This window comes from Opisthocomus hoazin, chromosome 27 (genome assembly GCF_030867145.1).
Source record: "Opisthocomus hoazin isolate bOpiHoa1 chromosome 27, bOpiHoa1.hap1, whole genome shotgun sequence".
NCBI lineage: Eukaryota > Metazoa > Chordata > Aves > Opisthocomiformes > Opisthocomidae > Opisthocomus > Opisthocomus hoazin.
This window is the reverse complement of record NC_134440.1, coordinates 9,582,136-9,713,975: the sequence shown is the minus strand read 5'-3', so window position 1 is coordinate 9,713,975 and position 131,840 is coordinate 9,582,136. Positions and strand designations below refer to the sequence as shown.

At 63.3% G+C, this 131,840-nt stretch overlaps 11 protein-coding genes across 19 annotated transcripts in view; 4 read left to right on the top strand and 7 right to left on the bottom strand.

Annotated features, from left to right (window-relative positions):
* The window catches only part of LOC104337251 (fizzy and cell division cycle 20 related 1), a 15,436-nt gene extending 10,597 nt beyond the window's left edge, over positions 1 to 4,839 (bottom strand). The window contains exons 1-2 of one of the 3 annotated variants that reach the window (XM_075443951.1): positions 4,730 to 4,839; positions 593 to 738 (exon numbers count right to left, since the gene is read on the bottom strand). In XM_075443951.1, the coding sequence (XP_075300066.1) occupies positions 593 to 661 (69 nt within the window). In that variant the 5' untranslated portion in view covers positions 662 to 738; positions 4,730 to 4,839. Of the gene's footprint in view, positions 1 to 592; positions 739 to 3,587; positions 4,218 to 4,729 lie in introns of those variants that run through there. The other 2 variants (XM_075443953.1, XM_075443952.1) reach the window with 2 other exon arrangements.
* A 453-nt stretch (positions 4,840 to 5,292) lies between these two features.
* On the top strand, positions 5,293 to 8,683 carry LOC142364604 (uncharacterized). Its single transcript, XM_075444443.1, has 2 exons — positions 5,293 to 5,415; positions 7,359 to 8,683. Exons 1-2 carry the CDS (start codon positions 5,320 to 5,322, stop codon positions 8,475 to 8,477), a joined length of 1,215 nt encoding a protein of 404 aa, XP_075300558.1. The 5' UTR covers positions 5,293 to 5,319; the 3' UTR covers positions 8,478 to 8,683.
* Positions 8,684 to 11,690: 3,007 nt separating this feature from the next.
* On the bottom strand, positions 11,691 to 32,948 carry LOC104332884 (splicing factor Cactin). Of its 4 annotated transcripts, none has more exons than XM_075444397.1 (14): positions 32,821 to 32,948; positions 31,697 to 31,835; positions 31,370 to 31,402; positions 28,530 to 28,634; positions 27,709 to 27,841; positions 17,358 to 17,844; positions 16,768 to 16,863; positions 15,615 to 15,760; positions 15,368 to 15,530; positions 15,113 to 15,230; positions 14,675 to 14,867; positions 14,235 to 14,357; positions 12,833 to 13,125; positions 11,691 to 12,377 (listed from the first exon to the last, which is right to left on the bottom strand). In XM_075444397.1, exons 1-14 carry the CDS (start codon positions 32,863 to 32,865, stop codon positions 11,887 to 11,889), a joined length of 2,565 nt encoding a protein of 854 aa, XP_075300512.1. In that variant the 5' UTR covers positions 32,866 to 32,948; the 3' UTR covers positions 11,691 to 11,886. The 4 variants fall into 4 exon arrangements, with proteins under 4 accessions (XP_075300512.1, XP_075300514.1, XP_075300515.1 ...); XM_075444399.1 differs by having other exon boundaries at positions 12,833 to 13,101; XM_075444400.1 differs by lacking the exons at positions 27,709 to 27,841; positions 28,530 to 28,634; positions 31,370 to 31,402; positions 31,697 to 31,835; positions 32,821 to 32,948 and adding an exon at positions 18,604 to 18,751.
* An 11,014-nt stretch (positions 32,949 to 43,962) lies between these two features.
* Positions 43,963 to 70,991, bottom strand: LOC142364509 (uncharacterized). The gene is made up of 5 exons (XM_075444113.1): positions 70,856 to 70,991; positions 70,329 to 70,520; positions 70,042 to 70,242; positions 46,249 to 46,280; positions 43,963 to 44,661 (listed from the first exon to the last, which is right to left on the bottom strand). Exons 1-5 carry the CDS (start codon positions 70,989 to 70,991, stop codon positions 44,524 to 44,526), a joined length of 699 nt encoding a protein of 232 aa, XP_075300228.1. The 3' UTR covers positions 43,963 to 44,523.
* On the top strand, positions 70,932 to 81,001 carry TJP3 (tight junction protein 3). 2 transcript variants are annotated; one of them, XM_075444457.1, is made up of 21 exons: positions 70,932 to 71,156; positions 71,565 to 71,664; positions 73,361 to 73,549; positions 73,635 to 73,759; positions 73,985 to 74,087; positions 74,277 to 74,730; positions 75,032 to 75,135; positions 76,052 to 76,214; positions 76,304 to 76,394; positions 76,629 to 76,693; positions 76,868 to 76,946; positions 77,059 to 77,215; positions 77,608 to 77,716; positions 78,160 to 78,379; positions 78,700 to 78,896; positions 79,115 to 79,210; positions 79,516 to 79,586; positions 79,665 to 79,970; positions 80,065 to 80,289; positions 80,517 to 80,569; positions 80,707 to 81,001. In XM_075444457.1, exons 1-21 carry the CDS (start codon positions 70,990 to 70,992, stop codon positions 80,804 to 80,806), a joined length of 3,174 nt encoding a protein of 1,057 aa, XP_075300572.1. In that variant the 5' UTR covers positions 70,932 to 70,989; the 3' UTR covers positions 80,807 to 81,001. The 2 variants fall into 2 exon arrangements, with proteins under 2 accessions (XP_075300572.1, XP_075300573.1); XM_075444458.1 differs by lacking the exons at positions 70,932 to 71,156; positions 71,565 to 71,664 and adding an exon at positions 73,212 to 73,269.
* Positions 81,002 to 81,218: 217 nt separating this feature from the next.
* On the bottom strand, positions 81,219 to 88,456 carry APBA3 (amyloid beta precursor protein binding family A member 3). 2 transcript variants are annotated; one of them, XM_075444461.1, is made up of 10 exons: positions 87,438 to 88,456; positions 86,876 to 86,915; positions 86,294 to 86,439; positions 86,063 to 86,149; positions 85,324 to 85,482; positions 84,816 to 84,995; positions 84,395 to 84,607; positions 83,752 to 83,871; positions 82,264 to 82,404; positions 81,219 to 82,119 (listed from the first exon to the last, which is right to left on the bottom strand). In XM_075444461.1, the coding sequence occupies exons 1-10, from the start codon at positions 88,380 to 88,382 to the stop codon at positions 82,048 to 82,050; spliced, it is 2,103 nt and encodes a 700-aa protein (XP_075300576.1). In that variant the 5' UTR covers positions 88,383 to 88,456; the 3' UTR covers positions 81,219 to 82,047. The 2 variants fall into 2 exon arrangements, with proteins under 2 accessions (XP_075300576.1, XP_075300577.1); XM_075444462.1 differs by lacking the exons at positions 81,219 to 82,119; positions 82,264 to 82,404; positions 83,752 to 83,871 and adding an exon at positions 83,878 to 83,975.
* Positions 88,457 to 88,524: 68 nt separating this feature from the next.
* On the top strand, positions 88,525 to 90,145 carry MRPL54 (mitochondrial ribosomal protein L54). The gene is made up of 3 exons (XM_075444463.1): positions 88,525 to 88,618; positions 88,820 to 88,976; positions 89,793 to 90,145. Exons 1-3 carry the CDS (start codon positions 88,543 to 88,545, stop codon positions 89,923 to 89,925), a joined length of 366 nt encoding a protein of 121 aa, XP_075300578.1. The 5' UTR covers positions 88,525 to 88,542; the 3' UTR covers positions 89,926 to 90,145.
* A 1,485-nt stretch (positions 90,146 to 91,630) lies between these two features.
* LOC142364606 (mucosa-associated lymphoid tissue lymphoma translocation protein 1-like) lies at positions 91,631 to 99,901 on the top strand. Of its 2 annotated transcripts, none has more exons than XM_075444460.1 (17): positions 91,631 to 91,696; positions 92,562 to 92,724; positions 92,945 to 93,111; positions 94,023 to 94,153; positions 94,250 to 94,403; positions 94,897 to 95,075; positions 95,405 to 95,501; positions 95,676 to 95,723; positions 95,816 to 95,851; positions 96,105 to 96,308; positions 96,440 to 96,617; positions 96,880 to 96,954; positions 97,415 to 97,542; positions 97,613 to 97,759; positions 97,928 to 98,085; positions 98,184 to 98,318; positions 98,444 to 99,901. In XM_075444460.1, exons 2-17 carry the CDS (start codon positions 92,588 to 92,590, stop codon positions 98,660 to 98,662), a joined length of 2,193 nt encoding a protein of 730 aa, XP_075300575.1. In that variant the 5' UTR covers positions 91,631 to 91,696; positions 92,562 to 92,587; the 3' UTR covers positions 98,663 to 99,901. The 2 variants fall into 2 exon arrangements, with proteins under 2 accessions (XP_075300575.1, XP_075300574.1); XM_075444459.1 differs by having other exon boundaries at positions 98,414 to 99,901.
* Positions 99,902 to 101,757: 1,856 nt separating this feature from the next.
* Positions 101,758 to 104,334, bottom strand: RAX2 (retina and anterior neural fold homeobox 2). The gene is made up of 2 exons (XM_075444331.1): positions 104,092 to 104,334; positions 101,758 to 102,201 (listed from the first exon to the last, which is right to left on the bottom strand). The coding sequence occupies exons 1-2, from the start codon at positions 104,332 to 104,334 to the stop codon at positions 101,758 to 101,760; spliced, it is 687 nt and encodes a 228-aa protein (XP_075300446.1).
* Positions 104,335 to 112,502: 8,168 nt separating this feature from the next.
* On the bottom strand, positions 112,503 to 114,859 carry LOC142364561 (complexin-3-like). The gene is made up of 3 exons (XM_075444259.1): positions 114,705 to 114,859; positions 114,009 to 114,096; positions 112,503 to 112,724 (listed from the first exon to the last, which is right to left on the bottom strand). Exons 1-3 carry the CDS (start codon positions 114,857 to 114,859, stop codon positions 112,503 to 112,505), a joined length of 465 nt encoding a protein of 154 aa, XP_075300374.1.
* Positions 114,860 to 116,112: 1,253 nt separating this feature from the next.
* Positions 116,113 to 126,323, bottom strand: MATK (megakaryocyte-associated tyrosine kinase). Its single transcript, XM_075444266.1, has 13 exons — positions 126,289 to 126,323; positions 121,589 to 121,645; positions 121,285 to 121,398; positions 121,033 to 121,148; positions 119,086 to 119,305; positions 117,997 to 118,090; positions 117,831 to 117,896; positions 117,586 to 117,685; positions 117,411 to 117,495; positions 117,159 to 117,232; positions 116,859 to 117,054; positions 116,513 to 116,599; positions 116,113 to 116,373 (listed from the first exon to the last, which is right to left on the bottom strand). Exons 2-13 carry the CDS (start codon positions 121,595 to 121,597, stop codon positions 116,191 to 116,193), a joined length of 1,344 nt encoding a protein of 447 aa, XP_075300381.1. The 5' UTR covers positions 121,598 to 121,645; positions 126,289 to 126,323; the 3' UTR covers positions 116,113 to 116,190.
* Between the last annotated feature and the right edge of the window lie 5,517 nt (positions 126,324 to 131,840).

The window sequence follows — 131,840 nt, the reverse complement described above, 5'->3', positions numbered from 1 at the left end:
AGTACCTAACTGGAATTCCCCCTGCTGCAGCTTGTGTCTGTTGCCTCTAATCCTTCCACTGTGTACCTCTGACGAGAGTCAGACCCTATTTTGTCCATACCACCCACCACGCAGTTGAAAGCTACCACCTGATCCCTCCTGAGCCTCAGCTTCTCCAGGCTGAGCAACACAGTCTCGGCATCGTCCTGCGCCAGCCCCCTGACCATCCTGGGGGCCTCCATTGGACTGGCTCTGTCTTGTCAAGCCCCACAGTTGGTCTGTTTGTTTGTTAGCCCCCAGTGTTTGATGTTCCCCATGTACTTACTGAGGTTATTCAGTAAAGAGGCATCACTGAGCTACATAAAAATATCTTAACTCCTTTTTGCGACGTGAACTGAGTTTATATATTCAAACGCTTCGCTGAAGTCAAGTCGTTGGGTTATTCCTAGAACAGCTCAGGGGCTCACACCTGCTCACAGCCCAACAAGAGACTACGCTTCGCGTCAGAGAGGTCACACATCTTTCAAAAGCTCAAGTGAAAACAGTCAGAGGCAAGACAGACAGCCACTGAATAGTCAGACTAAGCCCATTTAGCACAGCCCGTCGTACTTACACCAGGCATTGTGTTTTCATGCTGTATGTTGATTTGGCGCAGGAGACGTCTCTCGTAATCCTGGTCCATGGCGGAAAGCAGAGGGGCTGGGGACTTCAGCAGGCTCAGGAATTTATGTTCACCAAGTCCAGCCAGTAATCAGTCTGCTGCAACAGAGAGGGGAAGGAAAACACCAAAACGTCGCACCCCCTCGTACAGAAGCAGCCCTTCAGAATCGTGTCAGCCTGTCACCACTTTTCCTACCCAGAGCACTGGTGCCAAACTTGCGTGACACAGCCCAGCGCAGGGCTGCTGATCAAAGTGGTTTTCTGTATTATTTCCCTTGGCTGCTGAGTCACGTGAGCAGGCGACCGGCGACTCGTGTCTGGCGGGACCTCAGCCGGAGCCGAGGCTGCGGCACTGGAAACCCGCCGGCTGTCACGCACGGCAGCAGCACAGCCTGGCAAGCTGTCCGCACTCCGGCATGGACAAACCAGACAGCACCAGCCCGCCCCACCGCAGCCAGAGCCACGCGGACAGCAGCGCGCACCGCTGCGCTGGGGCTGGCTGGGACACCCTTCGCCGTGCTGGAGGTACTGCAGACGTCCAGGCCACGCGCTGCAGGAACGCGGGCAGCTACGGACCAGGCAGGCTCCGGGCCAGCAGCCAGCGCCCGATGCCCACGCTGCCCCAGGTATTCCTCCTGGCCAGCACAACGCTAGCTCACTGACGGCTACACAGGCTGCAAGCAATGTCCAGCATCTTGCAAGCATACGCTCTAGGACAGGGCTGCTTCAGAGCCCAGATGTGGCTGGCTGAATGACAGCGTGCATCGATTAAAAGAAAAAAAAATCAGCTAACACTCCTGCGAGGATAGGTAGTCCCAGCCCTTCTCTGGGCTCTGGAGGGCGCAGACCAGCAGCGTTAGGGCCCAGCCCATCTCCAGCTCACACCCACCCGCCTCGGGCTTTGCCCTCAGCTCACACGGACACGACGACGCCGACGCCAGAAGAGACGTGCCAAGGTGCTCCTTCACCCACGACAAACATCTCCAGAGGGAAAGGTGCGCTCTGACACACACCCGCCACAGCCAAAGATCCCCACAGCACACAGGCCTCTGGACGCTGTGCAGAGCACAGAGGGATTTTCATCTGCTGTTATTGTACAAACCTTTACGGCCCCTGGCCGGAGTCCCAGCTACACAAACCCGGGAGCTGCCCCGAGACACAAACTCGCGGCAGCATCGGGAGGCAGCTGCACGGGAGCGGCTGTGCGGGGCGAAGGCTGTCCAGGGACACGCTGCACCGCCACGCGATGGCCCTGCCCCGGAGCGCCGGCAGCGTCCTCCGCCGCCGGTGAGGTTCCCTGGGAAGAGGTTCACCAAGAACACCCAGGGTTTATCATCAAACACGGGAGGCAAGGCACCAGGCGCAGAGGGGCACAGCAGCACACGCTGTCATCCAGCCGGATGAGATGAAGTATTACAGTATTCTGCAGAAAGCACACCAGCTCTGGGCTACCGTGACGCACCAGCCAGCAGAGCCACTCTCCTTTCATCCAAGCCGTTTGTTAGTACTGAGCCTTGGACTTCTGACAAACGCCGAAACGCAGAGGCCTGCTCGTCCTCGCCATTAAGCATGGCAGCACTTCCGCAGGAGCTCCCCTGAAACAGCGAGTGCCAAGCTGTCTCCGAGTATACCTGCTCACCTCCGCCACCTCCTCCCCCAAGCCTTTTGCTTTTTTCATTTCATACATTTCTCCAATATGTTCTTTCGGAGGCAACACTGGAGAATGCTACCAAACTGAAGAGTAATCAGCTTCCACCAAATGAAGTGAAGACTCAGAGCTGGCCTTACTGCGAGTGAAAAGTCAGGCAAGCCTGTAAGGTTGTTATCGAAGGAGGTTAAAATAAAATAGTAAGTGCATCCCGTGTCAAACGCTCTCCCTCATTTTGTCGGTTACTCCACTACCCTCACCTACCCATGATCTTCCAAATCTGCCTTTGAGGTTAACAGGAGCTCTCAAAATGAGCACTTCAGTACAATGCCCCCCCTTCTTTTTTTCATTCCCCCGGTTGTTTCACCACCACGGATAAGGGAGATCAGCTTGCAGACCCCACGCGAGGAGCGTGCTCAGCTGGGAAACACCACGCGTTGGAAGCGTCCTCCCAGCACGGCTCAGCGCAGTATTCGTGAGCGATCCAGATCCAGTTACACCGCACCGTGACATTTTTAATTCTGGATATGAAACACATTCGCTTTTAAAGCTTTTCATTTGAGTTCCTGTCTGTACAAATTTCGACTACAACTTCTAATGAGAAATACAGCGCACGCAGAGCGAACAGCAGCAGAGACTGCGTAGGCAGAACATGGCAGTAATACCAATCAGCCCCAAACAGCCTCTTCTCAGGCTTCAGATGCTTCAGAATAAAGCACCACCATGACATGAATTGTATTTGAATTGCCAAGTCATCCTCTGCCCCTTTGGCCCTGTCTAAATTTGCAAATATATTCCTTTGTTACCTTCGAGAGTTCTCCTGCCTTTGGTATTCTCCGAGTCTCTCACTTTCAGCAGCACCTCTCACGTTCAACACTTACCCACCCAACCACCTTCCAGTGTTAAGGAGCACACAAACGATTTCTGGAAGCAAAACGGGCCAGGGATTGCCCGGCTGCTGCTCTGCTCAGGTTGGCCACGGCCGGAACTGACAGAGCCGACACGGCCTACATCTGCTGCCCCAACTTCAAAACTCGCCGAGAAATCCAACCAGGCAGAGGCTGCCTCTCAAACCACGGGGACTCACCCAGGAGCAGAGGAGGCACAGGAGGAAGGCTGCTGTGTGCATTTTGTAACCTTGTACAGAACCTTCAGGGATTTTTTTTTTTTTGCTTGGCTCTTGTGGGAATTCGTATGCTCTGTCTGAGCACGACAGTTTTTCACAGAGCTACCAACTTTACTAACATCTCGTTTCCCTTTACAGAATACAAAAATTCACGGAATACGGTTGTCTGATTACCTTACATCTCCAAACAGCTCAGAGCGCCAGCTCAGATAAAAGGTCTGCTTTCTCGGAAGCCTTATCTGAAGTCAGCACACTAAAAGCCAAGATGAAAAATTCACCACCAGCCTCGTCCACGGAGCTTTACCGGAAAGGCCCGGCAACTCGAAAGCCTGCTTCACCGTAACACTGAAGCTACTGAAGGTGCAGCCGTACCTCTGGTCAACGCACAAAAGCAAGTCATGGACTTTAGAGAACGCAGCAGCTTCAGCCAACAGCCCCAGAAAATTCTGCTACTGTGTTAAAAATAATAATAATAAAATAAATATCGGTCTTTAACGCGAGATGGTGTTGCCGGCAGCGCGTGAAGAACCTTCGGCACAAACCAGCAGGCTAACTCGGTAAGGGTCAGCACTTCGCAGGAGAGCGAGCGCGGGGCCGCCGAGAGCGCCGCGAGTCAAGGACAAAAGCATCACCCACGCAAGGAGGGCTGCGACCCCGGGGGCAGAGGCTCCCGCGACCTGGCAGACCCCTCCACGGCCCCCCGGCAGAGCCAGCGCGGGATGCCCGGGGCGGGCTCCTGAGCCCCGCAGCCCCGCAAAGCCGCCGATCGCCGGTGCCGGGGGCCGTCGCGGTGCGTCACCCCCGATGGCGGGCCCGGCGGCTTGGAGCCCCTCGGGCCCCAGAGCCACGGGGGGGAACGGCGACCCCCAGCCCGGGGCCCGCACACCAGCGACCTCGGGAAGCTCCCCGCGCCGCCCGGAAGCCCTCCCCGCCGCTCCCCTGCCCGGTTCGGTCACCAGGCCAGGCACTGCTGCAGCCCCGGGGGCGGGGGCGGCACCGCCGGACGGGGCTCGCAGCCGCTACGGCCGGTCCCGGGGCCCAGGCGCAGGGCGGCGGCCGGCAGGGCCGGCCGGGGCGGGGGAGCGGCGGCACAGGCCCACCCGCGGCCCCCGCCCCGCCGGCCCCAGCGCGGACACCGCGCAGCGCCGCGACCCCGAGGCAGCCGGTAGCGACCGGGCCCCGCCCGGCCCGGCAGAGGCCTGGGCACCGGCCGCGCAGGCCCCGCCGCACCGGGGGCCCCGCAGCCCCGGGGGAAGGGGCCGCGGCCCACCGCAGCCCGCCCCGCAGCACCGGCGCGGCCCCGCCGCCCGCCCTACCTGCCCGCCCGGCGCGGCCCGGCCCCGCTCCGCCTCCGCCTGTCACTCTCCGCCGGCCCCACCGCTCCGCAATATGGCGGCCGCCCCTGCCCGCTGGCCCCGCCCCCCGTTCGAATCAACACAGAAGCGGCGGCGCGCGGCGCCATGGCAACGGCCGCGGCCCGCCCCGGGTGGGTGGGGCGGAGCCTGACACCGCCCCTCAGCGCGCTGACGTCACGGCGCTGAGGGTTTTCCGGGGGAGGGGAGGGGGACACGGGACATGGCGGCCGCGCTCCCCGCAGCCCCTCCCGGCGCGCCCCGGCTGTAACGCGCCGGCCCCCGCGTAGCCCCCGCGCCCCCCCGCCCCGGGGCTCGAACGCGCGGGCGTCGGCCGGGAGCGGCGGGCCCGGCCCATCCCGTCCCGCCCCGGCCCCGCCCCCGGCGCCGCCGTGACCCCGCCGTGACCCCGCCGTGACCCCGCCGTGACCCCGCCGTGACCCGCCGCTGCCGATCGCTTCCGGGGCGGCCCCGGCTCCCGGTTTGAAAATGCGGGAGCGGCTGCTGGTGCTGCTGTGCGCGCTGGCGCGGCGGCGGGCGGGCGGGCGGCGGCCATGGCCGGCACCGGCGGCGGTGGGGCCTGGGACGGGCCGCAGCGGCGAGCCTGGCTCCGGCACTACTACAGCCAGCGGCAGAAGCGGCTGATGACGGTGACCGGGGGCGGGCGGGGGTGGGGAGGACGCAAAGCAGGCGGGACGTGGGGCACGAAGGACACGGGGGGGGGGGGGCGCACCCAAATGGGGAGGGGGTGGAGGGGGGGCACAGCTCGCAGGGACACATGGGGGGGGGCGGGGCGGAGACGAACCGCAGGGGCGGGAAGGATGGGGGCACAAAGGACACGGGGGACACGAAGGATGGGGGACACGAACGCAGATCCAAAGGACAGGGGATACAGAGGGTTGGGGGGTGACATCAAAGGGGGGGACACGCGGGGGAGGGGACACAGAGGGCCTGGGGACACGCGGCAGCAAGGACAGGTTGTCAGGGGAGAGCGTGGGGAGGCCGTGTCCCTGGGCAGTGGCCGGGGGCGGCACAAAAAGCCTCTTTTCAGCTTAAAGATGGTATTTAGAATTTACTGACAAATGAACTGGAGGGGCCGGGGCGTCGTGCCCGCTCCCCCTGCCGATCACGCCCACCCCGCAGCTCACTCGTTAAAAAATCATCCCAAGTGGCCACCCCGGAAGGGGACTTTTTACGAAAGGCTCCTCAGCTGCAGCCCCGGGGCTCTGTTCTGGGCCACACTCGCAGCATCGCACGATCGCTACGGTGGGAAAGGACCTCTGAGACCATCCAGTCCAGCCGTCACCCCAGCACCCCCAGGCCTGCTGAACCATGTCCCCAAGTGCCACGTCCACGCGGTGTTTGAACCCCTCCAGGGATGGGGACTCCCCCACTGCCCTGGGCAGCCTGGGCCAACGCCTGACCACTCTTGCAGGAAAGAAATTGTTCCTGATATCCCATCTGAACCTCCCCTGCTGCACCTTGAGGCCATGGCCTCTCGTCCTGTCGCCGGTTACCTGGGAGAAGACCCCAGCCCCCCTCACTCCCCCCTCCTGGCAGGGAGCTGCAGAGAGCGAGAAGGTCTCCCCTCAGCCTCCTCTTCTCCAGCCTGAGCAGCCCCAGCTCCCTCAGCCGCTCCCCATCAGACTGGTTCTCCAGCCCCCTCCCCAGCCTCGCTGCCCTGCTCTGGACACGCTCCAGCCCCTCCATGTCCTGCTTGTGGTGAGGGGCCCAAAGCTGAGCACAGGACCCGAGGTGTGGCCTCACCAGTGCCCAGCACAGGGGCAGGATCGCTGCCCTGGTCCTGCTGGCCACACCATTCCTGATCCAAGCCAGGATGCCGCTGGCCTTCTTGGCCACCCGGGCACACTGCTGGCTCATGGGCAGCCGGCTCTCGACCAGCACCCCCAGGGCCTTTTCCGCCGGGCAGCTCTCCGGCCTCTCTGCCCCAAGGCTGGAGCGTTGCATGGGGTTGTGGTGACCCAGGTGCAGGACCCAGCACTCGGCCTTGTTGAACCTCACACAGTTGGCCTCGGCCCATCGATCCAGCCTGTCCAGATCCCTCTGCAGAGCCTTCCCACCCTCGAGCAGATCGACCCTCCTGCCCACCTTGGTGCCATCTGCAGACTGACCGAGGGAGCACTCGATCCCCTCATCCAGATCATTGATAAAGATGTTAAACACGACTGGCCCCAACACTGAGCCCTGGGGAACACCGCTCGTGACGGCCGCCAGCCGGATTTAGCTCCATTCACCACCGCTCCCTGGGCTCGGGCATCCGGCCGGTTCTTTACCCAGCGAAGGGCACCCCAGTGCCCAGCCGTGGGCAGCCCGTTTCTGCGGGAGGGTGCTGCGGGGAGCGGTGTCCGAGTCCCTGACAAGCACACACAGCGGTCGCCTGGTGGGGTTGCAGCGGGGTTTCCCAGGACCAGGAATGTTTGACCGGGCGGTAGTGCCCGTCGGGACGTCCTCCCTGCCCTGAGGCGGTCGCTGGAGCCAGAGGGTCTTCGGGGCAGGGGGTCCCCGCGAAGCGCGGGGCGGGGGCTGGGGGAGCGCTGTCTCATGCTGCTCTTGTCTCTCCGCCGTGCTGCAGCTCCTGGTCGCGCGCCGCAGGAGAACCAGCTGCTACTTCTACCCCCGCGCCTGGCCCAGCCTCAGGAGCGCGGACTGGTGGGAGCGCGTCGTGCTGAAGGAGTTCGGGCCCCGGGACTGGCTGGAGAAGTTCCGGATGTCCAAGGAGACCTTCTTCTACGTCTGCAACCGGCTGCGGCCCGGGCTGGCTCCGCACAGCGCCCACTTCCACCCCACCCTGCCCCTGGAGAAGAGGGTGGCCGTGGCCCTGTGGCACTTGGCCACCAACGTGGAGTACCAGACTCTGAGCCCGCTCGTGGGCGTGGGGCCCTCCACGGTGCAGACGTGCGTCCGGGAGGTGAGCTACGCCATCGTCTTGCTGCTGAAGCCCCTCTACCTCCGGGCGCCCAGCGAGAAGGAGCTGGAGAACATGGTGCGCATCTTCCGCACGCGCTGGGGCTTCCCGCACTGCATCGGCGCCCTGGACAGCCTGCACATCGCCATCCACCCGCCCCTGCGCCTCAGTGCCGACTACTGCAACGGCCAGGGCTGGCACTCCGTCCTGACGCAGGCCACCGTGGACGGCCTGGGCCAGTTCTGGGACGTCTGCACCGCCTTCCCCGGCAGCATGGAGAACAGCGCGGTCCTGGAGAGCTCCAGCCTGTGGGTGCTGGCCAAGGAGGGCCGGCTCTGCCCCAACCCTCCCAAGCACTTCATGGGGAAGGCGCAGAAGTACGTGCTGCTGGGCGATGCCACCTACCCCTTGCAAGACTGGATCCTCAAGCCCTACCAGGAGGACCAGCAGCTCAGCCAGCGGCAGCTGCAGTTCAACTACCGCCTGAAGCGGGCGCACAGCGTGATCGAGAACGCGTTCCTGCGCCTGAAGGCGCGCTGGCAGATCCTCCTCAAGTGCGACGACTGCAGCCTGGAGCTGCTGCCCACCCTCGTCCTCGCCTGCTGCATCCTGCACAACGTCTGCGAAGCCCACGACGACCCCTTCAACGAGGAGTGGCTGGAGGGCGCCGAGCCCACCGAGCTGCCCAAGCCCTGCCAGCCCGCGCCCGCCGCCATGGAGGACGGCCGGGCCGAGCAGGTGCGCGAGCTGATGTGCCAGTACTTCGAGAGCTGCGGGGAGGGCTGACGGGGCCGGCGTGGAGACGCAGCGCTGCACGCCCTTGGCTCGAGGACGGCCCGCGGACTCCGGCAAGCGTTGGGTCAGCGGCGCCGGGCCGTTGGGCGAAGGACTGGACCCCTGCGATGGCGGCTCCCGGGGCGGGGAGGGGGCGGCCGCGTCGCGCTGGTTTGGCGGCGGTGGTTGGAGGCAGCGCAATGTATTCCGTGCCCGTGCTCTCTGCCCGGCTCTGAGCGGTCTGGTGGTGTGGGGTGAGCGACGCGGGGGTCAGCGCTGGCCGAGGGGGCCGGGGGTCCCTTTCTGGGGAGTGCGCCCCTGCCCGAGGCCCCTCCGCCGGGCCAGAACTGGGGGGGTGGGGCCTGGAAGAGAGGTGGCGAAGCCCCTTGGCGGGTGCAGAACCGGTGACGTGACCGGGCTGGGGAGGGAGGGGGGAGGCCCAGCCGGGACCCGCGGGGACCCTGCGGCTGGGTAGCTGAGGGGAGAGCCATGGATGTTGTCTACCCCGACTTCAGCAAGGCTTTGGACACAGTCTGCCATCACATCCTCCTAGGGAAGCTCAGGCAGCGTGGGCTGGATGAGTGGTCGGTGAGGTGGGTTGAGAACTGGCTGAAGGGCAGAGCCCAGAGGGTTGGCATCAGCGGCGCTGAGTCTGGTTGGAGGCCGGTAACCAGTGGTGTGCCCAGGGGTCAGTACTGGGCCCAGTCTTGTTCAGCTTCTTCATCAGTGACCAGGATGAAGAGTTAGAGTGCACCCTCAGCACGTTTGCTGATGACACCAAACTGGGAGGTGTGGTAGACACACGGGCAGGCTGTGCTGCCATCCAGCGTGACCTGGACAGGCTGGAGAGTTGGGCAGAGAGGAACCTGATGAGATTCAACCAGGGCAAGGGCAGGGTCCTGCACCTGGGGAGGAACAACCCCAGGCACCAGTACAGGCTGGGGCTGACCTGCTGGGAGCAGCTCTGCGGAGAGGGACTGGGAGTGCTGGGGGACGACAGGGTGACCCTGAGCCAGCAGCGTGCCCTGGGTGCCCAGAAGGCCAAGGGGATCCTGGGGTGCATGAGGAGGAGTGTGGGCAGCAGGGCGAGGGAGGTTCTCCTCCCCCTCTGCTCTGCCCTGGGGAGGCCCCATCTGCAGTGCTGTGTCCAGTGCTGGGCTCCCCAGTTCAAGAAAGATGAGGAGCTACTGGAGAGAGTCCAGCGCAGGGCTGCGAGGATGAGGAGGGGACTGGAGCATCTCTCCTGCGAGGAGAGGCTGAGGGAGCTGGGCTTGTTCAGGCTGAAGAAGAGAAGGCTGAGAGGGGACCTTCGAAATGCCTCTAAATATCTGCAGGGTGGGGGTCAGGAGGACGGGGCCAGACTCTGTTCAGTGGTGCCCAGCGACAGGACAAGGGGCAACGGGCACAAACTGAAGCAGAGGAAGCTCCAGCTGAACCCGAGGAAGAACTTCTTCCCTCTGAGGGTGCCGGAGCCCTGGCCCAGGCTGCCCAGGGAGGCTGTGGAGTCTCCTTCTCTGGAGATATTCCAGCCCCCCTGGCCGCGGTGCTGTGCAGCTGCTCTGGGTGACCCTGCTTGGGCAGGGGGTGGCACTGGGGGACCCCAGAGGGCCCTGCCAGCCCCCAACACTCTGTGATTCTGTGTGACCCGCTCCCCCGAGACCGAGAGATGTGGAGAGCAGCACCCAGCGCTGGCGAACCCACCCTGGGCTTCGGCGGGGTCCGGCCCCGCAGCGGCCGTGGGCACCCGGCAGCTCCCGGGGTTCGGGCTGTCGCGCCCCGTCAGGGGCTCCGGCCGGGGCGCAGAGTCGGGGTGCAGGGAAGAGGCAGCGCCCGGGAGGGGCCGTGGGCCCTGCCCAGGCTGGGGACTCAGTGGGGCGGTTTTTGGGGAGCCCCCCCGGTGCGGGTGTGCCCGGGAGGGAGGGGGTCCGCGGGCAGGGGTCCCTGCCAGGCAGCTCCGCAGGGAGGGACCCAGCCTCCGGGCTTGGTGGGGTTTTTCCCCCTGTTCCCCCCGCAGCCGGCCGCGGGCAGGCCGCCGCACGCTCCCCCGCCGAGCGCAGGCCCCAGACCCCCCTGCGCCGAGCGGCCGCCCAACGGCTTTCAATAACCCACAGGAAGGCGAGGCCGGGGGACGCGTCGTGGGGACGTCCGGCGGGACGGGGAGGGGGCCGAGGCGGCCGGGGTCCCCCTGTCCCCGGGCAGGCTGAGCCCCTGCTGAGCTACGGGGGAGAACACGGGCCCTGGGGCAGCCCCCCATGCCAGGGAGCCCCCCCAAGCTCTGCCCCAGCACTGGGGGGCCCTGGGCAGCCCCCAGCCCCTCCACCACGGGGCCGTGCCGTGGGGCAGGATGCTGCAAGGCCCGTGGGGAGGACACAGCCTTGCTGCGGCAGCTCCCGGCCAGGCCGGAGGCTTCCCGGAGGCTGCGCTCCCGGCCGTGGCTCACGCACCCGCAGCCCTCCCGCCCGCCGCAGCGCGGGGACGCGCCGGGGGCTGTGCCCCACGGCCATCACGCAGAGGGACGGACGCCAGCGAGTCCCAGCTCAGCTCCGAAGCGCTCCCCAGAGCACCCCAAACCTGCCCTCGGGGACCCCCACCTCAGCGATGGGGGTCTGCGGAGCGCAGCCGCCCCTGGCCCAGGGCAGCGAGAGCCGCTCAGGCCCAGGGTGGGGGGCACGGCCAGCGGATCTTCCCCCGTAAAGAGACCCCCCCCCCCCCCGGTCCCTCTCCTCCCACCCGCCGGAGGCAGCCGCCTGGCAGCCACTGACCCCTCTCCTCCCGCAGCCAGGGTCGAGCGAGGCGGCGACGCTCCCAGGCTGCAGAAGCCGCATCCCAGCGCGGAACGTGCCAGAAAGGGCTCAGCCGGGAGGGCGAGGGGCCCGGGGAGGTCTGCGGCCGCGGGAGCGCCGGGCAGGGCTGCGCTGGCCGAGCACAGGGTGCCCGAGCCGGGGAGCAGCTGGGCTGGAGGGGTCTGCACCGGCCAGTGAAGAGTGTGGGGCTGGGAGGGGGCTGGCGCGGGCGAGGGGAGCACAGGGGGCTGGAACAGGCCCTGGGAGCACACAGGGCTGACAGTGTGTGAGGAGGGGGTGACAGAGCCCAGAGGCATGGGGGGGCATGGGGGGACACCCCCTGGCACTGCCCAGCCCCCAGAGGAGCTCCCAGTGCTGGCCCAGTGCGGGACTGGCTGGTGGTGACGTCGGGAGCAGCGCGGGGTGCGCGTGCGCGGCCTCAGACGCCTTAAAAAGCCCCTCTTTATTTGTACCAAAGTCTGAGGGTCCCTGGGGATACAAGCGAGGACAGGGAAAACCCTCGGGAACAGGTCCTGTGCTGGGCCAGGCCTCGGGGCTGGCCCCGGGACAGTGACGGAGGATGAGACCCCCCTGCCCACCACCCCGGGCCAGGGGTCCGAGGGGAGCCCAGCAGCCCGTCACCGGCGGTAACGGTAACGCTTGAAGTGGAACCAGAGCTGGAAGATGCCGTTGGCAAACTGGCAGCGGAAGCCGTGGCGGTGGGAATACTCCCACTCCCGGCTGACGATCTTGAAGGCGATGTCCTCGTAGGGCGGCCCGGCCTGGAAGCGCAGGATGGCGAAGTCCTTGTTGTCCTGGCAGGCCTCCAGGAAGTACTCGGGCGTTGAGCGCTTGTCGATGAGGTCGGGGTAGAAGATGTTGAACTTGTAGCCCTGCACGATCTTGGGGGGCGGGTTGTCGAAGTCGTAGTGGGTCTGGTTGTACTTGTTCCACTCGAAGCCCGTGTGCACCCGGTTGAAGAAGCGGGGCTTGCGGGGCCGGTACTTGTCCGCCCAGAGATAGGCCTTGCCCGTGAGGGGCATCTCCACGCTGAACTGCGCCTCGTCCGCGCCCATGCCCTCCTTGGCCTTCCGGAAGAAGATGTCGTCGGCGCTCTCGGTGGCATCACCTGCGGGGAGGAGCGGCGACGTCGGGCCCTGCGTAGCCCGGGCTGTGGGGACGCTGCGCCGGGGCGGGCAGGGGGAAGGAGCCGCGGACGCTGGGCGGGGGATGCGGAGCTGGGCACGGAGACGGGCGCGCTGCCCTGCGTGGGTGCTGGGATGGGTGCTGGAGAACTCCCCCAAAGCACTCTTCCTGCTCGTCCGCAGCCCAAACCGCCTGGTGGCGCGGCGGGGAGCGGGGAAGGACCCCGCAGAATCGCCTGCCGGGAACGCTGGCAGTCCCAGCCCCATCGCCCCGCTCCCGTCCTGCCAAGCCCCCTTCGCTGCCCGGGGACACCCCTCGGGGACCCGCTCCAGCTCTCACCCCTTCCCGCGGGCAGCGCTCCCCGACGCACACGCACGCTCTCCGTGCCGCGCGGGCTGCGACACCGGCGGGCGCAGGGCCTGCCCGCGGGGCTCCCACCTGTGACCTGGAGCTGCTGGCGCAGAAGCAGCAACCGATGCGCGTCCTCCTCGGCCTCCAGCACGTGGGCGTCGAAGGGCAGCTCGCTGGCGCCCAGCAGCCGGGGGCTGTACTTCCCCGCGTCGTAGTCGTCCAGGCTCTGCTGGATCAGGTCCTCCTCCATCAGCACAGCCTCCCCCTCCGCCTCTCCTTTGGCCTCCGCGTCCTGCTCGGGCTCTGGCTCCGAGGACGGCCCCGGCTGCACCACAATGCTCTCCTCTGCACCCAGCCTGCAGGGCAGAGAGAAGAGAGAACTGGGACGGGGATGGTACCCTCGTTCTCCGCTCACCCGAGGTCTGGCTGTGGAAGGGTGGGAGCTCAAGGCTGCATTCTGAGCGGCCTTCGGACCGGTGCTGCTTGGCATCTTTGTCAGCGACACGGGCAGTGGGATCGAGCGCACCCTCAGCCAGTTTGCCGATGACACCAAGCTGTGTGGTGCGGTCGACACGCGGGAGGGAAGGGATGGCACCCAGAGGGACCTGGACAGGCTGCAGAGGTGGGCCCATGTGAACTTCATGAAGTTCAGCAAGGCCAAGTGCAAGGCCCTGCCCATGGGTCGGGGCAATGCCAAGCCCAAACCCAGGCTGATCGGGGAGTGGATTGAGAGCAGCCCTGAGGAGAAGGACCTGGGGCTGTTGGTTGGTGAGAAGCTCAACACGACCCGGCAATGTGCGCTGGCAGCCCAGAAAGCCGAGCGTCCCCTGGGCTGCATCCCCAGCAGCGTGGGCAGCGGGCGAGGGAGGGGATTGTGCCCCTCTGCCCCGCTCTGCTGAGACCCCCCGGGAGCCCTGCGCCCAGCTCTGGAGCCCTCAGCACAGGACAGAGCTGGAGCTGCTGGAGCGGGGCCAGAGGAGGCCCCAGCAATGATGCGAGGGCTGGAACCCCTCTGCTGGGAGGAGAGGCTGGGAGAGCTGGGGCTGCTCAGCCTGGGGAAGAGAAGGCTGCGGGGAGAGCTTAGAGCAGCTGCCAGGGCCTGGAGGGGCTGCGAGAGAGCTGGGGAGGGGCTTTGTGCAAGGGCCTGGGGGGACAGGACAAGGGGTGAGGGCTTTAGACTGGAAGAGGGGAGATGTAGATGAGATGGAAGGAAGGAATTCTTTCCGGTGAGGGTGGTGAGGCCCTGGCCCAGGCTGCCCAGAGGAGCTGTGGCTGCCCCCTCCCTGGCAGTGCTCAAGGCCAGGTTGGACGGGGCTGGGAGCACCCTGGGCTGGTGGAAGGGGGCCCTGCCCGTGGCAGGGGGTTGGACTAAATCAGCTTTAAGGTCCATCCCAACCCAAACTGTTCCAACTCCACGATGGTTTTCTGCCCCGGGTGCCCCTCGGGACAGCCCCGGATGGCCGTGCTCCCCAAGGGAAGCGCTGCGTACCTGTCGCTGGGGGAGGCCGGCTCCCGCTTGATGATGGGGAAGAGCGGTTCGCTCTCCACACCCTGCTCCTGCTTCAACTTGTACAGCTTCTGGCGCAGCACATCCTGGTGCCGCTCCCGCAGCCTGCGAAGAGGAGAGGAGCCATCAGGTCCCACCCAGCAGAAGCACCCCACGCCCGCACCGTCCAGAGCTGCGACACCCACCAGAGCGGGTACAAATCTGCGGGGTTTTGTTCAGTTTGGGGCTGAACAACCCTCTAGTTTGGTTCTCTCTTGGAGGCCTCACTGTAAACACTGCCACTGGAGAAGGGACTGAGCATCCCGCCCTTCTTCCCTCATGAAGAACTAAACATCTCGGAAAACGTATAAAACTCCACCAAGGCCTTTGGGTTTGTGGCCCCCCTTCCCACAGCCCGGGCCAGCAGACAGCCCTGCTCTTACCTGGCCCGAGCCATGTACGCCTTCAGCTGCTGCAGCAGGCTCTCCCAGTAGCCAACGTCAAGGCTGGGTCCTCCTGCGCGGATCTTGCTCTCGACGCCCTGGTACAGCACTTGCAGCTGGTTGTAAGTCTTCCCCTTGAACACGGACTGCACGTCCGAGCTGACGGAGGCGTTGACGCCGTCCCGACGCTCGCCTGCGCGGCAGCCAGGGCAGTCAGCCTCCGAGTGCTCAGCCTGCCCTCACCCGGGCCCTCCCGGGCTGCACCCACCCGCGCCAGGCTGGACGCCGCAGGGGATGGCCGCCAGGTCCACAGCCTCCATCCAGCAGGTCCCAGAGAGCCCCTCCGAGCCCGAGCGCACGCAGCAGACCCTACGCCCTGCTTTACCCACCGCTCGCACTCCCCCCGGCCCCCACACCAGGCTCTGCCCTCCCGCCTACCTGGTCCTCCTTTCCCAGAGGCCTCCAGTTTGCGGAGCTTGGCTATCTCATCCTCCGTGATGATGGTCATGTCCCTCCAGAAGTCCACGTTCTTCCCTTGCTCCAGCTCCATGTAAACCTGCAGCAGGAGACAAGCAGGACCTCGGGCACCTGCCCCGCACCGCACGCAGGGGTGCAGAGCTGAGGGGGGGAGGAGGCCGGCCCTGAGCTGCTGCCCCTCGGCCAGCCCCGGCGCAGGCGGGGCGGAGCCGGCACCTGAATGTCCTCCACCAGATCCTCCATGTCGGAGACGGTCAGGCCGTTCAGGAAGGTGTAGGGCTCGTGCATCTCCACGGCCAGGTCGTCGTCCTCCGCGCTGATGTACTTGGCCAGCAGGTCAATGGGTTTCGCCCTCCCATCCCGGATCCGGATCTTAGACCTGGGCGAGGGGAGCGGGATCTCGAGCGGTGCCTGCCACCCCCTGCTCCGCGGCGGGCCCGTCCCCGCGGAGCCGCACACCTACCGCAGCTTGGCCTGCTGCAGGTGGAAGTTGTCCTCCTGCTCCTCCCAGGTTTTGAAGTGCTCTGCCTCCTTCTCCCGCTGCAGCATCTCCAGCTCCTGCTCCCGCATTGCCTTCTCCCGCTCCCGCTCCAGGCGCAGCTGCTTCACCTGCCCGGGGCGGAGGGAGACGTGAGGCCGCTGCAGAGGGGGCACCCAGGCAGGACAGCCGCTCGAGGACGCAGCCGCGACCCCGCTCACTGAGCTGCCGCGGCTCCTGCGGTCGGCCCGAGGCTCGCGGGGAGCCAGGAGCCACGCGGAAGCACAGCCAGCGCGGGTCAGGGGGGCCAGGGCGCTCGCTGCCAGCCCTCTGGAGGACAGGGACACAGGCACAACCGAGCGCCTCGCTGCCGTCACCTGGCACTTGGCCTCCTCAGCATCTCCCGAGCTGGACTCGGCCCCAAGAGAAAAGTCCTCTCACCCGGGGATAGCACAAGGCCGTACGCCGTGGGCCCCTCGAGCCTACAGCCTGCGGGCACCCCCGGAGAGAACAAAGGGACTTTCAGGTGAGTGACTGGGAGAACTGGGCTGCTCACAGGGTTCCCTGCCAGTCGGTGGGAGGGAGAGGACATCGAATCACAGAACGGTTTGGGTTGGATGGGACCTTAAAGATCATCCCATTCCAACCCCCCTGCCATGGGCAGGGCCCCCTTCCACCAGCCCAGGGTGCTCCCAGCCCCGTCCAACCTGGCCTTGAGCACTGCCAGGGAGGGGGCAGCCACAGCTCCTCTGGGCAGCCTGGGCCAGGGCCTCACCACCCTCACCGGAAAGAATTCCTTCCTTCCATCTCATCTACATCTCCCCTCTTCCAGTCTAAAGCCCTCACCCCTTGTCCTGTCCCCCCAGGCCCTTGCACAAAGCCCCTCCCCAGCTCTCTCGCAGCCCCTCCAGGCCCTGGCAGCTGCTCTAAGCTCTCCCCGCAGCCTTCTCTTCCCCAGGCTGAGCAGCCCCAGCTCTCCCAGCCTCTCCTCCCAGCAGAGGGGTTCCAGCCCTCGCATCATTGCTGGGGCCTCCTCTGGCCCCGCTCCAGCAGCTCCAGCTCTGTCCTGTGCTGAGGGCTCCAGAGCTGGGCGCAGGACTGCTCCAGGTGGCTCTGATCCACCCTCATCTGATCCTACCTTCTGCAGCTCCAGGCGATTGTCCTCCTGGATTCGCTTGTTCCTCTCCTTCAGGTCCTTCTCGTCCAGGTGGCTGATCCCTTTCTTTTCCAGTGCCTGAAACAGAGAGGCCAAGGGAAGCTGTGATACCCAGTGACCTCTACAGCCCCTCACCGCCCAGCAAATGCCACCACGTCCACCCGCTTCCGCTGCTCCATGGAGCTCTGATCCCGTCGGAAGTCCCCAGATCCCTCAAACGCTATCCCTGAAGAACGGCAGTGAAACCCAGGCTCGGCCCAGGCTGCCCAGCACTCTGCCTGCAGCTCCCAGCAGGTCTGGGGCCCTCTCCTGCACCCTGCCCCACCTGCTCACCCCACGCCCACGGCTACAGACCATGGTCATCAGGAGGAGAGCAACAAAATCCACTGAGCTTGTCAGAAACACCCGGCTGCCGCCCTAGACGAGTGCTTTGCTCTCACATGGCTGCTTTTAGCATCAAAGAGGTTCCCACCTCGCCAAAGGACCCCCTCGCCGCCCCACTGCTCCTCCGCCCTGTTCCGCAGGGGCACGATCCCCTCCGAGCAGCCTCGCGGGCACGGGGCAGAGCTCACCTTGCTCCAGATGAAGGTGCCCAGCAGGTTGTTGTCCCCAAACGGGTTGTCGGTGTTGGTGTAACCCATGTACTCCTCTCCCCACCCCATCTTCTCCCGCTTCTTCCTCTCCTTGGCCTCCTTCTTGGCCAGCCGGCGAGCCCGTTTCTCCTCGGGCGTCTCCAGGGCTTTCATGAGCGCAGCCTGCTTCTTCTTCTCCTCCTTCAGCCTCAAGCGCTCCTGGAGGCTCAGCTGCTGCCTCGTCTCCTCCCTGCCCTGGGAGCGCGGCGGGGACGGAGAGCTGATGGAGGACACGGAAGACTTGGAGCCATCTCTCTTCCTCCGCCGCTCCCTGCTCCGCGCTCTCCTCTTGTCTCGCTCGCGCTCCGAGCTCGAGCCGGAGGAGCGGCCCCGGGACCGCGAGCGGTGTTTCTTCTGGCTCTCACGGTGCTGGTCCCTGCTTTTGCTTTTCTTCTTCCATTTCCGCTTCTCATCGCCAGAGTCTGAGCTGGGGGGGGGCAGAAAGTCGCGTTTCAGCCGGGAGACGGTCACCGGCTCCGTGCCGGGCAGCCGAAGCCTCCAGCAGAGCCGGGAAGGCTGAGGCTCTGCCCCTGCCCCCCCCCGAACGGCTCCTCGTCCTCCCCGGAACGCCCCGGGCCTCCCCCGGGCCCCGAGGCGCAGCGGCCGCGGCCTCTCCCCGGGCTCCCCCGGCGCCTTCCCCTCAGCCGGGGAGAGGGGCCCGGTGTTTTGGTTTCGGCTGCCGCCGGCAACAAAAGCGCCACGCGGCCGCCCCTCCCCCCGCCGAAAACAGGCAGAAAACCGGTGGCTCGGGATAAGGGCAGTTTAACAGAACAGCAAACCGAGGGAACAGGAACAACAACGACACAGACAAGGAGAAAACACGACAAAAAACAGACCCGCTCTCTCGGACCGCACCGGCGCCGCACGCTCCCGAGCCGCGAGTGAGTTCCGGCCGCGTGCCCTCCCCAACGGAACCCAGCGTGACGTCAGAGGGTATGGAATGGTGTGGAACACCGGAATACCGGGCTCTGTTTGGCCAGGTGGGGTCAGCCCCCACCCCCCGGCTGTGCCCCTTCCTGGAGGCCGGTGAAAATTAACCCTGTCCTGGCCAAACCCAGGACACCCGGCCACACCGGGGTCGCTCTCCCCGCGGGCCCCGGCACCCCGCGGCCCGGCTCCCCGCTCCACCGGCGCCGCTGCCCCCTCAGACGAGGCCCGGCCGCTCCAGGGCCCGGTCCCCGCTAACCCCGAGCTCGGCTCCCAGCGGCGCTCCACGCTCCGGCTGCGCCGCCGCCTCTCCCGGACCCGCTCCCGCCGCGGCGAACGGGCCCCTCGGTGCCGGGCCGGGCTGCGCGACCTCGACCCCATCGCCTCCGGTGGGGCCCCGGGGGCCTTCCGCAGCGCCCGGCGCGCAGGGCTGCCCGCGCCACTGCCTGAGCGCGGCGCCGCCGGACACCAGGCCGCTCAGCGGGGCCGGGCGCAGGCGGCGCTGGGGCAGCTCCGCGCCGAGGCCCCGGCGGGGGGGCGGTGCCTGTCTGGGAGGGTGGTGCCTGGCGGGGGGGCGGAGCCGGGCTGCCCCGCCCCCTCCCCTCCCGTCCCCGCCCCTCCCGTCCCTTTTTCCCCCCAAAACGGGCGCGGGAGAGAGGAGGCAGAGGCGGCCGGCGTGAGCACAGCACAGACCACAGAACGCTTTATCACAGAGCCGAGGACGGGCAGCAGCAGGGTACAGCTCTCCGCAGCGCGAAGGGGCTCCCGGCACCGGAGGGGACAGAAACCTCGACACGACCCCGGCAAGGAACACAAAAGCGCCCGAGACTGAACCCCCCCGAAAGAGGAACCCGGGGCCCCCCGGGCCGGCCCCGCCGCTCGCAGACACGCGCGACGCGGTGCGCACCGAGCGGACAGCCAGACAGCGCCGACGCCGACAGAAGGGGAACGCGGACGCGGCTCCGCACGCCTGCGCCGCGGCTTCGGCCTCGTCCTTCGCGGAGAGAGCTGGAGCACGATGGCAGCTGGGAATGAAACACGGGGAGCCTGAGCACGGCGGGAGCCTGGAGATGGAGCCCACGCCAACGCCCCGGGGCGAGCCCCGCGCCAAGGCCTACAAGTGCTCCGGCTTCGCTAAAATCATCCCAAAGCGGGATTTCGGCACACGCAGCCGAGCCGCTCAGCACGGAGCCAACAGCAGGCTGAAGTGGGTTCCCTGCGTGGGCATTCGGGGCTCTCTGCGCCAGCTCCTCGCTTTGCCCCACGCCTCTGCTCTGCGCACGCCCGCGAAGGGCAAAGCGTGACGGCAAGCGCGGCGATGCCAGCTCTCTCTTGCCTAATCCATACTGGGCAGGCAGCAGCAACCCGCGGTTCGGCAGCAGCCCGAGCCGAAAGCTCCCCGGCAGCCTCAGCCGTTGGCAAGGGTCCGGGCGCGTCCCGCAGAGCTGAGGGTCCCGGCTGGGATGATGGGGGGGAGGGAGAGCGGCGGCAAACAGGGCTGTGTGGGAACTGGCTGCCTCGCAGGGCTGCTCGGCTCGCGCCTCAGAGCACGGGGAACGCAGTGCCTGCTCTAAGGGTGGAGAGAGCGGGGTTACGCCAGGGCCAGCACCTGCCAGAGAACTGCTGGGGCACAGAAAGCCTGGACAGACAATGCACAGCAGCTCGCGTCCCGGAGGAGCCGAAGCATAGCTGGAGATACAGAGCAAGGGCGGGTGGGGGATCTCTTCCCCAAAAAAGGGCCGATGCTCTTCCCTGTCCTGCCCTCCTCTGACTCCGTGTCCCGCAAAGGCGGCATCGGCAGCGCCTGGGGGATGCTCGGGAGCGCCCGCCGCTCTCCTGCTGCAGCGCCGTGCGCAGAGGTGGGCGAAGAGCAAGCGGGGAGCTGCCAGCTCCTGCCAGGCTTCCCGGGGAGCAGAGGCTGGGCCGCTCTCCAGCACCCAGCTAGCCCGGGTGCAGGTGACACAGCGGGGAGCGGGTGCGGGCCAGGAACGGGGCAGTTTCCGTTTCAGATCAGCATCTCCCTAAAAGGTTCCTCCTGTTCCCTCACGCCGACAAAGGTGCTCTGAGGCCTTTGCACGTCCTCGCAGAGGACCAGCCCTCCCTGTGCAGACCTGCTCCCTCCACAAGGTTCGGCGTTACGCAACTGCACGAGGATTGTCTCAAAAAGCCCCAACACCTGAGGAGACAATGCTTGGAAGGAACAGGCTGCAGGTCTGGGTTCCCCCACATCTCTTGGGACCACGCGCAGCTCCAGCTTGCGAAGTTCATTCCATGCTGGTGGGGCTCAGGTGCTCCCCGCACAGAAACTGAGCAGCTTCAGAGACCCCCAAACTGAGGGGAAGGAATAAAGTCTCCACCAACGATGCTTAAACCATCTCAAAGAAGATTTCAGCTGCCTGGAGAGTCCCGGTGAGGCTGAACCCACCAGCCCACGACCGAGGTGGCACCGGGGGCCTCGGGCCAGGCACCCCGAGCCCAGCGCCCCGGGTTCCTCCCGCGCAGCACCCAAAGCAGCCTCTGCCGAGGCAGAAGGGATGCAGCTCCCTGGGGCCTCTCTGCGCACGGTATCGCGCTTCTGGAAGGAGAAACCCAAAGGCTGAACGTTCAGCGTTTTGAAGGCTCTTGCTTCCAGCCCCGAGGCCGCTGGCCTGGCGGTACGGCGCTCCTCCCGTCTCCCCGCCCCGAGCTGCGGAGCCCCGCAGCAGGCAGACGGGGTGGGCGAGGGGCCGCTGCCCAGCCCGCTGTGGGGGCTGCCGCGGAGCTGCCAAGCAGCAACTGAAAGGGGAGAGTTTCTTGAAAGCCTTTTGGTGGATCACTGGGTAAACAGCCGAATACACCTGATGGCAGCAGCCTGCAAGAGCCCCAGCCCGCGCTCCCGAGAGCGGCACCTTACAGCCTCCGGCACCTGCAGGCAAGGGGGGGGAAGTCTGGGTCCTGTACTTCTAGGCAGGAAAACCTCAATTTGTGAAGATCCTCACCCAGTTCAGCGCGCGGCAGAGGGGAAGAGCTTCCCCCCAGCCCAGTTACCTTCTGGGACCTGAATTAACCCACCCCGAGTGCTGCTGTGCAGACAGATTAGGGGGACTGAGCCCCGAGAGAAGCGTCCTGCTTCCCCACTCCTCTACCAGGAATGCCAAGGACAGGCCGAAGATTGTAATGAGAATTAAGAGATTTTCACCCTCTTTAAGTGAGGCTCATAAAGCAGAGCAGTAAGACCCGGCTCCCCCTGTCTAACGAGTTTCCTTCCTTCTCTCTGGGAGATGAGGACGGGATTGCTAGAGTTCCAGACAATGCCATGGTGTGTGTCCTGCCGACAGACGGATGAGCCTAGACTGAACGCTACCCAGCAACACCATTCCTCTCGCCTAAAGCCGGCAGCCTTCGAAAACCAAACCATCGCAGACACCCGAAGCAGCCATTTCCAATAGCAGATGTTACCCCGGGCAACATCCCGGTCACCCAGCTTTTTGTCCAACGGAGTCCGTGAACACAACGCTGCCTGGCGCAGCGAGGTGGCAGAGCCAGGCTGCTGCTTCTGTCTCCAGCGTGTGCGGCCGTGCACGCGCCTCCCTGACCGCCCCGAGGCACGGAGGGACCGCGCGAACCCAGTGCTCGTGACCCCCGAGTACCGGGCGGTCGGATACACCCGTGAGCGTGCGAGGTGCTGAGTGGCTCCAGTACGACGCAGTGTCCGGAGAAGCCTGGCCGGAGGCTGGGCAGACCGGGGAACTCGCACGGCAGCACGGCCGGTCCCCAGGGGTGCACAGTTCCCATCTGTCCGTGCCTGGGTGTCCGGAGCAGGCGGCGGTGCGGCAGCCGGTCAGACGAAGCGTGGACTCCAAGCACAGAGGGACAGGGTGACGCAGCAGTGCAGCACATGGTGAAGGCAGAACCCATCGTGACGTCCGGAGGAGAGCCGAGGTGACCACGTCACTGTCGCCAGGAATCGTTTGCTTCCCCCGCACAGCGTTACAGATCAAAAGAAGTCACTAGCGATTTCTGAATCCAAGTAAATTGGCATGGCTACTTTGGACTACTGTAACATGGGAAAAATTCTATTCAGTGGCCTTTAATACATTGCATTTACATAGCACCTTTCATCCCAGGGTTTAAGTGCTTTAACGGAAGTGGGTACCGCACACCCATTAGCACGGGGGAAACCGAGGCACAGAGTGGTTAAGTGACTTGCCTTAGGTCACTTGGCAAAACCGTGGCAGAGTCTGGACAGCCTTAAACCTCCTGACTCCATCAGCTGGTTAGCCCACGCTGCTGCCTCGGACGAAGCCACTCCGGTCCCTGCCCTCCCCAGCAACGTGCTCCTACCAATTCTCCCGTGAGGGCTCACACTCCTTTCTGATGCACAAATATATGACAACAACAACAACAACAAAAAGTGCAGTAAACTAAATGTTTAAAAAAGCACACGTGTGCTGTCTCTGTGCAAAGATAAAAGAAATAAATACATGATTAAAAAATTAAAAAGGTTCACAGTATCACACATGGATAGGTAGCTACGGTAGTGCACGTCTGGAAAACACTGTGTTACTACCCAGGATTCTCTACACCCAGCTGGATGTCTCCGCTGGGAGCTGCGGGTGAGCGGGTGGTTTCTTTGCTGCCCATGTCTGGGATAAGGAGAAAGACACGGTTATAGTTTTGCTCCGTCCCGAAATGCAGTGCCCAGGATCCCGCAGTGCGGCAACACTGGTGCCAGCAAGCTCTTCCCCATCCCACTGGAACGGCTGCATCAACGGAAAGGGAACACATCGACCTGCAGAGGGAATCGCTGCTCTCTGGGGCTTCTGTGTCTGCATAGAGATTACTGCAAGAGGCAGAGAAGAGAGAGTCAGCACCCGGCGCCCGCTCTGCGCTCCGAGAGGCCGGCGCCCAGCCAGCTGCCCAGAACCACACGGAGCGTGACGAGAGCAGGCTGGTTGTTTCGCATCCTCCAGCAATGACACACGACTGGAGAACTTCAGCTCCCCCGAGCTCTCACTGCACCACGCGGTTTGGAACGAGCCACAGCCCTTGCTGAGCAGACCCAGGAGATGCTGATCCGAGCCGCGGCAGGGCTCTGCCACAGCCATGCAAGAGCCCCGTGCTGCGCAGAGGCCACAGCGGCTCCCTCTGCAAGCTCCGACCTCGACCCACCGGGCACCCGGCACACGTTGCTTGTACACTTACTGTATCGCTCTCCTCATCGGAGACAGAGTGGAGCTGAGCGCTATAGTGGAGCGGGGAGTAAACCCAACTCCTCTCGTCTGTCGGCTGCCAGAGTGGCCAGAGACGGCGGGGAGAATGCAAGGAGAGCAGCAGAAGAGCAGGGAGCAAAGGAGAGAAGAGGAAAAAACAAAAGCAGAAAATAAAAAGAGCAGGAAACAATACAGTAAGAACAGCTGTCGTCCTGGAGGGAGAGAACTGAGCTCAGTGCCGGCTCTCGGCAGAGGAGCCTTCCTCATCATCCTCGGCACATACCTGCTCCCTACCAGCTGGGACACGGGACAGCCTGCCAGCAGCCGCCATGGGACCCTGCTCCAGCTGCAGTGGGGACGGCACAACCTCTCCTCTTGCAGGGACAGATTTTTAGAGCTTTTGAGGTGCCGGGGAAACCTCAGCTCCCTGCCACAGCGTCACCCCGGCTCCAGAGAAGCAGAGAGACGTGGGAAGTGCCTTACCTAAGGGCAGTGACAGAGCTCTGGGTTCCTGCTGCCCGCGCCCCGCTCTCACCCGCCCGTCTCCCCAGCCCCGTGCCTGCTGCAGGCTGGCAGCTCTGGTGTCCGGGAGGGCTCTCACAGCGAAACCTGACCTGGTTTGCTGTGCCTTCCCCCTTCCCTGCAGGCCAGGCAGGCAGCAGATGGGTGGGTTAGACCATGGTGGATGGCAGCCACAGAAAGGAAACCGTTACTGGTGAGAGGCTTGGAGACAGCGGGGTGATGGGCACAAGTACAACAAAGGAGGCAAAACACAACTGGATCTTGGAAAGAGCGAGGGGGAAGGGGACACGCGTCGAGGGAGCTGGTTATCACAGCGCTGGGCATCGGCGTGACAAAACTGCTGCTGCCGACACGGCAGAGGAGCCGAGGCAGACTGGAGGGCTGGTGTCTGCTTCCAGCCTTCCCGGGGGGGACCCCACGCCCGCTGCTAACGGTCTCTCTTGGCTCCAGAGCCGCTCCCAGAAACCGCCCCCTTTGACTCAGCCTGGGGTTTGCAAAGGAAGAGGAATGGAACGGGGTTCTTGGAAGAAGCCGGGGGGGTTCCCAGCCCGGGAACCAAGTGCAGCGGTCTGCGACGTCCAGGAAACTACAAGCAGCCAGAGGAGCTTTGAAGCACTGGGCTCCGCATGCTGAACCCCACCAGTAATGGCAGCGACGTTAGCAGAGACTGCTGGGAAGAAGGGGGGAAGAGAAACCCTTGCCGGGAGCTTCTCACAGGGCTCTGCTAGAGGTGCAGGAAAGCCCAACGCTGCCTGAAGCCTGCCCCACAGCCTGTTTTTCATCCATCCTGACCGAACCGCATGCTCCAGCTGCCTCTTTCAGAGCCTTTCAGCCCAGAAGCACACAGGGAGCTGCAAACCCAGTGGGGAGATAAAGGAGCATCCGGCGCTTGGCATTAACCCTCCCGGTGCTGGGGCAGGAGGAGCTGCACAGAGGGGCTGCCCGGCTGCCCGCAGCACTTCCCTCACGCTGTCAGCCAAGGCCCGGAGCACGCCACGGCCCCTGCTTCCCCAGGCACCCTGCCCCATGCCCGCCCCACTGCTCCCCTGCCCAGCACCAGAGAGGCAGGCGCTGGGAGGACCACGCTCCACAACGGCTCGTGCCGAGGTTCTGGCAGAGCTGCCACGACCCTCTGAGGACACCAGCTCTCCCAAAGCCTGAGAAGGGAAATACTAAAACCCAGAGCAGTCTGAGCTCTGGATTCAGCCCCTAATGCTCAGCTGCCTCCCTCCACCTTTCGGAAAGGAAAGCCCTCCTCGCTCACAGAAAACCTGCAGCGAGGAGGGAGCACGTCGGCAGTGGTGAAAAGGGCTGGAGAGCAGAAACCATCCCTAACTCAGCAGCAGCTCCTAACTCCTTTGGCTTTATGAGCTGCTCACCATCCCAGCCACAGGCCTGAAAGGTTATAGTCGCAACGGGATTTTTAGCAGCTTCAAAACATCTTAATGGTCTCTTTGGAAGCCTGTCTTGCTTCCTGGGCCAACGGAGCCGAGCCTAACATTACCTACAGAGGCTCAGGTGCCTTTCTGGCCAGGTCTGGTGCTTGCAAGTTTGTCCAAGGGCCGGGTGACGCTGCAGCCCATCCCGTAGCAGCAGCTGTGTCACCAGCCTGCAGAAAAGCAGGGTAGAGCCTGTGCTTCTGCAAGATCCTACAGGGAGATCCACTCGCGTGATTTCGATCTGCTTCCCTGGCTTCTGGTGGGCTGATTCCTAATGGCCACACAAGACAGAGCCACAGCATCCAAGGGTAACGGAGGGCTGGCCCCAGTGTTTCAAAGCTGCAGCTCTGCTCCCCTATGTGCTAGCGTGTTCACTTACAATCCCAGAGGAAAGCGAGGTGGTTCGGAGTCTGCGCTGGCGGGGAGAGTAAATCCAGTACCTCCCATCTGTGAACTGGATGCCCCAGGGCAAGTGAAGTGAGAAAGGAAACAGAGGAAAAAAGGATGATGTGAAAGAGAGGATGAAAAACAAAGCAAAAAACGAGGGGCTGGGCAACTCCAGGCCTGAACGGATCAGCAGGCAGGAAAGCCGTGCGTGGGAAGAGCGGCGCCCGTGCCCTGCCACCATCTCTGCACTTTTATTCCCCTGTGGGTAAGCAGGAGGATAAAGCGCTCTCCTTTCAGGAGCAGACTTCCAAAGATCAGATCACAGTCCCCTGGGACTTGACAAATCCTCCTCTGCACACAGCATCCCTTCCCCGCCCACCGCCCCGGAGCACTCCTGCTCTCACAGCTGTGGTCCCAGCCCTGCCGCACTCCGGGGCAGCCGCACTCCAGCTCCAGCTCAAGTGGTTTTCCAAGGACAGCGCCCGTGGGAACCCAAATCAGCTTTTCCCTTCATCCCAGCAGTGCCAAACACTCCACAGCACGACACACGTTTGATGCAACACTCAAGGACTCAGATGCAGTATGAAATGCTGATGAGCAGTCAGTCACGCTCTCTGTGAGCACACACTGCACACAGTTGGTTTCCTCCGGACAGAGAGGTGCCCCTCAAGCTGGGGGCAGTCCGTATGCCCAGGGACAGGGAGGAAGAGGAGCTGACCCTTGACAGAAGACACTTGCCAGTGGAGCAGGCAGTGTCTGCAGCCGGCTTGCACACAGCTGCCATCCACAGGCAAAGAAAGAGCAGCCAGTGTCAGAGGGAGCTGTTTGCATTCTGAACAGCATGCATAAAAACCCAGACAGGCAAGCTTGTAAAATGGAGCTGATTCCTTCCCCGGCTCCCACGAGCCTCGGAATGACTCGGCAACAAGTGAGCAGCTCTGCAGCAGAGTCGCGCAAGCACAGGGAAAGGCAAATGTTGCCATTTTTAGGTTAGCCTGAAGGAGCTCATCACAAGGGCTCAGCTCATCTCCATCGCCGTATAACCAACAGCAATGAGTCGGAGCAGGGAGGAGCTGGGAGCCTCTTCTAATGAGAAGTGCCTGGGCATGGGGGAGATCTCTCACGGGTCAGACCCTCAGCAGTGCTCTGGGAATACACGGGGCAGGTACGTGTTGCTAGAAACTCTTCTCCGGTCTGCAGAAGCTGCTCAGACATTGCGAGAGCTGACTGAGGAACACAGCGCCAGGCTCCACGGCACTCTGCTGCCAACCAGCAACCGCCTCACTTACTCCCTGTCTCAGCACTAGATTTCCACTGCATCACCTAACGTGTCTGCCTGCGGGGAAAGGAAAAGCCAGAGTTCACCAGAGCCCGTGGTCGGCCCCACTGCAACCACCTCCCTTCTGGCTCTAGGCCACTGTGGCACGTGTGTGTTCAGCAAAGCAGCTGGGCTCTCCGCTGAGGGAGGAAGAGCTTCTCATCTGCACCTACAGTCACCTTGGCTTGTCCCGGAGTGAACACGCTGGCCTAGATAAGACCTTCAGCGCTTGTGCTTGGAAGCAGAGCAGCACAGCTACGGCTGCCTCCACAGCAGCGGTGCCACCCACCTCAGCCCCACCAGATGCTGCTTGGAGTCCTCCAAGGGTTAATCCAGTTCCCTGCATTCAAAAACCCACCCAGCGTTAAGACCTCGAGGTGCTCAACGCGAAGACGGCATGGGGCAGACATTGCCCTGCACCCGACTGCCTGAAATCGGGACTGTCCCAGCCTCACCCAGCCTCTCCCGTCGCACCCCTAACGGACCGGGCAGAGAAGGTGTCTTACAAAGTATATGTCTGTGACTGGCACGTCATCTTCATCCGAGGCCTGGCTGGCTGGTTCGGAGGCCTGGCTGGCTGTCTCCACCTCTGTTGTGGCTGCGGACGTTCCAATGGCACAGGCTGAAGAAGCCGCCTCTCTGGAGGGGAGAAGAAATGACAGCGTCCAGTCACTGCGAGCAGAGGAGGAGCAAGCAAGGCTGTATGATTTATTACAGAGGAGCTGACTGGAGCATCTCTCCTGCGACGAGAGGCTGAGGGAGCTGGGCTTGTTCAGCCTGGAGAAGAGAAGGCTGAGAGGGGACCTTCGAAATGCCTCTAAATATCTGCAGGGTGGGGGTCAGGAGGACGGGGCCAGACTCTGTTCAGTGGTGCCCAGCGACAGGACAAGGGGCAACGGGCACAAACTGGAGCAGAGGAAGCTCCAGCTGAACCCGAGGAAGAACTTCTTCCCTCTGAGGGTGACGGAGCCCTGGCCCAGGCTGCCCAGGGAGGCTGTGGAGTCTCCTTCTCTGGAGATATTCCAGCCGCGCCTGGCCGCGGTGCTGTGCAGCTGCTCTGGGTGACCCTGCTTGGGCAGGGGGTTGGGCTGGGGGACCCACAGAGGGCCCTGCCAGCCCCCAACATTCTGTGAAGATGCTCCGCTGTCACATCCAGAAAGATCAGGTCAGAAGTAACAGGGCTCAGCGTCACCGAGCTGGCCGGGGAAGCAGCTCTCTCTCCAGGAAAGCTGGTGCCCTACAAAGCCAGCCTCCAGCACAAGTTGCCGCAGACCAAGTGACACCGGGTAGGGCTCTGCAAAGCTGCCCTATGCTCCAAAACACTCACTCTTTGTCATCTTCTTCGGGAGCAACGATCTCAACGTCACACTTGGGCTCCAGCTCGACACTGATCTGCTGGAGCTCCTCCTCAACCCGCACCTCCTCATGGGACCTGGAAACCGAAGAGAGACAGGCCCAAAGGCTCACCTGGGCTCTAGTCATGCAAAGGCCTGAATCGGTCCTGAGTCCGCCCAGCCTCTCGCAGCGCAACGTCCCGCAGAGCGAGCCGTGCTGCCCTGCCCCGGCACGCGGCTGCCAGCCACTCGCGGCGCCCAGCTCCCGGCTCAGACCCAGCAGCGGATTTCGGCTCAGAGGGAGCCGTCAGACCTCCCAGCACTGAGGGTTTGGATGACCAAAACTCCCAGGCAAAAGAGCCAGTCCTGTCATATAGCCGTGCTCAAGACTAACGAGGTGGCAAAAGAGGACAAGAGGAAAGGGATTAATCGGCCAGTGCTGCAGAAAAGACGGGCAGCGTCAAATGAAGTACGGAAGGAAAGAGAATTGGCCTCTGGGCAAAACCTGTGTCCGCAGTTAGCCCAGTGCTGGCGATCAACCGTACGAGGGCCAACGCCTGCAGCCCCTTCCGAGACTCCCAGCGCACCAACGCCGCTCACGCGCACTCCAGGGTTAACACGAGATCGATCTGCACGCTCAGGAGCTGCTCCTGGCAGTCGTCAGTTGAATACCTCATGCTATCCAAGTCACTGCTCGTGCTAGCCAGGCTGGCTCGACAGTCCTCCTGGGAAGGAGCAGCGGGCGCTTGCCAGGCTGACGGCACTGTCTCAGGGAAGGGACGAGCTCCGGGTTCACCGGCAGCACCGTCCCGCTCTACGTTATCCCTGGCTGGGAGCCGGAGCCAGGAGGCAGCACTCAGTCCAAGCTCGATGCCGGGGACCTTGCTCCTCTCCTCCTTGCAGGGGTGGATCCCAGAAACCCAGAGGGAACTCCCCAGTAGATCAGAATAATCAGAGGTGTGACATGTTCTTGAGCAAACTGGATAAGGTCTTTCTCATTTTGGCTCAAGAACATAAATTCATGCTTTAATAACTTTGTTCTTGCACTGGCTGTCACCAGGGGATCACAGAGTACTCCACAAATACACAGGTCCCTGCTCCCCTAGAAAGGGCACGCTGAGCCCCCAGCGCCAGAAATGGAGGAACTAGGCAAAAAACAGCACAGAAGGCCACGCTTGTGTGGGGTGGTTGGAGCTGTGGCAAATCTGCGGCAGACAGATCTACTTCTGACCAAGAGGTGAAGCTCCCTGTGTGGTCCAGGGACAGGCACTGCGATTCGCCCGACCGAAGTACTTAAAGGGCCCTTACAAGAAAGATGGGGACAACCTTTTTAGCAGGGCCTGTTGTGATAGGACAAGGGGTGATGGTTTTAAACTAAAAAAGGGCAGATTTAGAGTAGATAAAAGAAAGAAATTCGTTACAATGAGGGTAGTGAAACACTGGAACGGGTTGACCAGAAAAGCTGTGGATGCCCCGTCCCTGGAAACGTTCAAGGTCAGGTTGGACAGGGCTCAGAGCAACCCGATCAAGTTGCAGATGTCCCTGCTCACTGCAGGGGGTTGGACTGGATGGCCTTGAAAGGTCCCTCCCAACCCAAACCATTCTATGATTTCTGGATGAGTAGTCATGTCCTACAGCAACTCCCTCCGTTAGGCACCAAGGGAGTCTGGAGTAACTCAGGAGAAGTCACTGTGCTTTGCCAAATGGGTCCCACGACTGGTGCCTGAGCTTAAGTCTGCAATTGTCAGCGATTTCAGACCATGGATTCTGCAGGTCCCTGACACTTCAAGAGGTGCTGCAAATCAACAGCAAGCAGGTCCTTCAGTGACAGGAATTTACCAAGATTCAGCGACATGCAGCATCCAGAGGTATTTTCATTAACAAATACCACAGAAAGGTATTTTTTCCACAGTGTATGTGGTCTGAAGCTCAGCAAATCACTAAAAGCTAGGAACGAGGGGAGATGTCTGTAAGATGGTGCAAACTCGTCTTCCGAAGTCCTTGACTTCCTCTGAAGCACCAACAACTGACTGCAGGGAGAGAGGACGTCAGCCTGTCGGGCAGCTCCTCTGGCTATGGCATGTCCAAGACTGAGTCTCTGATGTGCCTTTCAAAGTCCGCATCCACAACACTTACAAGATGGCCCGGAAAGCTAGGGCAGAGGGTCCTCATGCAGATCCCGCTGACGCAGGCAAGGGGGTCATTTTTACTGATGCAAAAAAATGCAAGATAATTATACCATACGAGCCTCTAAATCCAGACATCCCTACGCAGTAGGGGATTTTTGTCCCACCTTGCCCTTGGCTCTGAGCCACCCATCGCCACAGGAGGGGAAAAAGCCCCCTCCAAGTACCTGAGTTTCTGAAAACACTGGAAGCTGCTTCTCTGGGGACTAAGGGTGCTCAGCACCTCACAAAGTCCAAGCCCCTTCCCACGTTCACGCCCACTGCACCCCGGCAGCAGGCGGATGCACACAGGAGGAACGTTCCTGCTGTTAAGGCTCGCTTATCCAGAGGGGGACATGCACAACCTTCCTTGATGCCGGTGCTGGCTGGGTGAATTTGGACAACCCGGTTGTCCCCTCTCCCATCAAACAACAGGAGCAATATTTAAGATTCCTTGCAAAGCACTGAGAGATCTGCTTGAAAGGAAAATTCTGAGTAAGAAACAGGGATCATTTGATTGCAGGAAGAAGCTCAGCATCCTGCAGAGGACAGTGCCAAAATCTTGGGGCTGCCAAGGTTCTCATTCAGCCCTCCAGCAGACCTTTGCACAGGGACGAACGCGAGGTCTCTGTGTAGCAGCGCAAGCAGAGAGGAGACACTTTTCTCACCTGCCATCCTGCCCTGAGGAGTGTGTGCGCCTCCTGCAGAAAGAAACCAGAGCAGTAGAGTTTGAGGAGTGATTTAAGACAGAAATCCTACACTGCCCCCAGATCTAACTCCCCACCCCATGAGGGAGATGTTCTACTTAACAGCTGACACTTCTACCAGCAATAATTAATCCCATCAAAGCTGTGTCTGCTTGCTCCCAGGAGAGATTTAATTAAAATCAGTCATTAGCATTCCAAACCACAGGGCAGCCTGCCGAGATCTGCAGCATGAAGAGGAATGGCAGCCGCTTGACTCCGGTGGGTGCTGGGGACGAGTGCTGTCCTCACCTGTACCTGGGCTGCTCAGAGGTCTCCGAAGGGGATCGCTCAGGAACAGAGAGAGATGTTGAAGACAGTGTCGTGGCAATGGAGGCCGTGGTAGCTTCTTCAAAGGAAGGCGGTGTGCAGGGTAGCAGGTCTGGCCTGCCTGCTGGCCCAGAGGGGAAGGCAGGAGAGATGCAGGAAGAAAGAGATGAGTAGGTCAAACACCAACACATAACCTGCACCAGCCATGCGTGGGGCCGCTCTGCCATCAACCTGCACACCTCACTGGGACCGGTCACTTCAAACCCCAAAGAGGCAACAAGCCTAGCTGGGCTCAGGAACGCAACCGCTTCTCCCAAGGCATGCTCTAGAGAGAGCCAGCAAGCACCATTTCCACAGGACAGACAGACGCTGCAGGAAACGTAAAGCCAATGAAGACATCTCACTGGTTACCAAAGCTGGATTAAAGGCTTGGATCGCCAGAGATAAATATCCAAGTGAATTAAGAGATGAACTGAGCGCTCGCTGCTCTGCGCGGGTAGAATTCTAACACCTGTGCGCTCCGGGAGCCTGCCCTTCACCGCTCCTCTGCAAATCCAGCCCAGATGGAAGTGATGAAAGGGCAGCACAGAACCAGGCCATTCATCTTTTCTTCAACGGCAAGATCTTGCCCCTTGTAACTGTCCAAACACTCGTCATTAGAGTCCCGCAGTTCCCAGCCCCTCCTCCCCCCCCTCCTTTTTTTAAAGGGTGGAAAATTCAACTTTCTGATCGCTTTTGGGCTCTGACTGCTGGTGCCAGTTGGCAGTGGCTGCCTTGCAGCAGTGACGCAAACGACCATTTTTACTGCAGAACCATATAGTGCTGCAAAGAAGGGATTTGGTCTTCTCTGATGCAGAGGCGTTACTTCCCCAGTCAACTAACTGCTGGTGCTGCAGCAAAACAAGATCCTCTTACCTTCTCCCCTGTCCTGGTTAAGTTTAGCCCCTGCAAAGCACAGCAAGAGATGCAATGAAGAGCTACCCATCAAGGAAGACACGTGGTCGGTGCACAGCGGGGAACTTGACAAGAACAGGGGAGGATCCTAAGGAACTGCTAGGAAAGAGAGGGTAATCGCACAGCCACCAGCCACCGCACGAGACCGTCACCTTCATCATCAAGCGTGGGGTAACTCCTGGCTGCACGAAGATCATAGTGCGTTTCGTCCTTTTCGGAGGGAAGCTGGCTGGCTGAGAACGCCGCTGTCGGACCAGCCGTCTTGACAGCTAGCAAGGCACTACGCCCTTTCTTCGAGGGAGACGACTTCAGAGCTGGATGAGAGAGAAAGAGCAGATGAAATTACCACAGAATCCCAGAATGTTGGGGGCTGGCAGGGCCCTCTGTGGGTCCCCCAGCCCAACCCCCTGCCCAAGCAGGGTCACCCAGAGCAGCTGCACAGCACCGCGGCCAGGCGGGGCTGGAATATCTCCAGAGAAGGAGACTCCACAGCCTCCCTGGGCCAGGGCTCCGTCACCCTCAGAGGGTGAGGACACCAACGACTGTCACACGAAAGGCACTTCACCCTTCACAGGGAGCGGCCTCTGCCCTGACCCACACACACGTGCTCTGCAAGTGCCATCTCGGGCAAGGAGACGGAGCCCGAGCCAGGCTGCAGGCAGAGCTCCTGGGTCGGAGTCTCAGCCGGCCAAAGCAAGCCATGGCAACCCGAAAGCTTCGCAGCTCCCCAGCTCAGCTCTATCCTACAGCGGAAAAGCCTGCGCCGACTCTGGCCCAGAAACCCTTCACGTGGACTGAAGCAGTGAAACTGAGATAAGGCTTCCCTCACATCACAAGGGCAACGGCTCTTGGACTGGGTACTCACAGGAATTCTTTCGAAACACCGTGTTGGTCATGAATTTGAAGAATCTCTCTGCATAAAAGCTGGGTCTGTGTACTGACACCGTGTCCTACAAAGGCAAGAAGCAATTGTTTAATTATAAAATTACCTCTCAAGGCAGAATTTCTATACCAACCAACGCAGTCTTTTTCATTCCAACACTTAGCACTGACAGAGCCTTAAAATGGAAAGGCTCAGCTGAAACGATCTGATTAATGCTATAAATAAGCCTGAAGCATTGCCCTTGATTTGACTGCATTTGATTATATTCTTGCTGTAATTTTATAATGGATTTGGGGATTTCATTCCTTTGTAGGATTTTTCAAATATTGGCCTGATTACATACATGAGTTTTCTTCTGGCGTTGCTGGCTGACCTTCGAAGCACACCTGGGTACCTCTGCATACAACACGGCCACCAAAGTTCAGCCAAGGGTCTCCATACATTTCCAATGTTTTGCACTCTGGTTTAAAATAGCAAAACTGAAGCTGCCTCTGCTTCTGATGTTCGACTGCGCTACTCTGACTTGGCATCTACACATTTCCTTTGCCTTATTATTTAAGGGAAGCTAGGATATGCAGTGCTGAAAAATAGTTTCCATATCCATATGCGTAAACACGCACCTGGCTGCTGCAGAGACAAGACAGCACAGAAACCCTGAGAGGGATTTATGAACAGGTAGCTTACTGAAGTGGAAACACAGTCAATCACCAAAGAGAGCAAGCGCAGGGCTCCTCGGCACACACAAAAGCACGCGCCTTGTGCGTACAGCTCCCGGTATCGTGGGGAGGAGGCAAATGACAGATGGGAGCAGAGGAGGAAAGCTGGTAGCACGACAGCTAAACATGCGAGGAGGAGGAGTGAGCAAGTAAAGCTGATCGGGAATACGTGGCACTACACCGCAGTGGAGGCATAAGAAGCAAGAACTATTCCTTGCACCAGCTTGAACCATGCCAGTTCAGGCCCTATAAATAGCCAGGTAATTGGCACCAACTAGCATCAACGAAGCCAAGGCAGGTAAGCCTGCCAGGACCTGGACAATTCCTGCCTCTGTACAGGCACTCACCCCGTCATGGACAAGGGCCTTCCAGGTATGTTCCAGCTTCTTGATGAACCTAATTCCAGGGGAGAAGTGGAGAGAAAAAGAAGGAGACTGATTCAGGCACGAACTCTATAACTCAGCCACCTTTTGTACCCCCCACAGGAGAGATCACTGAGCCGCTGATGATTCCCCCTTCGTCCGGAGTGTAGCTTTCCTCCGCCAAAAGAGCTCCAGCTGAGCACACCGGCATCTCTGCAGTCAGGTCAGGACTGCCTGGGAACCCTACAGGCAAGGAGGTGCTGGGCTGGCAGAGGGGCAGAAAAATCACCTTCCATCCCCGGAGATGTGCTACCCATCCTAGGCACAGAGACGGCAAACTTCTTTCAGAGCAGCTCATTATATCTCAGGAAAACGGCTCTGTGCCACCAGCTGTTCTAAGGACAGGATAAAAATCCACAGCCCCCAGCACACATTGACAGACAGCTTTAGGCAGCCTGCCTACTCATTACCAAACTCCTCGGGAGAGGAGAAACCTTCCTGCTTTAGTACTGAAATGGACGTTCACACACTTCCAGGACAGATGACTGCAAAGTTACCTACCTGTATGACTGAAGGATATCTATTATTCCTACGTGTAGCAGGAGACGCTCTCCTTTGCCGTTCACTGCTGGGATTCCTCCCATCCTGCAGGTAAAACAACACCTCAGCGAGCGCGGCCTCGCAAAGAGCAGCTGCAACACCCCTGGGACCTGCGGAAGGGTGGGCAGCAGCACTGAAAAGAGGGCTCCGAGGTGGCGGTCAGACAACTCGAAACCTGTAAGGTCACGTTGCGCACCACCGTGGAAGTCACCCACTGACCCAGGCCACTGCACACAAGGTGTCCCCGGGGTTACTGCCTGCCCGGATCGCCAAACGCCCACTGTCAGGACAGGACCCGTGTCGCATGGCAACAGCTCTGCTTGGGCCAGGAAGCACCGCATCGTTTTTTTCTTAGCTCCAGGACATTTTACTCCGGGAATCAGATTATTTCTCAGGTCAGCGTGAGCAGTCTGTTTATTAGGGCAGCAAACCTTTAAGGATGAGGCCATTTCCAGTCCCACCCACGCTAACATCAGTCATGTCAGAGGTGCAGCAGCCACCAGCACGCGACACAAGCATGCAGGTATCAGCCAGGCCACCCCGATTAGTGATGCTACTTGAAAGAACGGAAACACCTCAGCACTATCCCAGCTCCGCCGCGACCAATCCTTCATCAAAACTGGAGCAGCTGGTTTCAGACAGCAGCAAAGAGCAAACTGCACCCGTTGTTGGCAAGCTTCTTCCACAAGCCAGAGACAGTCACAAGAGCCACCTGTGGCCCAGGAGCCACAGAGCGGGCACAGCACAGGACAGGCTTTGGGCAAACCCCGCCAACCCACAGCTCCACCAGTTACTCCAGCACTTGGCTACACCGCTGTTTGCTAACCGCACTGGGATGGCCTCAGGGTACCGTCAGGGATTCCAGAGATTGAGCGATGGAGAACGAACTCCAGGCTGCTAAGGACAGGCCGATCCCTGCTTCCACTCCAGTATTTGGGTGCTGAGCTAGACCTGAGCTGGTTTCTCCTCGCCACAGCCTGGCTGGATGTTTAAAGGCTGTTACAGGAGCTGACAGCCTACAGACTGGCCTAAGCAGAGAGCCTGCTGAGGCTGGAGCCTTACAGCAGCATCTCCCACCCCAGCCTCCCCCTTTCACACCCCACTCTTCACTGGCAGCAGTCCCCTGGCCCCCAGGAGAGGTCCATGTGGGTCTCACGAGGGATTTACTGCTCCAGCCTCCACCTCCACCCCTTCCAGCAGCACAAGCGATCCAGGTTTTCACCTACGTGTCGTCTGTGTCTATGGACTCCCCCCGGGCAGCTCCTCCCTGGATGGACTCCATGGCCGTGGAGTAAAGTGCCTTCTGCCCCACGGGACGCTTCTCATCTGACGTGCTGTGGGCTCCCTCAGACTGCCGCTCCCGTTCTTGCTGGTCTATGTTATGGACCCCAAGCAGGAGGCTGTAGTCCATGATTTTAAAACTTTCCAACACCTACAGGTTAGTATTGAGTTTAAGAACAAAGACAAAACATCAGGCCAGCAGCTCAGACACAGCACAGATCCCAAAGCACGGAACAGCCCGTCCACATTGCCTGTAACAACTCCTTCGCCAGACCCTGGACGTTTCTGAACCAATGAGTCATCTCTGGACTTGGCTGCATGGAGTTTGGCCACCCCACAATCAACTCAAAGGGCTGAAGACTTGCAGATAACACCGTTGTCCCATGTATTTGCTGCACACTGTACAGGAAAAATGTGTTTAGTCCCAACAGCCCAGCTACAAGTGGAGCAGGCTGCCACAATTTGATGCACCAGGCAAAGGAACGCAGCCTTAATCCTCAGAGGCTGCCATGAGATCCAACTCCACTGCTTTGCTTTCCAGGAAAAGGGCAGTAGAAGGGATTTATCCTGCTTTGGGGTTAGCAGATTAGCAAGGCTCTCAATTATTTGCCCACCCTCATGCTCTAGAGCCACATAACTTCATTCACCTGCTCCCCAGGGCTGCCCCCTCCTTACCAGACAGTCTCGTTGCAGCGTTTTCACCAATGCACTGAAGGTGTCTGCATCCAACATCAGGCCCTCGGGCATGTCTTGTATGAAGTCGAGATCCTTGTACGTAGGGCTGGACTTTTCTTTTTCCTTCTTGGATGCCCGGCGTTTATAGGTCGAGCCTTTCAGGTCAAATTTCAGGTGCATTTTCACCACGCGAGGCAGAATGTTGTTCATCACAACCACGCGGATGTTTTTGCCCCCTGATTGCACACAGTACAGTCCATAAAACTTCGGCAGCAGCGTTCGTGGGTTCTGGTTCAGATTCTGCAGCAGGGTTGGAAAAAAGCACGGGAAAGGTCACTTTGGCAGCAGACTCCTGCTATGGCCAACACACAGCACATCAACAGATCTTGGAGCAGTCAGACCGGGGGTTCTTCACCTAGAGGTTTTCTGAACTTCACACGAGAGCTGACTGCAGGCATTTGACAAACTCTTGCAGTTCAGTGGCTTTAGGACCTGAAAAATGCCACTATGCTTTGAACACAGGGAATGAGATGCTCAGCAGTCTGGGCAAATCACCAAGTCCGGAAATTCCCCGCTTTCCCCACCAACAGCAGCTAAAAAAGGGAGACCAAACTGGAAGAGAAATAAACACAATAAGTGGGAACTTCAAGTTTAAAAATAACAGCTATCTTCATCTCCTCAGAAGTGTCAGAAATCAAGAGCCGTTTCTCTGGCCCAGAATAAACCAGGGACAGGGTATTTTTTAAACAAAACAACATAAATTTTCTCCTCCTTCTGCAGAGCTGCTTTATAAAACACAGTCGGCCAGAGAGCACGGATATCCTGCTCTGCTATCCTGTCCTTTTTTTAGGCAGCGGTATTCTTCGGAACGACATGACAGGCGTGATTTGCTTGTTCAGCTTTGGGAAAGCTTGGGAAGGAAACAGAACATCTCTGCATGCTACGAAAGGACGGACAGACCTGACAGATTCTCTGACAGATGACAGAAGCACGGCTGTATTAAAGTTTCACGCCCCTCCTCACCTCACCTCACCGGGCACACGAGTGAGCCCTCCGCGAGTGCACTGTTCAGCACGGTGCAAGCCAAAAGCAAACAGAGACAGGCAAGACCGAAGGCAAACAGCGCTTGCCCAGCTCTAAAGTAACTCAGGATGCAACCACTCTGCTTCCTTCCCACTGACTCCTTTGACACCGGCCGGGTTTCCCAAGCACAGCGGAGGGATCGTGTGTTGGCACCACAGCAACCCACAAGCACCGGAATGCTACCACGAGGAGCCCTAACTCTGCACCAGACGGGTCAGTTCAGTTTAGCTCGTTACACTGATTGCTAGCCAGGACAACTGCAGAATTCAGGGCAACAGCGCAGCTCCATTCCCATTCAAAACCCCCCACCTGATTTACTACACGCGTTAGGCAACAGGCAACGCTTTCCACGAGAGCTGGTCCTGTCCGGGAACTGGACCGTCACTCGGCAAAACCACCGAGGGGCTGTCAGTCACGCACAGACACCCAGGGCCCTGTCTCACGTTGGCAGGTTTTCCCCAGTAAATTTGTGCGAGGCAAGTATTTTCATGAAAACAGCGTGTGAGCACATAAACCACCTCCCCTAGAACACGCACGCGCTGGGCAGCGTTAACGCTGCTCGCCACCACCTTCTCCTCAGCATGTCCACGGCGAACAAACCCCTGGGCGGTTCCAACCGAACCTCAGTGCCCTCACCTTCAGAGCTGGACCCTTCACCACCGTTATGCAGGGAGACAGCTTCTGGTTTACACACCAAAACGTTGGGTTTGGTTCCGATTTACTACTTGTCACCACAGGCACGTCCTCTGGGTCGCAACCGTGCCAGCCCCGGGATTTAGGCGGCAACAATCTGCAGCAGACTGGCTGTGCAAAGCTGGCTGGTACCGTGGGAGCCTTTAGCTTGGTACTGCTGGGACACAGCAACTGCCTTCTGAGCAACTCTGATAAGCAGCAGATACAGGAGATGTCCAGGGACAGCAGTGGTTTCCCCACAGACCCAGGGTGGCTGTGTTACTGCCATCAACAGCCGTCCTGAAAGCCAGGCTGGGGCAGATGCATGGTGCCAAGCGAAGAAGAATGAACTAATGCTGGGAAAAGGACCCCCAGAAGCACACATAGAATGGTAAAGGTTGGAAGGGACCTTAAAGATCATCTGGTTCCAAACCCCCGCCATGAGCAGGGACCCCTTCCACCAGACCAGGTTGCTCAGAGCTCCATCCAACCTGGCCTTTAGCCCTGCCAGGGAGGGGGCAGCCACAGCTCCTCTGGGCAGCCTGGGCCAGTGTTTCACCCCCCTCATGGGGAGGAATTTCTTCCTAATATCTCATCTAAATCTGCCCTCTTTTAGTTTAGAGCCGTTCCCCCTCGTCCTGTCACTACACACCCCTGTGAAAAGCCCCTCTCCACCCTTCCTGTCGGCCCCTCCAGGCACTGGCAGCTGCTCTAAGGTCACCCCGGAGCCTTCTCTTCTCCAGGCTGAGCAGCCCCAGCTCCCTCAGCCTGTCCTTGTAGGAGAGGTGCTCCAGCCCTCGGATCATCTGTGTGGCCTCCTCTGGACCCGCTCCAACACACCCATGTCCTTCTTATGTTGGGGGCTCCAACATCTGGGGAGCCATTTTCAGGCCAGAACATGCCTACAAGCTATGGCTCAATTATCTGCCTCAAGATTACCCACGGAGTTTGCAAATATCTGGCAGGATTTGTGCTTCTGGGGTTGGCTTCGTGACACACTGTTCATACTGTCCCGGGCCCAGGGCAGGCAGGCCACAAGAAACCCGAGTGGAGGACATGCCCTGGGCAATGCTTCGGACCAAAAAGCTGCCACCACAAACCCAAGTCGGGTCCGATACTCACCATGTAGTAGCCAGGAAGAAGCTTCTGCAGGAACTCAGCTTCCTTGTGCATCACAGTTTTGATGATGAATTCATCGTCGCTGGTGACATAGAAGAGGGAGCCGCTGGCACCAGGGTTTGACAGCTCTATCAGAGGCTCGTTACATAACGAATACTAGGGAGGAAAAGACAAAAGAGATGTTTTTAGCCCCTACTCATTGCACATCGAGCTCTATGCCCTTGGGGGCTTTTCCCAGCACGCTGTCTCCTCCTGAGATCCAGGGGTAGCAAAGCTTTAGTGAGAACTATTTTCATTGTAGGTTAGCAGCGAAGCTGACGGACAATTTACAATTAGCGACTCAGATTACAGCTCAGAGCCTCCCAACTGCTCAGGATATCAAACTAATCCTCTGCTCTCAGTAACGTCCAGGCTTCCTGCCGACATCTTATCTCTTCCCATCGCGTGTGTATCGCATTTCGGCTCTTACAGCACACTACCGCGAGTGCAGACGGACAGACAGGACTACGAGCCAGGACAGCGCGCTGCGGGCACCACCCTCCCCGCGCTGGAGGGAACGCCAGGCACCGGCCGTTCTCAGCAGCCTCCTCTGCCCTCGCGCTCCCCTGTAACGGAGGATTTTCACAGCCCCATCGCACCCCCTCAGTCCTGCTGGAAACTCGGGAAAAGCGTTGGAGCGGGTCTCCAGACAAGCAGGGGTACTGCGTCGGGCACTGAGCTGGGAGCACGCTTCTAGGCATCGGTGTGCAAACAGCAGGTCCTCGACTGAGGACGCGCCCAGCAGCAAGGAGGGAAAAAAAAAAACCAAAAAAAAAAAGAACGAAGCAAGCGCCAGCACGCGCGCGCGCTTTGCGGCTTGGTACCAACCCCAAGGTAACGGCGCCGGCCGAGCGGGCTCAGGGCAGCAGCGCGTCGGAGCCGCCGCAGCACGAGGTGAAACGCGGAGAGGGACATCATCGCAGCAATAAATTAAATGCTCATCATTACATACTGAAAAAGGCTTTCAGCCCTGCACAGATTAATGATGCAAGACTTTATCAAGTTAATTATCTCATGCATAATTAAAGGCATTTGCTGCTGTGGCAGGCAAGAGAGAATCAGGGGAAGCAGAAGCAACAAATCAGAGCCGTGACCTTTGCAACTGAGGCAGGCTCTCTGCCTCACCCACGCTCCGAACCACTCATCAAATCCGCCAGCATCACCTCGGACGGCACAGATGGGGACCGCTGCTACCACCAAACCGTGCAACGGCACAGAGTCGTTTCTGCTGCTACGTGTTCAGCTACAATTACCCCTGCCTACAGCTGAAGTCTGAACAAAAGGGCTTAAAACAGGGGGAGGGCTGCGCTCCTTTGGCTGTGCTCCCTTCCCCAGCTCAGCAAACAGCCTTTTCTGAAGAGCAGGACCTCGCATACACGCAAGAGGCCACACTCAACCCCAGTGTACCCCGAGCCCCGACAGCTTGTCCTACTAGGTATTTTTTAAAAACAGCCTTTCCAGCTCTGAGGAGCTCTCTGAGCCCAAGAACAAGCTATATTTTGTTCTTTGTAAGATGATTAAAATAACTACACTCACATAGCTCTCGAGTGAGTACACCAGAAAAAATCCCCATCTTTGTCCGCAGAGCCCCAGGGGACATTACAGGGTTGCACCCAGCAGGACACAACCGCTTTTGCTTGTAAGCACAGTAAGTTATTGTCACCACAAGCAACAGAGAGGGAACCCCATCACGTAGCTCACACACAGCACATGCTGTATGCAGATCATTTCCTTTCCAGCGTAAGCTAGCAGCTTAACTAACGACACGCGTTAATCAAACGAAGACTTGGGCTCAGCAGTGCTGGTCTTGCTTGGACTGTCACTGGACCTCCTTCAAAACTGAACAGAGTCCCTAAATCCACAACCTGTTCCTACTCCTTGCTGGGATCAGAACGATTCCTCCTCTCTTCTGTCCCTTTTAGGCAAGAATTGCCGACAGCCTTGATATCGGGACCAGTTTCCTGTGTTACTCTAGACTAGCTCAAATAAAGGAGGAAAGACAGAGAAATCAAAAAATATATCCATACCAAATAATCATCTGGACGAATCCCAAAGAGTTCTCGGAAGTACCGAAAAGCCACGGGTGCATAGGTCTTGAACCTGAAGTCAGCGTAATGGTGAGCCGGGGTGAGATTACTCCCTTCGCTGCACAGAACAGACATGACGTGAGCAGGGCCTCTGTATCACCGCTCGCCAGATACCCACAGGCAGCTCAAGGCTGCTGCACATTCGAGATGAATTGAGCCTTCCAAAAAGACATCTCAGGAACAACAACAACAAATTTCTTTCTTCTATAGCAGGACAACAGGAAAACAGGTTTTAGATTATCTGCCAAAATCTATTTCCAAAGAGTGCAAGGAACAACCACTCGCCACCAGAATACAGCTTTTATGAGCTTTGTTTATTCACAGTTAAGAGCTCCCAGAATGAGTTTCTTCCAGCTCAAACAAGGTATAATTCAGTGGAAGAAATTCTAGACAGACAGGCAGAAATAAAAGCACATAGGAAGGCAACAAACTCAAGCACTGGAGTCCTCAAGCACTCAGGTACTGCAGTCCTGCGTCCAGCTCTGGAGCCCTCAGCACAGGACAGAGCTGGAGCTGCTGGAGCGGGGCCAGAGGAGGCCCCAGCAGTGATGCGAGGGCTGGAACCCCTCTGCTGGGAGGAGAGGCTGGGAGAGCTGGGGCTGCTCAGCCTGGGGAAGAGAAGGCTGCGGGGAGAGCTTAGAGCAGCTGCCAGGGCCTGGAGGGGCTGCGAGAGAGCTGGGGAGGGGCTTTGTGCAAGGGCCTGGGGGGACAGGACAAGGGGCGAGGGCTTTAGACTGGAAGAGGGGAGATGTAGATGAGATGGAAGGAAGGAATTCTTTCCGGTGAGGGTGCTGAGGCCCTGGCCCAGGCTGCCCAGAGGAGCTGTGGCTGCCCCCTCCCTGGCAGTGCTCAAGGCCAGGTTGGACGGGGCTGGGAGCACCCTGGGCTGGTGGAAGGGGGCCCTGCCCGTGGCAGAGGGGCTGGAACTAGGTGATTTTTAAGGTCCTTTCCAACCCAAACTGTTCTATGATTCTAAGTATATAAGTACTGCATCTTACACTGTACTTCCTTCCAAGCCACTGTACTGCAAAATCCAACACTTCCCACTGCTGTGTTTGTATGTAATGGATGCATATTTCAAACACTCAGAGCATCCAGCTCTGTGATCTAAAGACAGATGGAAGCTCTCTTGAAAAAAAAAAAAAAAATCAGTGAGAGGAAAAGAATTAACTAATCCGTTCGTTTTGTTTCCCCTGGCTCTTTACCTTGGGAAAAAAATGCTCTCCACCACATAGAAGTCCTGCATCAGGACATCCCTCTCTGGCTTGGAGCTCAGATTGCCGACAGTATATCCGATCCCTAGCTGGATGGCCCCCTTCAGAGTGGATGAGGTGGTCTGGCAGAAAGAAAAGAGCAGTCAGCGAGCATTTCACAGCAGATTATCCCAATAACATCCCCTATGTTACAATCCAGTCATATGTCTATGACTTCTGTGGGGTCATCTCAGGCACTACACACTGCTAAGCGAGTTCAACCAGCTGAAGAGGTGGATCAAGGCTTCCAGGTTTGCTGTCTGCAAGACAACGCAGTACAAGGGTGCTGCATAAAATCTAACTCAGACTGGTAGCCATCGGGCCCCGACCTCTCTTCTCAGCCTGCCACCTGCACACAGCTGCCGTTCCCTGCTCCACAAAACCAAACCTTTTTGTAGGTGGTTTCACCAGAAGCATCAACGCCTCGATGACCTATCTTCTTCCCTTGGCCCGGCTGTCCCGGTAGCGATGGTCCCTGCAATGAAAGAGCACGGCTATAGCCCAGAACAGGAGCCGACCTGGCCGACAAGAACAAGCAGAGCAGCACCGGCTACCACAGCTGTCAAAGGACAGAGGGATCGCTCTCTGCCACGGGAGAAAAAAAATCTGCAGAGTGCAAACAGGTGTCATCGGCACCGGCAAGCTTTGAACAAGGCTCTGTGAATTATACATCGATCCCTCCAGACAAGCAGAGTTGGAATTGCCAGCCAGGCCATCTGACACCCTCAGGACTAACCGGGCAGAGCACTCAGCAAAGATGCTGAGCTCAGGAAAGATCCACTTGCCTCCCAGCTGCCAAGATTCCCCCGCTGCTTGACTGCAGTTTCTCACCGACTTAAAATAGCGATGTATTAAATTAAACAGCAAGAGAAGTTTATTCTTCAAAACCCCATGCCCTCAGGTGTCGTACCAAGACCTCGCGCTTCACTGGAGAAACAAGAGACAGATAACAGGGACAACACAACCCCGCTCCCGCGTTCCGAGGAGATAATCCATTTAAGCGAGATCTTATTTGTTTACAACTCCAAGGACGAGCCCACGCAGGGTGAACTGCAATACCAGCTCTTCCCAAAGTTTTGCAGAGCTCACAGAAACACCGTAGGACTGCCAACGCTGCAGAGGGAGAACAAACTTGCTCCTACCCTATTCGCCTCCTCTTCCACCTCTGAGTCTGCCTGGGCCTCTTTTTGCTGATCCAGGAGGGAGCAGATGGTGGCAGCACCCTTGAACAAGCCAAGGCAGTCATGTTTTGTGATGTTCCATCCAGCTCCTTTTGCAAGCCTGGGCCTAGAGCCTCTGGACCCTGCCCCAGGGCGCCGTCCCACCGGCCCCAGCTCTCCCACCAGCCCAGCAGACGGCCAGAGCTGCCGGGGAGCCACCAGCAACATCCAGGGCTTTGCTACACGAAAGAGCAGCCAGGCTGTGGATGCTCCTCTGAGGAGCGTGCAGAGAGATCCAAGGTCACTGCCCAAGCGACAATGTTCTACCACTGTCTCTCTCGAGCGCCGCACAGACCCACCTCAGAACCCATGGCCACAGCAGACAATGCATAATTTTGTTCAGACTACAGAAGTTCTTTGTGTTTTAGCTTTTAATTAAGAGCTTGCAGCTATTTCTGGTCAAACCGCTTGTACTCCTGGTACTAAGGGACAGTCGGATTTCTCCTTCAAAAATCGGATTTCCTACTGCTTTAAACATCTAGCACACCCCAGCTCGCTTCCAAGTGCTCCTTCTCCAAGCAGTCACGATTAGCAGGACAGCTTATCCTTTCCCTGCAGCTTCCAACGAACAGCCTGGATCCTATTACACGCAAGCTGCATCGTCCTGCCTCGCCACGTGGCTCCTCATCCTCCTCCCAAAGCGATTAACAGGCACAGGTATTGGTTAAGAGATTGCCATCATACAAAATGCAGGAACAAAAGCCTCTTCCACGCTCTCTTGCTCTACCTGTGACTGTGTCTCCAGGGCAAGAAAAAGTGGGGCTGTTTGTGCCTTGAGCAAGGCAATCACCTTTCACAGAAGCTGAGCTTCCTACTACATGTACTTCTGGGGAGGCAAAAAAAACCCAAAAAAAACAAAAAAAACATCAAGTGTCACATTCCTGGCAGTTTTCTGGGAAGATTTTGCTATTCATGTGTCCAAATGCTCATCATCCCAGGTGAGTAATGTACAGGGGTATGTCAGAAAATTAGATCAAATAAAAATCATTTGAACACGGTGCCCTAAACCAAGAGTGTGGGCTTCAGGAACAGCTTTCAGGCACAGATCCTCCCACAAGCTTCCCTGCTGCCAACCGCAAAGAGTTTTGCTCCAGAAGGCAACAGCGACTCAGCAACCTGCGACCTGGATTCTGTCTGAGAGATTCTGATCGGTCCCTCGAGATGTTCCCCTGTTTCATGGCTTCACAAATCACAGCCTCCTCGCCTCGCTCCCCGGAGCCGGGGAGTCCAAACCCAGAGCCCTGGAGGTGCCCAGCACACGGATTCTCCATTTATCACCTTCAGGTGCCGGTGCGGGAGAGGTGCCCTCAGCCGCTCACAGACACCACGGATCACGCAGCTAAAAGTGGCCACGCCGTGGGCACGATCCCTTCACCTTCCCTCTGGGGCTGTGGTGATGCCAGCACAGGGGCTCCAGAGACCTGCCGCTCATTTTCTTTCTCCCAAATAATAGACGCTAAGTTTTCAGTAATCTTAAATATATTTTGAAACCCCGCTTTGCTCAAAAAAAGTCAGGCAGCAGGGGTTTTCAGAGCTCTGTGTTCTCATTTCTCAACACGGGATTTTCAAGGCCAGCTTTCCGCGTCTCACCTCAGTGATGACTGCCTTCTTCGGTGCCAGACCTGCGGAGAGAAGGGAAGAGCATCAGTAACAGCAGGGACATGAAAAAAAAACAACAAACACCAAACCACTGAGAAAACAGCCTAATGCTTTGCTCTGTCAGGCAAGCTGGAAAGCCTCTAAAGCAGCTGGTTTTGCTCAGTTCTCAGTTTCACCAGCGCAGGAGCCTGAAGTTATAGGGGTCACCCGCACAATTCCATATTCAGAAGCACAAAGATGCACTGTTTTTCCTAGCAATAATATTTCCTAGAGGCTTCAGTAGGGAGAGTTCTTGTAAATCCCTGCTGCACCCTAAGTCAGAGGTCCACGCTGCCTGCGGAGTTGGTTACACACAGCAGCCCAGAGAGACACTTCTGCAGCTGCTTTCCAGCCACTCAGAAGGCACGTGACAAACTACATCGATAATTGCATCTATTTATAGAAACCGACGTCCAAATATATCGCAAAAAGGAATGCATCGTGTATCTCTACCACCGCCTTTGGGAGAAGCCACCATTGCTCCATTACAGTGAGAAATCAGGATTTTGCCTAAAGCTTTTAGATATATCATCAGCGTTGGAAACACGGACCCAAAGCCTCCTCTAACACGAGGCCATCTTCCCGTTGCCGAGCACAAGCCCAAGCTTGCAAGGAGCTCCTTATTTTCACGCAACGGTGAGAACAAGCGGCTCTGCCGCCAGCCCCGCGCAGTGCTGGCCAACGTGCCGAGAGCCTGGCACGTGGACCACCAGCTCCAGCCCAGCTGACTCCAGAGAGCCACCACGAACACGGACCACGAGCCGCTTCAGCGGAGCTCGCACCCCGACCCGGCAGCGCGACGTCCCCTGCCAAGGCAACGCCCCAGCCCGCCGAGCCCGGTGACCGGGAGAGAAGCCCGCTGGCAGGAACGCAAGCCCAAGCGACAGATTCAAGGCCATGGGCTCCCAGGTACGGGTCTGCCGCTCCCTGCCTGGAGCCTTCCTACAGGCGCAGATCCTCCAGCAACCCACAATCCTCTAGGAAGGGCTTCATTTCGCAGGAGACCATGGAGCAGAGCTTTAGTTTTGGCTGCGAAGAAGAAAGGCTCTTCCGAGCCCTCAGCTTTTCCCCGCTGGAACGCAACGGGGTGATTGCACAACCGCCTGCCGGTGCGCGAGTCCTGCGGCTCCCCAGGACACGCAGCCAGGGAGCTGGTCCGTGGTCCCTCTGCCCGGGGCGCGGAGATGCCCGGCCCTCCCGGCTGGAGAGCAGGAAAAGCCCCGGAGGGTCCAGCCCAACACGGGGCTGCTTCAGCACCTCTCTGGCCACAGAGGAACCGCGCTGGTTTAACTGGGGTGACTGCTCAGCCTCCTCAGACACAAGCAGCGACGCTTCGGGGCCGGTTCCAAAGGCGCCTGAGCAAGAAGCCGGCCGTACCGGGAGCGTGATGCTCTGCAGGGGATGCCAGCACGCGCTTCAGCGCAGCATTGAAGGAAATATTTAAGGCAACGGGAAGCAAAAAACCCCAACAAACCCAAGCAAAACCCCTTGGGGGTCACAGGGGAGATGGAACTGCCCTCGAGCAGAGGTGCTGAGGTGGTCTCACTGCCCCGGGCTCCACGAACCGGGGATCCCCCGGCACAAAACGAGTCTTGTCAAGGTGGCATTCTGAGCTGCCTGCAGCGCAGCTCCCCAGCCCGACAGCTCGGCCCACGTCCACAAAGCCGGAGCGGCACGGGAAGATTCACTTCTTGTTTTAAGTCGAGCTCTCTGGTGCTCAAGTTCCCCATCAGGAACAGAATCGCGGGCCTGCAGCAAAGGTCTGAAATCCGGCCACCTCCGCGCGCGCTGCGCTGCCCAGCCCCATCTCCACGGGAGGGGGGAGGCGGGCGCAGAGCACAGACCCTCATCACCCTCGGGGCCGTCACCCACACGGGTGGGTGCTGTGCGACCCCAGCCCCTCTCCGCTCCTTGGGTCTGCGCCAGCACCCAGCTTGGGACCACCACGAGCTCAAACTCTTCTTGTGCCAAAAAATCATCGCTTTGGCCTAAGACAGCACAGTTTTATCATCATCCAACAACGTGGCCGGGAGACACGGCACCAAGCGAGTGTTTGGCTAACGAACGTCCAGGGTGACGAGCTGGAGCAGCACCCCGAGGAAGGAGGAACCCAAAGGCGCAAGCGCGGCTGCGGGCCGGGCACTGGAAGAGGCCGGGAACACAACGTGGCCAGGCGGGCCCCAGGCCAGGGCGCCTGCGCTCTCCCTGCCGCCGCCACGGCTGCTCTCCCACCGCACTAATCTCGTTCCTGCACTTTGTCACAATTCCAGAGCAGGAGATTATCTTTAATTTTGTGATAATTACCACAAGCCGCTTTCATTCCCAGCTTTTAAGTGTCTGCTGCTGTACACGTACCAAGTGTGGAATCAACACCAACCACCCGCACGACGGAGAGGGGCCAGAGGCGAGGAGCTGTGGATCTCCAGGAGAAACGATGCTTCAGGTGGACAAGAGCAGCACCAGAAACACCCCTCTCCACCCCCACTTCCCTCCTTCCCCCCCCCCCCCCAAATAAGAAAACCAGCTTTATAAAGTCAACTCGTCTAAGCAGAGAATGAAAAAAATCTTCCACCGGCTAACCCCGTGCGGGCACTCGGCTGTGCTCGTCCCAAACTCGCTGACACATGGCCTTGCAAAAACTGATTTAACTGCAGCTTCGGGGGTTACAGAGCCACGAGAGACAGCGCGAGGGTTTGCGGGGAACGGGAGCTCCGCTGCAGGAAGGTTCAGCCCTCACCCAGCTAACTGGAATGACTCTGATCCGATTTGGCGCAGCTTAGCGAGGGCGCAGTCAGAGACGTGACGAGCGGCTGGGGAAGGGGAACCCCGGGATGAAACCCCAGCTTTCCGCCTTGCCTCCAGCCCCTGCCTGGGTTTTGTGGAGCGTTTCATGCACGCTTGACCTGCTGCCTTCAGCTCCTCTTCTCATCCGCGCACGGCTGAGTCGCCGCTACCCCGACGCTCGAGCTCCTCCAGAGCCTCAGAAATGAACGCCTCGGTTGCAGCATTCACCCATTCTCATCTCGGATTTAACATCTATTTTTTATTTTCATATGCCTCTCTATTCACAGCCACACCCAGCTTGTCCACCCCCCCCCGGCCCCGGATGCCGACACCCGGCAGGACAGCGATGAATTCCCTCCTGGAAACCCTCTGCCCATCACCATCCAACGTGGAAAAGGACTCGCGAGTTTTAGCTCTACGGTGCCGGAGGAGCATCAACCCACGCGAGATGCGATAACCCATTTCTCCTCTCACGCGACACACTGCATCCACAAATCGGTGCCCAGACCTTTCCAGGCCCCTCACGCCCCTTCACGCCCACCTGACGGCTCGCTGCGGGCGAGCCAAGCCCGGCACCGGCTGGCGGCAGGGCTCTGGCTCCAGCAGGAGACCCTCGCCGTCACCAGCTTCGGCGCCTCTGAACTGATGAAACGGCGCAGGGCTGGGATCGGAGCAGCTCCCTCGGCTTCGCCAGCCCCCAGCCTGGCTAGATGCTGCCATCAGGGAAATGTGAGTAATGTCACAAGTTTTAAAAAAAAAAAAAAAAAAAAAAATCATCAAATCCTTGGGCTTAAAAGCAAACTTCATGAAAACTAGAAAATATTGCCCTTGCTGCCCACAGCTAAGCATGAGTTAAAGGTAAAACCATGGGTTTCAAGTTGTATTTACATGCAAAGATTACATTTTAAAATCTAATCAAGGGGAAACAAAAAAAAGTCACTTGGATCTCTCAAAACCAGCTATGGCAAGCGAAACCCCTTCGCCCTTTGGTATGAACACGGAAAGAGCCAAGAGAGGCTGCTGAACACCGAAGCGGAATTTCTTCAGAAAGTTTACAAACAGCCGGCAGGAGCCGCACTGAGGACCTAATAAAGAAATCCTCCTCATAAGACAGGCGTACGCACACACACGCGTATGTTACCAGTTCGACGTTACCAGTGTTCGATGCTTTACGGTGCTCCAGAGAAGTCAAAGCAAACGTGAACCACCGGCGGATTTCTCCGGACTCCCTTCTCCAGTCAGCAACGGTGCTGCATCTTTAACGGCTCCACTTCACCGAAGTGTGTGCCGGGAGCTACACAACGGGACCGGAACCGAACCCACGACGGGACATCGACACCAGGGCAGCTCTCCAGCGGCAGGCTGTACCAACACGACCCCCGCACAAACGCAGCGCAGAGACCTGCCCTTCGCCCCTCGCTCTCAGTCGGGGCGGCAGGGCTGGAATCGAACCCGGCTGGCTTTCAACGTCCCGTTCTCCAGAAGCGCCGGGCCAGCAGTTTGCATCTGTTGTTGCTGGGGTTTTTTTATTTGTTCTTTGTTTTTAAACGACTGAGCTGACAGCAGCCTTTCCAAAATTGCCATTTAATGCTAACCCCGCGTAATCTGCTGGAGAGCTGGGAGACGCTGACAAGCCACACACACCCCGAAGGAGGCCTGGATCTAATTTTTCCCTGCTTTGATTGAGAACAAGACAACGTGACACACCTGAGCAACCCCTTTAGACGGGAAGAGGAGGCAAAGACTGCAGCCAGGACGCTACGATTTACTGTTCGATCCGACCCTGCCTGGCCAAAGATGACGTGCGAAAGCATTACGAACCGCAGTGCTGAGGCCCGAGCTGCGGAAGGCAAAGGCGACGCGCAGGCAGCAGCTGTGCTGCAGCCGAAATGCAGAGAGAAAGGCTGGAAACGAAACGCATCCATCAAGAGAGACAGCTGTTACTTCCCGTGAGGGACTGCTGATAGTGAGAAATCAAAATGAAGCTGGCGGGGGGGTGGGCAGGCAATTCAGAGACGACGCCAGAAAGCACGTCTGCGCCGAGCAGCAGCGGCCAGCCAGGGCTGCCCGAGGAGCCGGCGCGGCGTCGGGCCCTACCAAAAGGCAAAGGCAGAAAGCAAACCTCTGAATTTCTTCTCGCACGCAAAATGTGCGGCGTCAGCTGCCGGCGCGCAGCATGGCGAGCAGCACGCGGGCTCAGGCGTCAGGGAGGAGGAGACGCAGCAGCGAGCAGAGCTGGACTCTCCGCAGCCTCCCGGAGCAGGCAGCTATGCGCAGCCTGCCCTTCCCAGGCATCCAGGATGACCTACTTCTGATCCTCCAACACATCTTCTTCCCATGGAACAACACAGTTTCATTAGGATGAGTAACATCAAGTAAGCCACGATATTAAATAAAAAATTTGGGGTTTTTTCCCCCTTTCAATGCAGCATCTCTCGGCAGAAAGAGCTGTAGCCGAGTGCTCTGCACCCCAGGCACGGATAGCTGCTCCTGCCACTGGAGAGCTCGTAGAAATAACGAGGAGATCAAGCAATGTGAGATAAATTCTGCTTGCTATACAGAATCTACATACAGCTTTGATACCAAAATGTATCCGTTTTCCCCTGGAACACGGAATGATTTTGGGGATCATCTACCCAGCACACGGGCTGGCTGAACACCGACAGCCTGAACCCCCTCTCCCCGGCAGCCCCTCGGCGAGGCGCGCGGCATCCCCACGGACAGGCGCGGCCACGGGAGCGGAGACCCCGCTCCCCGGCTCCGGCAGCTCCACGCTCCTGGGGACAGCTCGGTCGCCATCCCAAGCCCAGCAGTTATTTGCAGAGACAGAAACGCTGGCAGCACCGGGCAGCATTCAGGCTGGATTTTGGGGAGCGGCCAGAGAAGTAATCCCATTTACTCCCCCCGGCCGCCCCGCTCTCCTCCCGCTCGCCGCCCACGCCACCGCCGGCCCTCGCTCTGCCGTCCCAGGCGCCACCGAGCCGGCTCCACTCTGCGGAGTGAAGACGCCGTTTGGAAACCACGATCTGCCGCACCAACTCCATGTGCTGCAGCCTTTCCCCATGCCCTTTGTCTTGTTTATTTGAGCACAAACTTGTTAGGGAAAGGAACAGCAGGGCTTGTACAAATTAAGCACAGAGTCTAATGTACCAGCGAGGTAGGACGGGGCCACGGGGCACGGCACCTACTTGACAGCAGCACCGCAGCTCGCTCCCTCCTTTCCTGGGCAGTTTCCCTCTTCAAGCTCTTCAATAAACGCTGGGCGGGCAGCAGAAAGCCCCCCAGCCTGCCCCAGCCAGGCTTCTGCTTGGGGGTTTGGCAGCCCAGACTCTGGCTGCTCCCCTGCAACGCTCCCCAAGGACCGAGCCGTTGAAGCCCTGGATGGTGCAGCCCAGCTAGGGCTGCTCAGAGCAAAGCTCCCGGAGCATCACCATCGCAAGGGACGACTCTCCAGGGAAGGCACCTTCCAGCCTACTTTATTTTTGTTTTTATAGAATCATAGAATGGTTTGGGTTGGAAGGGACCTTAAAGATCATCTGGTTCCAAGCCCCCGCCATGAGCAGGGACTCCTTCCCCCAGACCAGATTGCTCAGAGCTCCATCCAACCTGGCCTTGAGCACTGCCAGGGAGGGGGCAGCCACAGCTCCTCTGGGCAGCCTGGGCCAGGGCCTCACCCCCTCATGGGGAGGAATTTCTTCCTAATATCTCATCTAAATCTGCCCTCTTTTAGTTTAGAGCCGTTCCCCCTTGTCCTGTCACTACACACCCCTGTGAAAAGCCCCTCTCCATCCTTCCTGTCGGCCCCTCCAGGCACTGGCAGCTGCTCTAAGGTCACCCCGGAGCCTTCTCTTCTCCAGGCTGAGCAGCCCCAGCTCCCTCAGCCTGTCCTTGTAGGAGAGGTGCTCCAGCCCTCGGATCATCTGTGTGGCCTCATCTGGACCCGCTCCAACACATCCATGTCCTTCTTGTGTTGAGGGCTCCAGAGCTGGACGCAGGACTCCCGGGGGGTCTCAGCAGAGCGGGGCAGAGGGGCACAATCCCCTCCCTCGCCCGCTGCCCACGCTGCTGGGGATGCAGCCCAGGGGATGCTCGGCTTTCTGGGCTGCCAGCGCACATTGCCGGGTCGTGTTGAGCTTCTCATCCAGCAGTACCCACAGGTCCTTCTCCTCAGGGCTGCTCTCAAGCCACTCTCCGCCCAGACTGGGTTTGTGCTTGGGATTGCCCCGACCCATGGGCAGGGCCTTGCACTTGGCCTTGCTGAACTTATGCAAAAACTCTTTCTGCCTCAGAAATAAATCTGTGTATCCCGGCTTGGGAGGCAGGGCAGAAGCCGAAGATGCAGACGGGGAGTTCACGCGTTCCCCCCGCAGCCGCAGGTGCGGGTCCGCGTCCCGGGTGCAGCCCTCCTCGGGAGCCACGCTGCTGAACCAGGACACACCATGGTAAAACATTTCCTTGACAACTCATCAGAAAAGCACTTACAGCACGGAAGCCCAATTACAGTGGGGAATGAGCAGGACAAGACCAGGGAAATGAAATTTAAAAAGGACTGATTTGTTTTCTTGTCTCGGATCAGCTGCGTGTAGAAAAAAAGAGGACGATTTCGGAGCGCCTAGCCCAAACCATGTGACACAGCCGACAAAAACGCAAAACAAAAATCTCATCAAGAGGAGCACACAATAGCTGACAGCCAGCAGCGGAAAAGGCTGCAGCCGCGCGGCTCCCGGTTCAGCGCTGTAATTATGGAGCCCAGCGGGACGCTCGGGCGAACACCTGCTAGGCGGGAAGGGTGCAGTCTTATCGGAACATGGCGTTCCTGCTCCCCTCCGCGCCGCCGGCCACGGGAGGGTTGCGCAGCGGAGCCACACGCGCTCCCTGGCACGTCCCGAGCGCTCTCCGCGCTGCGAGACCCCCCCTTGGGGTCGGGCACCCTGGCAGCGACGCCAGCCTCTCCCTAGCCTCTGGCTTCTCTCCGTATTACAACCTTCAAGTCCAAATCTGTCTACCAGAATTTGCAAAGCTTGATTAGGATTAATTAGAGGCAGCAAGCATTGCAGCAGGAAGCGTAACGTCCCCAGGACAGAGCCAGCTCCCTGCACCTGCGACGGCACCCAGGCACAGCGGCACCACACCAAAACCACGACGCTCGTTTAGAGCGAGGCCATCGAAGGCTGAAGGACTTTGAAGTCACGTTCCTCACGATCATCCAGAAGAGCTGGAGCAACGCCCAGCTGCCCCCTTAGCTTTGCTCGGGCGCAGGATAAGCTTCGCGTCCCCTGCCCATGGACCCTGCTCACCGGAGCAGCTCCTGGCTGCTGGCAGAGCTGTAGCTCAGCAGCGAGGAGACAGAGAACCTCGAACCTCCCGCTGCCTTTCTGGTCGTGTTGCAAAAAGATCAGGGACCTAAATGTGGTGCATGACCCCAGGCAGCCCTTGGGACTCTCTCTGTGTTTTCAGATGGAGTTTTCAGCTGCCACAAGGCCCCAGAGAGCCATTTCCCAACCCCGGGTCAGAGGAGCACAAGACAGCTTTGCCAAGGCTTGGTCCAGAATTCACTTCCCTCCTCTGTTTCCTGAGCATCGCTGTCTCCCTGCCGGCAGGCTCCTGCCGAGAAGCAGGACTCAGCACTTCTACGGCGTGCAGTGTCCCACCTCTGTGCAGGGAAAGGATGCTCAGCGGCATCCTCCGTTACACCGTTCTCCAAATGCCACTGCTAACGAGGGAGAAGCGCTGTTGCACATCGCCTGCCAGAGCCACGTGGTTATTCGGCCCCGAATACTCCAGGTTTGCAGCGCGGCATGGTTCACGGCCTCAGCTGCACGAGGCGTAGCGCCAGACCTCCGCACCTCCCGGCCGGGCAGGGATCGGCGCTGCCAGGGGCTCTCCTCCACCATCCGACCTTCGCGAGCCCCGTTTGCAGCTGGCTGCCTCTGCGAGGATGCCTGCGAGGCTGGTACCAGGCACGGGACAAGGGATCGGCGGCTGGAAAAAGGGTAACGTCACTGCAGCCACCCCGAAACTTCTGAAGCTGATAAATAGCACAGGATACTGTTATGGAGAGGGCAAACTCCCCGTAACTAGAGAGCAGGAGGATGCCTTTGCACAGTATCAGCTTTACAATATTGCTTCTCTGGATATCCCGCCGAGGGATCTCAACCCACCCGGGGAGAGCACTGGCAAGTCAAAGAAATCACCGAAGCTGCTTGTAGGAGCAGCACAGGAGGTACAAGGAGCGCCAGGCTGCGAGCCGTGAGAGGCAGGGACAAACCGTCCCCCCTGTGCCCTCTCTCGGCCCTTTCTCACGGAGCTGAACAAAGCCAGCACCTCTGATCCAGGAGGGATGGGCGCTGCCACTGTTCCTACAGATGTTACTGGACTGGGAGCTCACTCCTCTTGCTCATTCACCATCCAGAACTATTCTCAAACTAAATTATATTAAAATAGAAGAATGCCACTCAAGAAAGATATCCACCTCCCCAAATTTTCCATTTTCTGACCTTCTTGGAGAGATGGTGAAGTCCAGTTACTACAGTCACAGCAGGTAAAGAAACCCACCTGAAGCTCCGCAACAACCACCTGCCACACCACCGGGATGCCCAGCAGTGGCCACACTAAGCACAGCTATCAAACCGGGGGAGCCCAGCACCCCAGCCAGCAGCAAACTCCAACGGGAAAGCAGCTGGTGTGTCTGCAGGGCACCCTTCGCTAGCCATCCTGAGGATGCACCTGGATTTTTAACCAGCGGGGTATTTCCTGATTTACTCCGTAGCCCAAGCTGCTCGGCTAAATCCTCTGAGATTTAATTCCGCTCTTGCTAACGTCGCTTGACAGAGATTTTCCGAGGGTGCTCAAACACTGCAGACTTGACAGGGGATTTCAGAACAGGGTCGCGTACGACATGCGTCACTGGATACAAAGTCCTCCTGCGAGGCTGCTCACACCAGGCTGAGCAAACTCTCCTTCGTGAAACACTTCCAGGTCGCCACGGGCGCTGCCGACAACACCGCAGCGGGCACAGGCACGGAGAGGTGTGCATCGCGACGCCGAGGACGAGGCCTGGGTGGGAGAGGAGGTCGGGGACAGCTGTCACTGCTACCTGCTTCAAACAGACACGTCGTGGCAGAAGCACCAGGTTGCATTTCTGGACCCGTTCTCAGAGCCCCGGTTGGTGACGCAGCCCCTCCAAGGGCACGCTCTCTGCACAGTCCTCAAGCAGACCAGGTCCCACCACAAACACGCAGTCAAAGAGCCATGACATGAAAAGCGGACCAGTGATACACCCTTGCTCAAGAGCTCTACTTCTAAATAAACCTGAGCTTCTGCTGCCACAACAGCCAGAAGTCCAAGCTCTCCAGGCTGCGCGCGTGCCTCAGCCGAGCTCGCTGGGCACCAAGCTGCCGGAGATTTCTCGGCCTCGTTCAGGATGGGTTACCCTGCTCCCACGCAGCAGAAGGCCAGCTCTGCCCGGCGCTTTGCTGCTTCCCACCAGTGCGTCCTCTGCCCTCGCCGCCCACCCTGCCGCCCGTGCCTTGCTCTGCCCCGGCAGCACAGGCTTCCCACAACCCACCCCACACCACAGCAAGCCGCAGCGAGGGCCAGACAGCCCTTCAGGAGCAGCCTCTGCTTAATCCATCCCAGCTACTGCAAATCCTTTCCTCCAGACGGATCCGACCCCTCCCCGGCCATGCCAGCACCCCCAGACTGCAGGGCTGGTACCCAGTACGGGCACCAATGCCCCAGTCCTCCCCTCCATCGGCCGGGGCTCAGTGAGCAAACGTCCCCAGCCGCAGCTCCAGACAGATCACGTACCCATGCTGCCAGACTCAGCAAGGACCTCGAGGACAGAAGCTACCGCTGCAAGGCGCAGGGGGCTGTACGTTAAAAATGACTTTAAATTATTGCTCACCACTACGTTCTTTTCCCACCAGCCTTGTTAAGGCCCCTTCTGCCCTCCGTGACTAGAGTGTTTCAGTCGGGCACTCCTGCTCTGCTCCAACAAAGGCACCTGAGCAGATGGAACAAAACAAGCGACCGCAGAACAAGCTCAAAAGGTGAAGTGTGCTGCCAAAAATTGTAACTCAAAGTTTGAGCAAGCAGTCTCTTTCCTCCCCGGGATCCTGGCTGCAGCATGGCAGCTAGTGACTCAGCCATTAGCTGAAAATAAGTTACCTAAAAAATAATGAATTTTTTGAAAACACTTCTAGAGCTCTTAGTAGGAAACACAACCAGGCAAGACACACGTCAACGGCAGGAAGAGCGAACCTGGTGCCTACGCCGGGCTACAAGGACGGTTCAGTTGCGTCACACGGCCGATCACGGACAGCTTCCTCCAACACAGGCAGCCGCAGGCCGAAGGACAGGCTCCTCCTGGCACAGACCCGCAGCGTGCTCAAAAGCTAGGTCAGGACAGCAGCTTCTCCAGCCCAGCCTGGAGGATTTTTCACTCGGGGGCTGAGCCAGGCATTTATTCCTTCTGTTTACCCACGTGCAGCTGGGTGCCTTTACTCACTCACCGGGGAAGCAGCTCTGCCCCAGAGTCTGTGCAGGGACGCGCCCAAAGCAAAAGGTGTGAAAGAACAAAGAGCAAAATCCCAGAGAGCGCTGTGGCTCCCGAAGCGCTGCGCGGGCAGAGCCGAGGCGCCGGTTATCCCCACGCTCCCGAAGGCGCCCGCGTGCTGAGGACGCTCCGGATTCCCGGCGTTCTCTTCCCGCTCAGCCGCGAGCCCTCCGCGAGCAGCGCCGCTGCTTGGGGGTCAGAGAACGGAGACCACGGTCATTGCCGCGCGGCGCACCGTGCCAGCTCTGCGCGCTCTGGGAAGCGGTTTTGCGGTTTCTAGGATGTGTAGAAAGACAACAAGGTAGCGTGGAGCTGAACCATGCCAGCTGGGTCACCTCTTTTCCCAGCGTCCCAGAGCCTCCAGCTCTTGGGCTGGGGGTTTCAGAGCAGCCCTGCTTTGGTGAGAGCGAGGAAGAGGAGGAGGAGAGGCATTCATTACCCACAGAGAGCTACAGCTGAGGGACACAGGCTGCAAAGCCAGGTGACCATCTCAGTCAGGCCCCGGGCTGGCCTCGTGGCTCACACACATGCATTGATGGAACGCTGCAAGCTCGAGGTGCAACTGGGCACAACTCCTGGTCTCGCACGTCCTCAAACAGAGCCTGCAGCACAGCTTAGCTCCTGAGCCCTCCTCACGGCTTTGTTCAGCCTCTGCCCGACACAAGGAAAAACTGGGGACACCTCACGAAGAACAGGTATGAAATAAAGTAACTCAAGACAGCAGCACGGAGTGAACTTCAGCCTAGCATTTCTACAAGAAGAATCTCACAGGATCTCTAATACTGTCTGCAAAGACTTCAACACCACCAGAAACGAAGCAGGTCCCCTGAACTGCAACACCACGTGCTGGATCAGCCAAACCCACGCTGTCGCTGGCTTGCGAAGCAGAGGGAGCCCAGCACAATCTGCTCCTGCATTTGGAGAGAAACCGGACGCACAGCCAGGCCTGCAGACATCACGTCTTCACTCTGAAAAGCATCTCCAAGAGCACAACCCAGCCTCTTGCTCAGGTTTCCCCTCCCCGCTCGGCCGGTAGCTGCCGGCTCTCTGCCCTACGATGGCGGCGAGCGTGGTGGGATGGGAGAGGAGGCAGGAGTGTGCGGTGACGCCGGCCAGCGGCTACAAACAGCTCTCCATGAGCAACACGCGATACGCAGGGCTGACAGGCCAAGTCCCACGGCAAACTCTGCATCTGCTGGCTCCCAGCCCAGCAACCTTCTGCCAGGCCAGACGGCTCAAGCCCACAGATCTGTGCCCACCAAGCAGCGGGGCTCCTCCAGCCTCACCGGCGAGGCCAGGGACATTTCAGCGGGGCGGTTATTCCTACAAAGCACAGCAAAAGGGAAGTTAGAAGGTTTAGAGCAGTCAGGTACCGCTGGCTTTCCGTGCGAAGAGAAAAAGGCAGGTCTGATGAAGCAGAACCATCCCACTGATACTGCAACACCATTTAAGGATGGACCGGGCCAAGCTCTGAAGTTCTGGATGGGGCAACACTTCTCGGCTTCCTCTTCAGCGAAACAGATGCATCAGTGTTGCTGGAACTTCAACGCCAGCCATAAGGCAAAGGACGTTTGGAGACCATTCTCTTGGCAAGTCAAAGCAACCGAAAGCAGGAGCTCTAACAGGAGACATCAAGTAAGAGGCAGCATTCGCCACTTCTGCCCGTAATCCATTCCTTCTCTCTTTAGCAGAGCAGCTGCTGTTCAGGCACATCTTATCCCTCCCTCCCGCAGGCCATGGATTAAGATGTTTTTCACCCCACCTCACCCTTACAGATTAAGTTGTTTATCACCCCACCTCACAGGAAAACACGCATTTAAGTTTCATCTCTTCAGACACCGCAGAAACCCACCTCGTTCCTCCAGGTAACGGTCTGCTCTTCATGCTGGTCACTTCCAGCCCTCTTGCACTCCTTGCTCTCATTTTAGAAAAAAACATTCAAAATAAAACTTATCTTTGTGGTTTAAATCCCGGGCACTAGGGAAGCCATAGCATTTCTCCGAGACTGGTTATAAACGTTAAATCCCAATACTGTGTGGAAGCTCATGCAGTGCCTTGCTACCAACACAAAACCAGAGCTTGCACGGATGAAATGAAGTTCCTCCCAAACTACCACGTTCCTCGCAGCTGATGGCGTCCTGCCAAGCAGTCCACAACCAGCATTTCACCTCGGGAGGGTCTTCCGCTTCACACCAGCCTACACCGGCCCGCTCTGCATCTGGTACGCGATGGGCAACCCGGTTTGTTCTACCAAAGCGAACCAGAGAAGGCCACTGCTGCCTTTAACTGCAGCACAGCTGTCTTCTCTGACAAAGCACACAGCCTTTTTGCTTTGTTTTAAAGACAGAGCCACATTTCTCAGGACTTCGGGGCTCTCTGCAAGGGAGCTGCAGTGAAGATTGCGGTTATACGCCGGGAACGCACGGGGCGGGCGCGCGAAGCGGCCGCAGAAGCAACAGCGGTTTCAGGGTGCTCGCTCCTTCAGCTCCTCATTTTCTTTAATAAGCATTTTCTGGCATTACCAGTCTAGAAGCCTCCTTCTCAAAAGAGTGTCCTAGATAGTTAATCCACCAGTGACTCCTACTTAATATTGAAACGAAAACAAACATCCAGCCCTCTGAGACTAAGGTGGAGAAAGACTATGTCATCGTTCCTCTTCCACCAAAATTAATTTAAGCCTGAAGAGATGCCAGTTTGAGAGGAAGCGCCCTGGAATTAAGAAAAGCCAGTATGCAGATCAAAAGCTACAAAATGCAGCACAATAGCAGCCCCTAGAAAAACATAATGATCCTGTAACGTAGGTCAGCATTACAGCGGAAAAAACCAAAAAAGTAGTAAATTAAGCAAAGGCAACTGTTCGCCTTCCAGCTTTCAGTTCCGATCACTGAACACACAGTCCTTGCCAACACAACAACTATCCCACAACACGTGCTATTTAAACCCGCAAATAATCACCACCTGCTAGGCCAAACTGCAGCGCCTTGCCTTGGTGCTGGATTCCACCGAGGCAGGCGTTCGCCCCGTGAGCGAAGAGCACGTCCGTGACGCTGACACGTACACCTTCAAGGCGCTGTAATTTTCTGCTGCCTTTGTTCCAGCTTTGAAGTTGGGGACTATTTTACATCTCTATAGTTTGCATTTCTGCCAGCAAATTCTGCGCCGTTCTGCACGCTGCGCCCATCAACATGCGTCCAGACAGATGGCGAGAGCAGCACCGAACACGTACAGAAAGGAAAACTGTCACTTTACAGCTGACACCCATTTCAAAGTGACATTTAAAGAGCAGACGAGCGGTTTCAGGTATTACATCTGCCCTCTCGGCAGCGCGTAGGACTTCTGCTCGCATCACCCCTTCCTCCGGGCGTGGGGACCACACGCTGCAGAGCCGGCTGCACGGACAGAAACTGTGAAATCGAGAAATCTGAGAGAGAATCAAGTTTCACATCAGCATCTAAAGGGAGTGAGCGACTGCGCGAGGTGCCATCAGGCACGCGTTGAGGGAAGCAGCACTCAGCCAGGTGAGGACGTCAGCCAGCTGCCTCGCTTTGGAAAATGCAGCAATGGACAATTTTACCTTGAAAAATCCACCAAATTTGGTCCATCAGATGTGCAGAGAAACTACAGAAAGAAAACTAGCACAGCACCTTTGCCGGCAGCGGCTGCACCCTCCCCACGCTGGAGCCTCCGGTAATGTTTCGCTTGCGCTCCCGCCCAGCCAGGGCAAGCGCCGAGCGCGACAGCGAGCATTAACCCGGGCAGATTCTCCCTGTCTCTGTAGAGCTGTTAGCAACGTGCCAGCGCTCCCGCCTTGCGTCGGAGCCTTCCCTCTCCACACGCCAACCGGCACAGTAAATGCCAGCGGCGTCGCAGAGCTGCAGCTCCCACTGCGCGCCCAGCAGAGCGCCAGGCAGCCCGCGGGAAGGAACCAGGTCACTCAGCCAGCGCCCATGGGAGACTCCAGCTCATCGCCTTCATTCTGCTCTGTAAAATGGAAACTTGGGCTGCCAGGCCTTACGCCAAGCCTGCAGGTTTTTGTTCAATCCCTCAGACCCTCAGGGCCTCGAGTAAAATCAGCGGACATCAGAGAGGACGCTTGGCCGAAGCTGGGCTGCCAGGTTATGGGTGCTGGAGGGTGACCCGCTCCGGACAAAGCACTAACGAAACCGAGCAGGCTCCAGGAGCAGAAGACCAGCCGCGTCTCAGCTCAGCTGTTGTAACCTCCAAGATCTTACCGACCGTGTCCACACCGCAAGCGAGCGGTACCTACTGCTGTCGGTGCTCCCACTGCCGACGGGCACGTCGGTAAGATCGGATGTTTGAAGGGACAGCAGCGTGCCGCAAGCCTCGCAGTACTTCGGAGATGCGCCTTCAGCTTGGGAAGGATTTCACAAAATCTCTCAAAACTTGCCAGTTACACAAAAGTATTTCTCCAAACCCTTTGTGAGCTGTACGGATGCGCCAGCCAAAATTGCTCCTAATACTCAAGTTGCTCAAATCGGTGCAAAGTGACTTCTTACCTGTGCTCGCAGAGCCCCGAATGAAGAATGAAAATGCACATAAAGCCCTTCTAAGCCAAACTCTCATCACTGGAGGGCTGAAAGGACTAGCATGAGAAAGGTGCTTACACAGGCATTCACACGTAAGTGAAGCAGTACGGCACTGCTGCCCAATTTCAACCGGAGAAAAGAAGCAAGTAAATATCCAAGAGCTCAGGAGGATGCTGTTAACTTGTCCTTGAAACAGAATCAGTGCCACCCACAAGTCAGGAATGGCACCGTAAAAAAATACCTGGGAACCCCTTGAAGCCGTTCACTTCACGCACAGAACCAACGCTATCCTGCTGGACTGCGGGGGGTCCGGGGGTTACTCGGCGGGTGACACACCAGCACGAAGCCCGCGACGATCACCAAAGGCTGCGCAGGCAGCAAGCAGCACAGCGAAGGCTGTCCCGCCGCCCTGCAGCGCCCGTGCCTGGCACGCGCTCCCGTCTGCGGGGAGGGCAGGGGGGAGAACAGACGCAGATCACCCACGCTACCCCTGCCTTCAGTGTAAGCTAGCACCGCTTTTATTCCACCTCCTCACTCCTCCCCGTCCTACAAGGGGCTGAGCAAGCCCCCCCCCCGGCTCAGGCAGCTCACACGCAGGTGGGCTGCACCCAGCCCCAGCCAGGGAGGCAGAACACCAGGCGTGAACTCGCAAGAGACTGACCTGGCAACCGATGCTCTTACAATGGAAATGACGTGTGGTTTCCGTGTCGGTCCTCAGCTCCATGAGGCTGCGCCTCACCCATCTCCGTGGCCTTCAGCCACCGGAGAGCTGCGCCTTGACTGACCTGGGGTGACAGAACATCAAGCAGCAACTGGGAATGGCAAACTCCAAGCGGAAGAAAAGCAGAATTGAAAATTTAAACAACATCTTGCCAGGCAGCAGATGAAAGGGCAAAATAATCTTGGCTAATTCTACCCTTGCAGAATCAGAACATGGTCCCCAGCATAGTCTGACGCATCCAGGACACCCATGTGCAAGGGCAGCATCCCGACGGGACCAGAGCCGGAGTTACGCTAAGGACAGGCTGCCAGCACCAGCCCTGCCAAACGACTGCGTGAACTCAGCTACCCGGTCTCAAAAGCAGCAGATCTCTTTGCCTCCTACGGAAAAAACATGAAACAGCTGGGGAATTACTCTGAATTACTAAATTCAGAGAAACAGTAGGGACCCGGCTGGCTCCCAGCCCAGCACCCCCCTGGGAGCTCAGCGCTGGCTGAGGTCGAAGCGCTCCCAGATCTTCTGGAGGAGAAATTAGGAGGCATCTACCATGGTACAGGAACACAAGAGAATTTGAAGAGTCGGTAATCTGACTGAGCTTCATCAGAGAAAGCATGGCCAAGTTGAAACAAAGAGTTCTAACGACTCTGGTGACACGGACCCTCTGAGCCACCACGCCGCGTGCAAGAGCCTCGCTCAGCAACAGCCACTGCAGGCACCAGCGGGACCACTGCAAACCCAGAATGCAGCACCAGTAAAGGCTTAACGGGGCAGCCAGAGCACGAGGCAGAAGCCGAATTAAACACCATTCCCCTGCACGGCTGGGAGAGATTGAACGTTACACGCAGCAAAGCGAAAAGCAGACTTGGAGTCTGGCCGGTACCAGGCTCCCCTCCAGCCCACGCCCCTCACGGCGCCGTCCCAACAGCGCGCTGCTGCGTGTTAATGACTGCACACAAGGCCAAGCTGCCCTCGGCTCATAATCCGTTCATTCCCCCAACTTCAGGAGCCTGAGCTATTTCACACAGAACCAAGACAGGAGCTTGTGGCGTGTGGCGTTCCCAGGCTCACCTCATCTCAAGGCCCCTTCAGAGGCGGCAGCGTATCTGCCCAGGTGGGTCTTGTGACAAACCCCGGGCCGCGTCCCGCTTTCCTTCAGCAGATGAGCGAGTGCCTCGTGCTGCAGGAGCAGCTACCGGTGCGCTGCCAACCCCTGCACACGCAGCAGGCAGCTCTGCGACGGCGTGGACGCCAGAGGAGCCAACAGCTGGCTTCCAACTTCTCTTCTCTCCCTGGCAGTCTTCCCCACCCTCTCCAATAGCAATTTCTGCAAAGAGAACACGCAGAGTCTGCTAATTACAGAGGAGATGAGGGCTGTGCCCCCTCGATGAGTCTGCAAAGCGTTTCACACCCCTCGCACCAAACGCGAACCGTGCAGGAGTGACCGGACACGGCGAGGCCGCAGGACAGCTCTTCCAGCAGTCACGCGCCAGAGATGCAGCTGCAGAGCACACGCCACCTCCACGCCACCCAACAACGCTGCTGTTCTTCACACAGCAACCGCTCCAGCCAGTTCCCGTGTTACAGTAAAGAGAACCTTTCACGTGACACACCGACGCCCTAGTTGTACGTATTTGTGTTTTTTTAAGCGGGATTAGAGAAGAGCAGCGGTTCTGCTGTGTTCAAAGCAAGCTGGGAGAGAAGCAACGGGGCTAACTCGCACCGTGGAAGTCACACAGCCCGTCCCCGGAGCTGCGAGATGACGACACAAGTCGTGGTTAGCAGAGACCAGCGGCATCGGACGGGCCACGGACACTGCGGCAACGGAGCACGTCGAAGGCTCCAGATTTCAACACCGCCGCCGCACGTACTCTGACTCAGCCTGGGTTATTCGCCGCAAGCCAGTGCAAAAACCCACACGTAAGCTGGGGAAGCCACAAGAACACACGATGGAAGACGACGACGCTTAATTAGGGGTTGACAGCATTTTCTGCTTAAATATGTGGGTGAGAAGAGACAAAGTGACAAAAGCTGCTCCGATCACTTTTAGCTTTTTTAATTACAGAAAACCTTTCCCAGAAAGCCCTGAGGTTAACTCAGCTACAGCAACACTGAAAAACTCCAACAAACAAGCGCCAGGCTGCTTAGGAACAGAGTATTTCTAAGACCTACCTACAGAAGGAAGAACCCCAACATTACCTTGATATCGCTGGCTCTCGGGGGGCTGCTGGGAGAGGCCAGGCTCCCCTCCCAGCGACCCGGTCTGCTGGGCGGGTGGGCGAGTAACGCCAGGCTGCTCTGCCGAGGAGGCCAGGGCTGGCGAGGGTCGAGGCAGAACTCGCCCCACACAGGCCACCAGCTTGGTTTTTCTCCACAACCCTCGTCTTTCTTGCGCTTTTGTTGTTTCCTTTTGGCACTAAACAGCCTCTTGTTTCCCGTCCCTCGCAGTGCCTTGGTTTGCCTTCCTGCTGCGCCCCTGTCATCTCCCTGCAGCGAGGGCCTTGGTGCAGGGCATGGAGGGCAGCCTGGCGCAGGCAGGGGCTCGGCACGGCACAGCACGCGTTCCCACCCCAGCACCCCTCCCGTCCCAGGAAAACGCAAGCGGCTGCCCTCGTTTGTTGGAGGAGCACGGAGCGGTGCACCATCAGCAGGCAGCAAACGCAGAGCTGGTGCTTGTGCCAGCAATTCTGCCTTGCCAAAGACTTACAGAAAATGACAATATTTTGCTCCTTTGAGTTTCTGCACCAGCCCCAGATGAATTCAGAAATGGCAAAATACCAGACAGAGGCATTGCCCCGATAACAGCTACTTATTGGGAACCCACAGCAAACAACGAGGGCTTTGCACCTGCACAGGGCTTCAAAAACAGCCTCTGTGCAGCCCCACGGACGTGCTCACAGACATCCAGTCCAACGTGACTAAGAAATTCTGTTCTCGTGCTGCACAGGGCGCAACGTTTTCTGACCCGTACCCCAGTAACGCTTGCGGTTCCCATACGCACCGATGGGAACCGACCTCGTGCCGGTGAGGTCCCAGCGCACACGCCGGTACCGCGTCCATGGCGGGAGCGAGGCACCTGCCAGGCCTCTGTAGATTAATCCTGGTCTACAGGAATACGGCTGGCAGCCCAAAAATATGAACGGGAACAATAAAACGTGACCAAGACGCAAGCAGCCCGCGATGAGCACGCCCATGTCAGCGTATCGCGCCGCCGGGGCAGACCTATTTCTGGACACAAATGGCTGCGACTGAAAGCAAGAAAGCGAACGCTGGAATTCCTGCTGCTGCTTTTCAGGCTGCAAGCACCTTATATGGGAAAATCATATTTAATAAGATTGTGCATCTGGCGGGAGCCCATAATCGTCATGTCAGTGAATCAGTTCAATAATCGTTCCCGAATTACGCGCTGCTCACACCAAATCCACTCAGGCCGTCCCCCGAGGAGCCCTCTGGAGAGGCCCGGCGAGCTTCTCATGCAGGACACGGCGGCAGCAGCTTCGCCAGCCGCAGAGCCAGCAGCGCCGTAACGGGCTATTATATACAGGTCAATGCCAAACGCTAGTTAATGAAAATTAGATTAATCATTCTTCTTCCCGGGTTCTCGGGGATTCGCTCTCCAGCCTGTCCTGACACCGATACAGATCGCCCTGCCGCACAAATGCTGCCCGCCGCAGCTCCCGGGCCCCACCGCTCCAGCGTCCCTATTCCCAGCCGATTCACGTCTTCAAGGACAATTAATTTGCCAGAGCAGCCTGAATTCTATTTTCATTGCCTTCCTCCTTGCCTGCAGCTGAGCTCTGACTTATTGACTGTGAAGTAACAGCGGGGTCTTTAAAAGTTCAAGGCGCAGGGTGTTTTTCTGCCTGCTTTTGCCTAGCTGACTCCCTCTGTCATCATCTTCCCCAGCACCATTTCACGGGGAAGAGGCACGTGACGTCCAGCTAAGCTGTGAACCACAATCACGCCGGGGATAATGTTTACGTTTGACTTTTCCTCAAGCTGATAAGCTCTCTCCAGTTCCCCTCTCCATCATGTTGGTATGGATTGAACTGCTTGTGCCCCACGGGGTGGAATTCTTCGCTTATCTCTAATCTGCTCACTGAAAAAATTGCTTCCAGCAACCCTTCAAAAGTCACTTCACAGTTATCGCTGCAAAGAGGGAAGGGCTGCAGTACCGCTCTCCGTCTGTCGCAACCAAGGCTCTCCCGGTGCTGTCTGCAGGTGGCCTTACAGGTGCCGCCAGCACCCAGCACGCTCGGCTGGGGCCGGCATCTCCGCTTTGCTACCTCCAGCTCTGGGTGCAGCGAGACAGCTGGTGAACAAGAGCATAAATACCTGTTAAACCCTTCCAGCTCCCGAAAGCGGAGCAACTCAACCCTGAAGAACACGCTGGAGGCTTACACCCAGGCTCTAAGCCCTAAGTGACAGGCAGACTGCAACAGCAGACAGGAGACATGGAAATAAGTCGGACGTCAACTCCACTTCCCCAGCGCGCTGAGAATTTCCACCCTTGCAAGGAGACGGCGGGGAGCAGCTTTGCTCTCAGTTCCGTACCAACAGCTCGCCGGTAACTTGAGGGCCCTTGGAGAAAAGGGGGTTTCCAGGCCCTCGGTCTCTGGGCTGCACCTGGGCAGAGGGGCGGTGACGTGCCCTCTCCTCACCCAGCCGGTTCTGGGGTGGGGGGACCCCAGCCTGAAGGCGCCCGGTGCTCGCCTGTCAGCCCGCACGCACCTCGCGCTGCCGCACAGCGGGCCGACAGCTCTGCCCCCGCACCAAAGCCAGCCCGCCGCCCCTCACACCCCCTGCAGCCCCCGCCCAGGGCAAGAGGGTGCGAGTTTGGGGAGGAGGCACAGCACACTGACACCAGGCAGATTTTGAAACTCCCTTTTCAACCACAGGGGTTAAAAAACTTCCTAAAAACCTCAAAGCTGGGTTCTCGGAAATGGACAGACTGCGCCTGTGTGTTCACGCGTGCGCCCGGCTGCTGGCACTAAATGAGTTTTTCCCCCAAATCATACAGGAGACTTCCAAAAGCTCCCTTCAGAAGACCCTCCATGCCTCAGGCCAATCTCTGGTCAAGGTTTCCCTGACCTTCAGCCCCTCTCCTCCACCCAGTTTCAGCAGCAGACTGACCGGCTCCCCTCTCGATATTTACTGGGCGCATAGGGAAGGTCTTTGCTGACACGACTCACGGGCCGGATTAACCCCGCCATGCTCGTTTCGTAAGAGCGCAGCACGCGGCAAAGAGCCAGGGAGCAGACTGTGGCTACGCCAGCAATCCTTCACCAGTGGCACGAGCATTACGGCAAGCGGCACGGAGCACGGGTGGGTCAGGAGCGCTTCCCCACCTCAACCGCTGCCCCAACCAGCCGCGGAAGCACCAGCGCGGCGCACACCGAACTGGATTTGTTGCCATCAGTTTCGAAACAGCCAACAAAGCAGGATGGCGCTCAGCACAAACCCCCTCTGCTCCCAGCACGTCGCTCCGGCGTGCAGCATTCCCATCCGCTGCGACGAGGCCCGGGGAGCACACTGATGGCCCGACTCGAGCCTGGCAGCACAGCCCACCAAGAGCCACCTCCAGCCCTCCGGGCCTTGTTCTCTTCCAGAAAATACTCGTTAGGCATCATGCACGTTGTCCCCAGCCCTCCTGGGAGCTCCAGCTGCAAGGGCGGCTGAGGCCGAGCGACACCGTTTGGACACTAGCCAAGCGAGGAGTAAGCAACTTGACTCCAAAAATCAAAGCATCGGTGAGATTACTGGCTCCGTTTCATCTTTTTTACTACCAGTGTAAGGTAAGACGGCCTACAGGTTTGCAAGTTCAGATTTACTTGCAGAGGGAAGAAAAACCACGCGCTCCTTGCTTAAACCCCTCTGGAGCACCAGCCCCTGCAGACACCTTGTCTTGTCCTCAGCACCAATCCTCCACCCTCCCCAAACACCACAGGCGGCAGAGAAATCAGAAGGGTAAACAGCATTTCAGTTGTCCGGCGGCACGAGGTTCTCTCTTTCGCTCCCTCAGCGTCACACGGTGGAAGCCCACTGGCCTCACCACACCGTGCTGGAGAACGCTCCCGGAGAAGAGCCCCGCATGGCGGGGAACGTGGCCTCGGGCAAGGCGAGCCACACGCAGCCGGCCCCTCCATCCCCTCGGCGCGGAGTGGCCGAGCCAGGCGGCCGGGGACCGCTGAATCCCAGCACCCCGCCAAACACCTCCAGCCCCCCGGCGCGGCAGACGACGTCTCCGAAACAACCGCGGATTCTGCGGCCGTTTGTCGGCTTTAGGGAGATCTCGCGCTCCTCACGCCAGGCCCGAAGACAAGGAGGTCGCTGCCCGACCCCAGCCCCAGCTCGGAGCAGGCGTCAGGCCCAGACGGGCGGCTGGGAGGAACCTGCCGGCCCGGGAGCAGAGCGGGGCTGGGCACCCGCAGAGCTGCAGCCCCCGGCCGGGGGTCGGTAACGAGCCAGGAATGATGAGGGGGCCCGGGGGAGGCCGGGGCGCGCTCAGCCCCGTGCGCCGGACCCTGCCGCCCCGGGAGCCCCGGGCCCTTGGCTGACGCTGCCAGGCCTGGGCTCGCTCCCCGCTCCCCACAGCGGCCTTCACCGGGGGCCCGCGGCGAGAACCCCGCAGCGCAGCGGGACCCCCGCAGAGGAGGGGGGAGCACGGCCGCGGGTCCCGCCGGCCAGCCGGGCGCTGCTGGGGCGCGGGGCTGAGCCGCTCCCGGCGGGCAGAGGCCCCGGGGCGGGTGGGCCGCCCTCCCGCAGCCGCCGGGCCCCCAGCCGAGGGAGCCCCGCGCCCAGGGCGGAACCATTCCGGGTGCCGGGATGGGGGGGGGGGGCGGTGGGACGGAACATCGCGGTGCCCGGGGGCGGCACACTCCGGAGGGGGGGGGGGGGGGGCGCTGGGCAGAACCACTCCGAGCCCCCCTCCCGGCACAACGCTGGGGACCCGGCCGGGAGGTACCACTCAGCCCCTCTCAGGGGGTGCAGCTGGGCTGAACCACTCCGGGCCAGAGGGAGACGGGACACGGGGCCAGGCACTCCGGGGGCCCCAGCCGGGAGCGGCCCGGCGGGGGGACGGCGACGCGCGCGGGAACGCGCCCGGGGGTGCCGGCCGCCCGGTGCTCGCAGCGCGTTACCTCCGGCCGCGTCCAGGCCCCCCGCGCCGCCCTCCGGGGTGATGGCACCGGCACCCGCCACGGCCGAGCCTTCCGCCTCCTCGGGCACCTCCAGCTCCATGGCCGCGGGGCAGGGCAGGCCCGGGGCAGGGCAGGGCAGGCCCGTGCCCGCCGCCGCCGCCGCCGCGCTCCTCCCGGCTCCGGCCGCCGCCGCTGAGGAGACTGGGAACGGCGCGGACCATAGAGCGCGGGAGGCGCCGCGGCTAGACACGCCCCAGCGCTGCCGGCCGGAAGAGGCTGCGGCCTACACCGGAAGTAGAGCGGCCCGCTTCGGCCGCGATTAATCGTGACCCGAGGGCCGGCTGTCGCGATAGTCCTCGAGCTGCAGGACCGGGATCGGGATCGGGATCGGGATCGGGATCGGGATCGGGGCCGGGGCCGGGGCCAGGGCCGGGGCCGGGACCGCTCCCGGCTGGAAGGCGCGGGCAGAGGCACGGGGCCTGCGCACCAAGGAGCGGCAGGCCCCCATGGAGGGGGCGGGGCCTGGCGGTCGCTATGGCCGCGGGGGCGGGGCTCCGGCGGCGCGGGGCGGGGCGGGCGCGGTGCCCCGTGCGGGGCCGGCCTGACGCGGGACCCCGGTGCGGCGGGACCCCGGTCCCCATGGCCCCGTGCCGGGCCCCGCCGCGGCGGAGAACCCGCGGCCCCCCGCGGGACCGGGGCCCTCCCGCTGCCGGGCGCCGCCTCCCCTCCCCCTGTCCCGCCGCCGCTCCCCGGCCCCACCTGGCGGCCCCGGGCCCGGGGGGGCGCCCCGGGGTGCGGGGCAGCGCCGGCCGGCCCCGCCGGTTCTCCCAGGCCGGCCCCTCCGCGCCGGCCTGCCCCGGCCCCGGGGGCCGAACGGGGTAGGGGCGGCCCCGGCCGGGAGGGCACCTCGGCTTCCCCTCGCCCGCGTCCCGGTGCGGGTGCGGGGCCATGGCCCCGGCGCCGGGCTGGCGGCTGGTGGCCGGGGGCGTCGGCCGGAGCTGGTCCCCCCACGACAGTGGGGCCCGACCCCCGGAGGGCCGAGGCGTGGAGCTGGTGGCCGTCACTGCCCCGACGGGACCCCGCGGAGAGAGGGACGGCGCTGGGCTGGGGCGCAGGTGGGGAAGGGGGAGAGGGGACGGCGGCTGTCAGCGGGGTCACCTCGCCCCGGAGTGGGAGCCCCAGGCTGGCCGCCATCCCTGTCCCCTCTTGGGACACTGGGTGAAGCCTCTCGGTCCCCCTGGAGCTCCCGAGCCGGGCTGCTGGGGGGGTTGGGGGTACGGGGCAGTGGGGGTCACGCAGAGACCCCCCACCTCCCTGGAGAGGGCCAGGCTGGGGGGGAAGGAGCCCCCTCCCCAGGCACCGCCACCCCCAGTGCCCTGCGAGCCTGTCCCTGCTCACGGCTGGGTGGAGGGCGAGCGGAGGCAGCTGAGCCACTGGCACAGTGGGGGGCACAGCCCCCCGTGACCCCTGCGGTGCCCGGGAAGCTGCCCCGGGACCCCCTTCCCCCTCCTTCCGCCCCGCAGGCAGCAGCTGGGCCACAAAGGGTTACGCAAGGCACCCAGGAGTGACACCGCTGCCACCAGCCCGGGAGCTCAGCTCCTTCCTGGTCGGATCCCAGGCTCGGTGAGTGCCTAACGCCGTTCCCCCGGGATCTGCGGCCCCGCTTCCCGGCTGGCGACGGGCACCCAGCCGTGCTTTCGGCTGGAGAACCAGCCACGCTTTGTCCCTCGCTGGGTGGCTCCAGGACCCGGTGACTCTCCTGGGGTCCTGCCCCGCTGGCAGGAAGATCCCGGGGGGGGGGGGGGGTCCTGGACCCCGGCGCCGCAGCCCCACGCCCCGAGGGCGGCAGGACCTGCCTGCGTCCGACGGATTCACACCCCGGCTGGGTCAGAGCTTCCAGAGCCCCTGTTCCAGGCGCGGGGGCTCAGGATCGGCCCCTTGCCCTGTGGGTGGGGCTGGGCTGGGGGAGCTCCTGGGGGGATCCAGGACTGCGGTCCCACATGGCCGGGACCAGACAGGGGACGAGCGGTTTTGCAGCACCGGCCAACACCAGGGACCCCGCAGGGATCCCGGCGAGGCATCGGGGTCCCGGATTGAGGACCCCGGTCAGTGAGGGGGTTGGGAAACAGGGTGTGGGTGCTGGGGCTGGCCGTGGGGCAAGGCTGGGGTGGGCAGGGTGCGTCGCTCTCCGATGAATAATGTCCCCAGCCATTGCTGTCCCCGCGGTGGGCATTGCCGGCGGTGTCACCCGGGGCTGGGCACGGCCCCGCATCGGGGACGCTGCAGTGGGACGAGCTGCCCCGGTGCAGCCCGGGCTCCGCTTGGCATTGAAACCCCTGGGAGACGCCGGCCACGGCGCGTGCGTGGGGCAGAGCCGGGCGCGTGGGGCTCCCCGTGGTGCCGGTGCCCAGCGCCGGGCTGGGCCGCGGGCAGCTCTGCCCAGGTACTGCCTCTCCCGGCGGGGCACGGCGGGCGCCGGCTGGTTTCTGTCGGGAACCGGCCGAGCCGGCTCCTCCGGCTGCCGGCCTTGGCCTTTGGCTCGGGGCAGGCCCGACGCCGGGTCCCGGGGGGAGACGGGGGACAGGGCCGGGGCTCGGCGGCACCGCGGGCACTGCCTGCGCTGGCTGGCGAGGCGGGAGCTGCCGCCGTCCCCGCGCTGTCCCCTCGCCCCAGACCGCTGCTGCCGTGGGACGCCCCGGTGACGGGACAGCGGTGGGAGCCGGCTGGGGACAGCGAGGGGCTGCGGTGGCAGCAGCGGGGTTGGCTCTGGCGCAGCGGACGAGCCGTCACCCCGGGGAGGGGGTGCTCTGGCTGCCCCACGGTCGGGGTCGCTTGGCGCTGTGGCTCACACCGTGTCACTCCTGGGTGTCCCAGGAGCCCGTAGGCACTGACCGGCTGGCTGGGACGGGACCTGCCAGTTCAGCTCGCTGATCCCAGCCCCACCGCCATGCTGGGGTCTCCCGTTTGTTACCGGTTCTACCGGCACCGGGGGAGGGTCGCGGGTGCCACCACACCGGGGTCCTGCCCAGCCCCAGCCACCCCCCGGGCACGTGTCGAGCACTGGTGGGTGGGTGCTCGGGCTGGTTTCGATGGCTCGTGACGCAGAGTGGAATCCCGGACTCTGCCCTCGGCGCTCGCCGGCTTGCAGCCCGCCCAGCTGCGGCGGTTTCTGCGGCCCGGGTGCAGGATTATGCCGTCCCTCGTCCCGGCGGCGAGTCCTGGTCCCCGGTGGGTGCCCGGGCAGCGTGGGGGCTCTGTCCCTGCACCCTCGTGGTCCCCAGTGCCTGCGGCTCAGCTTTGCTTCTGCTCTTCGTTGCAGCCCGATGTGGGATTGAGGAAGGGGCCGGTGGCTGCACAGAGGAGCCGGAGCCGGTCTGCACCGCCGGCATCCAGGCAGGGGCTGCTGCACCGGCCGGCCGGCACCAGCCCCCTCCCTCGGTTGTGTTGGTGGGTGCCCACCATGGAGGAGATGGTGATCTGGGAGCAGCACACGGTGACGCTGAGCAAAGTGAGCACGGCACAGGGTGGCTGCAGGAGGGGACGGGGTCCGTGGGGCCGGCGCTGCCTGACCCCCCTCTGTCCGTCCCGGCTAGGACGCTCACCGAGGCTTTGGCTTCGCCGTCTCCGGAGGTCGGGACCGTCCCAACAGGGTGACCGGGGACACAGCGGTGGTCGTTTCGGATGTGGTGTCCGGGGGACCGGCGGTGGGCCGGCTCCAGTGAGTGCATGGGGATGTGGGGACATGGAGGGGGGGATCCTCGATGCCAGCAGGGACAGGAAGGGCAGTGAGTCACTCCTGCTGGGACAGGGCCAGCGCTGCTGCTGCCACCCTGCCCGGCCAGGACGGGCTTCCCGTGGGGCAACGGCTGCCCTCGCCTCCCGCCAGCTCCCCCGGCCGGGGGCTGCGCCTGGGGCAGAGCCATGGCTGCGTTTTCCCTCCCAGGAGGAAGGATCACATCGTGATGGTGAACGGCCTCTCCATGGAGAACGTCTCGTCCTCCTTCGCCATCCAGACGCTGAAAACCTGTGGCAAGACCGCCAACATCGTGAGTGTGCCTCGCGGTGGGACGGGGGCCAGCGTTGCGCACGGGACCGCACTGTGCCTGTCCCCATCCCAGCTCCCCTGTCCCACACAACCCGTGGTTCCCGTCTGGGGCTTGGAAATTGCGGTAGAAACATCTCCTGGCAGAGACAGCTGCACTCACCATCCTCTCCTTCTCATTTTCCACCTGCAGACACTGAAAAGATCGAAGAAAGTCCACCTCCCCGCGAGCAAGAGCAGCCCCGCGTCCCCTGCCGCCCCCCGGCGCTGTGACTTGGACGAGGACTGTGGGCTGCACGGTGCCGATCCAGCCCTGCACCGCTCCCGGGACGACCTGGACCACAGCCAGGGCTATGACGGGGACTCGTCCAGCGAGAGGAGCTCGGGCCACCACCGGGACGACCGCCGGCACCACAGGTCGGTGGCCCGGAGCCGGCGACGAAGCCAGGACAGCAGCCACTGGAGGCAGAGCCCTGGCAGTGGCTCTGATCGGAGGGGCTACAGCCGGCACCGCTCTGCCAACGGCTTTGGCCACGGAGAGGACACCAACGGGCTGGCCCTGGTGTCGGGCTTCAAGCGGCTGCCACGCCAGGACGTCCTGGCGAAGCCCATCACGTCGGTCCTGGTGAAGCAGAAGCAGGATGAAGGTGAGGCCCCCCTGCTCCCTCTGTCCCTGGGCCTTCTTGTCTCGTTCGTGGCCGTGTGTCCCCTGGGAGGAGGCGATGGCAGGGCTGGTGCCAGGGTCTGCAGCGGCGAGAGGCCCGTGCGTGCCGTGCTGGGTGCACCGAACCCGCCTGGCCTCAGCCCAGGGTTGCAGAACGCAGATTTGGGGCTTGCTACGGTCCCAAGGGGAGCCAGGACGGGCTGTGGGGATGTGGGGAGGGGGGACCTCGAGGGGGTCCAGCATCTGCCTGGCTCTGGCACTGCCGTGGGCTCTCTCTGGTGCAGAGTACGGCCTGAAGCTGGGAAGTCAGCTCTTCATCAAGCACATAGTGGAGAGCGGGCTGGCGGCGAAGGGCGGCTGCTTGCAGGAGGGAGATCTCATCCTGAAGGTACGGGGCCCACGGGGCGCACCGCGCTGCTGGGGATCCCCCCCACCCCTGCGGGTCCCCTGGCTGGTGTCACTGCAGGGGACGAGCCGAGGGCTGGCTGCGAGGGGTGGCAGCTCGGCTGCAGGCAGCTCCCCAGCCGTTCCTGGGGTCACGTGCGGGCTCTGGGGACCAGCTCCCGGTGATGCCCGGCTGGCTGGGTGAGGCAGCCCTGCGGCGCTCAGCCGGGGACGGTGGCTCGTCCCGCTGCCACGGCAGGATCGCATCCGTCTCACTGTCCCCACGGCGCGTGGTGCCTTGCCGCCGCGCATGTCCCCGCCATGACAGCGGTCGGCCCGGGGAGCTCAGGTGTTGGGGCTGTGTCAGGTGAAACGATGCTTCAGGTGTTTGAGGAGGAGGAGGGAGATGCTTCGTTTGCACACGTGGGCCAGCCAGCGCCATGGCTGCTGGGAGCCAAGGCCAAAGCCACGCCAGGGCAAACGGGAGGGATTTCATCCCAGCAATCCAGTGGGAAAAGCTGCTGCACCTCGGGGAGATCGCAGCCCCACGGCGCGCTTGGGGCCTGGCTCCCCAGCACCGCTCTGGCGCGTGGAAGGACAGCGCTGGGCCAAGGTCAAAGTAAAGCTGAGCTTCAGGCAGCGTCTGAGCGGGTCTCTGCAGCCCCGGCCTCGCGGCAGGGAACCCTGCAGCTAAGGGTGGGACTTCATTAGCATCGCTAAATTGTTTCCTCTGTGCAGGATGAGGCCCCACAGGGAGGCAGCCGGGAATGGGGATGCAGCCCCAGCCGGGCGAAGCCGTGGGAGCTGGGCCGGGCTGGAGGGGCTGCGGAGGGACCCGAGGGCGGCAGTCGGAGCGTCCCGTTGGCGTGGGGCTTTCCCCGGAGCCAGTGCCCTGAGGCCTCCCGCTCTGCCCCCTCCAGATCAACGGGGTGGCCAGCGAGGACATGTCCCTGGCTGACACCCAGCAGCTCATCGAGCGGACGGAGGGGACCCTCACCCTGCTCGTCCTCCGGGACCACCGGCAGTTCCTGGTCAACATCCGCGACGTAGAAGACAGCCAGAGCGACAGCTCCCGGATGGACGGTGAGGGGACACGGTGACGGGGCCAGCGGCCAAATACGCAGCGCAGGGACTGGGCAGTCCCTAACGCATCTCCCCTCCTGTCGCTGCAGATATCTCTGACATCGACTCTGAACTGTCCCATCCGCCGTCCCCTGAGGCCTCTCCACAACCTCCGGCTGCTGCCAGGACGGGCTCGCCACCGTAAGCCCCACTCTGTCCCCGTCTGCCCAGCCCCTCTTTCCCCCGTCGGGTCTCCCCGTCTTCTCTGCCTGTCTGGAGGGGCTGGTTCTCCTCCGCCCTGGGGCCGGGTCACCCGGGAGGTGGGACTGCCGTTTTGTCCCCAGCTTGCTCCGCCGCCCCCTTGGCATCGCCTGCCCGTGCCCGTCCAGCGCCTGCCTCTGCGACCGGCCTAAATCTGCCCCAACTTTGTTCCAGGGAGAGGAGCCGACCGAACAGGGCCCCTGCGGCCGACGCGCTCGTGGACGACGCTCGGGGCCCTGGTGAGCGCGCTCAGATCAGGCCACGCGAGCCAAGGGCGCTGCGTGGGCTCTGGGTTGCTGCGTCTCCGTGGTCGGAACCCCCCGGCAGAGCTGCGCCGGGTCTCCCGGTGCCTCGGCTGCCCCGGCAGCGGCGCAGCCACCGCCACCGCCTGGACCAGGCCTCCTTCCCTGCAGACCTGCTGGAAGCCGCGGAGGGGGACGGCAGCCCCAGTCCTCACGCCAGCCCCGCTGCGCGAGCTGCCCGCCAGGACGGGTGCGTCGGTGGGAGGCTGGGGGACACGGGGAGCTGCGGGCACAGGGCCGGTGACCCTCGGTGCTGTCCCTGGCGTGTCACCACTGGGCTGACCGCGCCATCCCTGTGGCAGGTACAGCGCCGACTCCAGGGTTGTGCGCTTCGTGAAGGCGAAGAGCGTTGGGCTGCGGCTGGCCGGCGGGAACGACGTGGGCATCTTCGTGTCGAGCGTGCAGGAGGGGAGCCCGGCCGACAGCCAGGGCGTCCGGGAAGGGGACCAGATCCTGCAGGTACCCGGGGCCGGGAGCAGCTCCGAATGCTGCGGCTGGCCCCGTCCCTCTGGGTCTGCCCCTCCCCGGGGTTTGGATTTCTCCTGCTGGGCACCGTTTCAGGTCAGCGCTGGTGCCCGTGGGCCGTAGCCAGCAGGCTGGCTCCGTGGGCACTGCCCGAGGGGACGGTCCTGTTGCCGGCACCCTGCTAACACCCAGCGGGGTCCAGGCACCCCCCCGGCCAGCCCAGAGGCCCTCCCCAGGGTTAACAGGGGTTGTGGCGGGTACGTGGGTGACAGGGACCTGTTCCCTCTCCCACCCTGCCCTGGGCACTGCCGTCCCTGGGACCCCCACGGGCACCCATGCCCTCCGTCCCGCTGGCACGGCCGTGTCCGAGCGCTTTTCCACGGCAGGTGAACGACACCAGTTTCCAGAACCTGACCCGCGAGGAGGCCTTGGAGTATCTCATGAGGCTGCCGCCGGGCAAGGACGTCACGCTGCGGACCCAGAGCAAGCAGGACAGTGAGTGACAACCAGACTCAGCCTGGGCTCGTGCCTCTCCATCCTCTGTCTCTTCTGGGCACGCATCAGAGCTGCTGGACTTTCCATGGCCTGTTCTGCCCCCGCGGGGTGGTCCTTCATCCCCACAGCCCCCTCCTCCTCCTGCAGAGAGGTGATGGGAGGGCACCAGGCCACCCTGGCCCCGTTTGTGCCTCTGCATCCGCGAGCGCGGGGGCTTTGCGGCACCATGGCTCGGCCTGTGCGCTGGGGGTCAGGTCCTGCTGTCCCCAGCACGCCCGAGAGAGCCGCAGCAGGAAAAGGTGTCCCCACTGCCCTCCATAGCAGCAAGGGCTGCTGTGGGGGCCCCCGGCCAGCCCAGCTCCTTCCCAAACCCCTCCAGCACCTTCCTCTCCAGCATCTTCCTCCTCAGCCCCCCTGATGGTCCCTCTCACCCTGCGCTCCAGTTTACAGGAAGGTGATCTCGTCCAGCGTGGGGGACTCCTTCTACATCCGGACACACTTTGACTTCGAGAAGGACACACCGTCGGGGCTCAGCTTCGTCCGGGGGGACGTCTTCCACGTGCTGGACACCATGTACCGGGGCAGGCTGGGGAGCTGGCTGGCTGCGCGCGTGGGCAGGGACCTGCAGGAGCAGGACAAGGGCATCATCCCCAACCAGAGCAGGTAGGGATGGAGCTGGGAATGGCCCCGGGATGAGCAGAGCCGGGGGATGGCTCTGCAGTGAGATGGGGACGTGGGTGGTGGGCCCAGTAAGAGGCCGGGCAAGGGCTGGTGGAGCAGCAGCGGGAAACGTGAGCTGGTGAAACCCCTTCTCAGGGGTGATGGGGCAGTTGATGCTCTGGTTGGCCAGGGTCCCACAGCCTCATGTGGCCATGCCACCGAGTGGGGATGCCGGCTTCTCCTGCCCCGCTCCGTGGAGCCCGGAGAGACAAAGCAGGGGGTAAGTCCGGAGGCTCCAGGTCCTGAGCCCTTTCCCCTCCCAGGGCCGAGCAGATCGCCAGCCTGGAGTCGGTGCTGAAAACCACGTCTGGTGCCAACCCCTCCGGGGCACGAGCCGAGTTCTGGAAGCTGCGGGGCCTGCGGGGAGTCAAGAAGATGCTGCGGAAGAGCCGGGAGGACCTGTCGGCCCTGACGAAGCAGGGCCGCTACCCGCCGTACGAGAGGGTGGTCCTAAAGGAAGGTGGGTACCAGGGCTGCGTCCCCATCGCCCAGACCCACCTAGGGGACGCTGGCCCCAGGGCTGCCCTGCTGCGGGTGCTAGCGGGCTCCGCTCTCCTGGGAGGAGCGGGGCGAGCCGCAGGCCCCCGGGCACCTCGAGGAGCGGGGCCGGACGCCTGGGTGCTGCGAGCTCTGCCCTCGCCCCCAGCCGCCCTGAGCCGGGCTGTCTTCTCCCCGCAGCCAGCTTCAAGCGGCCGGTGGTGATCCTGGGCCCCATCGCAGATATCGCCATGCAGAAGCTGAGCACGGAGCTGCCCGAGCTGTTCGAGATTGCCCGTAAGTGCCATCCCTGCTGGGAGAAATCGTATCCGGCAGCCGGACCCTCGGTGTCCGGGACCTGTGGGAGCTCTTCACTGCGGCCCTGTCCCGATCCTGCCTCACTGCCCCCTCCCCGTGACACCCCAACGCCTCCCGGGACTTGTTCACCCTGTCCCTGTGCGTCACGATGCCAGCCAGGGCCCAGGCGTGCCCCCCCTGAGGGACACAGCCCCGGGGCCCGGCATGGCCAGACCCAGCCTGGGGCTGCCGGAGATGCCCCCTCTCCCCCTGCCCCTCTCATGCCACGTCCCCGTGTCCTGCAGCGAGCGTGCCCCGAGACGGGGCATCCTCCAAGGTCATCAAGTTGGACTCGGTGCGGCAGATCGCGGAGAAGGTGAGAGACCGTCCCTGCGTCCTCGGAGCCGTCCCTGTCCCCGTCCCCAGCGGGGCTGACGGCCGTGCCCCGTCCCAGGACAAGCACGCCCTGTTGGACATCACGCCCTCAGCCGTGGAGCGCCTCAACTACGTGCAGTACTACCCGGTGGTGGTGTTCTGCCAGCCCGAGAGCCGGCAGGGCATCAAGGCCATGCGCCAGTGGCTGGCGCCCGACTCCAGGAAGAGCTCCCGGCGCCTCTACGCCCAGGCCAGCAAGATGAAGAAGTACTGCAGCCACCTCTTCACCGCCACCGTCAGCCTCAGCAGCGACGCCTGGTACGAGGCGATCAAGGACATCATCCGGACGCAGCAGAGCCAGCCTGTCTGGATGGCAGCGGAGCAGGTACGGGGCACGGGTCCCTGCGGCACAGCTCGGGCTGCGCCGGGGCGACGCGCCCGTCCCAGGGTGCCAGGTCTCCGCCATCCCCACCCCGCAGGCAGATGTGTCACTGGAGGACAGCCTGGACCTGCTGGACCCGCCCAGCGCGGCGGCCTCGGGCTACCTGACCTGCGACAGCCACGCCAACAGCGACTACGACGACACGGACGGCGAGGCGGGCGCCTACACCGACGGCGAGGCAGAGGACGCCTACGACCAGCCCGGGCTGGCCCGCTCCTCCGAGCCAGCGCAGACGTCCCCGAGCCAGGGCCTGAGCGAGCAGGTAGGGCCCCCCATACTGGGCCGAGGGGCTGGCGGGGCAGAGGGGGGTGGCATGGGGGCCAATTCCTGTCCCCTATGGCGCAGGCAGGGTGTCACCTCTAGCTGCTGCAGGGTCCGGCTGCGCATCCGTGCCCAGCTGTGGTTCTCCACGGGGAAGGCAGCCCAGCCCCAGGCTGGGGCGCAGATCCTGCCCCTGCCCCTGCCCCCTCCATCTCCGGTCTCTCGCAGGCACCCGAGCAGCGGTGGCAAGGCCAGCGGGGCCAGCGCTACGACAGCATCAGGTACCCCGCGCCGCAGGGCCAGCTCAGGGCTGGGGAAGGGCCCGCGGGGCCGTCGGTGCCGGCTCTGCCTGGCGGGACCCTGCCGAGCTGGGGGCTGGCTCTGTCACCCGTCACCACCCCGGCTTCTTGTCCCCCAGGGACTACGAGCACGACGCGGTGAGGAAGAGGTTCACACGAGCCAGGGATGACTCGGACGAGGAGGAAGGCTACGAGTGGGGCCCAGCTACAGATGTGTAGCGGCACCGCCGGCCACTGTCCCCTCGGGCCAGCCCCGCCACAGCCCCCCGCCACCGGCTCCACGGGACAGTCCAGGCAGTGCCACGCAGCACCCCATGGCCCGGCTGGGCGCAATCCTGCTGCACCCTGCACCACCCCGCTCCTTCCCCGCACTGGCCACGGCCTCTGCTGCTGGAATAAAAGGGATGTTTTGATCGGGACGGGCCGTTTCCGTGCGGGCTGGCTGGCAGCGCGCAGGGGACACCCGAGCAGCAGGGTGACCTCGCAGGGACGCAGGCACCTCCGTGGCCAGACGCCGTGCCTGCCCCGAGACGCATCGGTGTGGGCATCGGGCTGGGGTTGTGCCAGGGTTGTGCCCACCGCAGCAGGCTCAGGGTGCTGCAGCCCTGCCGGGCTCCTGAGACGCAGCCCCCACGTTCCCCAGAATTTTTATTTTTACATGAACCAAGCACACGGGCAGAGTCAGGTCAGCACGGCCTCGGTGGCCGGGGCCCAGAGACCCCCGGTGAAAGGACACGTCACCAGGGGCTGGTCCCTGGGGCTGGCGGCCCCCAGCTCCCTGTGCTGTGGGACTGGGCAGTGTTGCGCTGCCCTTCACTGCGCCGAGGGCTGCGACACCGGGCTGTGCGTGCGGAGCGGTTAAAGGCAGCACCAGGGAGAAGCAGAGGTAGTTTCCCAGCTCGGTGCAACAGGTCCAATGGGGAGCTCATCTGCACCCCCGAGAGGCCCCTGGCAAAGCCAGGCAGGAGGAGCGGGTGCCAAGGGTGCACCCACACACGGGGGTGCTGGGCCAGCGCTGCTCGAGGGCGAGCCCCGGAGCTGTGCTTCCAGCACCGTCCCCACGCGGGGAAAGGCACCTCGGTGAGTGTAAAAGCAGTGTCTGGGTGACTGGATGGGGGGAGCTTTCACGCGGGGTCCTCTCTCCTGCCAGCACCAGGCCAGGGCGAGGGAGCCTGTGAAGCAGCGGGACAGGCACCGTGTGGGCACTGCGAGGCGTGAATGGAGGGGCAGGAGATGCCCAAATTGTGGCACCACAGGCCCGGACACTGCCCGAGCTGGGTATCCGGCGCCCAGGGTCTCCCGCTGTGTCCTGAGTAAAACCGCAGAGGTGCAGGATCAGGCCCCCTGGGGACCAGAGGGCTCCCAGGAGGGTGCTGGGGCAGCAGGCAGAGCCCGTCCTGCCCTTGCGGCCCCAGGCTCGCTCCAGGCACGTGTGGCGACAGCCGGGCACAGCCAGCGGCTCAGAGGAAGAGGGGCTGCTCCTGCCCGGTCAGCAAGCGGTACGTGGAGGCCGGCATGGTCTTGATGTGGACCTGGGCAGAGACGCACCCATCAGCTGGGAGACCCCAGACCCCGGGCTGGAGGGTGCTGGGGCAAAGCTGTGAGCCCGGCCCGCTCCGTGCGCAGCCACAGCCGCCCCGGGACCCCGGCCATCGCCCGGCCCGCGCCCCGCTCACCTCGCTGACCGCCTGCGTGAGCAGCTGGATGATCTTCTCGTGCGGCGTTGCCACCACGCTCTGCCCGTTGATCTCGATGATGCGGTGCCCCACGCGGATGCCGCCTTTCTCTGCGATGCCGCCCCGCATCAGGCTGCAGATCTGGGGAGCGGGGAGCGCTGCTGAGATCAGAGCTGGGCCCGCAGCCGAGGGCCGCGCGCGACCACCGCCCCAAACCCTCCCATCCGAGCTGGAGCTCGGGGCTTGGGCGCCGTCTCCGCCAGCCCCAGGGCGTGTGTGGGTGGCAGGGCTGTCTGGGAGCGATGCGCTGAGCCGCAGGGCAAGGGCAGACTGAGGGCTGCTGTTCCGCGGCTGAGGGAAAGCTCAGCTCCCCCATCGAACCCTCGCACTCCCCTCCAGGCTGGGCTGCAGAGCCAGAGCCTCTCCCCGGGGCGGCAGCTCCCGCGCGCCTGCGAGGTAACCGCGTCTCCAGCGCTCTCGGGAGCATCGGTCAGCGCACGCTGCAGCCGTGCCAGCCCCTCCATCACCTCCCACTGCTCCTGGAAACACTCCCCTCTGCCTTTCCAACGCAGCCACTCTGGAGATGCTTCCCCTCTTCTTCTTTCTCCTTCCCCTATGCTCTGCCCCAGTGAGGCCCCATCTGCAGTGCTGTGTCCAGTTCTGGACTCCCCAGTTCAAGAAAGATGAGGAGCTACTGGAGAGAGTCCAGCGCAGGGCTACGAGGATGAGGAGGGGACTGGAGCATCTCCTGCGAGGAGAGGCTGAGGGAGCTGGGCTTGTTCAGCCTGGAGAAGAGAAGGCTGAGAGGGGACCTTAGAAATGCTGATCAATATCTGAAGGGTGGGTGTCAGGAGGACGGGGCCAGACTCTGCTCAGTGGTGCCCAGCGACAGGACAAGGGGCAACGGGCACAAACTGGAGCAGAGGAAGCTCCAGCTGAACCCGAGGAAGAACTTCTTCCCTCTGAGGGTGACGGAGCCCTGGCCCAGGCTGCCCAGGGAGGCTGTGGAGTCTCCTTCTCTGGAGATATTCCAGCCCCGCCTGGCCGTGGTGCTGTGCCCCCTGCTCTGGGTGACCCTGCTTGGGCAGGGGGTTGGGTGGGGGATCCCCAGAGGCCCTGCCAACCCCCAACATTCTGGGGTTCTGTGAGCCCAGAGCAGGGAGTGGCTGGGGCACTGGCGACAGCACCAAATGTCACTAAGGTCACGCCAAGAAAATGGGGAAGAAACCACCACCCCAAAAGCAAACAGCTAAGGAGCACCAGGGAGATGGAGCCAACGGCCGGCGCTGCAGGAGAGCTACGCAGAGCCTTGTGCTGTGGCACAGCAGAGCCCTGTGAAACCTCCACCCTGGCAGGCACCAGGAGCACCGGCGCCGTGCGCTCGTCCACGCAGACACAGCCAGACCCGCGTGTCCGTCTGCCAGACGGGCGGATGACGCCCTTGGCTGACCCTGGCTCGGCTCCGCTCCCGTCCCCACGGGCACTCACCACGCCGTTCTCCACGCAGAAGCCCAGCTGGTACTTGGAGTCGGGGCGCCGGATGATGGCTGTGGTGACGGGGGGACAGTGCACGACGTTCAGCGTCACCTCTGTCTGGTGCTTCAGCTCCTGGAAGATGGGATGGGGCTCTGTCATTCTCTGGAGAGCTGTTTGACGTGGCTGAGAGGGGCGACGCAGCCATGTTGCTCACAGGAGGGCCGAGGATTAGCAACCTGTTTTCAGTGGGGAAACTGAGGCACGCACAGGGATACTGCCACGCTCAAATTCAGGGGGAAGAACTTAGAAATCCAGTCCAAGACATCCCCCTCTGCCCCTGAGGCCACTCCGTCCTTGCTTTCAGCTCCTTCCTGCCCAGGAGGCAGAAGCTGCAGCAGTTCCCCCCAGGACGCACGGCTGCCTCCTCACCCACCCTCCCCTCCGGGCAGGGCCCTGCCCGCACCCTGCCACAGCACGTTTAGTCCCCAGCTTTGTCCCTGCCTTGTCACATCGCTCCCTCCCAAGCGCTCGGGATGGGTACAGCTCCCTCCACCCCCTCTGCCCCCTGTCACCCCCCCGCCCCACGCCGGGAGGGGCCCCGGCACCGCAGCCGCTGCCCCGGCAGGCGGGCAGCCCGGGCGCAGCCCCGGCTCACCCGCAGGATGCTCTGGCAGGTGGCGAGGGGCAGCCCCACCAGGCTCGTCCCGTTGGCGGACATGAGGCGGTCCCCGATGCTCAGCTCGCCCGACCTCTCCGCCGGGCCCCCGTGCATCAGGTTGGCGACAACTACCGTGGGCAGGATGGAGCCCCAGCCCGACTCCACCACGGCGATGCCCAGGATCTCCCCCTTCTGCTTCCGGATGTAGACCTGGGAGGGTGGCACAGATGGGTTTATGGTCACCAGAGTCATGGGGCACGTGTCCCAGCCCCAGCACGGTGTCCCGGGCTCACAGCCAGCGGGGACGGGGCCCAGTTTTGTAGGGTGAGCCTCAGCTGCTCAGGGAGCCGTGGAGGGGATGGCACAGAGGTGCCGGTGGGACCCCCCCCTGTCCCCACCCCTCCAAAGCAGCTCTTACGTCCTTGCAGTTCTCCTGCCGGGAGAAGTGACTCAGCTCCGCGTTGTGCTGCTCCTGGTCCTCGAGGGCACGGCTGTACTGGCGAGGGCTCAGCTTGCTCGGGTCGATGCTGTTGGCCTCCAGGAAGCGCTGGTAGGCCACGCCGAACGCCTGCCCGATGGCCTGAGCGATGATCTGGGCCTGGGGAAGGAGAGGAGTGGGGCTTCTCGTGCCCGTGGCTCGGGGCCAACAGTCTCATGGGCAAACGGGAGCCAACCGCTGCCAGTGCCCTGCAATGCTCCAGGGGAGCTCCAGGGCACCCCAGCTCCCTCCCTGCCTGAACGGGCCCCTTCACGGTGCCAATCCTCCCCCCTTTTCTCGCTGGGCCTCTCTATATGGGCTCTTCCCCCTCTCTGCGCTTGTCGGGAGCCCCCAGCACGGAGACCCAGAGCACCCACTCATGGCAGCGGGACGGGCGCCAGGAGCCCAGCGCCGCCCTGCCCTCCGAGGGACGCGCGCGTTGCCTCACGTCGGGCGAGTGGAAGACGTGGCAGATCATCTTGTAGAGCCGCTTCTCCTCCGCCACCTCCGAGCGCCGAGGCAGTTTCCGGCGCGCCATGAGCACCACGAGGGAGCCGATGTCGGCGATGTAGGAGATGGTCTGCAGAGAGTGATCCATCATGGCCTCCTGGCAAGGGAAGACAGGCGGAGGCGTTCAGCCCTCCCCGGCCCGACGGAGCCCGCGGGCAGCCCGCGAGCCAGCCGGGCACCGCCGCGAGCAGGGCTTGGTTCGAACGCCGCCGTGCCGGGATGCGGCTCAAACGCCTGGCACACGCTGGGCAGAACCCATGTCTGCGCTACAAGGTCCAAGCAGCTCCTCCGCTCCAGCACTCGTCCGAGCCTCCGGGTGCTGCCAGGGGACAAGACAGCTCTTTCCTCTTACTACAAAGCAGAAACAAATCCTGAGGCAAAGAGCTACAGAAATTTCAAACCTAGGCTCCCCGGAGCTTGGACTGGGAACCCAGCAGCTCCCGCGCGGCACCGTTTGCGTGAGAAGCCTCGTGCAGCCACGCAGACGGCCGGGGGACTCGACGTGTCTGCGCAGGATGGCTGTGGAGTGACACGCCTCCTCCCAGACACGCGTCCTCGCCCGTCGGCCACCCTCGGGCACGACCCCGCCAGCGTGGGTGCAAAGCAGAGATCCAAAGGCCGAACAGGAAGGTTCCAGCAGCCCCAAAGCCAGGCGGGGGCTCCCGTTCCCCGCTCACCTGCGTGTCAGCCGTGAGCACCTTGATCCTCTGCGTGGAGACAAAGAGATCCACCTCCGTCATGGGCTGGGACTCCCCGTCCGGCGCCTGCAGAAGGAAGCGCCCGGGAAGGGTCACTGCTGCTGCCAGGACTCCTCCGTGTCCCTGCCCCGCAGCCGGGGGTCCCGAGCACGGCCCTGCGCCCACGAGGGCCCAGGCTGGGGGCAGCCGTGCCCCCCTACCCTGCCACACCTTGATCCTGTCCACTGCCTCCTGGGCCTGCGCCATGCGGACGCTGGGTGGGGGGTTCCTCTCCGAGACTAGCTGCGTGGAGCCCAGGTACTTCGCCCCAAAAATCACCCCGTCCAGCAGCTCCTCCGGGTCGCACGGGCCTGGAACTGAGGCATCGGGAGGGACTAAGCAGGGGCTGGTCCCCCCACCTCTGAAAACTGGGCGTACCAAGTCCTACCGCCCGTCGGCTGCATTCCTACGCACGGCAAAGCAGCTCAGCGCGTGGGAGGTGGGCGCCAGGCATCACCCGGGGACCAGCTCTGACCCCAGGGCTGCTTCCCCCCTCCCTCGGGCACACCCTGGCAGCCCTCTTTCTCCCCTCCCAAGCCTGAGCATCCCCCTGCTCCCCAAAGCATCCCCATTTGCTCAGTGAAGGGCGAGCTGGGGTTGAACGAACCGCCCAGAGTCTGCAGGCATGTTCACACCCTGTGTGGGCACAGAGCCGGGCGCTCCCTCTCCAGCTGGGACCCCCGGCCACCCCGTATTCGGGGTCAGAGCAGGACTATTGGGTGCTCTTGCTGCTCAAGCACAGAAGCAACTCACCCTCTCTGAAGGCCGGGCAGGAGGACGGGCGTTCCCTGTTCTGCAAAGCAATGAGGGAGCAGGTGAGGCTCTGGGTCGGATCCCACGCATTCAGCCCGCCCGTCCCGCGGTCAGGCTGGCCCTGGAGCTCCAGGACAGCGAGGTCTCCGCGGCCTGGGGCTGGGCGGTGCGCAGGGCCCTGGGGCTGAGGTGGGTGTTGCAGGGCCCTGGGGATGGGGGGGGTGGTGATGCAGGGTTTTGGGGCTGGGGGGATGCGCAGGGTCCTGCTGCTGGGGGAGGGGACAGGGTGCAGGGCTCTGGGGGGCTGCTGGGACCCACCAGCCTCCTCCCCGGGGCTGGCACGGATCAGCCAGCCATGCAAGCATCCCCCCGCATTCAGGGTGGCAGGAGCCAAAGCCAGCACCAAGGGTCTTGTCTGGGCACCCCAGCAGCATGAGGCCCTGTAAGATCTGAGGAAGAGACGGCCCCGGCTCCCCCCGGCCCCTACCCAAAACCCCATGAGGGAGCAGAGCCCAGGGGCACGTCCTGGCGCGCTGCCGCAGCCCGTGTGCGATGCACTCACAGTCACGCTGCCTCGGGGTGGCTGCTCTGCCTCGGGGGCCACGGCGGGAGGCAGGGCCACCCAGTCCGGCTCCGGGGAACTGTCCCGATTGCCCTGGCAGGCGGGCTCGACCTCGCAGAGCCCCTCTCCGTAATACCAGCCACCGGAGGGTCCTTCCTCTGAGCTCTCCGGCCTCCCCAGCTCTTCAGGCTTCTCCGCAGCAGCCGGTTCCTCCCGAGCCCACAGCATCTCCAGGCTGGTCCCGGCCAGGACGTCAGAGCGCGCCAAGGGCGTCTCGGCACTGGCCTCGGGCAGCCCCCCCTCGTAGCGCAGGAGGCTCAGCAAATCCTCCCGGTCGGCCTCGGCGAAGAGCAGGCCGTGGCAGGGCCGGGCGCGGGCCGAGCGCAGGGCACAGCAGGGCCGTGTCTCCAGGCCCCGGCCCGTGGCCACATGCAGTGGGCACGGCTGGCACTCGCCCCGACACTCGCCGTGGCCAGGCCGGGCTGGCTCGCCCGGCGCAGGGGCCGTGCCAGCGCTTGGGGAGGGCAGCGGACCCCGCTCCGGGGTGGGGGGGTGGGCGCAGAGCTGGGGCTCGGGGGGCTGCAGCGGGGCCAGCAGGCCCTGGGTCTCCGAGGCTTCGTCTTCCCCATCCTCGGCCTTGCCCGGGCGGGCACCGGCCTTGGGGGCCTCGCCCAGCTCCGTGCCCGCCGGGCGGCCGCTGCCGGGGGCTCGGGGGGGTCCTGCGGCGCGGGGACTCCGGTCGGCGGAGCCCTGCGGCCCCGAGGCCCGGCCCAGCTCCGGCTCCGCGTCCCCGCCGAGCGCCCGAGCTGAGGCAGGCCCCGAGCCGGGCCCCGGGCCCCCCCGCTGACCCCCGGGCCCTTCCTGCGGGGCCACGGCCGGCGGCTCCGGGGCCTCCTCGCTGCCCAGGTCGGGGGCGGCGGGCGCGGGGTCCACGCCGCTCTCCATGGGCCGGGGAGACCGGAGGGACCGTGGGGGCCGGGGCCGACCGCGCCGGCTCCGCCTCTCCCCGCCCGGGCCCGGCCCCGCCGCCACTTCCGGGCGCCGCCGCTGCGCATGCGCGGCCCCGCCCCCCGCCCCGTTCCCGGCGTGCCCCGCGGCGCCCAACATGGCGGCCGGCGTGCTGCTGCGGGCGGCGCGGGCGGCCCTGCCCGGCCCGGCCCGGGGCTACGCCAAGAAACCGGGTGAGCCCCGGCCCCACGCCCCGGCCCCGCCGCCCCCTCCCCGTCCCCGGCCCCGTCCCCGGCGGCGGCTCGGCCCCTGCTCCCGCCGCCTCCCCCCGCCTCCCCCGGCCCCGCTGCCCGCCCCGGCCCCGGCCCAGCCAGCGCCCCCTCCCCGCCCGCCCCGGCCGCGTCCCCCGCGCTGACGGCCCCGCTGTCCCGCAGCTGCCAAGGCCAAGGGGAAGGGCGCGCTGAAGGAGGGCCCGGCGGGCCCGGAGGTCTGCACCGACCCCGCCATGCTCGCCGCCTACGCCATGGGCGTCAACTACTTCAAAGAGGGCCCGGAGGTGGCCCTGAAGCCCGACTCTGAGTACCCCGAGTGGTAGGTGCTGGGCAGGCCCCGCCGGGCGCGGGGGGCCCGTCCCTGCGGAGGAGCCGGCCCGGGGGCCTGGGGGAGCGGGGGGGGGACAGGGGACCGCTCCGGGAGGAGGAGAAGCGCTGTGTGGCGCAGAGACCTTCCCCGGGGCAGGGCAGGCTGTGGCGCTGGGGGCTCCGCACGGCGAGGTCACGCATCTCCATCACTCCGTCGTGCGCCTGTCCCTGTGCCCACGCTGCGCAGCTGCATGTCCTGGTCACACACCTCCATCGCTCTGTCCTGTGTCTGTCCCTGTGCCCACCCGGCATGGCCGCACGTTCTGGTCACACACCTCTGTCACTCCATCCCGCGCCTGTCCCTCTCCCCACTCTGCGCAGCCACATGTCCTGGTCACACACCTCCGTCACTCCATCCCGCACCTGTCCGTCTGCCCGCCCTGCACAGCCACGTGTCCTGGTCACACACCTCCGTCGCTCCGTCCCGCACCTGTCCCTCTGCCCCCGTCCTCTACGCTCGCCCCCGTGGCGTCCCCGGCGTGCGATGCGCCGCTGTGCACGCAGAGCGGAGTTACCGTCCCCGTCGCGTGTTTGTGCGGGTGCTGGGTGAGAATCCCACGAAGCGGGCACCCCGCGTAGCGGAGTCACGAGGGGCGTGCGCTGCCTTCGCCCCTCGGCAGGGGCAGAGCTGTGGGCCGTGCCTTGTTTGTACGAACCAGTCAGGCCCGAAATTGAGCGGCGTCGCTGCGGGCTGAGCGCCTCTGCCCTGTGTCGGCACAACCGCAGCGTTGCTGGGCCCCAAGTGTCTCTGCCCGGTGTCCCCCAGGCTCTTCCAGATCCACCTCGGGCCCCCCAAGAAGCTGGAGGAGCTGGACCCCGACTCGCTGGAGTACTGGCGGCGCCTGCGGAAGTACAACACGTGGCAGCGCAACAGGCTGAAGAAGGGCAAGAAGCTGTAGAGCGGGGGGGCGGGGGCCGCCCCGAGAGCCGGCGCGGGTGGCGCTGGGACCAGCTCCCACCTTTGTTTCCTCTTGCTGGAAGCTGATAATAAATCCCTGGTGGGGCTGGTGCCTGTTCCGGAGGCTGCGGCGAACCCCCGGCAAGCTCGGTGCGGGTCCCCGCCGCGTGCCGCTGGCTGGCGAGGCGCTGAGGCGACACAGGCTGCGAATTCTCGGTGTATTTGGTAAAACAGAAGCTCAATTTTTTAGCTCTAGAGGGAGCATGTGCTGCCAGACGGGTGCTGCGCCCGTGGCCACCAGCACTGCTGGGGATGGGGGCTTGGGGTGGCTTCGCTGTGCCCCAGGGGCTGGGGGGCGGAGCTGCCGGTGCTCCCCGGGGTGGGAGGATGGGGCAGGTGCTGGCGGTGCTGCGGGGGCTCACGGCAGCCCCTCGCAGTGCCACCCCCGCGCTGCGCTCTCGCTTCCTGCTGGAGAGCAGCTCTGCGGAGAGGGACTGGGAGTGCTGGGGGACGACAGGGTGACCGTGAGCCAGCAGCGTGCCCTGGGTGCCCAGAAGGCCAATGGGATCCTGGGGTGCATGAGGAGGAGTGTGGGCAGCAGGTCAGGGAGGGTCTCCTCCCCCTCTGCTCTGCCCTGGGGAGGCCCCATTTGCAGTGCTGTGTCCAGTGCTGGGCTCCCCAGTTCAAGAGAGATGAGGAGCTACTGGAGAGAGTCCAGCGGAGGGCTGCGAGGATGAGGAGGGGACTGGAGCATCTCTCCTACGAGGAGAGGCTGAGGGAGCTGGGCTTGTTCAGCCTGGAGGACAGGAGGCTGCGAGGGGACCTTAGAAATGCCTCTAAATATCTGCAGGGTGGGGGTCAGGAGGACAGGGCCAGACTCTGCTCAGTGGTGCCCAGCGACAGGACAAGGGGCAACGGGCACAAACTGGAGCAGAGGAAGCTCCAGCTGAACCCGAGGAAGAACTTCTTCCCTCTGAGGGTGCCGGAGCCCTGGCCCAGGCTGCCCAGGGAGGCTGTGGAGTCTCCTTCTCTGGAGATATTCCAGCCCCGCCTGGCCACGGTGCTGTGCAGCTGCTCTGGGTGACCCTGCTTGGGCAGGGGGTTGGGCTGGGGGACCCCAGAGGGCCCTGCCAGCCCCCAACATTCTGGGATCCTGTGATTCATCCTCCGGCAGCGGCGGCTGCTGGGGCACCAGGGTCCCGGTCCGGCTGGGCTCCGTGGGGAAGGCAGGGTCTGCCCCATGGCAGCGGGGGTCTCGCAGCCCCCTCCCCACATGGCCTCAGCTGGCTGCAGCCTGGCAGAGCCCCGCAGCTTCCCCTGGGCTTCGCTCCTGCCGTGCGTGGGGCTGCCGGGTGCCCCCGGGCCCCTGGCTCGTCCCTGTCCCCCCATCCCGGACTCGCTGCCCAGCACCTCCTGCCCGGCCCCGGGTCGGGCTGCGAGGACCAAGCGGCCTCCCGCGAGGTTCCCCCCGCAGCAAGGAAGGGCCGGGGGGCTGCGGGGGCCCTGCCTGGCTCTTGGGGGGCTGCGGGGGCCCTGCCCAGCTCTCGGGGGGCTGCGGGGGCCCTGCCCGGTCTCGGGGGGCTGCAGGGCGGCCGGTTGGCAGCTGCAGCGCCCGCGCCGCGGCACAGGAAGCGGCGGAGGGAAGCAGAAGTGGCGTGCGGAGGCGTGGGGGGGGTTCGGGGAGATTTTTGGGCTGAACCCTCATTTCCTCTGCGCGGGGCTCAGCGCGCGCCCTCGGAGGCGACGGGGCCGAGGCCTGGCCGTACCCAGCGGTGAGTGCCCTGTCCCCTCGCCCCCCACACACCTCCGACCCCCAAATCCAGCAGCAGGGGAGCTGGGGGGGGCACCCGAACCCCTGTGTCCGTCTGGGAGCCCCCCTGAACGGGCGAGCGTCACCCAGCTGCCGCCGACAGCTTGGGCCTGGGGACGAGCCCCCGCCCGGGCTGGGTTGGCGGGGAGGGACCCGGGGGCAGGAGGGGAGACCCCATCCCTGGGAGCTGCCCCGCGCTGGGGTGGTCCCTGCCCTGCTCCCGTCGCTGCCGACGCCTTTGCCTGGGTCAGGGGGAGCTGAGGGGGGTCCCAGCCCCAGGACCCCCCTGTCCCCGCTGCGGGCTGCTCGTGGTGGCCCGGCAAGGCTCCCGCTGGCTCTGCAGCCACCACCCAGGGGCCTGGGGACGGCGGGGGGCTGCTGCCGTCCCACGGGGGACTCTGCCAGCAGGAGAGGGGTCCCCACGCTCGGCCCTCCGTGATGGGCCCTGTTCTCGGCGTCCCCCGAGGGGATGGGGACGCTGGCAGGGGATGTCCCCACTTTCCAGTTCCTTGGACCCACGCCTGTGAAGGTCCCCCGGGCTAGCGTGGCCCTGGCTGCTTGTCCAAGGCCGGGGGGGGAGCGGGGTCCCCCGTGCCGCTGTCGCAGCTCTCCTCCGGGCGCCGAGGGGGACCTGGTGTCACTCCCGGCAGCGCTGCCCGGCACCTCCCGGCACCTCCGCGGCGAGGCCAGAACCCCCCCGGGCTCCCGCGGGAGGTGACCCGACGCCGGCGGGCTGGTGCTGGTGGTCTCCCTCCCGAGCGCCCAGCGGGGCGCAGGCGCCTGTCGCCCCGTCACCCACCGACGGCTCGTCCCCGCCGTGTCCCCAGGCAGGCGGTGGCCGGACTGGGACAGGATGGCGGACTGGAGCATGCCCATCGGCTCGCTGGGCGAGGAGGTGGTGGCCCGGCTCTGCGAGCTCCTGGACAACGCCGGCCGGGGCTGGCGCAAGCTGGCCGAGGTGGCCGGGCTGGAGAAACGCTTCAAGTGCAGGTAGAGGTGGGGGTCCCCTCCGGGGGTCTGTCCCCCACCGGGTGACAAAACGCACGCGGGCGCAGCCCAGCCGTGGGCTGAGCGAGGGGCACACGGGTCCCTTGGCCACCCTGTCGTGGCCACAGACTGGGCTGGGGTCAGCGCCGAGTCCGCGGCGGGGGTCCCCATCCTCCCGGGCGGGCGGTGGGCTGCGGCGCTGAGCGCTGCGGGCGCCTTGCAGCGCCGAGGAGCTGGAGATGTGCTCGCTGAAGGTGCTGGAGCCCCGCGGCAGCCCCACGCAGTGCCTGCTGCAGCTCCTGGCCGAGCGCGACTGCCCCGTCAAGTACCTGCTGGGCTGCCTGGAGAGGATGGGGCACACGCGGGCCTGCCAGGTCCTCAGCAGCGCCGGTAGGGCCGGGCAGGGGGTCCCCTGGGGCCTGGAGAGGGGCAGCGGGGTGCCAGGGCTCAGCAGAAGGGAAGCCGGGGGAGATGAGGAGCAGCTCTTCCTGCTGGTGGTTGTGCTCTGGGTAGCAGGGCCCTGGGGTTGGGTGGGGTGGGGTGGGATGGGATGGGATGGGTGCAGTAAGGTGAGATGGGATGGGATGGGATGGGATGGGATGGGATGGGATGGGATGGGTGCAGTAAGGTGAGACAGGATGGGATGGGATGGGATGGGATGGGATGGGATGGGATGGGATGGGATGGGATGGGATGGGATGGGATGGGTGCAGTAAGGTGAGACAGGATGGGATGGGATGGATGTGTGCGGTAGGGTGAGAGGATGGGATGGGATGAGATGGGATGGGATGGGATGGGATGGGATGGGATGGGATGGATGCACTAAGGTGGGATGGATGCAGTAAGGTGAGACAGGATGGGATGTGGTATGATGGGATGGCATGGGATGGATGTGTGCAGTAGGGTGAGAGAGGATGGGATGGGATGGGGTGGGCAATGGGATGTGGTGGGATGGGACCAGATGGAATGGGATGGGACAGGACTGGACAGGTTGGGGTGGGACAAGAAGGGATGGGATGGAACAGGGTGGGGTGGGAGGGGGCAGAGTATGATGGGACAAGATGAGATGGAGCAGAGCGGGGTGGGATAGGATGGAAGAGGATGAGATGGGGTGGGGTGGCGGGGGTGGCACTGCACGGGTCAGGGTAGGCTGGTTGGGACAGGGCAGAGGGGTGGGATGGGACAGGGGGTGATAGGATGGGATGGGAGAGGACAGGCTGCTGTGGGTGGGGGTGGGGCAGGCTGGGATCGTGCAGGATGGGGGTCTCAGCCCGCCCGGGCTGGTCTCTCCTCTCCCGCAGTCCAGGACATGATCTGCATCACGGTGCAGCCGGAGTCGCAGGTGGTGGCGGCGGGGACGCGGGTGTCCCTGACCTGCTGGGCGACCGGCCCGCCGGGGCTCGCCTACCAGTGGTTCTGCGGGAAGCAGGAGGTGAGGTCGGGCAGGGCCCCCGGGCGCCGTCGTGGCGAGGGGGCACGGCCGGGTGGGAGCCGGCCCCCGACCCCTCGGCCCCCTCCTGCCTCGTAGGTGCCCGGAGCCACGGCCCCGGAGCTGGTGATCGACCCGGCCGCCCCGGCAGGCCAGCCCGGGTGGTACATCTGCCGGGTGAGCTGCGGGGCCGCCTTCGCCTTCTCCAGGTGGGCCCACGTCCGCGTGGAGCGGAGCAGCAGCCCCAGCTCAGGTGGGCCCCGAGCTCTGCGTCCCGGGGGGGGCTCCCGTGGGGCACCGCTCGCCAGGTTGGCACCCCAGGCTGGCACCGGTGGGGCACCACTCACCATATTGGGATCAGCGGGGCTCCCATGGGGCACTGCTTGCTGTGTTGGGACCCCAGGCTGGCACCCATGGGGCACCGCTCGCCAGGTTGGGACCCTGGGCTGGCACCCGTGGGGCACCGCTTGCTGTGTTGGGATCAGGGGGGCTCCCGGGGGGCACCACTTGCCATGTTGGGACCCCAGGCTGGCACCAGTGGGGCAAAACTCGCTATATTGGGATCAGGGGGGCTCCCGTGGGGCACCGCTCGCCGTGTTGCGCCGTGGCTCAGCTGCAGAGGTGTCTGGGCTTGCTGGGGTGACAGTGACCACAGAGAGCCGAGTGCCCTGTCTGCTTCTCGTGCCCGCTGGCTCCTGCCACTTGTGCGGCCGGGTGCCGAATTTGCGGCCCCGTCCCCTCCCCAGCCAGCGGTTACTGCCCGACCATGGCGGGGCTGCAGATCCTGCGGCAGCCGCGGCCGTGCCGCCTGGCCGAGGGGGACACGCTGGCGCTGGAGTGCAGAGCCATCGGCAACCCCCCGCCCCAGTACCAGTGGTTCAGGAACCGGCGTCCGGTGGAGGGTGCGCAGGCGCCCCGGCTCCAGGTAAGGCGGGACGCTGGTGTGGCATGGCGTGGCATGGCATGGTGTGGCACGGCGTGGCACGGCGTGGCGTGGCGCGGCGTGGCGCGGCATGGTGTGGCGTGGCATGGCATGGTGTGGCACGGCGTGGCACGGCGTGGCGTGGCGTGGCATGGCGTGGCACAGCGCGGCGTGGCATGGCGGGGCACGGCATGGCGTGGCACAGCGTGGCACGGCATGGCATGGCGGGGCACGGCATGGCGTGGCATGGCGTGGCACAGCGTGGCATGGCGTGGCACGGCATGGCACGGCACGGCATGCCACCACAGCTGCCCACTCCGTCCCGCCGGCAGGTGAAGCTGGTGACGACGGCCGAGCGGGGCAGCTACTCCTGCCGCGTCTTCAACCTCTTCCACGAGGTGTGGAGCCGGGAGGTGGACGTGGAGATCGGTGAGGGTCCCTGGGCACACCTCTGGGGCCCCCCCGCCGTGCGTGGGGTGCCCTGGCCCTGCTCTGCCCTGCCGTAAAGCCCTCCCACCGCTGCCCCACGGTTTTGGGGGGCCCCAGGCTGTGGTGGGAGGTGCTGCCATGTGTGGGGTCCCTGACCCCCACCCTCTGCCGCAGGCCCACGGCTCTTCGCCTCCGGAGGCTCCTGGCAGGAGGGGGATGGAGGTAGGTGGGGGCAGAGCGAGCAGCCCCCCCTGCTCTGCCTGCCGCGCTCCCTGGGCACCGCGGGGCTGTGGCACGGCGTCTCTCTCTTCCAGGCTCCCCGGAGCGCGGCAGCCCTGGCCAGCTGTACGGTAAGAGCCTGCCCAGGGGCGGCTGGTGGCCCTGTGAGGCTGTGACCGTCCCCGGTGTCACCCCACGAGGCTCCGCTTGCCCAGGGGTGCTTTGGGTGCAGTGCAGCAGACCAGCGAGGCAGGGGCACCCTGGGGCACCCCCATACCCGGGGACAGCGGCCGCAACCAGGGGTCACCTCTTGGGGCTGAGGGTGGCGGGGACAGCGGGAGCGTCCAGCTCCGTCCCCAGCGCCTGCCCCTCCCGTCCCAGCAGCCACCGACAAAGTGGCCCTGCTCATCGGGAACATGCACTACCTGCACCACAAGCAGCTGAAGGCACCCATGGTGGACGTGCACGCCCTGGGCGCCCTGCTCCGCCAGCTCGACTTCAAGGTGGTCTCGCTGCTGGACCTGCGCAAGGCCGAGATGCTGATGGCCGTCAACGAGTTCCTCCTCCTCCTCGACAAGGGTGTCTACGGTGCGGTGGCACCCGCCGGGGTGGCTCTGGCTGCGGGGGGACAGGGTGGTTTTGTGCTGGCGGGGCCTCGGGGGGCTGCAGGGCACGAAGCGGGCGCTGGCAGCTCAAGGGACATCACCCGCTGTCCTCAGGTTTGCTCTACTACGCGGGGCACGGCTATGAAAATTTTGGCAACAGCTTCATGGTGCCCATCGACGCCCCCAGCTCCTACACCTCGGCCCACTGCCTGTGCGTGCAGCGGGTGCTGCAGAGCATGCAGCAGCGCCGCACCGGCCTCAACATCTTCCTGCTCGACATGTGCCGCAAGAGGTGACCCGGCCCCGGCCGCCGGCACCGGGAGCTCCCGGCACAGGGGTGCCCGTGGGTGCTGGTTCCCGGGGGAGCGGGATGGGGTGTCCCTGGGGTCCCACCCTAACCCCTTGGATGGATCCTCCAAAGCGTCACTGAGCCAGCAAACGCCACGATGGGTGGGCAGATGGGTGGGCACCCCGGCGTCTGGAGTGCCGTGGGGTGGGTTTTGGGGGGGGGGGGCAGCAGCTCCCGGCTCTGCCCAGCGACGCTTCTCTCGCAGGAACCTCAACGACGACGTCATCCCGCAGGTCGGCGCGCTGCAGGTCACAGCCAACATTGTCTTCGGCTACGCCACGTGGGTCCCCTCCCCGCCACCCCCGGCACGGGCAGCGGGGCCGACTGTCCCTCCCTGGCCCAGAGCCCCCCACCACGGCCCGGCCCCGTTTGCGCCCGTGTCTTCCCCCTCCGCGTATCAGCAGTGCTGCTCCCTCCGGCCGATGCCGTGGGCGAGCGGCAGCGCCCAGCCCCGCGCAGGGCAGGGGGATGCCCACGGCGCGGCTCGGCCGCAGGCAGCACCCGAGGGCGTTCAGCTCAGCACCCTGAGCAGAGGGATCCGGGCTGATGATGCTTTAAGCATCCAGGATCCGGCCGCAGCTCCCACCTCCCCCTGCCGCGGTGGCCGGACGGGTCGGTGGGAGAGGGTGAAGCAGCGGGCGCCCGGCTCTGGCTTCCCCAGGGGCTGTTGCCCCGGTGGGGCTGGTTCCCGGGGAGCGATGGAGCCCACGATGGAGCCGGCCGCTGCCCTGTCCCCGCAGGTGCGCGGACGCCGAAGCCTACGAGCTGAGCCAGGGCGAGCTCTCTAATGGCATCTTCGTCACCTTCCTCAAGCGCTGGCTGCTGGAGGACGAGAAGATCACAGTGCTGCTGGACAAGGTGGCCGAGGGTGAGTGGGGAGTGGCGGGGGACGGCGACCCCTCCCCGGCGTCCCCCACCGACCCCCCGTGACCCCGCAGACATGGGCACGCTGGAGATCACGCGGGGCCGGCAGGCGCTGGAGCTCCGCAGCAACCTCTCGGAGAGACGAGCTCTGACGGACCCCATCCGCTCCCCGGGCCGGGACGAGGCCTCCGCCAGGAACCTGCAGTGGGCCAAGGCTCACGGTGAGCGTCGCGGCCGCTCCGGGGCCGGCGCCGGCGCGGGGGACAGCACTGGTCACAGCCTGGTGGCAGGAGCACCGTGTCGCCGTCCCTGGTCACCTCACCCGCGGGTGCAGCTCCAGCCCTGAGGACCAGCAGGTCCCAGCCCGCTCTCGCTGTCGTCCCCCCCAGTCCTGCCGGAGAGCCGGCACCTCCGCTTCGACTGCGGCGTCACCGTCCAGCTGGGCTTCGCTGCCGAGTTCTCCAACATCATGATCATCTACACGCGCGTGGTGGCCACCCCCGGGGACATCGCCAAGTGCGAGGCCAAGCTCACCGACATCCCCGAGGTGGGACCGAGTCACTGAAGCCTGTGCTGGGGCAACGCCGGGGAACCGGGGTGGGGGGACCCATGGTGGTTTCCGCGGCTGGATGCCGTCCATGGCAGGAGCTGGACGTGGACCTCAAGTGCACCAACCAGGAGAGCCCGGAGGAGGTGGGCAGCCCGCTGGCACCCGCCTGGAGCCCCGGCTGCCCACCCTGCTGCCTCTACAGCCGGCTCTGCGGCTTGCAGAAACTGCGGGTAAGAGCGGCCGCGGGCGGGGGGCCAGTGCCGGGAGGGCCGCGCGGCCGCGGCGTGGCCCGGGACGGGTGCCCACGGTGCCGGTGCCCCCGCAGCGGGAGCTGGCGTTCACCGTCTGCCTGCAGTACCGCTACCGCGGCGTGGACGACTTCGTGGAGGAGAGGCGGACGGTCAGCGTGGGGAAGCCGCTCATCGCCAAGCTCAACCTGGCGGCCTCCCCCTCGCCGCCCGGCAGCCCCCTCTCCGCCTCCCCCCCCGGGAGCTGGGGGGCTGCGGGGGGCTCCTGGGTCAACACCCCCGAGGAGAACCTGAGCCCCGAGGTCCCCGGCTCCCACAGCCTCTAGAGGGGCAGCACAGCCCCTCCCCGATCCCCACTGTCACCGCAGTCCCCTGGGGCCACGTCTGCCGTGCTGGGGGGCTGGGCGGGATGGGGGGGACACAGGCAGAGGTGGGCGCCCGGGGGGGTGACCCCCATCCCGGCCAGTGCCAGGGGGCACGGGGCTTGCTGGGTGGCATGACCGGGACCCCCGGCAGAGCCCCGCGTACCCTGTGTCCCCCAGCATGGCAGCGCCAGCGCCGGACCCCAGGCCAGGGCCAGCCCCCCGTGCCAGCCCCCCGTGCCAGGACCCCGTGCCAGGACCCCCGGCCCCGCGGCTCAGCCGCTGCGAGGCGTCGCGCCGGGGCAGGGCTGGCTGCCTTCAGCCCTGGGAGAAATAGAGAGAAATAAGCAGATTAGGGGGTAAATCCCGCAGGAGGGGATTAGAAGCGGCGGGAGGATCCCAGCTCCACTGCGAGGGGCTGGGAGAACCCCCCAGCGCCTGCTTTTCTCCCAGTAGCACCCAGTCCTCCCAGTACAACCCCAGGCACAGGGCTGTGCTGGCAGCAAGCGGTTTCAGGCTGGGATTGGGATTTAGGGGTGGGGAAAAAAATGCCTTTTTGCTTGGATTTTTCCCAGCCGTGGCCGCCCACGCCGGCAGCCCCACTGACGCCGGCCGTGCCGCGCTGGGTCGCGAGCGGGGAGAGCCCCAGTAAAGCGGGCAGGGCGAGCGGCTCGGGGCTCTGCGCGTGAGGGCGGTGTCTGGGGCCGGAGACGCTGCCGGTTCCTGCACTGAGCGTCCGCGGGAGGGAAGGGACCCCCGACCCCTCTGGCGAGGGCACCCTGACCCCCCGCCACGATGCCCTGGGGCACACCGGTGCCACCCTATGCCAATTAGCTCATTTAAATAATTCGCATAACCCCCCGGGACCGCAGGAGAAAGGTGACCAAGCAGTGGTGGTGGACATCAGGGTGAGGTACGAGAGGAAACCAACTTCGTTGGCAGATGCGGCAACGGAAAAAGTAAAGAAATAGCAACATCTGAGAAATCAGGAGCTACCGAATACGACTAATGTTAAATTCATGGGCTTCCCACTCGGGGCACGCGGAAACTGGTACCAAGGCAATTACGAGTTACTGACTGGTTTGGGCCTCTCCTCCTCCCGACGCGAGAAGGTTGCTCGCCGTTTATCGCATCGAGCACTGTTCGCCTCCGTGGACGCGATACAGATATTTGCGAGTAAAACACGCACTGTTCTAGCTTAATATTGGGTGATGTTAATGAATCGTAAATGCACTGCTTGTGTGGCTGTTCGGCAGGAAAGGCGACTGGAGCGGTGGGGTCTCATGGACGGCCGGGAAGGCGATGGGATGTGGGGATGACACCCCGTCTCGGGGCCTCCCCGCGGCTGCGAGATGGCGGGGGGAGCATCCTCGCCCCAATTAGGCTCCGATCAGACAGGTCGGGGGGTGCCGAGCCCCCCGCTCTCCGCGCCAGCCGGCTTTTGTCGGCGCGCGGGAGGCCGAGGGGTGCCCCGGGCTGGCGCCAGCCTCGGCCATTATGTCATGTGAAAAGCGCAGCCCCCATTGAGCGCGTCCCGTCCCCCGGATCAAACCCCATTACTTCCGCGGCCGTTGCTTCATTATCTCCCCGCCGGAGCACGCCTCGGCCCCGGCCCATTAGCCGGGCTGGGGAGCCGGGGCAGCATCGATTATGCGTTTAATGGGTTGCTCAAGGTTTAATTGTCACTAACGAAGCAGACGAGCAGCAGCAGCCGGGGGACGGAGGACAAGGAGAAGGGTCTCGCCGGGGTCAGTGCCTCACCTGGCCCGGTGGCATCCCAGCCAGTCCTGCCCGAGCCCGGGGCGGTGAGGACGTCGGAGTCCGGTCCCGGGGCTGTGGGGTTGGGGTGAGACCCCCGGGGTGGGGGGCTGCAACCGGCTGTGCCGGTGTCGAGCAGGGGATGTAGGGACTTGGTGGGGACACGGTGGGGACGGGGCTGCCCCAGCAATGCCAGGGTTTGTGGCTGTCATTGGGTCCAAAGCGGGAAGATTTTTCTGGGGAAACGTCTCGTTTTGGTGGGGGGAGAGTCGGCACTTGCCTCCCTCACCCGGGGACCCGGAGCACCCTGGGGACCCAGGGCACCCGCTCACCCAGGGCTGTAGAGCCACACTGGGGACCCCGGGGACGTGGCACCTCGCCACCGCCACCCTGCTCCCTCCTGCCAGGAACTGCTGGCAAGGGGTCAACCGGCCTCGGGGCCCCCTGCCACCCCCTGCCTCTCCCAGCCGGCCCCCTCCTCCAGGGGCCGCGGGGGTCCCGCTGCCACCCACCCTCCCGCCAACCCGGCGGGCACCGCTGGGGAGTGGCTGGGGGCAGGGGGGTCAGGCGCAGCCCCCAGGACAGCCGAGCAGATGCCCCTCACCGAGCCGCCGGGGACGTGGCGACCAGCCCACCTGTGCCAGGGTCCGGCCCGCGGGCAGCCCCCCAAGGGAGCGGGGTGGGAGCGTGCCCGGGGACGCTGCTCCGGCCCGGCAGCCCCAGTGCGCTAACGAGCGGCCCCGCTAACGAGCAGCATGGCGGGCAGGCCCCCGGCAGCACCCAACGCCAGCACGCAGCAGCCGTTCGCTTGTCTCTTTACTCACGCTACAACTGTCTGCTCGGCGCCGGCGCGTCGACTGGCACAACCCAACGCGGCTAAAAACCCCCCCTCCCGCTGAAACTAGAGCTTTTCTGTTCAGTTTTGTTTAAATCTGCAGCATTAAAAAAAAAAGAAATTAATAATAAAGGAAAGGGGAAGGGGGTGTGGAAAGGAGGTGTCCGGTGGGGGGGTGGGTGACCCGGTGGCACAGTTGGACGCCCGAGCCTCAGCCGGATCCGCAGCCCGGGTAGGGGGGCTGGGAGCGGCTGCCGGGGTGCTCCCCCGCGGCAGGGTCCCACCAGCACCCCGGCTGCTCCCCGCCGCCGGCATCACTGGCTCGACGGTGGGAAGACGCAGCCCGGCATCCCTGCCCCGTGCCGGCTTTGGTCCTGCTGAGCATCCCACCATCATCCTCCTCGCCCGGCCCGGGGCCGAGCCGACGCTGGGAGCCAGGGGCCGGCGGGGTGGCGGGGAGCGTTCATCAAATGGGCTGCCAGGTCTTGTCAATGGTCTGAATGTGCTCCTTGGCTTTCATGCGGAGCGCGGCGATGCTGGAGCTCCTCTGGTCCACCTCCTCCAGCGGGTACTTGTCCACAAAGGTGGTGCCGCACTGGTAGGGCACGGGGGCCATGGGCTGCATGCCCTGCGCCATGGGCGGGGGGGTGTTGAGGAAGGAGTGCCCCGCGTAGGGGGGCTGCAGGGCCTGGGGGGCTCCCATGAAGCCGGGGATGCTGTGGACTGTGGTGGCACTGGAGATGGGAGACGTCAGCCAGGGGTCCAGCGGGAGGGAGTTGCTCATGGGCCCCACGTTGGGCGTCATGGGGGGCCGGTTGAAGGAGAGCACAGGGGTGTCGTGGAGCTTCATGGAGCTGGCCTCCATCTTCTCCTGCCGCCTCCACTTGGCTCGTCGGTTCTGGAACCAGACCTGCGGGGTGAGAGCCAGGGTGGGTTGGACTAGATGACCCACAGAGGTCCCTTCCAACCCCAAACATTCTGTGATTCTGTGAGCCCCACCATGCCCAGTCGGCCCCTCACAGCGTGCCCCACGCGCTGTTCCCCACGTGGGTGCCCCATGCAGGGTGCACCCCATGGGGTGCTCCAGGTGGGGTGTCCCGTGGGGGGTACCCCATCCTGCCGGGGGTGCCCCCGTGTTGGGTCCCACGTGGGGTGCCCCACAGGGCTCCAGCAATCCCCAGTGCACCGCACGCCTCTGCCAAACCTCTCCCACAAACGCTGGAGACTGAGGGTGTCTCCGAGGGGTGGAAGGTGAGGGGTGACACCGCACAGCCCCTGCCCTCGCTGCTCCGCAGGGACCCACACCCCGGCCCCTCAAACACCCATAGAGTCCTTGGTGCAGCGTTCTCTGGCCTTCAAAAGCCCTTCGGAAAAAGCTTTTTGAAGCTCAACTGCCATGGTTGCACCCAAACCCAGCAGGAACCAGAGGGCCCGGGAGCCAAGGCCCGAGCGGGAGCTGTGCGGGCGAGCGCTGGTCCCCACGTCCCCAGAGCGCCTGGCAGCACGGGCACGGGCCGTCTGCCGCAGGGTGCAGAGGGCGAGTGGAGATGAACGGCTGGGCTGAGAAGGGGATGTCCCCATGGGCTGGTCATGGTGGTGGACACTGGGCTGTACTGGTGCAAACTTCATGTCCAGAGAAGAGCAGCGGGGCTGGTGAAGGGTCTGGAGAACCAGTCTGCTGGGGAGCGGCTGAGGGAGCTGGGGCTGCTCAGGCTGGAGAAGAGGAGGCTGAGGGGAGACCTTCTCGCTCTCTGCAGCTCCCTGACAGGAGGGGGGAGTGAGGGGGGCTGGGCTCTTCTCCCAGGTAACCGGCGACAGGACAAGGGGCAATGGCCTCAAGGTGCAGCAGGGGAGGTTTAGATTGGACATCAGGAAAAGTTTCTTCACCAAAAGGGTTGTCAAGCACTGGCCCAGGCTGCCCAGGGCAGTGGGGGAGTCCCCATCCCTGGAGGTATTTAAAAGATGCGTAGACCTGGCGCTGGGTTCAGTGGTGGGCTTGGCAGTGTTGGGTTTACAGCTGGACTCGATGATCTTGGAGGTCTTTTCCAACTTAAATGATTCTAGGAAACTGGTTGTTGCTCAGCGAGCTCAGCCGAGGTGTCCCCGTGGTCTGAACCCCCCAGAAAAGGCTGCGTTTTGGGCTGGGGCCAAGGCCTGGGGAGCTGGGTTCGTTTGTAAGGGGATCGGTGCCTTGCTTCACGGTGGGTTTGTCGCTTCTTCAACTCTTCAACCCTTTCCCTCAACCCGGTCTCACCCCGACAATCCCAGGGGTGGGGGGGAGCTGACCGGGGGGACCCCAGGCTGCGCCTCCCCCCACAGAGCCTTCTCCTGAAGCTCAGGGAGTGAAACCCCCCCAGCCCCCCAGAACCACCCTGCTCCAACAAACCTAAAACCCCCAAATCCGCGAGGATCTTGGGCTTTCCCAGCCCTGAGGACCTGGAAGTGGTCACGAGCAGCCGAGCTTTGGCTGCTTTCCCACGGGATCAGCTGGAGGGATGGGAGCAGCCCCCACCAGCCAGGTAAAAAAACCCTCTAAAAACCACCTCCCTGCCCCGCCGGAGCCTCTGGCACGCGGGCCGGCCTGGGACCTCGTGGGGGAAGGAGGGGCAGTCATGAAACCCCGTCTCTGGTTTTGGCAGGAGCAGCCGGCTCTGCGGAGATGCCTCCAGCAACGTGGAAACTGGGGTGGTGGTGGTGGGGCTGGGAGCAGAGCGAAGCTCTCCAGCGTGGGGGGTGGGTCCCTCTGCCCCCACCCAGGGGACAGGTCCGGGGTGCCGGAGCCACCGAGCGTCCTCCCTACCTGCACGCGGACCTCGGGCAGGTTGACCTTCATGGCCAGCTCCTCGCGGCTGTAGACGTCGGGGTAGTGGGACTTCTCGAAGGCGCGCTCCAGCTCGTGCAGCTGGTAGGTGGTGAAGGTGGTGCGGTTCCTCCGGTGCTTCTTCTTGGGCTGCTCCTCCTCGGTGGCGGCCGGCGGGGTGCCCTCGCCGTCCCCCGGCTTCCGTAGCTCGCCCAGCTCCCCCTCGCACTTATTCAGGAACATGGCGGCGCCTGCGAGGGGACCGCGGGGGTTAACCGGGGCGTGGGGACGCGGGGCCCCCTGCGCGACCCACGGACGGAGGGACCGGTGGACGGATGGGTGGGAGGACGGGGTGGCCCCAGAAACAGGCTGCGCAAAGGCGTAATCTGCTCTTCTGCCGCAGCGTTACCCCAGGGACTGACCTAGGGTCCTGGGGACGGCGTCCAGGCACCCCGTGCTTGGCTCCACCGCGAGACAGGACCAGCCCGACGCGCCCACCCAGGGCTGAAGGTCCAATGTCGCCTAAAGTCAAGGATTTTAGGAAAGCGCCGTCATCGACAGCCGACCCGACCGCCTTCCTGCCCGGGGGTGGATGGGACCAAGCCCGGCTCGGCTCCCTCGTCCCAGCCCAGCTCCTCGCCTCCAGCCCCTTCCCCACGTGCTACGAGCCTGGCCCCAAACCACTGGAGGACCCAGTGTGGGTCCCCACGCGTGGCCGGGGTGACCCGGCACCGGCCCCTGGCTAATGACCCAGTGTGGGTCCCCATGCGTGGCCGGGGTGACCCGGCACTGGCCCCTGGCTAATGACCCAGTGTGGGTCCCCACGCGTGGCCGGGGTGACCCGGCACCGGCCCCTGGCTAATGACCTTTTTTCTGCACGCTTAGAAGCATCTTCAGCCCTTGCAACGCTCCATCTTTAAGCTTTTTATCCGGCATCTGAAATCTTCCCGCAGCATTTCCTCGGGATTAAGGGTCCCTTCCTACCCCGGGGCTGTAGGTGAGCGCAGCAACGGGGCCGAAAGCCGCAATCCTGGGGCAGCTCTGCCGAGGGGCAGACGCTGCGTCACCCCGAAACCCTGGCCAAGGGGTGTGGGGAGGGAGCGTCAGTTCGTCCTGGGGGGGAAGAAATGGGCGTCCGAGCGGGCGGCGTGCCGGGGTGGGCGTCGGGGGCTGCTCCAGCTGGGTGCGTGTGGGGTGCCCGGGCGCGGGGCGGGCACGGCTGCGGGCAGCGCGGGTGCGAGCGGTGCGTCTGCAGGGCCGTGCGTGGGATGCCCGGGGTGCCCGGGGTGCCCGCGCAGGGGGAGCGCACGGCGGGCGCGGGAGGGCACGCACGCAGTGGGCTGAGCGCAGGGTGGAGCGTGTGCAGCGTGTGCGGGGCAGTCCGTGCCGCGCGCCCACCGCGTGCGTGCGGGTGCAGTGTCCGTGTGCCGTGCGTGCAGCCTGCGCGACGCAGCGTCCGCACCAGCAGCGCGCAGGGCACAGCACGCGCACGCGGTGCGCGCAGTGCGCACGTGGCGCGCGCAGCTCACGGTGGGCGTGCGAGCAGTGCAGCGCACACAACGCGCGCAGGGCGTGCCCGACGGGCGGGCACAGCGTGAATGCGCGCACGGGAGCTGCGGGACGCAGCGCGTGCAGCGCGGGCGCAGTGTCTGCACAGGGCGTGCGGGGCCTTTGTGTGCGGTGCACGCAGCGCGCGCAGTGCAGGCATCTGCAGGGCGTGCAGCACACCCCGTGCCGTGCAGCACACCCCGTGCCGTGCAGTGCCTGTGCGTACAGCATTCACAGCGCACCCAGCGCGTGCAGCGTGTGCCCGGTGCCTGTTGGTGCGGTGCCCGGTGTCTCTGCAGCGTGCTCAGCGCGTGCGCCCTGCGTGTGCGGGCTCTGCAGCGCGTGCAGTGCGGTGGGCACAGCACGGGCGGCGCATGCCCGGGGGGCCGTGCGTGCCGTGCGTGCCGTGCGCAGTGTTTGCAGCGGGTGCTGCAGGCGCAGCGTGTGCAGTGCTCGCATGGCGGCTGTGTGCAGCGCGTGCCCTGAGTGTGCAGTGCGTGCCATGCGTGTGTGTGTGCCATGCGTGTGTGTGTGCCATGTGTGCAGTGCGTGCCCTGCGTGTGCAGCGTGTGCCATGCGTGTGTGTGTGCCATGTGTGTGCAGCGCGTGTGGCTTTGGGAGCCACCGGCCCCCCACAACACCCCATGGCCCCTGGCGGGTTTTGCCGCAGCCGCGGGGGCTCCGGCCACCTCGGGGTCCGGCCCTGCTGCCGCAGAGGGGCTGCAGCCTTGGGGTGCCCGGGGGGAGCCATGAGCCGGGGTGCTGCACCCTGGGGTGCCCCGAGGCTGCGGTGATGGGTGCTGGGGGGAGCAGGGGCCCCGCTGTCACCGTGTGAGCGTCGCGGTGTGTCCTGGGGCTGGGGACAAGGGGAGGGGACAGGGTCCCCCGCTGCCATCCCGCTCTCACTCACCCGCTTCTCATTTGCGCAGCTCCACACCTGCAAGGAGAGGGGAGAGGGGGTGAGCACCCCAAACCCCCAGAGCCCTGGCCGGGGGCACAGACCCCCCCAGGGACCCCGCACCCCACCAGGGCCCCCTGCTCCCCCGCCCAGCCACGTGCCCTGGCCCACAGGGCAACAGGGATGGGTGAGATGGGCACTGGGGGGCTGGGGACAAGATGGGGCGCGCAGGAGGAGAGAGGAGGGGGGGCAACACGGGGGGACAGGGACAAGGTGCGGGTGATGGACGCTAGTGCCAGGCCCCCGTCATCCCCCACCCTGACCCCGTCTGAAAGCAATGGAGGCTGAGAACGCCGGCGTGCGAGCGGGAGTGAGGAGGGGAACAGCAAAATAACCCAGCAAGAGCGACCCGGCAGCGGGGAGGCAGCCCCGGCCGCTGTGGGACAGGGGGCGAGGATTGAGCCCCCCCCCCTTCAGCCCCCCGTCCTGCTCTGCCTGGGCCTGGCCGGGGTCCCGGCTGTCCCCAGGCGAGGAAGAGGGGACCCCGGTTGGGGGACGTTGGCACCGGCCTCACCACGGTCCCCGTCCTCAGGGACTGTGCCCGGGAGCCCCGAGCCTTCGCTGCCAGCGCGTCGGGAACCCTGCCCAAGGACGGCAGCGCCGGGCGGGCAGAGCTGGCCCCCTGCGCCCAGCGGACGCTGTCCTGCCGCCACCGTCGTCCCGGGGCCGATTTCTGGGGGAAGCCCTTTAACGTTAGAACCGCGCTGGGAACCGCAGGGACCCGAAGCCTCGGGAGAGACCCGAACGCTCCGCTCGACGCCCCGACCCGTGGCTTTCCCGCGGGCGCTGCCGGCCGGGGCAGCAGGGGCTCGTTATGAAAGACACCCAAAAAGGCAGCAGAAATGGGGGTGAGCCCTGGGCAAAGCAGGCAGAAAAATGACTTTCGCCGTGCCAGACAGCAGCGAGGACGAGCGGGCTCCCCTGGTAGCGGGGACGGGGGGGGTGACAGCGGGGGGACAGCCCCGGCTTGCACTGGGTCCCACATTTTGGGGTTCAGAAGCGCGTCAGGGCGCAGGGCTCGGGCAGCCTGGGACGGGCGGTGGGCAGCGCGGGGGGCTCCAGCCCTCTGGCCCCGCTGTAATCGCAGCGAGCGGGGCTGACGGGTGCCCGGCACCCGCTCCCCAGCCCCCACAGACGGTGCCAGCCCTGGGCGCTCCCCGGGGTCACCCGCTCCCTTCCTCAGCTTCTTCCTCCCGAATCGGAACAGCGCGGCGTTACCTGCTGCACCCGACGGCTTTTCCAGGAGTATTTAACTTTGCCGGTCCCTCCTGGGGACCAAACAAGCGGCTCAACCTCGCCGATCTCGCAGCTTTGGCCGCCAAAGTTGCCTCTAGTCTTCTTACTTGTCACGGAACCGCCGCGCTAAGGCTGGGGAGAATCTTTATTTAGCTTTGCAGATGTCACCAAGGCCCCGCAGATTGGAAATGAGTCCAAAGGATTAAGACGAGGTTATTAATTGGAGGCCTTCCCCTTTAAGAATGATTGACAGTTACTTTCTGGACAAGTAATTGCTCTAAATGTCCCCCCAGCGCGGGTCCGGGGGGGCTGCTGCGGACAAAGCCCCGCGCTGCCTTCCCCGCTCGGATTGTCTCCCCACAAAGGCGTCCTGCTGGAGTTTGCCTTGTAATCCCCTCATTACGGGCGAGGAAAAAGAATTAGAAAGAGGGGGAGCGGAGCAGGAAGGCCGGGGCGGTGGGGGGAGGATTTCCTTCGGCTGCCCGGGCTCTGCCCCGGGGATGGGGTCCGGGACAGGCGCCCCAAGCCCCGGCGCGATGGGGCGGCTGCTGTGGTGGACACCATCCCCCCCCCCCCCCAGTTGGGGATGGTGGCCCCGGTGACAGCGTGGGTGGCCCCAGGGATGCTGGCAGCAGAGCCCTGCCTGCGTGGGGACGGGTGTGACGGCCAGCAACGGGCACGGGGTGGGGGACGGGGGAACCCCCCAGGCGTGGGGTCCAGCTGGGATGACCGAGCGCGAGGACCGGGTATGGGGTCTGGGACCCGCCGTGGGGGTCTGGGTGGGGGGAACCACACGTAGGGACCAGCCCTAAGGCCCAGGCACCCCAAGCAGCCTTGGGGACCCAGCGTGGGGACCCGGCGTGGGGAGCCGGCACCGGGCAGCATCCGTGGGACCCAGCGTGGGGGTGTGATGGACGTGGCACCGAGCAGGGGGACTGGGCTTGGGGACCCGCTGCGGGGGCCACCTGCGGGGTCCAGCCGTGGGGACCATCCCGGGGGCTGCCCGTGGGCCCTGCCCATGGGGCTGGCGGGCAGGGGTGGGGGCTGGGGGGCACAGACATCGTCCCTCTCCTCCTGCCTCCCGCTGCCAGCCCAGGGACCCCGACCCGGGGGACAACAGGACCGTCGCGATGGGGGTGCTGGGGTGATCTGGGTGGGGGTGCTCGGTGCTGCCCAGACCCCCCCGTCCCTCCGGGCGGGTTTTGTCCTTTTCCGTCGCCGCTCGCGCTCTCTCCCCGGAGCCTCTTCCTGCCACCTGCGCACGCTGCGCCCCGGCCGCCGTCTCGCCTTCCTCCCACTCCCTTCCTCTCCTCGCCGCGGTTCCCCTTTCAGGCACCGAACGTCACCGCGGGGTTTTTGGACACCCCCCCGTGCTGGGTGGCTGCTGGCGCCACGCGGGTCCGTGCCCTCCCCACCGGAGCTGCTGCCGGCGGGACCCCACAGCCACCTCCGCGCCCACTTTGGGCCCCGAGGCCATCCTGGTGTCCCCTGCCCTGTTTGACACCGCTCTGGGGACGGCGGGATGCTGCCTTGGGGTGGTAGCATGCCATCACCCTGGGGACAGCATGCCATCACCCCAAGGACAGCGTGCCAGGACCTTGGGGACAGTGTGCCACCACCCCGGGGACAGTGTGCCACTACCCCGGGGACAGTATTTCATCACCCCAAGGACAGTGTGCCACCACCCCCAGGACAGCACGCCAGCACCTTGGGGACATTGTGCCACCACCCTGGGGACAGTGTGCCAGGACCTTGGTGACAGCATGCCACCACCCCAAGGACAGTGTGCCACCACCCTGGGGACAGCATGCCAGCACCTTGGGGACAGTGTGCCACCACCTTGAGAAGAGCGTGCCAGGACCTTGGGGACAGCATGCCACCACCCCAAGGGACAGTGTGCCACCACCGCAGGACAGCATGCCAGTATGCCTTGGGGACAGTGTGCCCCCACCGTGGGAACAGTCTGCCACCACCCCAGGACAGCGTGCCACCACTCTGGGAACAGCATGCCAGCACCTTGGGGACAGCATGCCACCACCCAAGGGACAGTGTGCCACCACCCTGTGGACTGATTGTCCCCACACCGGGGACGGCGGGACATGGCCCTGGGGACGGGGTGACACCCCCACGCCATACAGCGCTGCAGCAGGGCTGTTCGGGGGGGGTTTGGGGACATCCCTGGGTGCAGGGACGACGCATGGGCCGGGGACGCAAACGGGCACCTGGAGCTGCTGCTCCCGCTCGCCCCGGTCACGGCGGCGGGCGCGGGAGGTGGGTGCCGTGCTCCGGTGTCCCCTAGCCCGGCGGGCGCAGCGCACCCGGGGCACCCGCGGCTCCGGGGCGGGGGGCTGCGCAGCCGGCGGGGTGCTGAGCGTGGCACCAGCCCCGCTGACCGCCTCGAGGTGTCGGCTCGCGGGGGGGCCGCCGGCGGGCTGATTTGCCAAATGATTATAATTGCCTTTTAGGAGCAGATAGCAAATTGATTTGCTTCCTCGCCCAAGGCCCGTAATCGCTTCATCACTTTAAAATATTAATGCTATACTTCTTTGCTAGTTTCCCAATTACCCTAATTGAAGGCAAATTGGTTAAGAAGGTGCAATGCAGAGTATCAGGGGGTTTAGTTCACTCAAATGACAGTTTTAAACCTCCCTAATCCTATTAGCGGGCAAAGCTGCTACCGCTTAGAGACGCTGCGTCAGCTTACCGGGGCGCTGGGGCCGGGGCGGGGGTCGGGGCGGGGGGCGGCCGGGGGCCGCCGGCCTCACGTGACCAGCTCGGCCGGGGATTTATCACTTTTTTAGTTCATTAAGAGGCCTTGGGCAGGCGGGGAGGCGGCAGGGGTGACCCAAACGGGTGCTGGGCGGGAGGGCAGGTGGCTGGGTGGGGAGCGCGGGGGGGCAGGACGATTAGCCAAGGAGACCCGGCGGAGGGTCCTGACCCGAATCCCAGCCCGCGCCGGGAGCCCCCGCGCAGCCCCACTGGGAGCACTGGGAGCCGGGCTGCCCGTCGGGGCGGGACGGGGCCGCGGTGCGGAGCCGGGGTGGAGGAGCCCGCTGTGATGGAGCACGCTGGGGACCTCGGTGCCATGGTCCCGGCCGCTGGTGCCGCGTCGAGCCCCGGCCGCTGGGAGGGCAGGAACGCGGGGTGGGAATGGGGCTGTGCCGGGTGCCACAGCTGCTGCCACCCCGCTGGGGACCCGGGTGGGGGACCGGTGGGGACACGGACAGCCCCGTCCCACGCAACACCGGGGGAGTTTTGTGCCCAAATAGGAGGTTTTGCGAGTTCTGAAGAAGGGTTGGAGAGCGGGGACAGCAGCGGTGACAGGGATGGGGGGGACAGCTGGGATGGCAGGGGTAGGTGGGGTGGTGGGGAGAGCTGGGATGTCGGGGGTAGGTGGGATGGCGGGGGCGGGTGGGTGGCAGGGACAGCGGGGCTGCCAGACACGAGGAGGGTCCCGGGCGTCGAGCCCCACCACGCCTGTCACGCTCCCTGGGACACCCCAGCAGCCCCCAGCCCCCTGACTGGTGCCCAGGGCAGAGAACCCAGCACCTCGTGCCCCCAGGGACCCCCACGCCGGAGCTGCTGCCGCTCCGGGTGCTCCAGCCGGGCTGGCTGAGACCTGTGGCTCTCGTGACAGCGATGAGCTCCGCGGCACAGCGCCCTGCGCCGGATCTGGCCACCCCCTCCCAGCCCCGCCACCGCAGCCATGCGGACCCCGGGCCGGGGCCGTCCCCGCGAGCCTTTCCGGAGCAGATGGCCCCGGCGTGGGGACGACGGCGGCGGCTCCCCGCGTCCTTCCTTTCATGCGGCCACAGCGTGACTCCCTCGGCCGCTCCTGCCCCGGCGGGGAGCGGCCTCCGCGGCGGCCAGCGCCGGCGGCCATTTGACGCGGGTTCAGCTAGCTTAGTGCTCGGGGACAGGCGGCTCGGGCAGATTAGACCTCACCAAAATAGCCAGGCATTAGCGCGCTCAGCAGCCCCCGGCCTTCCGGCGCCGCGGCGTTAAAGCCAGTGCCGCCGCCGGACGCCCAGGAGCAGGGAGCGAGTCCCCGCAGGGGCAAGAGGCAGCAGGGCACCCCGGCCAAGGGACCCCCTCGCAGGGGGAAGCCCCCCGCCGGTGCTGCCCCAAGGGGTGTCCCGGGGTCTTGCTGGCTCCGTGCACCGCGGCCGTGCCGGGGGGCCAGATCCAGCGGCCGAGCGCAGCGGGCTGGGTGACGGCTCGGGGCACGCGGGGCAGCCGTGCCGCAGCCGTGTCAGCGAGTTGTGTGTCGTGGGTGTGTGTCCCCCCCTGGGACAGTGCTCGTGCGGACGGGGCGGACGGCCCCGAGACCAGACTGGCGCCAGCGAACGCCGCGTTTATTGAGCCAAGCGGTGTGCGAGGCCCCAGGGCTGGTTCCTGGGGGGGTCAGAGCATCGGTGCCCGCCGCCCGCCCCGTCTGGGGGCTGACGCGGGGGGCATCATGGGGAGGAACCCAGGCGTCCTGCATCCAGCACACCCTGGGAAAGCAGCACGGAACGGTTTTGGGGAGGAAACGCCACCCCCAGCACATGCATTGGGACCCTCGCCCCCGCTGATGGCACCCGCAACACCCGCGTCCCGCCGCTCCCGGGGCGGCAGGGCTGAGCCCCAGCGCTGCCGGCGTCACCGGCGGGCATGGCGGGCAGCGACGCTACATCAGGGCGCACCTCTCCTTCGCCTCACCCGCGGCGCCCAGCGCGCGGTCCCGCAGCGCCGGCAGGTCCACCTCCCGCAGCTTCGCCAGGAAGGCGAAGGCCCCGTCCTCCTCCTCCTCCTCCTCCTCCTCGTCCTCGTCGTGCAGCATGGCGGCCAGCTCCTGCGGCAGCTCCACCGCGCCGCCCGCCACGTGCAGCTGCGCATCATCCCGCTCGTCCTGCAGCCGGGTGGGAGCTGGCGTCAGGGCCGTGGGCACCCCTGGGCTGTGGGGCAGGGGACAGGGCAGAGCGGGGACCCCAGGCTGTGGGATGGGGCGGAGCAGACCCCCGCGCTGTGGGATGGGGGATGGGGCAGAGCAGGACCCCTGGGGTGAGGGATGGGGCAGAGCAGGGACCCCCAGGCCATGGGATGGGGGATGGGGCAGAATGGGGACCTCTGGGCCATGGGATGGGGCAGAGCAGGACCCCAGGGTGAGGCATGGGGCAGAGCGGGGCTGTAGGCTGTGGGGCAGGCGATGGGGCAGAGCAGGGACACCCTGGGCCATGGGACATGGGATGGGGCAGAGTGGGACCCCAGGCTGTGGGATGGGGCAGAGTGGGGACCCTGGGCTGTGGGGTGGGAGACGGGGCAGAGCAGACCCCCGGGCTGTGGAACAGCGCAGAGCGGGACCCTTGGGCCGTGGCACAGGAGATGGGGCAGAGTGGGGACCCCCGGGCCGTGGGACGGGGACAGGGCAGAGCAGGGACCCCAGGCTGTGGGATGGGGCAGAGTGGGGACCCTGGGCTGTGGGGTGGGGGATGGGGCACAGTGGGACCCCTGGGCCATGGGACGGGGCAGAGTGGGACCCCCGGGGTGAGGGACGGGGCAGAGCAGGACCCCAGGCCATGGCACAGGGCAGAGTGGGGCCGTGGTCTATGGGACAGGGGATGGGGCAGAGTGGGACCCCAGGCTGTGGGGTGGGGACAGGGCAGAGCAGACCCCCGGGCCGTGGGGCAGGGGATGGGGCAGAGCAGGGACCCCAGGCTGTGGGATGGGGCAGAGTGGGGACCCCAGGCTGTGGGGTGGGGACAGGGCAGAGCAGACCCCCGGGCCGTGGGGCAGGGGATGGGACAGAGCAGGGACCCCAGGCTGTGGGATGGGGCAGAGTGGGGACCCTGGGCTGTGGGGTGGGGACAGGGCAGAGCAGACCCCCGGGCCCTGGAACCGCGCAGAGCGAGACCCTTGGGCCGTGGGACAGGGGTCGGGGCAGAGCGGGACCCCAGGCTGTGGGTGAGGGGACGGGACAGGGCAGACCCCGGGGCCGTGGGGCAGGGCAGAGCGAGACCCCTGTGCGTGCGGGGCCCCGGGGCCGGGGCTGGGGGGCGGGGCCGGCGCTGGGGGGCGGGGCCGGGGCTGGGGGGCGGGGCCTGGCCCGCAGACGTTTGCTGCCCCCTGCAGGAGCCGCCGCCCAGCGCGGAGCAGGGCGGGGCGGGGGCCGGGGGGGGTCCCGGGGGGGGCTCACCGGGGCCAGGCGGTACTTGTCCCGCAGGTGCATCCGCACCGTGGCCCGCTCCGCCTTCCTCTGCGCGAAGGCCTTGTCCCGCTCGATCCTGCGACAGCGGGCGCCATGCTGTGACCCCCCAACCCGCCCCCGAGCCCCCGGGCCGGCATCGCCCCGGACCCTCGGCCGGGCGGGGGGGGGCGGGGGGTGCCCAGGCCCGCGGGAGGGCCACGATGGCGACCGAGGGCCGCATCCTGCCCCTCCAGCGCTGCCACCCAGCGCAGCGCCCGTCAGGGGGTCTCAGGGGGTCTCGGGGGGTCTCGGGGGGTCTTGCTCCTCCCGCAGCCTCCCAGCTCCCCGGGGCTGGGCCACCGCGGCCCCACGGCACCCAGACCCCAGGACCTGGGACCCCGGCGCGATGCCGTGCTGGCCCCCGTCGCCCCTCGGCTCTGTGGGTGCTGGGCTGGCAGCGGACACCCTCCGCCCCGGGCGCTGACCCCCCTTCTCACCCACCCTGCACCCAGCTGCCCTCCCAGCCCCGCGCCAGCACCCACGGGGACCTCCTGTGCTGCGGGAGAGGGGCTGAAGGGCACCCGCTCTGCCCCGTCCCTCGCCCCGGCTGCCTCCCTGTCCCACCCCAGGGACAGCCCGCTGCGGGTGGGACCCTGGTCCCGGCCATGGGGCACCCACCACCCCCCAGCCCTGGCAAAGCCTCACTTCTCCTCCAGCAGCTGCCGCTGGTACTCCTCGAACTCCTCGCGGGCCATGCCGTTGGGCAGCGTGGCCGCCTTGCCATCCTTGGGGGGCCCCTTGGGCGGCTCCTCCTGCCCCCCCTGAAAGCTCTTCAGGACGCCCGTGAAGAAGGCGGCCATGGGTGGGCGCGGGGGCAGCCCCTGCCCCACGGTGCCACCGCGTCCCTGCCCCAGGCCAGCGCCTGCAAGGTCAGCGGGAGCGGCTGCCCCAGGGGCGCCGGGGATCAGGGGCGGATTACGGCATTAGGACGGGAAGGCACCGACACCGGGGTGGAAAGACCTTCCCGTGCCGCTTTCTGCACCCAAGGGTGCTGGAGGGGGGCGGCGGCGGGGGGCTGCCCTGTTGGGGTGATGGGAGGCGGAAGGAGCCCCGGCGCACCCCGGGTTGGGCTGAAAGACCCCCCCATTTCATGGAGGGCAGCACCCCCAGGGCCAGACCCTGCCACGGGGAGCGCGGTGCCACGGGTACCCGGAGCCCCCCACCCCAGCACAGCGGGGCTGGGGGTGCAAGAAGTGGGCGCAGCGAAGACACGAGGGGATTAGCCAAAAAAACCCAACGGAGGCTCAAAGGATGGAAGGCAGGCGAGGCGGCGGGCGGGCGCACACGCAAAGACACGCAAAGACACGCAAACACACGCGTGCCTGCGGCCCCATGCCCCTGCTAATCCCGGCTCCACCGAGACCCCGAGATTGCCTGGGAGGCGGCGGGGCCCACGGCTTCGCGCGGCCGGCGGCCGTGCCCCGCTCCCATAACCTACACGCCAGCAATTCCCACACAGACGCTGATTAAAAGAATAATCCCCAGCTGCCCAGAGCCCCGCGGGGAGAGGGGCCGGCTGCGGGCGGGGGGCTCCAAGGGCTGGGGGTCCCTGGCCCTCCCAAGCCTCTCCCCGGGCTTTGCCAGGCCCCGAGCGAGGGACAGCCCTAATGTGAGCCCAGAGGCCTAAAGCTGCTGTTGGACTAATTTCTTTGGTTTAATCAAAAAGCCCAAACGCGGGCAGTTTAGCTGGCGGCGCCCGGTGTCCCCGCACGGGGCCGGGGGCTGCAGCGGGGCTGGGGTTCCATCCTCTGGCGAGCGGAGATGTCCAGTCCGGCGTCGCCAGGAGGGGCTGCTCGACGGGACCCCCTGTGTGGGGCTGAGCAGGGGGTGTGCGGGACACGGCCCCCCCCCCCACGGGGCTGCTCTCCGCACCCCAGGGGGTCCAGGGAGATCGACCCCAGGGGAGCTTTCTCTGGGCTGGGCGGTGGGAAGGATGACCAGGGATGGGGGGAGGCTGTTGCATCTTCTTCGAGTACCCCAGCGGAGGGGAGACCCCCCCAGCCACTGCCCGTCTTTGCTGGGAGAGGGGTGCTGCGGCCCCCCCACTGCCCAGCCACCCACTGCCACGCCGCTCCCAACCCCCGCAGGTCTGGGGGGCTTCTGGCCATGGGTCCCAGGAGCAGGACGGGGGTTAAACGTCCCTCAGGTGCTTCAGCTCCTTCTGCAGCTTCTCGGTGAGCTTCTTGAAGGACGGCCGCTTGCCCGGCTCCAGCTCCCAGCAGCTCTTCATCAGGGCGTAGACGGCGGGCGGGCAGCCCTCGGGGGACTCCATGTGGTACCCCTGCTCCAGCAGCTCCGTCACCTCCTTCAGGCTCTGGCAGGGTGGAGAAGCCAGCTGGGACCCCCCTTCCCCACCCCACCGGGGCTTGCCCAGGCCAGGGAACCGTGGGATGACCCCGTGACATTGGTGCCAGCGCGGTGTGACCTGCAGTGTCCCCTGGCACAGCACTCACCAGCTTGGGGTAGGGTGCTCGGCCGAAGGAGAACGCTTCCCACAGAAGGATCCCATAGCTCCACACGTCCGACTTGGAGGAGAATTTCTGTGGCGGCAGGAGGAGGGGAGGCTGAAGCCGCTCTGGGTCCCCATCCCTCCCCCAGGCCCCTCGCCCTCCCCAGCTCCTCAGGGTGCGACCCCCGTCCCTTCCCATCGCCCGCATGGCCCTGGGTCCGCCTTGAATGAGCCAGAAGCCACGTCGGGCAGGGACGGGTCGGCGGGAGGGGGTCCGAGGGGGACCCAAGGGGGTGGGGCTGCTTCGGGGGACCCCCCGCAGACCCCCTCCCCTTCCCACCGTTGCTCACGTTGTGTTTCAGTGCCTCCGGGGCCGTCCACTTCACGGGCAGCAGAGTGGAGTCCGCGCCCTTGGGATTGACCCGGGCCAAGCCGAAATCGCTGACTTTGGCCACGTTCTCCTCGGAGATGAGGATGTTGCGCGCAGCCAGGTCCCTGTGCACCAGCTTCTTGGACTCCAGGTAGTCCATGCCCTGGGCCACATCCCTGCCATGGCCAAGCGCAGCGTCACTACGCGGCACCGGGGCTGCCGGGGGCTGCAGAGCACCAGTCCCCAGCCCAGAGGGAGGGAGGGAGACAGACGGACTCACAGAGCGAACAGGAGGAGCTGCTGGATCGGGACGTGCGCCCGGCCCCGCGTGCGCAAGAAGTTCACCAGGTTGCCCTGATAGAGGAGGAGGAACGTGCAAGGACTGGTGGGATGGGGCTGCCCCGGAGACTTTGCCTCCCGCGGGGGCTGCAGCACCCAGCATCTGTCCAACCCAGCCCCCAGACAGGGATTTTGTCCCCAGACCTGAGCGGCAATGGGTCCCGCTGGCCGAGGACCGGCCGGCTGCGCTCACCTTGCTCATGAACTCCATGACGATGTAGAGGCCGTTGTGCAGGATCACGCCGAGCAAACACACCAGGTTTTTGTGCCGGACCTTCCTGAAATGGTGGGGGTCAGGTTGAGGGGGTGCCTGCTCGTCCCTGGGTCACGGGGCAGGGCCCGGCCGTGTCCCCCCATGAGGCACTCACGTCATGGCAGCCGTTTCGCTGAGGAAGGCCTGGGCAGTCACGTCACACTTGATGTTCTTCACGGCCACCTTCTGCCCCATATACTCGCCCTGCAGGACGTCTGGGAGGGGATGCGAGGGGTCAGGTTCAGCCCCGCACCCGACCCATCCCAGGCTGAGCTCCCCAATGCCATGGGATGGGACATCAGAGGGTGCCCTTTGGGGAAGCCCATGGCCGGGGAACCTCCAAGCCATCTTCTTGCCTACCTCCGAACTCGCCTTGCCCGATGCGGTCCCCCAGGGAGAGGTGCTGCAGGTTCAGCAGCCAGCCGGCTGGGCACGGGCACAAGCGCAGGTTAGCAGGGGCCACCAGCACGGCCACGCTGCCTTGTCCCGAAAACCCGGAACGCGACCCTCTCCTGCCGTCCCCTACCTCTGGCCAGCTCCTCCTCGGCAGACTTCATCCCGGTTTTCGGTTTGGGCTTCACCAGCTTGGTGCAGATGGCTCCCTGCTCCTTCATGTAGTGCTGCCGAGGGATGGACAGACGGACATCATGCAGCCCCCAGGCTCTAGGCGTGGAGGGGGGAGGCAGCCGCGGGATGTTCCATGGGACCCCACCACCATCGCCACACCCAGGGGGCCTGGAGCTCTCTCAGCTCGGGCAGCGTGAAACGTTGCATCTCCCCCAGCGCCGCAACTCGCAGCCCAGGGCTCAGCCCTGCTCCCCTCCGGGCACAGCCAGGAAACACCGTGACGGACCACGGGCGATATGGGACGCTGCCGGTGGGACGGGCGGTGGCCGAAGGGGTGAAGCCCCCCGCCGGGCGCTGCAGCGGGCGCGGGCGGTTTGCAGAGGCGAGCGGGAGCGGAAGCGGTGGGACAGCCGTCGGGGTTACTGCGTGGGGCCAGGGCACTGAAAGGGGAAAGGACCCACCCGAAAGCAGAAGTTGTGCCTACGTGAGGAGAACGCACGACAGCGCAACGCCCCGGAGAGCAGACGGGCAGCAGCTGCCAGCCGGGGTGAAGACGGACCTGGAGGAGGAGCTCGCTGGAAGGGCGAGAGCTGATGCGGCAGCGGGGAGCCCCGCGGGGTCAGCAGGGCAGAGGGGAGCTCGGAGCCGAGGGGAGTGTGGCAAAATGCCTCAGAGCCTTGTTGGGGCTCAGAGCTCGTCCGGGGGTGGCAGAGGCTGCCGGGATCTTCACTTTCCGAAATTCCCTCATCCCCGCTCCTGCGTGAAGCACCAGGCGAGCAGGGACGTGGGGAAAGGTGGCCCTGGGCAGGAGACCAGAGCTGCTGCCACCACTGCTGGTTCGTGGCAGAGGACGTCCCCGGGGCATCCCAGAGCTGTCCCTTGCACCCCAAACTGGGTGGCAGCCACAAGCATTTGGCAGGGATGGAGAATGACACCGGGTAACGGGACCCACAGGATAAGGACAGGGACGTGCCACCACTCCGTGCGGCCCCGTGAGGCCCTCGGTCCGGCGCCGGCAGGGCTCGCCGCCCCGGGAGAGGGGTCTCACCTCGATCATGTCGATGAGGTTGGAGAAGTGCTGCTGGCTGTCGATGCTGAGCGTGTTCTCCTCATGCACCACGCGGTAGTGGAACACCTCCCTGCCGAAGCTCACGCAGAGCACGTAGTCGCCGGGGTGTCGGACGGACTCGCGCACCAGGAACAGCCCGTCCTCGGGGGGCTGCAGCTCCTGCACCGCCTCCACCCCCGAGATCTTCCCGTGGAACCAGCTGGGGAGAGCAGCATGGGGAGAGGGGCACTGGGGAGAGGGGCACTGGGGAGAGGGACACTGGGGAGAGGGGCACTGGGGAGAGGGACACTGGGGAGAGGGGCACTGGGGAGAGGGACACTGGGGAGAGGGGCACTGGGGAGAGGGACACTGGGGAGAGGGGCACTGGGGAGAGGGACACTGGGGAGAGGGGCACTGGGGAGAGGGGCACTGGGGAGAGGGACACTGGGGAGAGGGGCACTGGGGAGAGGGACACTGGGGAGAGGGACACTGGGGAGAGGGGCACTGGGGAGAGGGGCACTGGGGAGAGGGGCATTGGGGAGAGGGACACTGGGGAGAGGGACACTGGGGAGAGGGACACTGGGGAGAGGGGCACTGGGGAGAGGGACACTGGGGAGAGCAGCATGGGGAGAGGGACACTGGGGAGAGGGGCACTGGGGAGAGGGACACTGGGGAGAGGGGCACTGGGGAGAGGGACACTGGGGAGAGGGGCACTGGGGAGAGGGGCACTGGGGAGAGGGACACTGGGGAGAGGGGCACTGGGGAGAGGGACACTGGGGAGAGGGGCACTGGGGAGAGGGACACTGGGGAGAGGGGCACTGGGGAGAGGGGCATTGGGGAGAGGGGCACTGGGGAGAGGGGCATTGGGGAGAGGGACACTGGGGAGAGGGGCACTGGGGAGAGGGGCACTGGGGAGAGGGGCATTGGGGAGAGGGACACTGGGGAGAGGGGCACTGGGGAGAGGGGCATTGGGGAGAGGGACACTGGGGAGAGGGGCACTGGGGAGAGGGGCATTGGGGAGAGGGACACTGGGGAGAGGGACACTGGGGAGAGGGGCACTGGGGAGAGGGACACTGGGGAGAGGGGCACTGGGGAGAGGGGCACTGGGGAGAGGGACACTGGGGAGAGGGGCATTGGGGAGAGGGGCATTGGGGAGAGGGACACCGGGGAGAGGGGCACTGGGGAGAGGGACACTGGGGAGAGGGGCACTGGGGAGAGGGACACTGGGGAGAGGGGCACTGGGGAGAGGGGCACTGGGGAGAGGGACACTGGGGAGAGGGGCACTGGGGAGAGGGGCATTGGGGAGAGGGACACTGGGGAGAGGGGCACTGGGGAGAGGGGCACTGGGGAGAGGGGCATTGGGGAGAGGGACACTGGGGAGAGGGGCACTGGGGAGAGGGGCACTGGGGAGAGGGGCATTGGGGAGAGGGACACTGGGGAGAGGGGCACTGGGGAGAGGGGCACTGGGGAGAGGGGCATTGGGGAGAGGGACACTGGGGAGAGGGGCACTGGGGAGAGGGGCATTGGGGAGAGGGACACTGGGGAGAGGGGCACTGGGGAGAGGGGCACTGGGGAGAGGGGCATTGGGGAGAGGGACACTGGGGAGAGGGGCACTGGGGAGAGGGACACTGGGGAGAGGGGCACTGGGGAGAGGGGCTGTGCCTGCAGGCTTCTCCCAGCAGCAGCCGTGAGATGGGGAGAGCAGAGCCCCCACCAAAGCCCATCGCATAAACCCCCATCCCGAGAGGTCCATCCAAACTGCGCGGGCACAACTGGGGGGCTTTAAAGCCAGGCGCTGGCCCCAGCAATTCCCCCCATCGGCAGGGCACGGCGAGGGGCTGCTCTGCCCCCAGCTGCCCACCCAGAACCCGGCTGGGGGGCAACGCGCTGGACCCATCTGCTGCCGCGGGTCCCAGGCCTGGGCTGGGACCCCCCGGCTGTACTCACGGCATGAGGCTGAGCTTGGGGTCGACGCGGATGGCGCCGCGCTCCCGCAGCGCGCTGGCCGCCAGCAGCCCCTCCTGCCCCGTCGCGTTGTGCCTGGCGCGGTACCAGCCCTTGCCCTGGGGGCGAGAGGGTCTCGGGGCTAGGGGAGGAAGGGGGGATCCCGCTGGGAAAGGGGGGCCTGGCTCCGGCGGCTCGGCTGGTGGCTTTCGGGTCCTCCGTGCCCCCCCGGGGCAGTGCGTCCCCCGGGCTCACCTCGACGGCCTCGACGATGGTGACCACGTCGCCCTTGCGGAAGGCCAGCTCCCGGCCCTTGGGCTTGGTGTGGTCGTGCTTGGTGACGCACTGCGTCCCGGCAGCCAAGCGTTTCTGCCAGGGAGAAGGCAGCGTCAGGGGGGCAGCGGGAGCTGGGCCCCCTCTGCCTCCCACAGCCATCAGGGCCAGCCCCAAGGACCACCCAGAGCCCTTGCTGGGGATAGGGGGTGCTGGGCAGGAGTCCCCCAGCACCGGTCCCAGGGGGACACGTCGATGGCGGCGAGGGAAGTGCTGCCCCGCTCACCCCGGACATGGTCGGCCGTCAGCGCGTCGGAGGCTGCCCGTCCTCTCCTGCTGCCACCTGCAGAGGAGAAACCCAAGGTGGCTGTGGAGGATGGAGCTGAGCTGGCCCGTCCCCGGCCACCACTGCCGTGCCCGCAGGCTCCTCACAGAATCACAGCATCCCAGCATGGCAGGGGCTGGCAGGGCCCTCTGGGGTCCCCCAGCCCAACCCCCTGCCCAAGCAGGGTCACCCAGAGCAGGCTGCACAGCACCGCGGCCAGGCGGGGCTGGAATATCTCCAGAGCAGGAGACTCCACAGCCTCCCTGGGCAGCCTGGGCCAGGGCTCCGTCACCCGTGCAAGCCCGTCCGTCACCCCACGCAGCCCTGCTCCACGGGAGGGAGAAGAAGGCTTGGAGCAGGCTGCAAGCCCTGCCTGCGCCGGCTGTACCCAGGGATGCTCCTGTCCCGGCCCCAGGCGGGAGCAGGACCCAGCTGCCCCGGCCCCGGCTCCTTCTCCACAGACCTCCTGCACCACCCACCAGTGCTGCTGGCACCACCGGAGCCCATCGCCGCTGCCGGCGGGGAAATGTGGTTTTACCAGGAAATTGTGTTTTCACCTCCTGTTTCAGCAGCTCCAAGTCATCAGAGCCACGAGACGCAACAGCCGTGGGGCCTCGCTGACGCGAGACACGGCAGGACGGACGCGGGGGCTGCCGCCGCGGAGGCCACTGACTGGCAGCGCTGGGCTGAGGTGGGATTGTCACATCGGCTGGCATCAGGATGATCGCACGAGGTCTCTGTGCTCCCCCTGCCACCGACTTGTCACGCTGGGATGCATGTGGCCACTTCCCAGTTCAAAATTGTGGGTCTTCTCCTCCTGGAACCCTTCATCCCCAGTGTCACTCCATGGGAGGATCATCGAATGGTTGGGTTGGAAGGGACCTTCAAAGATCATCCCATTCCAGCCCCCCTGCCATGGGCAGGGACCCCTTCCACCAACCTTCCACTGGACGCAGGACTCCCGGGGGGTCTCAGCAGAGCGGGGCAGAGGGGCAGAATCCCCTCCCTCCCCTCCTGCCCACACTGCTGGTGATGGAGCCCAGGGGACGCTCGGCTTTCTGGGCTGCCAGCGCACATTGCCGGGTCGTGTTGAGCTTCTCGTCAACCAACAGCCCCAGGTCCTTCTCCTCAGGGCTGCTCTCAATCCACCCTGGGTTTGTGCTTTGGATTGCCCTGACCCATGGGCAGGGCCTGGCACTTGGCCTTGCTGAACTTCATGAAGTTCACATGGGCCCACCCCTGCAGCCTGTCCAGGTCCCTCTGGATGCCATCCCTTCCCTGCCGCGTGTCGACCGCACCACACAGCTTGGTGTCATCGGCAAACTGGCTGAGGGTGCGCTCGATCCCACCATACACACCACTGATGAAGACATTAAACACTATTGGTCCCAGTATGGATCCTTGAGGGACATCACTTGTTATTGCTTTCCACTTAGACATTGAGCCATTGACTGTAACTCTTGGATGTGGCCATCCAGCCAATTCTTTATGATATGACAGTCCGTCCTCAAGCCCATATCTCTCCAATTTAGAGGTAAGAGTGTTGGGGGGGACCATATCAAAGGCCTTACAGAACTCCAGGTAGATGACATCCGTAGCTCTTCACTGGTCCACTGATGCCGTCACTCCATCCCAGAAGGCTGCCAGATTAGCCAGGCATGGTTTGCCCTTGGTGAAATCATGCTGGCTGTATTGAATCACCTCCCTGTCTCCCATGAGTTTTGACGAGTCCTCCAGGAGGATCTGCTCCATGTTCCCTTTATAAAATGGGGTGGGATGTTTCCCTTTTTCCAGTTACTGGGAACTTTGCCTGACTGCCATGACTTTTCAGATATGATGGAGAGTGGCTTTACAACTACATCAGCCAGTTCCCTCAGGACCCTGGGCTGCACCTTGTCGGATTGTGTAGGCTTATGTACGTTCAGGTTCCTCAGGTGGTCTTGAACCTGATCTTCTCCTACAATGGGAGGGACTTTGTTCCCCTGGTCTCTGCCTTGAGGTTCAGGGGCTTGAGAGACGTGGGAAGAGAGGTTACCATTGAAAACTGAGGCAAAAAAAAAAAAAAGGTTGAGTACCTCAGCCTTCCCCACTTTGGTTGTCACCAGCTCTCCCGTCGTATTTAAGGGGGGGGACACATTTTCTTTAATCCTCCTTTTCTGGCCAATGTACTTGTAGAGGCTCTTCTTTTAATTCATTGCATCCCTTGCCAAACTCCACTCCAGCTGCGCCTTACCTTTCCTGATGCCAGCCCTACACGTCCAGGCAGCATCCCTATACTCTTTCTAGGATACGCATCTCTGGTTCCCCTTCTTGCACTTTGGTTTGACCAGGAGGCCCTTGCTGAGCCATGCTGGTTTCCTGCCTCCCTTGCCCGATTTTTTCAACATACGGGAATTGAGAGCTCCTGTGCTCTAAGAAAAGTGTCCTTAAAGAACCACCAGCTCTGTTCAGCTCCCTCATCCCTGAGGGCAGTTTCCCAGAGGGTTCCATCCACGAATTCCTTGAACAACTGAAATTGTGGATGGTGGGATTCAGTGGGCAAACCCTCCCCTGCTGCCTCAGAGGCACGGGGGGCCGGAGGGCGGACAGCCCACCCGCTGGGATGTTGACACCAAGCCTGGGCTGCCATGCGTCCCCGTGCCGTGGTACCATCCCCAAACCCACCACGCTCTGAAAAGTCAAGTCACGGTTTCTGCAAGTTTTCCGATTTTAGCACCCTTCCTCCACATCCATCTTGCAGTTGAAATTCCTGTCACTGCACGCACACGCTTTCGTTCCTTGTCTAAAGGAAGGTGGGATTTCTCGGTGCTCGCAGCTCACACCCTTCAGCTTTGCCAAAGACGCCATCCGACGAGACCCACATCCCGTGCAGGCAAAGCTGCTTCGTGCTCACCTTGCTCCTTCGTACCAGAGAATTAGAGAGTGCTCATCTCTGTTTCCAAGACCTCAGAACAGCCAGGGAAGCATCAGCTTCCAGAGAAGAGAATTGTCAGAGCCGGGGGGAGAGATGATTTTGTTCATGCGCTCGTTTTCTTGGGGCTCAGTGAACACGAGAGCCTGGGCAGGGCAATGCAGGGCTGGGAGCCTGTGCTGGCTGCGCCGCTCTTGGCAGACCCCACTGTTGGGCTCTTTGGGAGGTTCTAGCCAGAGCAGGATGATGCCTCCCCGTCTCTGCTGGGCTGGGAGAGGTGCGGGGGCTCGCTCGGCTCCTTGGAGCAGAGATGACTGTCTTTACTCTATTCCTCTTTTGGAAGGTGAGTCACAGTCACTCCTCTGCAGCACTGGTGGTAAACCCGAGCCTGTCTCCATGACGGTGAGGATCCGAGGACTTACCGTGCCAGTCCCCAGCCAGAACAACAACAAAAAAGGGACGACTGCAGCCATTGCAAGGTAAATATAAGCAGGCAGCATTTTATCTGTTCCAGAAGCCATCGTTAGCTGGCACAGACATCCTCTCGCCCTGCAGCCCACCCGTGCCACACGTATTATCTTGGCGGACTTAGATGCAAAGGCAGTCGCTCCGCACCCGCTCCCCGGCGGGCACAGCCAAAGTCTGACGTGACTGGGTGCAGCTCAGCTCGCTTCCACGATGGGTGAGGACCTCACGGGCACAGAGCTTCAGGACAGGGTCCGCTCCATAACCCCTTGCCGTGGTACAGCCTGGCACGAGGAGGGTCACACTGCCTGGGCCAGGAAGGAGGGCAGCGGCTCTGACAGTTGGTCCTTCATTTTCTGCTGCTCCAGGACAGTAATTTCTGGTGAAAAGCAGCAACTGCGTGCTCAGTCCTGCCCCTGCGTGCAGACAGTGGGTGGTGTGTGGAAGGGATGGGTCCTCCACTCTGAGCGCCCAAGGGCTCGGCTTCTCTTCTGCCCAGCAGGCACCAGGGCTCGGAGTGCCGGGCACGCACCCCGATGTGGATTATCTACGCTGGCAGAGCCTGGAGACCAGCTGGTGCCTCCACCCAGCCTTCAGCGGGCAACGGCAGTGAATCACCCTCCTCCTGGTGCCACTCACATGCCCCGGCCCAAAGCGACTCTCTGTTCTTGGAGATGTTTGGTCCATGCGGTTCCCATCGCCAGAACAAACATTCCCACACGCAGGATGTGTGGGAAAGCCTGGGAGGAGACATTTGCCCCCCTGTCTGCTTTGGAGCTGTTCTGCACCTTCTTCTGATCAGTTAACCCGAGTATTTGCAATGAGGATGAGAAGTACAGAGACATGGTGGGGTCTGGTGGAGCCATCTCAGCCCTGAACTGGGGAGTTCGGCTGCTTCCCAGCGCACGGAGTCACCCCAGCTGCAGAGTGGCCTGGGCACAGCGGCAGAAGAGCGGACACGCGCTCTGGCAGCCCTTTTCTGCTCTGAAATCGGAGCCGGACACGTTGCGCACAACCCTTCGGAACACAACCCGGAGCGCTCGCCCACACGCCCGGCCGCGCGACGCGCCGCTCGGACAAGCAGCCAGCGCAGCTCTTCTGCTGCTCTTCATCTGCCCCACCGACCCCAACGCTCTGCACGCTCCAACGCCACGTCCATCCCTCCGCCCTGACGGAGCGGCCACGACCACGCCACGACCACGCCACGACCACGCCACGACCACGCCACGACCACGCCACGACAACGCCACGACCACGCCATGACCATGCCACGACAACGCCTCACCTGCTCTTGGTGGCTCTGACGGAGCCCGGTGCTCACCTCCCGGCGACGGCCATGCGGGGCCCTGGGGCAGCTCGCGGCTCAGCCTGCACACGGATACCTCAGTTCCCAGAGAGTAAATTCTCTGTCGTAGGGAGCAGCAAAGCTGGATTTCCAAGGGCACGCTCTCAGAAAGAGCTGCTGCGTTATTTCCTGATTTCTCTTCTGGTGAGCGCTGCCGATGCAGCGTCCCGGAGGTCCTAGTGCCTGCCGCCTGCAGAGTCAAACATTAATCAGAGGTGACTCATTATTTGACAACACTTGAAAAACTTACCCTGTGAGGGCACAAGCCCACACCCTTGCTGGAAACGAACTGGAGATCATCACACCCTGTATTCTGCAGCACTGCGTAGCGCACACAGAAAATTATTGACCAAATTATTGATCCAAATAGGGAGATTTGCCGTTACCACCTCGACGGCCGTGCTCAGAGCCGCTACCCGAGGAGCGCGTGCCCACAGCTCTCCAGGGAGGCCCAGACTCAGGTGAGGAGGTGGTGGCACCAGGGATGCTGAAGTCTGCTCCCGTCTCAGCGCTGACTTCTGTGAGACTGAGGGGAGGCTGAGCAAGAGCAGGGCTGTGCCTCGCTGCTCTGCAGGGCAGGAGAACACAGAGACATCCCTGGCTGGAAGGGACAGTCACAGAGAGACCTTTAAATGAACACCACTGTCAAACGGCGGCGGCTTATCTGCATCCTCCAGCATCCGCAGCTAGTGGGGAGGGAACCACCACCTCCACAGCTCGCCATCCCGGCCAGAACGCTGGAGACCAGTTTTGCACCAGTGTTCAACATTTCCAATTTTCTGAGCAAAATGGTGAAGAAGAAGAAAATGCAGTTTCAGGCAAACGCCCTACTTCATTTAGGGGCCTTGGGGGGGCTTTGTGTGTACTTTTTTGGTTTTTTTTTAACAAACTTGTGTTTAAGACTTCAAAAAACACGTGCAGTTCAAGGGCAAAGGCAGTGTAGAAGAAAACTATTCCAAACGAGCCAGTAGTCTCAGCTCCTGGTTATATTTTTCCATCAACAAACAACTTCCCCAAGCCGTTCGAGCTGCTCTGTTGGTGGGATTCTTGGGACGTGTTTCCTCTGGAGCACTCCTTGCATTTCTCCTCCGCATTTGTAAAAACGGATCCTCAGACACCAGCTCTGTTCAAGCTTGAGAACAAAGACGAGAGTACGTCCTCGCAGCGCCTGCACCACACTCCTGGGGCTCAGCACCAGACCTCGTGGGCTCTGCACAGCGTGCTCGGCAGCAGAGATGTTTCGTACTTTGGGGTTTTGCCACATCCGGTCATTGTCACCGACGTGACCACGGCCCAGAGAACTCCGCGTCGCACGCAGGGAACAGCTCGCTCAGACTTCACAAGTGGCCTTTCCGTCCTGCTGCGTGGCCAGCAGAAAGGCTCCCACTGGCTTCTGGGGGAGCTGGTCTCCCCCTTTCCACATCTAGGTATCTACCACCCCGTCAGCGTCTCAGTCTTGAACACACTGATCCTCAGAACCGTCTTCCTCTCTTCTCCGGCGCAGCAAAGCAGAGACCCGCGCTGCACAGCGCAGCGTTGCACGGCTGAGTCCCCAGAGCACCCAGGTCCCGCCAAAGTGCCAAGACTTTGGAGCCCTTGTGAAGTCACTGGGTAAATGTGGAATTGTCTGGCAAATTGTCTGTCACTCCAATCTTCAAAAAGGGCAAGAAGGAGGACCCAGGGAACTAGAGGCCGGTCAGCCTCACCTCCATCCCGGGAAAGGTGATGGAGCAGCTTATCCTGGAGGTCGTCAACAAGCAAGTGGAGGAAAAGAAGGTTATCAGGAGTAGTCAGCATGGATTCACCAAGGGGAAATCATGCCTGACCAATCTGATGGCTTTCTACGATGACATGACTGGCTGGGTAGATGAAGGGAAAGCCGTGGATGTTGTCTACCTAGACTTCAGCAAGGCTTTGGACACAGTCTCCCATCACATCCTCCTAGGGAAGCTCAGGAAGTGTGGGCTGGATGAGTGGTTGGTGAGGTGGGTTGAGAACTGGCTGAATGGCAGAGCCCAGAGGGTTGGCATCAGCGGCGCTGAGTCTGGTTGGAGGCCGGTAACCAGTGGTGAGCCCCAGGGGTCAGTACTGGGCCCAGTCTTGTTCAGCTTCTTCATCAATGACCTGGATGAAGAGTTAGAGTGTACCCTCAGCAAGTTTGCTGATGACACCAAACTGGGAGGTGTGGTAGATACACCGGCAGGCTGTGCTGCCATTCAGCGAGACCTGGACAGGCTGGAAAGCTGGGCAGAGAGGAACCTGATGAGGTTCAACAAAGGCAAATGCAGGGTCCTGCACCTGGGGAGGAACAACCCCAGGCATCAGTACAGGCTTGGGGTGGACCTGCTGGAGAGCAGCTCTGCGGAGAGGGACCGGGGTGTCCTGGTGGACGACAGGTTAACCATGAGCCAGCAGCGTGCCCTGGGTGCCAAGAAGGCCAATGGCATTCTGGGGTGCATTAGGAGGAGTGTGGGCAGCAGGGCGAGGGAGGTTCTCCTTCGCCTCTACACTGCCCTGGTGAGGCCTCCTCTGGAGTACTGTGTCCAGTGCTGGGCTCCCCACTTCAAGAAAGATGAAGAGCTACTGGAGAGAGTCCAGCGCAGGGCTGTGAGGATGAGGAGGGGCCTGGAGCATCTCTCCTACGAGGGGAGGCTGAAAGAGCTGGGCTTGTTCAGCCTGGAGAAGAGAAGGCTGAGAGGGGACCTAATACATACTTACAAATATCTGAAGGGTGGGTGTCAGGAGGATGGGGCCAAACTCTTTTCAGTGGTGCCCAGCGACAGGACAAGGGGCAACAGGCAGAAACTGGAGCAGAGGAAGTTCCAGCTGAACCCGAGGAAGAACTTCTTCCCTCCGAGGTTGATGGAGCCCTGGCCCAGGCTGCCCAGGGAGGCTGTGGAGTCACCTTCTCCGGAGATATTCAAGACCCGCCTGGACAAGGTCCTCTACAGCCTACTGTAGGTGACCCTGCTTCGGCAGGAGGGTTGGACTAGATGACCCACAGAGGTCCCTTCCAACCCCTACCATTCTGTGATTCTGTGAAATGTTTCTCTCGGACCCTAGGCCGAGGCTTTAACGCCTGGTCAGCCTTCCTCCTGGCATCCTTCTGTTGGGTCGGGGAGAGTCTGGCTCGCAGTCACCAGCGCGATGTCCTGCAGAGCAAGCTGCTGAGCAGTGCCATTGCTGGTCAGCTGACGGAGGGAAGTCATCCCAGGAAGCAGAGGCTGGAGCAGAGAGGACGGGCAACAATATCCATGAGAAACAGCAGCACGCTTTGTAGAGAAAACCCAGCTCCTTCCTCCTCAGTGCAGGTTCGTGCATTGGTGGCCCAGAGCCTGCGGGCTCTCTTTCGCCCACTGAGCTGCCTCCAGCCCATGCTGACAGTACAGACTCACCAGCAATGCGCCTTCTCCGCTGGAGGAATCCAACCTGCCTTTCAAGCATTGAAAAAGGGAATCAGAAAATGGCAATATGTCATGAAAGTGACATATTCCCTACGTTGCCTCCACAACAGCTTGGGGGGGATTCTTTTCACATCTCCTTTTAGCATCTGAAGTCAAGCACCCAGGTCCCTTCTGGCTCCTTCTGCAGCCAAAGGTAAGGTGGGCACCTCCGGAGAGCAATGCGGCGGCCCAGGTTTCAAGTGCTGACTGTGAGCCAGCCAGGCTGCTGGCGGGCTGCCTGCTCCCAGGGGTACCACAGGTCGTCTGTCTTCGCCTTTGATATCCAATTTCCAGCATTTAAAGAGAATATCACCGAGTTTAAACACCTCTTTTCATAGCAAAGACTTATATTTCCAGCCAACAGCACTTCCGCCACTTGGATGGAGGATCATTTGAAGGGTGTTTCACCACAGGTATTGCCTGGAGCATTGGGTGATGCCTTGACCTTACCCTGCCGCAAGCGGCCGCACACAGCCCCAGGCTGAGGTGCTGTCACGCACCCCCACGCTGCGCACACGGCGTTGCCAGGAGCCAGACAGACCCTCCCAGGGCAAACAGCAATGCACGAACTCATGCCGCAGCAAGACAGTACATCGTGCATGCCCAAGGGATGAGTGGAGGATGCATTGCTACAGCTGAACACCTCAGTTCCCTACACCCACACCCTGCTGCCTTGGAAGCTGTTTTCACAGAATCCCAGCATGGTGGGGGCTGGCAGGGCCCTCTGGGGTCACCCAGCCCAACCCCCTGCCCAAGCAGGGTCACCCAGAGCAGCTGCACAGCACCGTGTCCAGGCGGGGCTGGAATATCTCCAGAGAAGGAGACTCCACAGCCTCCCTGGGCAGCCTGGGCCAGGGCTCCGTCACCCTCAGAGGGAAGAAGTTCTTCCTCGGGTTCAGCTGGAGCTTCCTCTGCTCCAGTTTGTGCCCGTTGCCCCTTGTCCTGTCACTGGGCAACACTGAACAGAGTCTGGCCCCGTCCTCCTGACCCCCACCCTGCAGATATTTAGAGGCATTTCGAAGGTCCCCTCGCAGCCTTCTCTTCTCCAGGCTGAACAAGCCCAGCTCTCTCAGCCTCTCCTCCTAGGAAAGATGCTCCAGTCCCCTCCTCATCCTCGTAGCCCTCTGCTGGACTCTCTCCAGTAGCTCCTCATCTTTCTTGAACTGGGGAGCCCAGAACTGGACACAGCACTCCAGATGGGGCCTCACTGGGGCAGAGTAGAGGGGGAGGAGAACTTCCCTCGCCCTGCTGGCCACACTCCTCCTAATGCACCCCAGGATCCCATTGGCCTTCTTGGCACCCAGGGCACACTGCTGGCTCACAGTCACCCTGTCATCCCCCAGCACTCCCAGTCCCTCTCCACAGAGCTGCTCTCCAGCAGGGCCGTCCCAGCCTGTACTGGTGCCTGGGGTTGTTCCTCCCCAAGTGCAGGACCATGCACTTGCCCTTATTGAACTTAAGTTTGCTTAAATGATCTCTCACCCAATCCTCCTCAACCAAGGGAAGGTCTTCCTTTCTCCAGTCTTCCTCTCTTACCTCCAGGGCCTGGGATGCCTGAGGCCCAGCTTTAGCAGTGAAGACTGAAGCAAAGAAAGCATTCAGTAACTCTGCCGTCTCTGTATCCTTCATCACCAGGGTACCCACCTCATTCAGCAGCAGGCCCACGTTTTCCCTGGTCTCCCATTTGCTACTGATGTACTTGAAGATGCCCCTCCTGTTGTCTTTGACATTCCTTGCCAGATTTAATTCCACGTGGACCTTAGCCCTCCTTGTTGCATCCCTGCATGCTTTGACAACATTCCTGTATTCCTCCCATGTGGCCTGTCCCTCTTCCCACATTCCATGGACCTTTCTCTTCCATCTGAATTTTGCTAGAAGCTCCTTGCTCATCCGTGTAAGTCTCCTGCCTCCTTTTCTTCATTTCTTACTCATGGGGATGCTCCGATCCTGAGCATGGAGGAAGCGATGCTTGAATAGTGACCAGCTCTCTTGGACCCCCCTACCTTCTAGAGCCCTGACCCGTGGGGTTCCTCCAAGTAGGCCCTTGAG

What these genes read in the sequence shown, in the direction of transcription:
- MRPL54 (XM_075444463.1), top strand. Translation starts at nt 88,543, where the DNA reads ATGGCGGCCGGCGTGCTGCTGCGGGCGGCGCGGGCGGCCCTGCCCGGC. An exon ending in GGGCTACGCCAAGAAACCGG is followed by an intron (nt 88,619 to 88,819) that starts GTGAGCCCCGGC and finishes GCTGTCCCGCAG; the next exon opens with CTGCCAAGGCCAAGGGGAAG. An exon ending in GACTCTGAGTACCCCGAGTG is followed by an intron (nt 88,977 to 89,792) that starts GTAGGTGCTGGG and finishes GGTGTCCCCCAG; the next exon opens with GCTCTTCCAGATCCACCTCG.
- APBA3 (XM_075444461.1), bottom strand. Translation starts at nt 88,382, where the DNA reads ATGGAGAGCGGCGTGGACCCCGCGCCCGCCGCCCCCGACCTGGGCAGC. An exon ending in CTGCCCGGCCTTCAGAGAGG is followed by an intron (nt 86,440 to 86,875) that starts GTGAGTTGCTTC and finishes CCGATGCCTCAG; the next exon opens with TTCCAGGCCCGTGCGACCCG. An exon ending in CCTGCCAGAGCATCCTGCGG is followed by an intron (nt 83,872 to 84,394) that starts GTGAGCCGGGGC and finishes CCCATCTTCCAG; the next exon opens with GAGCTGAAGCACCAGACAGA.
- LOC142364604 (XM_075444443.1), top strand. Translation starts at nt 5,320, where the DNA reads ATGGCCGGCACCGGCGGCGGTGGGGCCTGGGACGGGCCGCAGCGGCGA. An exon ending in GGCAGAAGCGGCTGATGACG is followed by an intron (nt 5,416 to 7,358) that starts GTGACCGGGGGC and finishes GCCGTGCTGCAG; the next exon opens with CTCCTGGTCGCGCGCCGCAG.
- MATK (XM_075444266.1), bottom strand. An exon ending in CCCAAGCTCAGCCTCATGCC is followed by an intron (nt 119,306 to 121,032) that starts GTGAGTACAGCC and finishes TGCTCTCCCCAG; the next exon opens with CTGGTTCCACGGGAAGATCT. An exon ending in CGAGGAGGAGCTGGCCAGAG is followed by an intron (nt 117,897 to 117,996) that starts GTAGGGGACGGC and finishes GCCCGTGCCCAG; the next exon opens with CCGGCTGGCTGCTGAACCTG.
- TJP3 (XM_075444457.1), top strand. Translation starts at nt 70,990, where the DNA reads ATGGCCCCGGCGCCGGGCTGGCGGCTGGTGGCCGGGGGCGTCGGCCGG. An exon ending in CCGGCGGTGGGCCGGCTCCA is followed by an intron (nt 73,760 to 73,984) that starts GTGAGTGCATGG and finishes TTTCCCTCCCAG; the next exon opens with GAGGAAGGATCACATCGTGA. An exon ending in GAAGCAGAAGCAGGATGAAG is followed by an intron (nt 74,731 to 75,031) that starts GTGAGGCCCCCC and finishes TCTCTGGTGCAG; the next exon opens with AGTACGGCCTGAAGCTGGGA.
- LOC104332884 (XM_075444397.1), bottom strand. Translation starts at nt 32,865, where the DNA reads ATGATCTTCGTGCAGCCAGGAGTTACCCCACGCTTGATGATGAAG. An exon ending in TCTGAGCAGCCCAGGTACAG is followed by an intron (nt 31,403 to 31,696) that starts GTGAGGACAGCA and finishes TTCTTTCTGCAG; the next exon opens with GAGGCGCACACACTCCTCAG. An exon ending in CCCGAAGAAGATGACAAAGA is followed by an intron (nt 27,842 to 28,529) that starts GTGAGTGTTTTG and finishes TCTCCCCTCCAG; the next exon opens with AGAGGCGGCTTCTTCAGCCT.
- LOC142364561 (XM_075444259.1), bottom strand. Translation starts at nt 114,859, where the DNA reads ATGGCCGCCTTCTTCACGGGCGTCCTGAAGAGCTTTCAGGGGGGGCAG. An exon ending in CGGCAGCTGCTGGAGGAGAA is followed by an intron (nt 114,097 to 114,704) that starts GTGAGGCTTTGC and finishes CCGCTGTCGCAG; the next exon opens with GATCGAGCGGGACAAGGCCT. An exon ending in ACAAGTACCGCCTGGCCCCG is followed by an intron (nt 112,725 to 114,008) that starts GTGAGCCCCCCC and finishes ACCCGGCTGCAG; the next exon opens with GACGAGCGGGATGATGCGCA.
- LOC142364509 (XM_075444113.1), bottom strand. Translation starts at nt 70,991, where the DNA reads ATGGCCCCGCACCCGCACCGGGACGCGGGCGAGGGGAAGCCGAGGTGC. An exon ending in CGGGCCGCTCTACTTCCGGT is followed by an intron (nt 70,243 to 70,328) that starts GTAGGCCGCAGC and finishes CGCCGTTCCCAG; the next exon opens with TCTCCTCAGCGGCGGCGGCC. An exon ending in AGAAGGCAGTCATCACTGAG is followed by an intron (nt 44,662 to 46,248) that starts GTGAGACGCGGA and finishes GGCTTGTTCAAG; the next exon opens with GGTGCTGCCACCATCTGCTC.
- RAX2 (XM_075444331.1), bottom strand. Translation starts at nt 104,334, where the DNA reads ATGTTCCTGAATAAGTGCGAGGGGGAGCTGGGCGAGCTACGGAAGCCG. An exon ending in TGCCCGAGGTCCGCGTGCAG is followed by an intron (nt 102,202 to 104,091) that starts GTAGGGAGGACG and finishes CTCACCCCGCAG; the next exon opens with GTCTGGTTCCAGAACCGACG.
- LOC142364606 (XM_075444459.1), top strand. Translation starts at nt 92,588, where the DNA reads ATGGCGGACTGGAGCATGCCCATCGGCTCGCTGGGCGAGGAGGTGGTG. An exon ending in GAGAAACGCTTCAAGTGCAG is followed by an intron (nt 92,725 to 92,944) that starts GTAGAGGTGGGG and finishes GGCGCCTTGCAG; the next exon opens with CGCCGAGGAGCTGGAGATGT. An exon ending in CTCGACATGTGCCGCAAGAG is followed by an intron (nt 96,618 to 96,879) that starts GTGACCCGGCCC and finishes CTTCTCTCGCAG; the next exon opens with GAACCTCAACGACGACGTCA.